The 121,896-nt window shown below is 48.2% G+C and overlaps 1 protein-coding gene and 1 non-coding gene across 2 annotated transcripts; both read left to right on the top strand.

Moving 5' to 3' along the window:
• Window positions 1-2,893: 2,893 nt before the first annotated feature.
• ST8SIA2 (ST8 alpha-N-acetyl-neuraminide alpha-2,8-sialyltransferase 2) lies at window positions 2,894-60,309 on the top strand. The gene is made up of 6 exons (XM_031440506.2): window positions 2,894-2,991; window positions 35,706-35,768; window positions 37,671-37,799; window positions 41,587-41,844; window positions 43,963-44,256; window positions 58,722-60,309. Exons 1-6 carry the CDS (start codon window positions 2,894-2,896, stop codon window positions 59,005-59,007), a joined length of 1,128 nt encoding a protein of 375 aa, XP_031296366.1. The 3' UTR covers window positions 59,008-60,309.
• Window positions 23,604-23,742, top strand: LOC116149456 (small nucleolar RNA U109). The gene has a single exon (XR_004133068.1). It is a non-coding gene; the product is annotated as a small nucleolar RNA U109 (small nucleolar RNA).
• Window positions 60,310-121,896: the final 61,587 nt, after the last annotated feature.

Genomic DNA, 121,896 nt, shown 5'->3' with positions numbered 1-121,896 from the left:
CCGTGAGATTCAAGTCTAAGTATTTACAGACAGCATCCCCCAGTCAACTACCACAAGGGTTCCTTATCACTCTCCGAGTGAAATCCCATCTCAATAACTCTCAGTGCAAGGATAGCCTCTCCATTACAAAGCCAGCTCTATTTCCCAGAAGCTGTACTTGAGGGACGTTGCTCCGTGAGTCTGGTTACAAGGATTTCCCTGTGAGGGATGGGACTGTTCACCAAGTTTCTACTCTTCCTGGCCACTCATAGGGACTCTCCTCAAGTGAGTCCGAAGAAGGGAGCCTCTGCTCCTGGGATGATAACGTAGGTCGCATAATAGGAAGTGGAATACTGTTGTAGCCGTGCTTATCATGGTGACATTTACCTGACCTGGGATGAGCTTAGGATCATGGCATTCTCTCCATGCTGTTCAGCAAGGAGTGTAGTTGGTAGAGAAGCAGAGAGCAGAGGAGAGAGAAGCCAGCCAGGTTCCTCTTGCTCTTTGCGGTGATCTTATTAATCAATTACAAGCTATTCAGGAGACCACAGCTGTGTTGTAGCTCACATCCCATACCATAATTACCTACTTGCAGGTCTGTCTTCCTCCTGAATTGTGAGCCACTAGAGGGCAGGAACCATGTCTCTCTCCTCTTATGCTAGCTTTAGCCCCTAGCGCATAACCTGGCACAGAGTAGTTGCTCAATAAATATTGCCAAGTGATGGAGTAAATGAATGAGTGATTGAAATATCGAGCAGTATGACAGCTGCAGCCCAGTCTTTCCTCTCCCTTTTCTGATATCCCAACCATTTATCTCAGAAACACAAGACAACATGGTAACAAACACAACTCCACAACTCCAAAGCCACTCATCAAACAAGACCGAGGGAGAGATCTAGGCACCCAGAAAACTTGGAAACAGGAAGTTCGACCACGTGGCCAACTGCTCTGATGGGAAACCCTGTTTTGATGTCTGTTACCACCTCTAACAGACAGGGAGAGTGACATCCAACACTGCGCTCAATATCATGAGAAAGTCTCATGCCAAGAAAAATATGTGGTATTCTGAAGGAGCTCACTGTAAGAGGAGCAGAGGGGCAGGACTTGTGCCAGGGGCAGGGAAACAAAGAATCGCTGTCCTGGGGATTCGTATACCCCACCTCTGGGGAAAAGACACCTGCTCCCCACACTCCCCATTTCTCTGTGCTGTTTCTCTCTCCTGTTCTCCAGGCAAAGTGAGAACTCTTCCTGCAGGGAAGAGCTTATCCTGGCTTTTAGGGTCAGCAATAGCTGTCCAGCAGCCCCCTAACTTGGAAGCCTTCCTCCTGCCCCTCCTTCCTACATACAAAGAGGCAGAGGGACAGGCAGTATTTTGGTGGGGAAATAAAAAAGTCCCTCTGACCAACCCAGGGTCCCTCTGATGGAGCTAAGGCACTGCCAGCCCCTTTCCAGACCCCTCTGAGTCTGGCTCTGTACGGGTGGCCCTGAGGGCACAGCCAATCTGCCTCTCCCATTCATTTGCCAGTGCTTTCCAGAGAAACCTTTCCATAGAGCTTCTCAAACAGAACTCTTCCCCCCAAATTCAACCCCCAAGGACACTTTCATAAACCAGATGATCATTTCTGGGAAGTTACATTTCCTGATTTCAGGATTGTTCCAATTAAGTGCAAGAAAAAGAAAATTTAGGTAATTATCTAATTCCAGTAAAACTTAATGGGGCCCTTCTCACCCCGGGCTAATGGTTGGTGCAAAATGTAATTTGAGTTAAACTATCTAAGGCTGGGGAAGTCGCAAATATTCAACATGGGGGGCATTACCCCTTGTGGGAGACAGATTTTGTAGGAGACCTTTCGATCAAGACAGGACTCCCGGGGTGGTGGCGGGGTGGGGGTGGCGACTGATTTTGCCAGGAGAGGGCAAGAACTGGAAAGATGAAGCCCAGCTCAGCATTAGCACCGCGAGGTCCCAGGCAGGGTGGGCTCTGAGTCTACCACTGTGGGTGGAGCCGCCACTCCAGCAGGATCCCAGGGTTCTAGCCAAGGCTGCATGACCTCAAGCAACTCAGGGAGCCTCTCCGGACCTGATCTCCTTGGGTCTATCAGTGGAGACCAAGATGAATGCCTTGGGGGTGGTTTCTCAGGGGCCGAGCATCTCGCCCACAAATTGCAATCTGCATCTCCGCCGAAGTTGGCCTGCCTTGGATGTGTCTTCTCCACTCCCCTTCCCCCACCCCACCTCCTAATTCGTCAACTGCTGAAACATCTGCCTGGCTGAAACCGCCTCTTCGCCACGCGCTGGGAGCTGTCCCCAGGTGTTGGTCTTTGTGTCGGAAAAACTTTGCGAGAAAGCGAGGGCGCTGGACAAAGAGCGAGCGAGGGAGGGCGTTTGCCAGCCAGCGGGCAACGCCAGGGCGGTGCGCGCTCTTCCCTGGGCTCAGCTTGGTACCCGGACGCACGCGGTGCCCCGAGCCCGGCCTCCCTAGGCGAAGAGTGGAAGGCTTCGGCCACATCCCAGCGCCCTCGGGAGCTGAAAGAAACCAGGAGGGAGAAGCAAAGGCGGGCGGCTGGACGTTGGAGTTGACTGCGGTGGGAGGAGGCGAGCAGAGGCGCGGAGCAAAGCTGTCAAACTGCGCGCGGAGCCCCGAGCGGGGCGGGGGAAAGGGAGGGGAGGGGAAAGGAGAGGAGGGGCGGGCGGGCGGGAGCTGAGAGGGAGCGAGCGGGCTCGCCGGGCCTGATCAACCCTTGTCTGCCGCTGTCGCCGCCGCCGCCGCTGGCCGGGACTCGCCCGGAGCGCAGGGTGTCTGCCCCGCTGCGCGCCGTGCGCCGCGCGCGGAGGCTCCGGCGCCTGTCGCTGCGCCCTCCAGCCCCAGCTGCTCGCGCCGGCCCGCGCGGGTCCCGGTGGGCGCGAACCCACCATGCAGCTGCAGTTCCGGAGCTGGATGCTGGCTGCGCTCACGCTGCTCGTGGTCTTCCTCATCTTCGCAGACATCTCGGAGATCGAAGAAGAAATCGGGTAAATAGCTGCGCCCGGGCCCGTGCCGAGCCCTGGCGGGATCTCTCCCCACCCTGATACTCCGGATTCCCCCGCACACCCGCTTTGTGTGCGCCGCGCCCCGCTGTCGCTCCGCTGGAGAGGTGGGAGACGATTTTGACCGGGGGTGGCGGTGCCCGGGGCCCGGGACCGTTTGGGGAGCGGAGGGCGGGGGCGCGGCTGCGGTGGGGAGTCCCCGGGCGAGGAGCACTGGCAGTCTCCAGCTGACCCGCGTAGGGGAGCAGACTCGCCCACCCGGCCCCCCTTTTCCCCGCGCGTCCGCGCGCGTTGTCGCCGGGGTCGAGGGAGGGCGCCGGGGAGTGTCTGGGGCGGGCGGAGGGGCCGAGAGTGGAGGAGGCAGGAGTTTCTTTGTCTCCGGCTCGGCCGCTTTCTCGCCTTGGCAAAGTGGGCAGGGGGCGCGCGGGGATCTCTGCGCTGGGGGAGGGGATCCCCGGGCTGGAGCGGACGGAGAGGGATCTTTACGGGTTCTCGGGAAGGGGAGTGTCCCCAGTACAAACAGATACGCACACGAGCCTCCCGCTGTCTCGGGAGCCCAGCCTTGGGGCGCGGGCTGGCACCGCCAGAGGCGGAGCGCGCAGGGGTGAGCTGAGATCCCTTCCCCACCCTCGCCTGGCTCAGGACGCTCAGATAACCCTGCGGCGCCCACTGTGCCCCCGGGTTCCCATGCGCTTTCCGCTCGGAGACAGAGACCTTTCGGGAAAGTCTGTACCGCCGCCCGCTGGTCTTTGGGGTCCCCAGGCAGGCAGTCTCGCCTCGCTTTTCTCCGGATCTCTCCAGGGGCGGGACCGCGAGCCCCTGCCCGGGCGGGACTTCCAGGAGGCGCACTTGCTGCATGGGACGCACCCGCTGTGGGTCTCGGAGGCTGAGACTCGCGCCCAGCAGCCCCCGGCACGCGGGGTGGGCCCCTCTCGGCTTCCGCGCCACAAAGAGCCTCCAACCGGCGGTGGGCAGGTGAGGAGGCAGCCAGGGTTCCGAGAGACCCTGTGGCCCTAGAAGAAAGTGAGGTCACGGAGTGGGCACAATGTCCCTTCCTCCGTGGGGCTAGTAAGGATGCAGGCTCCCTCCGCTAGCCCTGCGCTGCGTGCGCCCCTCCTTTGTCCCATTTGTTATTTCATTCACTATCAGCGCGAGTTAAGGGCCTGGCTTAGCTGACAGGTCCCTCAAAAGGGAAATGCCAGTCCTGGTCCCGGATGCCCAGGCCCTCAGCACTCAAAGCTGGGGCAGGCGCCACTTCCTGCTCGCTCCGTTTCTGCCTGCCCCTTCCCATCTTGGCAACCCCAGAATTCCTTCTGTAAACTCCACTGCTATTCAGGAACACCTTTCTCTGCCTCTTCCTCTTCCTCCTCCTCCTCGGTTTCCCCAAGAGCTTAGAAAACTTTCACAAATACTGTTCAGTTAATGCACGACGTGCTTCCACGCGGAGATGAAACACTTCTTTCCGGAGCTGTTCGCCTCAAAAACATGGATGGGAAAGGAAATCGAAAAGGACAAGTCTTGGGGTGATGGAGGACGCAGTGGGGAGGGCCTTCCTCTCTGCTCCTCCACTCTCCTCCCAGATGTGGGCACTGCCTGGCCCGACCACGTGCTGACCTTGCCTGGGAGGGAAGGACCAGCAGCTGCCCATTATTCTGCTGTGAAAACATAAGTGCTGTACCCATTCAGGCATCCCTGGCTTGTCTGCTGACTGAACTTTTACCCAATTTCTTCTACATGTCAGGGACTTTAAATTTTTAAAATGCAATCAGGTAATCACTTTGCATGTAATGCTGCACTTTCCAGCCAAATGCATTGTAAAACCCCCACTCCCCACATTAGGTTGTTCCACCAGGGTATCGAAAAATAAGCTTCAAGGCCTGCGCTAAGAAGGGTACTTACATATATGTTTAAAACCCAGGGCTCTTCTGCTGTGAATGTGTTCCCTGAGACCTATTTCACTGAGGAAGGGGTGGGGGTCCCTGCTTGGGCCACTCCTGGGAAAAATAATCAAACTAGTCAAATGTGTTACCTTGTGTGGCATTACCCTTCCCTCTGGTGCCCCTGTCCTCAGGCTGACCCCAGGATTGACCAGTCCTGACCCCAGGCTGAGACACCCTTCTCCCTTAGCCCCTCCTCCAGTCCCACCCACAGTCTGCCCCGCACATGTTTAGCTCATCTGGGATTTGCCATGACTGGGGGACGAAGGACATGGGGCAGATGACCAGAATCCCGACAGCCCCCTGTGTCTGCTTACAAGCCAAGTTTCAAGCTCAGTCACTTATTTAATCCTTGGAACCAACTTCGTGCAGCCAGCAGGGGCTCAGTGCGGTAGGTGCCCTGGAGCAGTGGCCAGTGAGGGGCGCCTGGAGTAGGACTCTTGTTCTCACTGTGTGCCTTGCCTCTCCGGGAGACCTGGAATCATACTCAAGACCATGATGCTAGTGCACCAGCCCTGCCCACCCTTCCCCTAACTTGATATCGACCTGTGCTGGGGAAGGTTGCAAATTACCTGCCAGTGTCAGTCCTTGGGAGAAAACGATGTTTCTGTAAAAGGATGGCTGTTTCTGGAAGGCAATGATGGGACCTTGTGATCTATTAGGAAGGGAGGAAAGAAGGAAGAAATCTCTTTTTGGAGTAAAATTTCCGTGGATTGAGGAATGAGAAGTATAAGAGGAAAGACAATTCCATGTATATTGTCTGGAGAGGCAAAACTGAGATACACTTTTGTTAAGGTCTTGATTTTCTTTCCTATAAAATGAGGCGTTTGATGTCGTGGTCTCAGAGATCCTGTCTTGCCCTAGGAATCATATAACAGGTTGTGAAGGGCAGGCTTCCTTCCAGGGCTATTTCCTAAGAGACATGTCATGTCTCTGTTCCTAAATGATGATTTTCAAAGTTCCATTTCTAACTTGCTTGCTTGGGGAAATGCCTCCCTGGGGCTGAACAAGAAAAAAAAAGTGTAGAAAGATGAGTTCTCTGCAAAGCACTCAGAGAGTGAATTCAAATTCTAAATCAGAGATTGGGTGGAGCTTTGGTAAAACAGCCCCCATCAACTCATGCAGCACCCCAAATTTTAGAGTCAGTTGGAGCAAGTTGTAAGCTAAAATCTTTTTCTGGTTGTCCCCTGGGCTTTAGCCTTGAGTATAACCTCCAAGAGAGAAGTGTGGGCAAGTCTGTCTTGCCCACCGTGGTGCCCCCAGAACTTGACACACAGAAGACATTCGAGAAACACCTATTGAATGAATATCCTTCTGGGGTCTGGCCCAGTGATGGACACGCTTGGCATCCTTGGGCAAGGCTGACACTCACAGAGCCTTCAGATGGGAAGGGAGTGTAAGTCTCCCCCTAAGGAACCTCCTCTGTTTTTACAATTTAGATAAATTTGACCCTGAGAAGTAACAACACTTATCCAAGATCACACCCTGGCTCGTTAGGGACCAAAAAGCCTGCACATGTCTCCTCATTTGTAAGCCAACTCCCCAAATGAGGTCCTCTAACTATAAAAGAGTTACAGAACTCTGATTAAGGAGGATGTAACTGGTAATAATAACAGAAATCATGGCCATGGTGAAGATGAGGATGATGATGGTTAACATTTATTAACTTATTGAGTGCTTGCTATGAACCGAAGGCTATTCCAAGCTCCTCATAGACATTAAGACGTGTCATTGTCATGGCAACCCAGTGATCACCTACGAATGGCACCACCTCTGGTCCCATCAAGTTCAGTGCGATGCTAGAGGACAGAACGGCGCTATCCCCTGGTTAACCAGACAGGTTCACCTGCCATGGGCCTGAGCATCCTAGACTCGTAGGTGGGGCCTTGGGCTAAAGCTTCTGAAGGTGGAGAACTCCCATTCCATTGCAAACCTGATTCTGATGTCAGCTGAAAGCACCTTCCCCGCTTCTACATGCCATATGATTGGGTATCCAGAAGTCTGGACTAGGGCTGAAAGTAAGGATACTTAACAGGCGATCCCTCTCAGGCACTGACCTATCAGAATGGACATCTGACTGGTCAGAACGGATGCCACCTAGTACACCATGGCCAGGGCTCCTGGTGCACCCCAGTCAAACATCAGACTCTGTCTAGAAAAGCGATGGACAAGGAGAAGCTAGCTCTGACCATCAGATTTGTGAGCAGGAAGCTACTGCCATCAGTTAAGGGTGAAGTGAGGTGCACCTTTTAATGAATGAGTCCAGGTGGATGTGAAAGAAAATGACCTTGAGGACTTGCAGTCCAGGTACTCTGTAAGCAACACGTATTTGCTTAAGATGATGCAACCTTTTTATGCCCATTCTTCTCCCCAGTCCTAGTGTACTTCACTCAAGCGTAAGCATGATTGGAGGATAAAATAGGACAGCAAGAAGGTCTGGTTTTTAACTGACTTGCTCAAGTCCTTGCTGCCAACTGTTCCTAGCTTCAAATTTAAATTGTAAATAGATATCCATCTTAGAAACCAATTCACCACTCAGGGCCTCTCTCCCCTTGTAAAGCAGGGTTGCTAGGTTTTAGGTTTTACAAATTGGGGATGTTGTAAATTGCAAATTATAAATACTTCTCAGAGAGAGGGGAATTCTATAAAGGCTCCCATTGTTTTTAGTGTGGCATACAAGGTAATACATAATCTGGTCCCTGCCTCCCTCTTCAGCCTCCCTGGGCTCCAGCCATTCTGTATTGCCCACAGTTCCCTGGTATGTATCTTGATTTTATGCCTCTGTGCCTTTGCACATGCTCTTACTCCTTTCTGGAACAACCTCCTTGCACACCCTGTTCTTCCTGACCCCCATCCCATCCTTCTGTCCTTCCCCTGACTCCTCCTTCAAGGCTAAGGGCTAGTGTCACCTTCTTTGCAAAGCATTCCAGGACCTCAGACCTTCCTTGGACAGTCTGGGATGGCTGTCCTCTGGTGTGTACACTTAGCATCCTGTCATACCAGCAGCCTATGGAGATGGACTCAATGCTTACATTTTATTTTCTCCCTTAACCCCAGCCCTGTTGATAAGGATATGCTTTAGTAAATAGAGCCCATGCAGTATTTTTGGAATGAACAAACTCAGGCCTGGCACACGGCAAAAGTAAACACTCAGCCTCTCTGCCCCCAAAGCTCTGCACTATTCCATTGACAATTAAATACTCCTCCACTTGCTCAGAAAGCCCACTGCTTTCCCCAGCATGGGTATCCAACATGGGGGGGCACAGCCCGGTTAAGGGCACAGTAGTCATTGTCTCAGAATGTTGGGGAGCAGATCAAGGGGAATGAAAGGACCTTTCTAGTTTGCAAAAGAGGAGGACCCAGTGGTAAGTTTCCTGCTGCCAGTTCAGATAAAAAGCAAAGCTGTAGCGCCCCACCTGCAAGCCTCTGTCCAGCTCTTTATTCTCCAGAGAGCCCTTTGTAGCCCTGCTTCTGCCAATAGTGCCAGTCCCCCAGCCACCCACCTTCTGCCTGGAGACGAAGTGCCCTCTCTGTCCATCTTTATCCCCTTCAGGGCTTCCACACTGGCATTAAGAGCAGACTTACTTGGGGCCAACTGTGTCCTTCCAAGGGATGGTCCCCAGAAAGGATGTGTTGTGTGTTTGAAATACTGAAGGAGGGAGAAAGAAATATGAAGTTAGGTTGATGTGTGTCATTTTAGAAAGATTTTCTTTATGAAGCACTTTTAAGTGGTGTCTTGATTTTCTAACACTGGTCAAACCAGGCAATCGTGATGGATCAGCCGAGACTGTGGCAGCTGCGAGGACCTTTGATGAGTTCAGGAGCCTAGCATTTCTCCGCTGCCTCAAGCAAAAGAGAGTTTGGGAGGCAGATGGAAAGACATAGTGGAAAGACTGAGGGAGGGGCAGGATGGTCAATGCCACCCCGGGAGGGGGGGTGTCAGCTGGCCACCTCCCTCCAGGGGCTGGGGACAGGTCCATCCATCCAAGAGAAGCCCCGGGGTGAGATGCTTGGGTACCATCTGTGTCTGGGGAAACTGTCCTGTGTCTGAATGACTGCTGGTCTGGGGCTTGTCCTTAAGTGTTGAGATTAGTCACTCTCCTGGGTGGCAGCTGGGCTGGTTTTAAATTCTGTCCAGTCTCCTGCAATTCGTCACTCAGCTTGGAAGCCACTCTGTGTCCTGACGGGACCTGTTTGTCCCAGCATTTTCTTAGCTTCAGCTGTCAGAGGCTTCGCAGCGGCAAAGGGAAGTGATCCAACCAGGGAGAGAGCAGTGCCCGACAAGACGTGTATCTGTATTACACGTGGCAGGGAGCAGCTCCTCCTCCGGACACTTCCAGCACTTGGAATCCTGATTCGCTGCTCTTGGAAACCCAGCATCCCGCCTTGCCGTGTGGGTGTGTGTTTGAGTTGGGAAATTGCTCTGCGAGGATGAAGCTCTTGGCTGTCACTGAGTTTCCCCAGCACTTCACTGTTACTATTGGAGGAACCCGGAGGTACTCAGCTCTGCTTCGTGGTCCCCTTTTAAGACCCAGGACTACAATTTCTCCTCTTCCTCTTAGTCAACAGCTGGGGGTTGAAATGATCCTGAGGTCACTGTTCCCCATGCTGATCTGCAGATGGGTAGCGATCCCAAAGGAAAAAGAAAAAGGAAAAAGAAAAAGAAAAAGCACAACATAGCCATAACAGTCATGTTAGTTTCAAGTTTGCCGACTGTCATTTCCTGAGAAGATCTCTGCTATATTCTGCGATGTTCTTTTTTTTTTCTTTTGGGGATATTGATGTCTATTCTTTCCTGAAAGAGGCTGATGGTACATAGTTGTACTGTTTTTCCTAAACTGAGTCTAGTAGCCTACTTTTTTGGAAATGTTGCTGATCGTTGAAATCTAGGGTCTGAGTTTACATTGAAGAGTAATCAGAGGGCATCACTTCTGGAAACAGGGGCTCGCTCCTCACACATCTATTCTCCGTGAAGGCTGGCTCCAGCAAAGAGGAACAGCACGTCATTTTTTTGACGTGTCTGCTGTGTGCAATACGACAGCCTAATCGCTTCATCTCTGTTTGCACCTGTAATCATCCCAGCCAAACTATGAGGTCCATGTTATTGTTATCTTCATTCTACAGATGAGAAAACTGAGGCACAGACCAGTTAAGTAACTTGGCCAGAGTCACACAGCTAGTCAGTTGCAACGTGAATCCAAGCTCTAGGGAATCAGGAGAACCATCCAAAACTGATGAACAAAATGACATCCAGTGGGGGAAATATGCATGCGCACATTTCCAAAGGATTAAGCTTGGAAACACAGTGGTCTGTGTGAGAGAGAAACTGGGAGGCAGCAGCGCTGGAGGAGAGCTCAGGAGGCAGCAAGCAGGGGCCAGGCTATAATGGAATAGGGCAGCCCAGAAGATCGATGCAATTTAGGGTTGCCAGTTCCATGGCACCTTGTTTTGGAATGGTGCCCCCTACGCTGCCTTCCCTGTTTCCCCCTCCTCCAGCCCCCTTCTTGTCCCCACTGGGTCTCATCAGAGTGTCTCTGGAGCACGTTTGTTTGACCAGCTCATTACAGGAAAGACACACACCCACTGAAGGAAGAGAAAAACAACCCTAACCATTAAAGCGGGAGGAATTTTCTTCTGGGGAAAGACAGAAGGGCTAGTGCAGTCGGCTTCCTGGAACCTGGCGAGGAAGGAAGGAAGCGGGCAGGCTGGGGACGGGCTTCTGCAGGGGGACTGTACAGGCCCAGGGACCCCCTTTCCTAGGGGCTGACATTGTACAGAGAGCTCCACGGGACAGTCACATAAACCTCACAGCCACTCCGCCTATCAGCAGATGAGGAAGTGGAGGCCCAGAGAGGTGCCAGCACTTGCTAAGGTCACACAGCCAGTAACGTGGAGCTAAGATGGCAACCAGGTTTGCCTGACCCCACCACCAATGCTGTTCTGAGTGACTTCTGTGTCCTGGAATCACCGGGCTGCCTGCTCCTGTTTGCCCTGCCTCCCACCTCCTGCTCTGGGCCATTTTCTGAACCACTCAGATAGTTTGCAGGGGAAGCTGGAAACACTGGAACTTCAGAAAAGACTCCCAGCAGGTCAGGTGAGCCTCCCAAACAGTATGGCAACCACGCCCTTGGGTGCAGCATTTCAGGGATTCTGAGAAGGGGGCAGGAAACCTTGGAGTCTGTCCAGTGAAGTGTGGGCGCTTGTTAGATACCCCGTCTCCGATTTCAAGAACAAGAATATTGGCTGTGCTCAGAGGAGCGATACGCAGGATTAATTCACACCTTCTTTCTTGGTAAATGCCAACGTGGCTTAAATAATGAAGCGAGGAGGCATAAGATACTTGGAGAAAATGAGCTGGTAAATTGATAGGGCGGGCGACTTTCCTTTGCGATTCTCCTGTAAGCAGCAAAGCCCCTTCTGTTACACCTCTGAGGTTCCCAAAGTTTGGGAGTTGACTTTAAGTGTCCGGGTATGGCCACCAAACCTCCAGCAGTGTCAGAATGACTCATTAGGGCTTCTTTGTAAATCTCTCCCAGCTACCAGCCTGGCACCTTCCCCTGTCTATAAGGACTGGCAAATCCTCCCTACGAGCTAGACTCACTGCTCATACCTCTGGACACTGGGCTTTATCTTTGGAGCCCCCGGGAGCTGCTGTGAGAAGACTGAGGCTCTTGTGTCTGATGAAACACTTATTACCTGTGTGACCTTCGGGCAGGTGGCTTCACCTCTCTGAGCCTCAGTTTCCTAATCTGTATAATGGAGTATTAATAATATCCACCTCACAGTGTTCTGGGGAGTAAATAAAATGTAAATGATGGAAATGGAAAATGGTGCAGCTGCTGTGGAAAATAGTATGGCAGTTCCTCCAAAAAATAAAAATAGAATTACCATCTGACCCAGCCATTCCACTTCTGAGTTACGCCTAAAAGAATCAAAAGAAAGGACTTGAACAGATATTTGTACGCCCATGTTTATAGCAGTATTATTTGCAGTAGCCAAAAAATGTCCACCAGTGGATGAATGGATAAGGAAAACGCAATGTGTACATATAATGGAATGTCAGCCTTAGGAAGGAAGGAATGTCTGACACATGCTACAACATGGATGAGCCTTGAGAACATTATACTAAATTAAATAAACCACACAAAGAACAAATATTGTATTATTTCTCTTATACATGGTAACTAGAGTATTCAAATTCATAAAGACAGAAAGTAGAATGGTAGTTGCCAGGAGCTGGGGGAATGGGGAGTTATTGTTCAGTTGGCACAGAATTTCAGTTTTGCAAGATGAGAAGAATTCTGGAGATTGGTTGCACAACCATCTGAATGTGCCTAACACTACTGAACTGTACAGTTGAAACAGTGAAGATGGCTGATTTTAGGTTATGTATATTTTTACCACAATTAAACACACACACACACAAATGGAAGCAGCCAAAAGAGTGCCTGGCAGGTGCTCAAGACACATTGATTTATTTGAAGAGTTTAGTTGTGATATTAACAAAGCAACATCAATGCATTATTTAATTCAAAAAATAATATAGTACCAAAAAGCATGGGGAGGGGGAGGGCGTAGAGGGAGAAAAAGTGGAAGGGTCTCAGACGAGAATTAAAGAAATACAAACCATTTCTTTGTTGTGAGTATATTTGGATACACTTGCTTGGAGGTGGCCCAAATTCCCAACACCTGGGATTTAGGGCTGCGGAAAGTGCAAAAATATACTTATTGTGGACACTTTGTAAACACTCGTTGGCCTGCCTTGTCTAATTTCAGGGAAGGGGCCCACAATGTCTCGTAAAAGCCTAAACTGCATGGAAGGCACAGAGTGGTGGAGGAGAGAGGCCAATGGTGCAGACAGCCCCAGACCACCCCTCCCTCCCAGATCCAGGTTCCCAGCTGCCCCTTTCCTTACCACCTGCATCAGAGTAGCCACAGTTAGTGCTTTTGGCTCAAGGATGAATCTGAACAGAGAAGAGAGTCCCAAAATGCTGAGCCCCTGAGGTCTGGTTTCCACTGGGCTGGGACCTGCTGAGATACAGCTGTCTTTCCACTTTTAGGCTCATGCCAGACAGTTCCCATAAGACAACAGGAGAGAGCAAGTGCTGTGGTTTCCAGGGGCAGGAAGTGCCACAGCCGGGAGCTGTTACAAATGGCACTGGCCCCACCCTAGAGTTTCTGATTCAGCAGGTCTGGGGTAGAGCCTGAGAACTGACATCACTAACAAGTTCCAGGTGATGCTGATGCCTCTGGTCCTTCCGAGGACCACACTCCAAGAATCACTGGGCTAGAGCCTTGTCAATCAAAGTGTGGTTCTTGGCCCAGCAACTTGGGCAGGATCTGGAGTTTTGATAGGAATGCAAAATCTCAGGCCTCACCCCAGATCCAGACTTAATGAAATTAAGTCTGCATCGGAACAAGATCCCAGATAATTTGCATACACACTCCCTCCATTGGAGGGAATAATTGGCTTCCTGGCTTTCTGCAGAGCCCCAGCCCAAAGCAATGACTGTGGCCCATCAGACAAGGGGAAACTTGCCTGAGGACCCCTGTTGCTCATCACAGAATTGGCCCAGAGTGACCTTCAAATGGATATCATAAAAATTAATAATGGTTATAATTATAGCCATTTGCTGGATACCTGTGTGTGGGCCAGGAGTTTTTCATACAGTATTTCACACAATTATTATAAAACCCTGGAAAAACCCATTTTGTGGATAAGTAAACTGAGACTCAGGTAAAGTAACTGCTTAATAAACATTGGGGAAAAAAAAAACCCTGAATTTTGTCAAGGTCTAGCTGGCCGTTTCCCAGTTTAGCCCTGTGGGTTAGCCTGCTTCTCTCCCTTTGCCCTTCCCACAAGTGAGGCCCAAGGCATTAAGACAAGGGGAAATCTTACCCAAGGATTGAATCAATGTATTAAATGAGCGTAAGGAGGCTGCAGAGTGTCTATACCAGAAATAACCTTGACCCATGGCTGGAGCATGTGATAGAAATTTCCAGAGAAGCTGGTTAGCCAAGTACTCCTTGGCTGTATCATTAAGCCCTCTCATGATCTTGGCTAGGATGTGATCATTCACACAGCCAATGGCCCCACTTCACAGTTGGCACATGCAGTAACAGTTCTCTAGAGTTCTTGGGGTTCCTGAGTGGTTTCCGTGGCTTGCCCAGCCAACAGCAGTCTAATTCCAAACTCCATTCTCAGTTATAAAAAGCAGAGGAATTGATGGGGGAGGCCTCTAAGGGCAGTCGGAGGCGAGTCTAGGGGAGCCTTTTAAAACCAATCTGCTACTTCAGATAAAGACAGCCTCTGGGCAGGCTGGAAGCCAAGAATTTAATTGCGTTTATTTTTGCCATAACTTCCTATTTGGGGCAAGGGATATTGATATTCCACGTATAGTAGTGATACAAAGATTCCTTTTATGATAAATTCATTTATGTTTTTGAGTGAGTCGATTCAAAGAAAACTATTAAGTCAATAAGGTAATATGAGCAAAGTGACTGCAGCCGACGCAGTGACCATGTGCCAGCTTGACTTCTCCTCGTAACCAGTATCTGCCCCCTTGGCAGCAAAGCCGTGCCGACTCCTTGAAAACTTCTATAGAGAGTAAGTGAGTTAAATCTTCCCCAAAAGCACCTAGTTACAGACATGCTTTCTTACGGTATGTGGGAAGTTGCCCAGTGCACAAAAGAAGACTCGTCCAATGAAACAATCTTGCGGATGACTCGAAGGGCAAGGATGATTTAGACCCTAGAGGCCCCCACCACACCCCTAGCAACACCACTAGGTAAGAACCCCCATCTTACATCTCCAGGCACCCTTTGTTTCTCCTTTGACCGCTCCTCGCGTTCTGTGTTTCTTGCCCGGTGCCTTTACTGCCTGCTAGACTGCAGCGTTAGGAGGGCTAGGAACATTTCAGATCTGTGTGGCGTGGTAGTTCCAGCTCCTTGCATGGTGCCCGGCAGACAGCAAGTGCTGATTTGGAGAACAAAGGGAGGAAAGGAAGGAGGGCAGGAAGGACGGAGTCAGCTCCTGAGAGAAGCTCAGGAAGACCCCTGCCACCTACATTCTGCAACCATTTATCCATTTCTTCCTATGGCCAAAGGAGAGAAAACATGGTGGGTTACAGGAGCTTCCGCATCATTGTCTGATTTGAAACCCACTGAATTCCATCTTGTTTATAGATGAAACCCGTTTTTCCTTTTCCCCGATTCCGTGGAGAAAGACCAGCCCACTGTTAAGGTATTCTTAGCAGGGTAATTCGTGGTGCTGGACAAGCTCTGTGGCCTGGGTCCATAGAAGCCAGAGGATTGAAGGGATGTGGATGTGGCCAGAATTGGGAATCGGGGAGGCTGGTTCCAGGCAGACTGAGATCATGCTGATAACAAGGAGATTAATAAGGGTCTGCAACCTCCTCTGTCCTGTAGCAGGGAGGAGGGTTTTTAAATCAGTGCTGGTCTGGCCGGCTTAATGGTACCTAATCTTACCTTTTGAAGCTGGAACATTTGAGAGTTGAGATCAACTGAGATAAAATAAAGTAAAATGTGTTGACTTTTGGATTTTTGGTCTTCATCGGAGTCCCATTGTGTTGTGCTGTTTTTATTTTCTGTCTTGGAAATAGGCAGAGATTAGCCACTGGAGAAAGTCGTTCTGCCAGGACTCAGCGATGATATATTAGCTTTTGTTCTTATTTTTTTTTCATCTTCCACAAGATGATTGCCCATGAGGGAAAGATCCATTTCTGTCCTGTTCATCTCCCTTATACCCAGGGCACGTCACCTGGTAAAGGCTCAGGGATTGTATCTCAAGTGCAGCATTTCAGCATAACCAGCACACACACTCTGCCGTGGACCAGGCTGCGAGAAAAGTCAGTCTGTTTCCGATTAGGTGTAGGAACAGCAGCTTTACAAGCCACTCACCGGGCCCTTGGAGGAAAGTCTCAGGAAGGCGCCCTGGTACCTGGTTTCTGTGACAGTTACTATGAGCTCTGTGTGGTCATCACCAAGTTATGTGAGTAGAATGCATCGGATTCAGTATACACAGGTGCTCACAAGCCCTGTGCTGGGTGCTGGTGACATGTAAAGATAAACCCAGCCCAGAAAAAGTGCACGAGGAGTTTACGGTCTGATGGCCGAGAGAGTTCTCGCGTGATGATGAGAGATGTGTCTGGAGTGAGTGAGAGTTCGGAGATCTGGGCTTTGGTTGTGGACCTGCCACGTCAAGGGCAGGCCCTAAGCTCTCGGGGCCTCAGTTTCCCCAGCTGTAAATGAGGATTCGACAAACCCACAGATCTCCTCTAGCTCCCAAACATCACCACTGGGTGCCTTCCATGTTGGGTGAGTCCAGACTTACTGGAAATAGCTCGTCCTTTTGCTATGCCTGGAAATTCCTTGCCCTGAAATCTTAGAGCAGGGCAATAAATAGGTGCTGATCTATTTTCACCTACCACCTGCTCTACATTAAAAAGGGTGGAGGGGGAAGGCCACTCTAAGGAAAGGAGGAAGGCAAACTAACATACTGAGCATGCCACGTGCCAGGCATTGCTGTAGACGCTTTGCACATCTCAACGAGGCCTCTTTTGGGGGGAGGGGAGTGGGGTTATTTATTTATTTATTTTTAGAGGAGGTACTGGGGATTGAACCCAGGACCTCCTGCATGCTAAGCATGCAGGCTACCACTTGAGCTATACCCTCCCCCTCAGCAAAGCCTCTTGATGAACTTACAAGACAGGCTCGGTAGCGTCGCCATCCTCCCACCTCTCAGTACCGCCAGCAGAATCATTCTGTTACAGCGGGATTGGTGTTCCAGATAAATTATGCTCAATTTACCATGTTTTAGAAAAGCACGTGAGTGTGTGTAATAAAATACAGGAAAGCTATCATCAGTCATAGCTCAGTTGGGGAGTTTTGGAAGCCTCCTTCCTTTGGTTGTCAGGAAGATTCATTGTCACCAACAAGCATCTCAGTCTAGTGAGAGTCCCCGTCCTCAGTGAGCCCTGCTGTGTAATAGAAACAGAAATGGCAATACTTTGTTGATGGTGCTCATGATTCAGACTATAGAGGGTCCCAAGAGGGAGTCCCCACCAAGGGGGGGGGAGCAAATGAGATATTTTTCTGGAGGAGGTGAGATTAGGGTGGGACTAGAAGGAGGGGTCCAAGACTTAGCAGCAAGAAGACTGAAGTTGGTAATCCAGATGGGAAGGATGGCCCAAGCCAGACAGTACAAGTGCCCATCAAGGAGCTGTTCCTAGCTTTGGGGCTTGGCTGGAGTGGAGGACATGGGGGTGGAGGAAAATAAGACAGAACAGAGGGTGCAGAGCCAGGAGGTCAGGGGCTGAGGGACTCACACTTGATTCCTTGGGGGTTGCTTAGGTCTACCTGGGGGTCCAAAGACCTCTGAAGAGTCTGTGATGGGTTTCAGGAGATCCATGAACCTCTTGATGTTTTAGGCATTTTTCTGGGCAAAGGATTCATACATTTGAAAGGATTCTCAAAGGGATCCACAAAGCTGGAGAGGAGCTGCTATGGACAGTTGGGACCCCTGGAGTGTTTGGAACAGGAATGTGCAGACAATAGGTACATTGCTGGAAGAGGCAGAAGCGGGGAGACCACCCGGGTCCCCTATAGGAGCTGCATGGAGTGTCTGGGCTGGGAGGAGAGGGTATCAATGGCCAGGAAAAGAGAGTTAGGGAGTCTTGGTTACAGAAGAAATGGCAACCTCTGGGACTGTCACAGGTGATGGCTGGACAATGGCTGAGCCCACTGGATTCCTCTTGTCAGAATCCAGGGGGAAACTATTCCTTAATGTCCGATGGAGAGTTTGGCTTTAAACATAATGACTTTAAGAGGATGGAGTTCATCTATGTGGGAATGAAGACATTTAAAAATCACCAATCACCAATTATTGGAGTGAAAGGACAAAGAAGCCCATTCCCCTTTGTCTTCCAAGCAAAACAGCGAAGGCCCCAGGATGGGAAGGGGCTTGTCTGTGGTCACCTAGATGGTGGCAACCATGACCAGTGTGTGAAAGAATATTTAGGAGAGAGATCAGAGCTGAGATGGAGACTCCAGTATTACGCTTCGGTCTTTGCCCTCATTTGGGGAGGATGGTGGAAGGAGGGGCCAAGGGAGCAAAGGCCATGGAGAAGGACAAAGAACTAGGGGGAGAATCGAGACCAAAGCAGTGACCAAGAGGGCTGAGCGCCCCCTGCAGGAGGGCCATTGGCCGGGGCATCCGTGGGCTCCTGGTGACAGGAGAGCGGACTCTTTCCTTGGACTGGTGAGGTGATGCGAGATTTCAGAGAGGTCCCTAATGAAAGGGGACCCCTGATTACAGTCTGGCCTTGCTAGAGCTTTGAGAAGCAAAGAGAAGCAGGTCAAGGGCGGAGACCAGGCAGGAGGAGACTATTTTACAAATAAAGGTGTGTATTTGTAAAAATAAGGTAAAGAAACGATGAGGGGAAAGAAGGAAAGAGGAAAAGGTTGTATCAGAAAGCCACAATCTTGAGGCAAAAATGGGACTAATAAACAGAGGCGGGGAGAGGAAGAGGACGGATGAGGATTCAGAGACCATCAACGGAGTGAGAAGTGTCCAGAGACGACATGAATTTTAAAAGAGGGAAGGTTGGGAGCCACTAACGCATCAGCTCCTCTCGCCTTTGGGGCCGTGATCTGCGCAGACCGCTCTGCCTGATGCGCTTCCCACAGCCCTTTGAAGGCTGCCCCCTCATATTTTAGGGTTCTGACAAAACACCAGCCCCCAAAACAGCTCTTCCCTGCCCACTCCCAAATGTACCCTCCGTCTATAACCCTCCATCACTGTGTCTCCAGTTTTCTTCTTAGCACCACCCAGTCTTTGGGTAGGTGGTTATGACTGTGTCCTTTGCTGGAGTGTTTCCTGTATGTGTGTTCCTATCTCCAAATTTATAACTGGAGATAGTGGGTCTCCATCCCCTACTGTGACCCCAGAGTCCAGCCCAGGGCCTGTCACATAGTAGGTACTCAATTAACCCCTGCTGGTTGGGACATGGAGAAAGGAAAAGAAAGGATTTCAGCCATGATCGACTTTCTCTTCTTGGAAAACTTGAATAAGAACAATAATAAAAATAAAATTAAAATAACACCTGCCAAGCTGTTGATATGTATTCATCCTCTCTCTCACTCTTCAGTTTACTCATTTTAAGGCATGAGGAAGCTCCGTTTTAAATACTCCGCTAATGAAGATGGAGTTAGGGATCCCTCCAAAACCTGTGTTCTTTTTTGCTGCCTCATTTTTCGACAGTGTTGGCTCAAAGAAATATTTCCAGTAGGAAGACAAGAGGCTAAATCCCTTTCTCCCGTCCCATCTGTGTGTCCTCTCCCCACGCCTGCCCGCAGCATCACCCAGTTCTGAATGTGCCCTGCCACACCTGCCCGGGCAGGCAAGTTTTACAAGAGGATATGATCTGTCTAGAAAGAAGGGTTAAATCTCCCATCCACCTGTCAGTCTACTGCGGTCACATGGGAAGTCAGCAGGGAAAGAATTCTCTTTGCCTTTTGATTATCCTAAACACTCAGGAGGGGGCTGGCTGTGCCCCCTCCTCCCTAGCCTTCTCCCCGGGGTGTTTTCTACAGGAATGTGATGGCAGGAGAAGTGGGGAGAGGGTGAGGCTTTGCGGGAGCCCCCAAATGCAGAGCCCTCAGTGACGACTTGAGCCGCTGTCCCCTGGACTCTGTCCAGGCAGGCCTGTGACTGTGATGCCCCTCAGGCCCCAGCCCCCCCTGAGGGTCTGGACTGATGCTCAGGGCAAGAGGAAGAGCAAAAAAGGAGGGCTGCCTGTTCACCCATCTTTGTTCCTCTTCTTTGTGCTTGTTTAGAATGGAAACCAGGCTCCCAGCCTTCTGCAAAGCCTGAACTTCCTGGCAGAAGCTGCTGGAATTATTCAAAGTGTCAGGGCCGAAGTCTAGAATGAGGAGGTAGGCATCAAGTCAGAGGGACAACCCCAGGCCCCTGCACACGCCCCCCCGTCCTGACGTGGCTCCACACCTCCCCGTCTTAGCTCTGGCGTGTGACCTTTTGGGCATGCCTGGAGTCAGGTGTCGTGTCCCAGGTTCGATGACCACCTGGCCCTGCCCTCTGGCTTCTCTTCGGCATTTGCTCCTGTTACACTGAGTTCCAGTTTTGACTCAGCTCAGGCTTTGACCCTTACCCCACCCCCACTCCTTGCACCAAGTTCCTGATTTGGAGACCATCCTTCGGATGGAGCCGGGTTTAAATCCTGCCTCTAGCCCCCTCCCTGCTGTAAATCCTTGGCTATGATGCGTCACATATCTAAGCAAAATGGGAATAATAAAAAGACCCACCTCATAGGGTTGTGATGGGTACAAAAGGAGAAAATCCACGGTGAGAACTTGGTCCGTGTCTGCCCCGTGGTCCGTGCTCTGGCAGGATTGAGTCTGCTGACGATCACTCCTCTGGGCTCTGTCCATCTGAGCAGAGTCCTCCTCAAGTGCCCACTCAGACACCCGATTCTGGCATCACCCTGGACGCAGCCCTGGGTGCCACCGTCCTCCCTATGCCCGTTCCTGCTCCCCCCTCCACCAGCCACAGTGGTGTTTGTGGGGTGAAGTCATTTTCCACACCCAAAACCCACAGGCTGGAGTTCATTTTTTCCACCCTGAGCACTGTCTCTGGGCTTTTCTCCAAGGCAATCAGAAAGCAGCTCACAGGGAGGACCTAAAGGGCAGACCCCCCAACCCCAGTTCCTCCCCAGAGCCTTGGGCTCCTACAGAACACGAGATGGGGAATGGGGATCGAGGCCCCAGCTGACACCGGGAGACATTAGGGCTGAGTTTCCTCCCAGAGCCAGGACTGGGTTCCTCTTACTAGTCTATCAGTCGATGATTCAATCAGCAAGCCCCAGAAAGCCGCCTCACACCATGTTACAGGGAGAACAGAGCTCCCAGACTTCCTTTCCCGGAACTTTTGTCTTCTGAATATTGGGCATGTTGCTGTGGAGAGGGTTGCGTTGGGGAGGTCAGTGCCCCTCAGTGTTCCTCTTCTGCTATGGTTGATTTCATCAATAAGCATCTTGTCAGTCATCATTGAAAGGGAACAAGAGACTAGTACCCCGTGCCACTTCCTGCACACCCTCAGGTCCTGTGGGCTTGCTGTACTTGGCATAAGAGGGCCGTCTGAGTCAGAGAAAGTCATGGAAAAAGTGACATGAGCTGAGCTTTGCTGCCTGAGTGGGGGTGGATCTAGGGATCTCAAACTCAAATGCCTCCTTCAGGCTCCAGGCAGATCACAACAATAAATGAAACAGCTCAGTGTAAGGCAATAAGGAGTGGTGTGGACTGGGTGAAAATATACTATGTACCACCCCACCCCCCAGCATGAAGCACAGCTGCTTCTCAGCTCCACCAATGACTGATTCAGGGTTGCCAATGCTTTGATTGTTCAAAAGAAGCCAAAATTTAGGATACTTTATAATGACTAGTCCCTTAACTTTTAACTATTGGCCTCTTATTTTTCAAAGATTCAACATTATGCAAGCCCCCCAAATACACATTCAGGGCAGATATGACCTGAGGTTGTCAAGTCATAAACTCTGAATGAAGTCAGTGGAAAATAGAATAAAGGATCCTGGAAGGAGAGCATGATGTTCAAAGGCACAGTCTTGTGATCTGACTCACACGTGCCAGAAACAGCCCATTGCTTGGTGGAGTTGGCAAGGGGATGTGTGGGAAAGGTGAAGATGAGGACAAGGAGCACCAGCTCAGAAAGGGTCTTCTGCGCTATGCTAAGGAGCCTGAACTTTACTTTGAAGATGGTGGGTCTCTGTGCAGGAACCTGGGAGAGTGTCCGGGAGGGAGCACCATGCTGCACTTTGCCTTTTGGAAAGCCGGGTCCCACGTGGGAGCTGTTGGCAAAGAATGACTCTCTGCAGAGAGGGAGCTAAGAGAGAGGCCACAGCGGTGGTCCAGAGGGAAGGCACGAAGGTGCGGCTCCTGCTGTCCTCAGGTGGTCAAGTCTGAAGGCTAGGTGATGGGAGGGTGGGGAGTGCCCACAGCATCCTGATTCTGAATGACTGGGTGGGGGCCATTCCCTGAGACAACCCTGAGAGAGAACAGGGTCAGGGTGTGAGAGCTAGTCTGAGGTCTGTGGGGGTGGGGGGGAGTGTCCAGGCTATTCTCTGATTCTGGAGCCAGGAGTGAGCCTGAAGGTACCTGGAGATATGTGGGCATAAAGATGAACAACGGCAGCTGGGGTTTCACAAGGGCTAAGGGTGAGTTCTGAGCAACCCCAACATCTAAGGGACGGTGGGGGATGGGGGGGGACATGCGAGGGGGAGGCGGGGAAGAGTTTCAAAGAAAACCTGGAGAGGTATTGGCACTTGATGAAGGAGGGGGATACTGGGACCTAAGGGATATTTCAGGGTCTCACTCAGTGTCTGCAGAGCAAGGAGGACTGATGTGTCATCCATCCACTCAGGGATCAGGTCACACTACAAGCATCCCATTGGGGCTCCGTGCATGGGCCACACCCAGCTCTTGGCAACATGACTGTCAGATGTGCCTCTTGTGCTATTTAGCTGAGTACTTCTTTGCTGAAGAAAACGCACTGATTTCTTTTTTATTGAAGTATAGTTGATTTATGATGTTGTGTTAATTTCTAGTGTACAGCATAGTGATTCAGTTATATATATATATATATTCCTTTTCATAGTCTTTTTCATTATAGGCTATTACAGGGTATTGAATATAGTTCCCTGTGCTGTGCAGTAGGACCTTGTTGTTTATCTATTTTATATATAGTAGTTAGGATCTGCAAATCCCAAACTCCCAATTTATCCCTCCCCACTCCCTTCCCCACCAGTAATAAGTTTGTCTTCTATGTCTGTGATTGTGTTTCTGGCAAACACACTAATTAAATCTCAGGCAGGCCTCCCCTCTGGATGCTCCCACACACACACACACACACCATCAGACAGAGCAGCGGCAGTGGCGGGAATCACGGCTCTGCCACGGTTAACACGCTCCATCTTCTTCTGTCCACTGCTCCCTGTTTCTCCCTAACGGACGGCACTGGAGGAAGGCAGCTTCCCTGAGGACAGCAGTTTCAAGGGGGGTCAGCAGAGTTCACATGCAGCAATGGTTTCTTCTGACCCCGAAGGCAGTAACCGTCACCTTAAGTAACGATACTGCAGCTGACAGTCATGTCTGTCCGGTGCTTCTCACTGCGGTCCCACCACAAGACCCTGCTTTGCAGAGAAGGACACTGAGACCTTGAGAGGCCAAGGGCTGCAAAGCTAGAGCCCACTGGGAGCCAGAACCCTAGCGCCGTCACTGGTGGTGCTGTTGTCCTCATTCCAGATGACAGTGACGTTCCCTGAGTGCTGACTGCTGGTCGGGGGTGGGGGGAGGGGAGGGCAGCGTTTATCCAGAATCAGCAGAGTGGGGAAGGGGACACATGAAACACCCAGAAGAAAAGTGACTTTGAAGTCCTCCCCAACCTGGGTGCCCTCCAGGGGTTTTCTCAGGAAAAGGCTGCAGCTGTGTTAACAGGGACACGGCGTCTGAGTGCAGGTCTGTCAAGAACTGAACAAAAGAGAGGGAAGAAAGGCCGGCTTAAGGTAGAGGCCTTTCAAGTCCCAGCAAGGCAGGCTCAAGACCCCCACGCAGCACGTCGGAGGGGCGATCTGCTTCTCTCTAAAGAGCACGGATTTATCCATGCCGTGTGACATGAATGAAATGAGAAGTTTTCAGGGCCGCCAAGCTCTCCATTAAGGTTTTATGGTAGTATATTTCTAATACAATTTAAAAAGCAGGAAATGACAGTCAAGGCTAACACTGTGTCTGCAGCTGGAAGCCCAGTGACTGTCAACAGTGGACACTAAGTGACTGGCCAGTGGAGGTGCTGTGGTTTGAATGTTTGTGTCTCCCCCATCCCTGAAAATTCACATATTCGAATCCTAATATCCAATGTGATGGAATTTGGAGGGAAGGGCCTTGGGGTCATGAGGTCATGAGGGTGGAGCCCTCATGAATGGGATTAGTGCCCTTATAGAAGAGGCTTCAGAGAGCTCCCCCGCCCCTTCTTCAAGGTGAGGATACAGGACATCCGGGACCCAGAAGAGGGCCCTCTCCCAGCCATGCTGGCACCCTGATTTTGCACTTCCCGCCTTCAGAACTGTGAGCTAACAATTACTACTGTTTATAAGCCTCCCAGACAACAGTATTATGTTCTGGCTGCCCAAATGGACTGAAATAAGATTGAATGAATTTTCATATGAAACTGTCCCTACACGTAGCTTTCAATGGCTGGATCACATTTTATCCTTATTGGTGTGGTTGGAGAATCTGACTTGAATCTTTTCCCAATTAGCTCACCAACTGTCTCACAACAGCTTGTTGAGTAACCTTTGCTTCCGCCTGTCTCCAGCACCTCCCCGGCGGCAGGGTATTAGATCCTTACATGCAGCAGGTAAAGAGCGGGGTGCAGGGACCACCTTTCTGCAGGCACATGTGGTTTGGTTACACGTGACCTGAATCCCCGCTCTCCCAGTTTATCCGCTGGGGGTGACCCCCGGGCAAATCATTTAACATTTTGAGCCTGCGTGTCCCATTTCTAAGACCAAAATGCAAAAATTAACATGCCGCTGGGACAGTGCCAGGCATGTGGTGGAGCTCAAACAAATAAAATTATTAATAATTTTCACTGGTTTCTTGGAATCCACTTCTCCTTCCTAGGGGCGTGTTTCGTTAATATGTCCGTCTCGGACTGGGATTGCCACCTGGGATGGTGAGGGCATCACTCTTAGGGAGTAAATTTTGGTGGGTGCAGGAAACTGTTTTACTGGGGAAAAATTCAATCATATTTTGTTTTGAAATTTTTATAAAGTGAATATTTTGTAAGAAAAACTATAGAAAGTAATGCTGGACAAAATCTGGTTGGGTGTGGATACAGAGAAAAATTGAAATTTTTAATTGAAGGCAGCCTCTGTCAGGGGAACAGAAAGAATCAAGGAAGGATTTTCTGTCCTTGTTCATGGAACCTTATAGTGTTGAGAGGAGATTATTTAAAATAATGGATTACTGGAGCCAGAAGGAATCTTAAAGTTGCTCTGAGGACTCCAACCCTTATCTTCAGTTGGGGTCATTTATCATGTCTCTTCCTAGGAGTTTATTTCTTCCAAAGGGAGAAGGTCTCTCCAGGAGCCTCCCTCTGGTCAGACCCAGGAAGCCCCAACTTTACTACCCGGGAGTGAGGAAGTGCAGCCGTCATCCAACATTGACAGAGTTCAAATCAGATGTGGACAGAGAAATGCTTAAGGTGTTCAAACAAGAGCTCTTTTGCTCTAGTGATGGGAACATAAACCAGAACTGAGTGACGAGGAGAGGGTGGAGTGAGGAATCGCAGACCGTTGGTGTAGAAGCAGTTTGCTAAGTGCTGGTGAGAGATGGAGAAGCAGCCGGGGGGTACGTGGAAGGAAGGTTAGATGGTTTATTTAAGATGGGAAGAGCAAGCCAGTATATAAACATGAGTAGATGGGAGCCAGCAGGCTGGCAGATTGATGAGGAGCTGGACTGAGCCAGTCTGCTGGGTTCAAATCCTGGCGTCCCCACTGAGTAGTTGTGCGGCCCTAGGCAGGTTTTTCCCCTTCTCTGTGCCTCTGTTTCTTCCCATGTAGAAATGGGCCATCATTTCTGCATCCTAAGCCTACTGTGAGACTTAAATGAACTAATATAATATTTGTATAACGGAGTCCAACATATCCTAGGTCCAAGAGAAATACCAGAATGATTACACATCCAAAAGGAAGCTGTAAATACATGAGAAAGAGGAAAGAAATAGTTGATAGAACAAGAGTCTCAAAAGGCAGGAAGAGATGGCATTCAGAGCACAGGTGGAGGTTCTGGGTTTGGATAAGAGGACAGCTGGCCTCTCTGCTGTGACAAAGGACGAGAGGAGGCAGATTTCCCTCTATTCACAAATACTCACTGACCCCTTACGACGTCCGGGCCTTGTGGGTGCAGTGATTAACCAGACAGACACAGCGCTTCCAGTGGGGAGCTTGCAGTCCAGTGGTAGAGGTGGATGGAACACTTAACACACGGTATGGTCATGAGAAGATAAAAGGAGATGAGAGCTGGGAGGCCCACAGTGAGGGGAGCGAGTCAGCACATGCCATTTTAAATGGAATGGCCAGGGAAGGCCAATTTGAGTAGGTCAGCTTTTAGCCAAGATTTGAAAGAGAGGGGAGGAAGCCATGGGGTATCAGTTGGAAAAATGTTCCAGGGAGAGAGAACAGCCAGTGCAAAGGCCCTGAAACACACTGGGTGGATGTGGGGGGTGGGCATTGGTGGTGGGAGTGAGGCCAGGGTTTCTCTTCTTCCTCCCTGAGCCGTGCGTCCAGGAGGCTGACTCCTCTTTCTGCAGCAGAGGGATGGCTTCAGCTTTGTTGACTCATCTCCTCATTCCACAGTCCTCCCTGGAGCACGCTGGAAGTGCAGGAGATAACGCCGCTCCATGGCTTGGCCCTGCACTGGGAGGCCGGTGGTGAAGCCACGTGCTAGGTGAAGCCACAGTGATGGCTGAGTGTAGGATGTACCTTGCTGCTGGGGTGACCAGAACACCGAGGCAGGATGAGAGGCGCTGGTTTACTGTAAAGCCAGGCCTTCAGAATGAGGGTAGGAGGGCCTCAGACGGGCCCTACAGCCATGAACAACTTACTGGTGAAGACTTCTCTGCCCATGGCTTTTACCAGCTCCTGCTCAACCAACTGCAGATACATGTGTCTCCTCTGAGTTTTAACAGCTTTAGTTTCTGGGGTTTTTGGTGGTCTGGATTCGTAATGCAGCAGTCTCTTAGAAGTCTTTTATTATAGTTCATCTCCTTTATAAGATGGGTGTAGATTGGGAGGATGACAAGTCCTGTGTGAACTGGTAATCCCAGTTTAATGTATCTTCTCTGGTTGGTGCCTCGGTTTGCTCCAGAAGTGTCCTGGTCTGCATGAAAATTATATGGCCCCTCTGCTGGTTATTGGTGACAGTTTCATGATGAGAAAGAGAAGCGATCGGGAAGAAGTGTGGTGGAAAATGCTTGGCATCCAAGTGACTTGTTTACTTTTCTGACGTGCAATTGACTATAAGCACTTTTATAGAGAGACTGGGGAAATTAGCTGGAATCAAAGCTCTGAGTTCTCACGGATGTTTTCTGAAGTTGAGCAGAGGGAAGAGCCAAGAGTGAGCTGGTGGTTCCTTTTTATACACCGACAGAAACTGATTAACAAGCAGAAGTTGGCTGAAATCACAGCCAACAGATACATCAGACCAAGCTAATATTTAACAAGAAGCAAGAGGGGATGGCAGATAAGGGAGCTGAGCATTCATGGAGGAAGGCATAAGAAGAGAGATGCCTATGAGTTGGCTGGCGTAACCCCCTCCCATTGGTACCTACGGCACCTGCAGAAGCCCAGTGCCTGAGATCTCAATTGTCATGGAAACACCACTGTCAAGGCTGAAACCTACACTGGTGTCTTCAGAGCTCTGTGCCCAGCAGTGCTTCAGTGGAAGTTCAAGAGCTCCAATGCAATGATAAAACTTGCTGTATAGGAAAAGGCATCTCAAAGACTATTGAGCACATCAGTGACCTGATAAGCAGGAAGATGAGTGGGTGGACCTTGAGGAGAGCAGCAAACCAGTACCAGACATGGGTGGCACTGGGAATAAACCTAACTTTCGTGCCAACATTATACCAGAAGTGTCGTTCACTGCCTGCAAAGGTGAAGCTGCTGACAGGGGGCCCCTGCACCATCACACTGAGTCCCGGCTGGCAATCCAGAAGTGACCGGCCAGTTCCAGCTCTCACTGTGATCCAGGGTAGCTCCAGGGGATTGTGGTCCTCGCTATTGTTGTGACTTCAGAAAAGCTGTGCTGATGCAGCAGAAGCCTACCTCAACCAGAAGGATGCCATCAGGGGAAATACGGCAAAGACGCCTACTATGTGGAGGACAAGGTTGCATTTTGCTCCTAACATCCTGGAGCAGGAGTCAGCAAAGCATGGCTCACAGGACACATCCAGGTAGCTACCTGCTATTGCGTGGCCCTCAAGTCAGGAGTCAAGATTATTTTGTATTTTTAAAGAACTGGAAAAAATCAAAATAAGTATAACTTTAAGATTGGGTGCTTTACAATATGTCATGTGCTATTCTGAATTGTTGCATTCATCAGCTCATTTAATCTTCACGACAACCCTATGAAGTAAATAAATGCTATTACTCATTTTTTAGATGAAGAAACAGAAGTTTCTAGAAAGGTTAGTAACAGTCAAAGATCACACAGCTGAAGATTAATTCGTCTAGAACGCAAACCCTGGGAGTCTTATCTCAGAGCCTGTGCCTTTAATTTGTTTCCCTGTATGACAAATTCTCCAACACTGTAAGGGTATATACTGTGTAAATCCAAAAGAGAGATTCAGGTAACGCAATCTGGTGAGTTCCCCAGAGGGAAGATAACAGTGTTTCAGAGACACAAGGCAGGGCTTTGCAGAAGGATGGGGCCACCTTTCTACTCCAACAATAGGAACGCTGACTTTGAACCTCAATTAAGTAAAATCTTATCCCCCACAAAAGAAGTACATTCTTCTCATTAGACCTGTTACCATAAAAAGGAACTCATTTTTATTATATTTTTAATTTATCAAAAAGAAATTGGTGGGAATGTGTGTTCTCTTTTGGTTGTTGAATTCCCTTCATCAGCATCAGAACTTCAGTTTTTCCTCTTGGCCCACAAAGCCTAAAATAGTTGCTGTCTGGCCCTGTGAAAGAAAAGTTTGCCGGCTTGTGCCCTAAAGAATACAGAATCTTAGGATTGCTGTGGGATGTGATTGGAAAGGCTGGTGAATGGCATGGATGCAACAGTCTCTAAGTCTTGGAGCTTGGAAAGTATGACCTTGAACTTTGGGTCTCCAGCTGACCCTAGCCTTTACATCACTCCTGATCAGCTGGTGAATGGGTACCAGTCCTTCATCAGGGACTACCCAGTGGCGTCTACTGAAGATGCCTTAGGCCAGTATGACTGGGAAGCTTGGAGGTTCTCCACTAGTGGAGGTGGTATCCAGGTGGTAGGGGACGGTCGCACAGTAAGCAACCGGAAAAGAACTACCAAGCCTAGTGGACAAGCACTCATGGAACTGCCTCCGCTCAGAGTGAATGAAGGAGACCCTGTGATGGAGTCTCTTTAGGTGTGCAAACCTGGTCCAGCCCAAAAGCTGGAGCGCCATATTCCCCGCTCTGCCGGGGTGACTGAGGACACTTTTTATCACCAGCCTTGTTGCGAGGATCTGCACTGGACCAGCCAAGTCAGGTGCCCCTTTGCACATCTGAGCACTCGGCCAAATACAACCAGCTCCTCGGATGGAGGAGGAAACGGGCATCAAAGCTCAACTTGCCGGCCACACATTTAGGAAGCTTCTAGCCAAGTAAGCTCTGGGCGAGAGAGCCCCTGAGGCCCTTGAGCACGGGTCAGCTGGGGGGGGGGGGTCTCTGCTCCTGTTCTAATCACAGGCGCTCAATGATTCAGGCACAAATACTTTGGAGGGGGCTTTCCTTCCCTTGTCTCTGTGATGTTCTACCTCCTTAGAACTGCCACATCCAAAGCTAGGCTATTAGCTATTAGCATGTAATACGTGCTATTACATGGATGAGATACATTGAAAGCATTATATTAAGTCAAAGAAGCCAGACATAAAAGGGCAAATATTGTTTGGTTCCACTTATAAAAAAATGCCTAGAGTAGGCACATTTGTAGAGCTAGAAAGAAGAATAGAAGTTCTCAGGAGCTGGAAGTAGGAGGGATGAGGGAGTTACTGTTTAGTAGGTATAGAGTTTCTGTTGGCAGGGGTGAGAAAAAAAATTCTGGAGATAAATAGTGGCGATGTCACCACAATATTGTGAATATACACAATGTCACACTATAAAGGGATGAAATGGAAATTTTCTGTTATGAGTATTTTACTGCAAAAAGAGAAAAACTCTTTCAAAAAAAACGAAAACAAAACCCTTGAACCCAGTTGGAAGCCTAGCTCTGCTCATGGGACTTAACCCAAATCCTCCTTTTTCCTGCTTTTCTCCTTACCCAGTGTGCCCATGGGGCCACACATGTATGTGTGTCCTTGGAGGACCCGCAGGCAGGACCCCCGGTGGTTTTTACGCACAAATTGAAAACAAGCGTTCGGTATCCTCCCAAAACTATGAAGGCAGAGTCGTCTGCAGATTCATGAACTGTGCTTTAGTTTAATCTTCTATTCTCAGGACTAATCAGCTGTTTAAGTTGGGTCCGGATTCTTAATTAAAGCTGTCAGCTCTTGAAAGTTCATTCACTGAGCCTGACTCTCCAGTGAGGAACCAAGGATGGGGGGGATTCTGACACAGCTATGAGACCCCAGCGCACTGGAACGTGACCTGCCCTGTAAACAACCAGGTTTGGATGAAGAGTATAAACAGAAATGCACTTTTCAGGTTTGCTAATTGCTTTTCACTAAAAACAGATCCAACTGTGGGTGGCATTTTTTTTTAACATACTATTTCTATTTACTGTCTCAGTTTACTGTGTACGCTCCACTTGGAAAGAGTATTATGTCGGTGGTGGAGAGAAGATTGACATCTTAAAATGCAGAACTTTAAAGCAGTCAACTTCTGTCCTCACTACGGCTGAGACTATTTACCAAACGGACAGCGGTTATCACTAACATAATACCTTGTTTTATAGAGATCTTTTTTGTCATTTGTGGACTTTTGAATGATGGCCATTCTGACCGGTGTGAGGTGTTACCTCACTGTAGTTTTGATTTGCATTTCTCTGATAATTAGTGATATTGTTCCCATATATTTTCTTATTTGGACGATCTAAGCATCTTTGTTTCTACGATTTCAGAAGTTTGTGAATTATCTTTAGCAAATTTTTCTCACCTGATCATCTTCTGTCACTCAGCCAAGCAGTAGTCCCCCATCACAAGGGACGTAATCTCATTTTAATAACAATGGAGGCAAAACCTAATTAGAAAAAAAAAAAAACCCTTGCCAATTCATGTGATTTATTTTGAGCCCAAACATCTGCAGTCTGAGTTGCTTTGAATCACGGGCTGCCCCATTCTATGGGTATGTGAGAGGTGGAGCTGTGTCTTGTGCAGGTAGAAATAGTACGTGGGAACCTGGCATGCAAACTGCGGGGAAGACTTCGGAAGAAAAGTCCCACTTAGCACTAAAGTTAGATTTGATTCACTGAGCCCCAGCTGGGCGAGGTACTATGCAAGGCAGAAGTGAACACGACAAGGTCCCCTTGTTTTAATATAGGTTTTATTTTTTTTTTATTTTATTTTTTTATTGAAGTATAGTTGATTTACAATGTTAGTTTCAGGTGTACAGCAAAGCAATTCAATTTTACATGTGCATACATATCTTTTTCAGATTCTTTTCCATTTTATGTTATTACAAGGAATTGAATATCGTTCCCTGTGTGTATAGTGGGTCCTTGTTTATCTGTTTTGTATATAGTGATGTGTATCTGTTAATCCCAGACTCCAATACTCCCTCTCCACCCTTACCCTTTGGTAACCACAGTTGGTTTTCTATGTCCATAAGTCTATTTTTGGTTTGAAAATAAAATTTGTATCTTTTTTTAGATTCCACATATAAGTGATATCATATAATATTTGTCTTTCTCTGACTTACTTTACTTAACATGATAATATCTAGGTCCATCCATGTTGCTGCAAATGGCATTATTTCATTCTTTTTTATGGCTGAGTTGTAGTCTAGTGTGTGTGTGTGTGCATGTGTATATATATATATCACATCTTATTTATTCAATAATCTGTGTATGGACGTATTGTTTCCATGTCTTGGCTGTTGTAAACAGTGCCGCTATTTATAGGTTTTATTATTACTTAGGTATGGTCAGGCCAACAGATCAGGAGATGACTGCCATTGAAAATGTAACTTGTTACATTCTCAGATGGCAAGAGGAGTGGCGCACCATACCACACGGGGCCACATGGAGAGGCACCAGGTCTCTCAGGAGGCAGAGGAGGAGGGGGGAACAGTGAACAAGAGCCTTCATTGTAGTTTCCATGGGACGGAAGGGTGGGCAGGCTTAGGACTGGGTCATCTGAATAAGTTCAGCAGACTATGGGGCATAGGAGTTGTCCCTGTTCGTCTGGGATGACTGTAATCTCTGGTTCCATTAAACAAGATAGATGCGTAGATGTCTGGTACCTGGGCCCCAGGTGATCAGGGCAGGTGGACAGTGGTCCAGAGTGTGAGACCCCAGTAAGGGAGGTGGTGGGGGTATGGGCTCTAGATTGGTTGGTTTGCATTTGAAAGGTGCATTTCTCAGGCCAGTGGTTTATGATCTCTAGGAACTGACCAACCCTGGGAGAAGCAGTCCCTCCAGAGTCAGCACGGTCCCAGATGCCCCAGCACAAGATATAGAAAATAAAAGATATGGTTAATGCACAATGTCCAGGGGCTTCCCTTCTAGTGTGGCAAGCAGCTGAGGAAGCTGAAAGCAAAACCAAATCTCTAGACCTTGGTTTCTTCAACTATAAAAGTTTAGACTATGTAATTGGCAAAATCTTTTTAAAGCCTCCCACCTGGGGTTCCATGAAATAATGAAATACGAAAAGCAGTTGATGCATGCTGTAACAGAATTGAGTGCTTTGGGAGAAGGAAAATGTGGCTGAGAATTGAAAATTGGGATGATTTTGAGGGGAGACACAGGGGTTGGGTTTGGGGTTTAGCATTGAAAGGCGGCGGGATGGATTGGCTGGTGAGAGAGAATAAGGTGGTGTGGTGGTGGCGAGGGGATTCATCTTCTCAGAGGCACCAGGAAGAAAACAAGAGTCAGAGCAGAGATTCTCAAATGAAGGCAATTTTGCCTCTCTGCCCCAGGGGACATTTGGCAAAGTCTGGAGACATATTTGGCTGTCATGACTTGGGGAGTGTGAGGAGGGCTGCTCCTGGCATAAAGTGGGTAGAGTCCAGGGGTGTAGCTAAACACCCTACAGAGCACAGATAGCCAGCCCACCCCCAAGGCCACCAACAGTGAAATCATCCCTCTCAGAATGTCAGTAGTGCTGAGGGTGGGAACCCCTGAGTCAGAGAAAGGACTGGCATGAAAAAGTGCATGGGTTGTGGTACCCAAGTCAGCAGGACCGGATGCTCCCCAGGACCTGGCCTGGAGGCAGGAGAAGAGACAGATAGTAGGAGGGAGTTGTTGGCCAACATCAAGTCCTCTCCAAATCCCTGGTTACATTCAACCAGGTAGATGCACAGGTGCAGTGCCGTCCTCACCTGGAGCCCTGTTAGATTTCATGAAAGTTGCTGAACAGAGTTTGTTGAGGTTTTCTGGTTGTAGAAGCAGGATTTTAAATCTTTATGAAGTCAAATCTGTCTGCGTTTTTCTCCTAGGTTATGTTCTTACACTTCTGAATGTAAAAAGTCCTTCACACACACCCCTCGAAGCTCATCGAGATTTGATAAATATTCTCTTTCATTTTCTTACCAATTTCTTATGGGTTGCCTTCTTTAAATAGTTAACTCTTTAATTCAGTTTTTCCCAGAGGTGCTGTAAGTATTCTTGGTGACAACGGAAGACGGTTTTAGGCATTCCACTGATAAATATTTTTGTGGTAATGGCTTTGTGTTCTTTTCCAATGAGGATATCATCATGATGTCAAACCCATATTTCCACAGATGGCATTGCTTAGGTTAAGATGTTTTTAAAAGATGAGTCAATTTAAAGCCTTACGTAGATAGTAGTGTGGGTGATAAAATATGGCAGACTGCTGATAGGAATAGGAGAATTACTAAAGTCTGAGAAACGCTCGTTACATCCACTTGAAATTTATCTTGCTGTCTAGAGTAGGGGAATGCCCACCTGACTTCCGTCCAACTTACCTCCAGATTATTAGCCAACTACTTCAAACCATTTCTTGACTTTCTCACTGATCACGGCTTTTTAAACTCCTACATCAATTCTCATGTGCAGCATTTCTGGGCATTCTTTTTTGTTCCATTAACCTTTTATTAGTCTTGAGCTATGACCACACTTTTAATTATTGTACTTGACTTATATCTGGCCCAACAAGTCTTCCCTCCCCCCAAGGAATGCTGATTTTGAGGACTGGGGTCAGGGTCCGGGCATGTGAAAGGTCAGTGACATGTGGACAGCAGGGTGCCCAGGAAAGCTCTTGGGGCCTGACCTGAGTGGGATTATGGTTACAGGTCAGAGCAGCCAGATAGTTCCAGACCCTTGAATTAGAAAGGAGAGCTCACCATCCCAAAGGGAAATGAAGAGAGATGAAAAAGAGATATTACGTGTTGATTGAAATGTGAAGAACCAATGATAGTCTGTGTAATTAAGAACTAGACTGGGCGTGATGAAATTTGAGACCTAAAGGGAGATCTGGGGAGGCACTGGGTAAGTCATGGTGCTGTCTATTGTCTGGTCATCGGCTAGGAGGCAGGATATTTTCTGTTACTAAATAATGTTGAAAAGACATTTCAGTCTATCAGGAAAAGACATATATATATATATATACACGTTTACACACACACAAACATACACAGTGTTATATCTACAAGTATGCGAATCCTAAAGAAAGCAGATAGAAAAATCGAGACTTAAAACCGATGAGGAGGTAGGCATTAAATGTCCCCCAAAGAATTCCTATTAAGTCACTCAATTCTTTAAATACACAGCTTTCACAGTGACTTTAATTGTTTCTTTAGAGTGTACCAACGCTGTGACTGAAAGTCTAGATGGCACTTTTAAAAGATGAGAAGAGTATGAAGAAATATTTCTTAAAACCACAGATCCTATAAATCAGTGGGGGGAAAATAATTTAATAAAAATAATTAGTCTCACATACAACCTTGAAAAAATACCCAGAGCACAAAGTGGGCTCAGTACCAGGGACAGATAGATTCATTTACCTCCTGGCCCAGGGTGATTAGCAAAGCAGGGTGAAACTTCACGGCCCAGTAGCCCCCATCCAGAATGGAATCAGACTGAACTGGATAGATGGTGGGTCTGGAAAGGACCTTAGAATGCTTTTGCTCCAAGACCTTTTCCTCCAGAGGAAGGAGCAAAAGACCCTGTTACACATCCATCTCCCCCTCTCCCACAAAGTGACACCACTTAATATTATTTTTCCTGCCACCAAAAACCAAATGATTCTCACATGTGGTTGGAGGCACTTGTTGAGTCTGTCTTGCTGCCTCTGTTGAACTTCTGTTGTCTCAAGTTTGGAGAGAGCACAATGGCCAACATCTTACCACAGGTGAGTGAAAACAAGAGAAAACCAGGCAGCAGATGCTAAGTCAGGCAAGAGTAAATGCTTAGTCATGATGGAAGCAGGTGCTGAGTCATACTAAGGCAAGCTAGCCTGTGGGATTAACCAGAGGAAATGAATCCCAAAGGAGTTTGTCTCAAAGCTCAAATGGAATTCTCAGATGGAAGAAATTCTCAAGTGGAAACCTTGATGCAAATTAAAACAATGCTCAAGTGGGAGGCAGAGGAGGATCTGGGAGGTCTACTTCCCTGTAAATGTCTGAGTTTGTGGCTGGGCCAGGATGCTGTCCATTCTGGAGGGGCCAGGGTGAGATCTCACCCTCCCTCTGTAGTTCTCCAGGCAGGCTGCGGGATCTCCTGGCTATTGAAGAGGGCTTTGCAAAGAAGAGCTGGGTTTATAAATAATGCATTTCCTTTGTCTTGCAGGAATTCTGGAGGCAGAGGTACAATCAGATCAGCTGTGAACAGCTTACATAGCAAATCTAATAGGTTTGTAAATTAGATTTTGTGTTCATTTGTTTTTGCTGTAAGGCAGCTATTAATCTGCTTCTCTTCTTTGCTGGATGGTGCCCTTCTTACTTAGCAAATAGATCTGTTTTGTTTCACTTTGGCTTTGCATTTCCCTAATCACTTTTGGGGGAGGAGCTGTCAATAGAAACACCATGAAATGGCCCAAGGTCTAGATGCCACAGAGGTGGAAAACTCAGATGGATAAGAGTTGCTTTCTGAAAAAGAGCCCACCCACTTGAAAGCAGTTGGGCCACCACTGCGCTTATTCATAACTTGCATTTTTGCTGAATAATGGAGACTATGAAGGGAATCAGGACTTCCACCCAATTTCATTATAGTAGATAGCTTGTCTGGGAGGTAAAGACGGTGGGGGCAAGAGATACCAGTGGTCCTTACAGAATTCCAGAACCTTAGAGCCGGGTACCTTTCTCTTTTATACTCTCTTGCTATAAATGGGGAAACTGAGGCTCAAAGAGATTAAAGTGATTTGCCCACAATCACACAGCTTATGAAATCTTTACACTACACCCTCTGCTGCCTTTCATGAGAACAGCAAAAATCGCAAAGGGTCAGTTCTGTTTCCTTCCGTAGGCTCCCTTTAAGCCTACGAGCTAAAGTAATGCATCTACCTGACTCAAACCCTTGAATTTTCTGTCTTCTGCAAAAGTTACATATATTTGAATTCAAGACAAGTGATACCAGCTAGAGGATTCAGGAAAATTAGGGGATGGGAGTGTGCGGGGAGAGTGTGCACACCTAAATGAATTTCTTCCCTACCTCCAAAAAGCAAAATAGAGCATTGGGCTTAGACCTCGTTAAAGGGATTTCATCTTTTTCGACTTAGCTGTTCCAAGAGAAATGCAGAGGACATAGATGTCTGGATTGAATTCTTTAAAGCTCCAGAATTTGGCATCACAAATCCACTTATCATTCTAACTGTGAGAATGTGCTGTCAGCACAGACAAAAGGAACTTGTGATGTGACCCACATGCATCTGTGTGCATCAGGCAGAGGCAGGCTGGCTCCTCCACTGCCTTGAGAGATGTAACTGTAACCTAGTTTCTTAGAAACCTACTAGCATAGATTTCAAGCATCTGAACTCAAGCGTCCTGTAATGCCTGGTGTTTCCAAGGCAGGTGGAAAGATGGTATGCACCCAGAATTGTGATTGGCCCCAGGCATTCAGAGCCAGCCAGCAACTTCATCCATCCAGGCTCCCCCAGGGTTGAATTCAAATTCAAATTCAACAAACATTTATTTATTGAGTACCTGCTATGTTGGACCATTGGGGAATATAGAAAATGAGTGAGGGGACTCGCCTGCTTACAGTCTAGTGAGAGAGAGAAAAAGAGCAGGGATAACTCTGGAAGAAGGTGGGTATTTGAAGTGACATCTCAGAGTCACAAACAAGGGGGTAATAGGATGCGGGAGAAGAGGGAGAAGCTACAGGCTCCATCCATCCCATTGCCCTGATACAGGTTTTTGATTTCTCTTTATTAAGTTTGTAAACCATTTGAGGATACTTGGTTGTTAATGCAACCGCTCTTTGGAGTTTTGCAAAAGTGGCTTGAGGAAGTATCACCCTTCTGTCAGTGACTGCTAGGTTTCACTAGGAGGAAACATTAGGGGTTGGGGGTGGGGAGGCAGAGAGTTGATCACCCTCTTCCCGTTTCCCGGGAAATATGTAGGTTATACCAGAGGGAGAGCGTTTGTGCATTCTAGAAGATAAATAGACTTCCTTCCCTTCTCAGGTAATAACTGCAATTTTGCTCCTCCGAAGAAGTTTACATTCAAGCTCGTGCAAAAACAAAACTATTAGACTTGTCGTTGGCTTGCTAACAGATCGCGTCTCTCATCTCCCTTTTTTTTTTTTCTCTTCCAGAGCTGAAGTTGTAATAAATGGCTCCTCGTCACCAGCTGTTGTTGACAGAAGTAATGAAAGCATTAAGCACAACATCCAGCCAGCCTCGGCCAAATGGAGGCACAACCAGACTCTCTCTCTGAGGATCAGGTAGTGGTAATTACCTCTAGGACAAGAGACAGACTTGGCCTTCTTCGGCACAAGCCGGCAAATTGCCGCTCTCCATCATCTAAAGAAGTCAGGATAGAAATAAAATGTTTACCTCCTGCCGAGGCAGTTTTCATCTGTAAGCAATCAATTGGAAATAAAAACCCGAAGCCAGCCCAGCAGCCTAGCAGATGTGTATGGGGACTCAGGATGGGGAGGTGGCAGGAGCACCTGGCTGAGGTCCTGGGTCTGGAAGGAGTGAGGCTCTCGGGTCAGCATCAGTGAGAACCTGGAGGGTGGAGACCACAGACGGCTTCTCCCAGAGGACCCCCAAGCAACAGCGTTGACTGGCATCCATCCCCTCTTTCAGCAGCAATGGTCCTCCCATTTGTCTTTGGAGAGCTGTCCCCTCCTGCAGTCCTTGTGGCTTGAGTATGTAGCCCCTCCCTGATGACATGAAAATGAAAAGCCGCAGCTGGCCATCAGGTTACCCAGGAGGTAATGGGACCCCTGACCACAAAGGGAGAGGTCTGTTTAGCCGAGAGCAGCTCTTGTCCTGATCTTTGCAGAGTGGTGTTTCCAGAGCACCGTGGTCATTGTTGAATGAGAATGGGGAGCCGTAGAGAGGGGATTCCAATGTCGGCACTTTGCCACTTGACTTTGATAGAGCCATGGCCGAGCCAGCAAGGACTGGTCAGGATAGCCCAGCCGTTCACTTCCCGGGGAGCTGAGGGCACCGACATGAATCAGAAGTGCTAGCAGGAAATACAAATACAAGAAAAGTAGAGCAGTGCAGTGTGATGTACACATGGGCAGCGTTGCCTCATCTAAATACATGGAGAGAGATCATCCTGAGGGAGGGTACTTCATTTTGTAAGGGGACGAAGAGGGCTGGCCAGGAAAGGCTTGCCAGGAGCAATGGGTTTTGAAGGGTGATTTGGAGTTTTCCAGGCATGCCAAGCTGCTGTCTGATGTCTGGCGTTTGTGCTGTGTTGCTGGAGCACCAATCAGGAGGAGGGAGTGGAGGTGATGAGGTTGGAGCGGTAACTAGGACTAGATGGGAACGCCTTGATTATCACAACCCATCATCACGGGGAGGAAGCCAAGAACAGGAGGCCGGGGCACAGTGGTCAGCCTTGACCATTGCCACCAAAAGTGTCACCGCACAGAGTAAGACACTGCCCCCTTCAGTTGGGCTCACTGTCAAAACGCCCCCACCCACTGGTTCCTGAGGGTCAGGTTTGGGACGTGAGGGAGTGGAGAGAGAGAGGCATGAGACTGGAACCGTGACGGCTGAGAAACCATCTGGAGGAGCTGAATCCTGTCACCACCGTTCTGCCACCCCTCTTTCCATGCCCCCTCTGACGCCCCTGGGTGGGCCCTTGGTCTTCATCCTGCTGCCCTAACAGCTTCAGGCCCCTGGGGGTCAGCAGCCCCGTGGAATCGGTGAGGACACCTGCGCTAGTCCTGGGGCAGCCATGACAAATCCCCGCCAACTTGGTGGCTTCAAACAAAAGACATGTGTTCTCTTGTTCTGGGCACCAAGATACTGAGCACTCCCTCTCCAGGCCCTAGGGGAGAATCCTTCCTCTCCCGGTCCAGCTTCTGCTGGCTCCAGGTGTTCCTCGCCATGTGGCCATGTCACTCCAGTCTCTGCCTTGTCTTCACGTGGTCCTCTGTGTCTGTGTATCCCCTCTCCTGTCTCTTATAAGGACACTTGTCATTGGATTTAGAACACATCAGCGTAATCCAGGATGAGCTCGTCTCGAGATCCTTAATTTAATTACATCTGCAAAGCCTCCCCGGGTTAGGAGGTGGACATATATGTGGAGGATCACTAGTCACCCCAAATCCTCCTGCCAGCACAAGCCCACCTACAATCTCCACCCACCCTTTCCCCTGACATTGGGTAGAGAAAGGGATAACCGCCCCCCTTTCGGAGAAGACCAGACTGTGGATTTTGTGGGGAGCCTGCAAACACACAGCCACCACGGCAGGAACAATGTGCTTTCACCCAGGGGAAGAAAGGATTTCCTTCGTCTTCTTTCAGTTAGTCACCAAAATTATTCATAATAAAATATTCTGTGAGTGATTCGGAATGATGCTTAATAATTGGTAGTAATTTCTCATAATTAGTTAGAAATTAATTCACTCACAGAGGAGTTTATCTGTGGGCTTTCTGAGGGCTCTATTTGCTTTTAAATACTCTGGGGTAAGTAATTGCAAAAGTTTCGGCAGTTTCTAAACTGTATTAGCTTGTCAAGTTGCATAATCTTTGACAGTGACTCTGTTTTCCATCAAGAGATACAAATTATTCACTGAGGGTAGTTTCCCCTGCATGATAACAGAAGACCCAGGTGATTAATAAGGAAAGAGCAGTGGAAGAGGAGCGTGGTGCCCTGCCAAGCATTCTGGCTGCCCCTTGGCGACACTCGAGGCTCCCAAACCTGGACACAACTTAGGGTCCCCTGTAGAGCTTTTGAAAACATGCTGAGAACCCCGGGCCACTCTCAGAATCAGGATTTCTCAGGCATCAGCTTCTGAATTTTTTGTAGTTCCCTAGATGATTGAATGTGCTTCCTGCTGGGATACATCACAGGTGGTTACCATCTGAAATTCCCACAAGCTCTCAGGGATCAGCGTTACTGTCTGTGCGGTGGGGCAGCCACCTTGCAAATCCTCAGGTTTGCAAAGTGTGTGGAGGTCCTGTCCCTCCTGGGCTCGGTGGGAAAGAAGAAAGACATCATCCTGTCTGTTCTAGATAGAGGCTCACTCGCTGCAGGCAATGAAATTAATTTCAACTGATTCAGGTGCCAGATTTCCTTCTCACAATGACTTGAATCACTTAGTTCTAAAGATCTGGGCAGTTTGCACAGTTCTTTAAGTAAAACCTCCAGTTAGGACCCTCACATACCTGGGACAGGAATAAAACTCCCCCTGGTGATTCTGAGAGGATTCCCATCTTTTCTGAACACATTCCATCCCATCTGTGTGCTTTACAAGATGATTCCAGAACTTTCCCCCTAAATCAAAGTCACCCTAGAGCCTAGAGAGCTATTTTTTCACTTCCTCTGTTCTGCAACAACGCAAAGGAAGGCTGCTCTGTGGGACCAGAGAGGTATGAATATTTACAAACCCAAAACTAGACTGTGAGGAGGGCGGGCGGCACATGCAGCCAAATGGACCAGCGCAGGGACTGCAGGCCGCACTCTTGGTCTCGCAAAGGGGGAGTGGTTGACACGCATCACAGTACCCATGCCCACTCACCTCCTGGGAGCGTCTGTGCCCAGAGAGGGCTTCCAAGGAAGAAAGCAGGCCACTGAGGAACACGTGTCATCCTGGTTTCCTATTCATAATTCAGGACTGCCTGTCAGATGGTGGCCCTGAATCCCGCTAAGAGAAGGGGCATAGGCAGATCGCGGTCTGGGTTTGCCCAAGACACAGGGACAGTTTGTCAGGGGCACAGGGCTTTCAGTGCTAAAACCATGCTTTCCCAGGCTCACCAGGACAAGGGGTCACCTTCCTTGCAGGGCCCTTTGTTTTGAGCTCACACATTGTGTCCTAATGAAGTCACTTCCCTAAAACGTCTCCTAGAAAGAGGGCAGGACCACAGTCACCAGATCAGCCCCTGGGCCGTTAGGACAATCCCTGCCTGGAGCCTGGAACTCAGGTGCACCTGTGTGCTGGGCGGCAGCAGCCCTGCAGGGTGACAGAGGAGGGGAAAAGCCAAGGTGGCACAGGGCAGCCAGCAACAGGAGACTTTGTCCTCATGTCTGTTTGCTTTTTGTAGGAAGCAAATCCTAAAGTTCTTGGATGCTGAAAAGGACATTTCTGTCCTCAAGGGGACCCTGAAACCTGGAGACATTATTCATTACATCTTTGACCGCGACAGCACGATGAACGTGTCCCAGAACCTCTACGAGCTGCTCCCCAGAACCTCTCCGCTGAAGAACAAGCACTTCCGGACCTGCGCCATCGTGGGCAACTCCGGGGTCCTGCTGAACAGCGGCTGCGGCCAGGAGATCGACACGCACAGCTTTGTCATAAGGTAAGTGCAGGAGGGGCTCTGGCCTGAGCGAGAGCCATGTTTAAGTTCAGCATTGCCATTTGGCCCAAGAGGTTGAAACAAGGCTGTCTGGGTGAATCCCCATTCTCAACCTTGATTGTGCATTAGAATCGCTCGGGTACCCTTTAAAAATCCCAGTGTCCAGACTGCACCCCAGACCAATTAAATCCATCAGAGGTGTGGAAGCATGTAGCCCCGGGGGCCTGAGTGCTTCTGGTGCACAGCCAAGGCTGAGGATCCCTGGTCTAGAACACAGGCAGGCAGACCATGGCCTGCAGCCTGTTTATTTTTATCAATAAAGCTTTATTGGAACACAGCCACACCCATTCATCCTCATAGCCTCGATGGCTACTTTCTCACCGCGATGTAGAGTTGAATTATTGGTCAGAGTTGAAGAGTTGCCGCAGAAAGAGCATATAGCCCCCAAGCCTAAAATATTTATTATCTGGCCCTTTATAGAAAAAGTTTGCTGACCCCTGGATAGAGCCCAGTACAAAAGGTTGATATTACAAAAAAAAGTCCCTTGGGCTGGCCAGTTGTTGGTCCAAGTTCATAGAACACTTTGAAGTGTTCTGGAAGGTGGTACTCTGCTGGCATTTTTATTATCCCCTAGTCAAAATCTGGGAAGTGAGGGGGTGGCAGAGAAACTTGGATTTGTACTTGACAGTCATTCTCTCCGAAATATCAGCAATCATTTTCCAGTCTCCTGGGACACATTTGGACAGTTACCCACGGCCCCAACACCTGACCCCAAACCCAGACAGACTCGGGAACAAGGGTTTGCTGTTTTCCCCTGAGCAAAAGTAGGGCAGGCAGCAAACAGCGCCCCACCCCTGGTAAAACTGATACGCGTCTTAGGTTTCTCCTGGGACTGTCTCCACGCAGAGAGAGCCTGGTCCTGGGCTTTGGGAAGCAGCCTTATCACACAGGACCTCCCCAGACCTCAGGACATGGGACTGGATTGTATGCTGAGTCCTCATCCACTGTGATGGGAGAGTCACCGCAACGTCGCAGCCAAACTTGTTTTAGTTTGTTATCCTTTGCCAGGTTCTGTCTGTGCCTGGTGTAGCCAGCGGCTTAGTTCCATTTCTCAAAGTCCTCCAATCTGAAGACTGGGGTGGGGGAGGTGGGGGGAGGAGGAAGGAAGTGACGGTTTTGTCTGTTTAGAAGCCAGAGAAGGGGTGAGGGTTGGGTGGGGAGGGAGTTAAAGTTGGGTCAGAGGGCAAAAACTGCCCCTGGCAGGGTCAGATCACCTCCAGGGGTGCCAGACAGCGTTGAGGAGGGCCTTTCTGACCTGGTTTCAATTGTCAGCTTTCCGTGCTCCACCTGGCCCTGCCCCAGGATTTCCAGAGGCAGATTCCAGCACACAGCACAATGAGCAGTGTGATGTCCAGAGTCCAGTCTTGGCTTGGCTGCCCGTTTGTCATATGACTTGGAGTGTGTCCCTCTCTTTTCTGGGCCTCAGTGTCATCATCTGTAAAATGGGCAGTTGGACTGGCCATCTCCGAGTCTTTTCATTAGGGTTTAGCCCAGTGCCTCTGAACTTTAACCAGTGTGTGAATCTCCTGTGCTTATTAAATTGCAGAGTCATCAGATCTGTGGCAGAGACCAGGACCCTGCATTTCTAATACCCTTGCTGCCGATGAATGGATTGCACTTTGAGAGGCACGGCCAAAGCGAGCCACACATACTTAGACAAGAGGGACCTGAACCCCCACAGAGAGAGCCACTCAGGATAATGTGCCACTGTCCTTTGAGCTTTACTCTATGGCTCTCACAGATCTGTCTGTGGGGTAGACTTGTGTGGTCTTTTAGGACAAAGTCATATGGCTCCACTGTGTCCAGACCCTCATTTGATGCCAGGTAGCAGCACTGGCGGGTCTGCCCCACCAGGACCCCTCCTCTGGGTTCTTTCCACCTGGCTGGGATCCTACGAGGAGTAGATGGAATGTGATGGTATGGGCCGGCGAGGGCAGGGAGATTCCCTGGGTCTTTGGGGATGAGGAGGAAGTCAGGAGAGACCAAGGATGGAGAAAGTTAAATATAAGCAGCAATGTCTCAGCTTTCCCCAAAAGGTCACGCCGCCTTTTTCTCCGGCAGGTGCAACCTGGCCCCGGTGCAGGAGTACGCCCGCGATGTGGGGCTCAAGACAGACCTGGTGACCATGAACCCCTCCGTCATCCAGCGGGCCTTCGAGGACTTGGTCAACGCCACGTGGCGGGAGAAGCTGCTGCAGCGACTGCACAGCCTCAACGGCAGCATCCTGTGGATCCCCGCCTTCATGGCCCGGGGCGGCAAGGAGCGGGTGGAGTGGGTGAACGAGCTTATCCTGAAGCACCGCGTCAACGTGCGCACCGCGTACCCGTCTCTGCGCCTGCTGCACGCAGTCCGCGGGTGAGCGGCCCCTGGGTGCGGGCGGTGCCGGGTGGGGGGGGGGGGGGTACTGGGGGGGGGGCGGTGCTCGGGGGGCGGTGCTCGGGAGGCAGCGCTCCTTTCCCGGATGCGTTTGCACCCCAGCTCTCCCACTCACGGGTTGTCCGACCTCTGCAAGTCCCCTCACCTTTTGAGCCTTCCTTCCTGGAGAAATGACGGGACCAGCAGATGGGTTGCACGTGGCACGCCAGGATTTTTGTTTGTTTCATTGTATTGACATGAGATCTCTTAGGAAATTTTTAAGTGTGCAATACATTATTGTTGACTACAGGTACAACGTTGTATAGATTTCCAGAGCATATTCACCTTGCTTGACTAAAATTTGATGTCTGTTCATTAGCAATTCCCCATTTCTCCCTCCTTCAACCCCCTGGCAACCAACATTCCACTCTTTACTCTGGGGATTTGATTAACTTAAGATACTTAATCTACGTGGACTCACGCAGTATGTGTCTTTCTGTGACTGGCTTATTTCACTTAGCATAATGTCCTCAAGGTTCATTCATGTTGTCACATGTTGCAGAATTTCCTTTTTTGTCCAAGGCTGGGTAGCGTTCTAGTGTGTCTGTATACACATTTTCTTTATCCACTCAGCTCTTGATGGACATTTAGGTTGATTCCACATCTTGGCTATTGTGAACAGAGCTGCAGTGAACATAGGAGTGCTCAAATCTCTTGAGATCCTGATCTCAATTATTTTGCATAAATACTGAGAAGTGCAATTGTTGGATCATATAATAGTTCTATTTTTAAGTTTTGAGGAACCTCCATACTGTTTTCAATATCAGAGGCACCATTTTGCAATCCCACATACAGTGCGAAAGGGTTCCAATTACTCTGCATCCGTGTCGACATTTGCTGTCTCTCGTTTTTTGTTTTTGACAGCAGCCTTCCAGAGAGGTGTGAGGTGATCACCTCATTGTGGTTTTGATTTTCGTTTTCCTGAAAATTAGTGATGTTGAGTATCTTTTCGTATACCTGTTGGCCATCTGTATGTCTTTTTTGGAGAATTGTCTATTCAACTTCTTAGCCCATTTTTAGGTTGGGTTACTAGATTTTTGTTTTTGTTTTTGTTTTTGTTTTTTAAACTATTGAGTTGTAGGAGTTCCTTATATATTTTGGAGATTAAGCCCTTATCAGATATATGGTTTACAAATATTTTCTCCCATTCCATGGATTTCCTTTCCACTCTGCTGATTGTTTGCTTTGCTGTGAGAGCTTTTTACTTTGATATAGTACAATTTGTTTATTTCTGTTGTCTGTGCTCTTGGTTTCACAGCAATGGAATCATTGGCAAGACCGATGTCGTGAAGCTTTTCCCTTGCGTCTTCTTCTAGGAGCTACAAAATTTCAGGTCTTGCACTGAAGTCTTCAGTCCATTTTCAGTTGATTTTTGTGTACGGTGTAGGCACGCCAGGTTTGACCAGTTGGTAGTGGCTGCCCACAGAGCTGTATGGAAAAGGATCCTCCAACGGCTGCTGTGTAAATAGTAAACCATCAGGGGACAGGAATGGAAGCGGGAATCTTTGTTGGGAAGCTAGCGCAGTAGGTCCAGGTTGGGAATAATTGTGGCTTAGACTAGGATGGTGGGAGTGGGTATGCAACGGTGTGGTCAGATTTGCTTTAAAATTTGGAGTAGAGGCAGCAGGCTTTGCTGATGGATTCTACTTAAGGACCTGCAGGGGTGAGAGAAAGAGAGAAACTCAAGGTGACTGTCAGGATTAGAGCTGGAGCCGATGCGTGGACAGTGGTGCCGTTTTCTGTGACGGGAGAGTCCAGGAGAAGCCCATGCGTGTCTGGGCGTGTTGAGAGAGGGAGCTCTTTCTTGGGCACGTTAAGTGTGAGATGCCTGTTATGAATATACCCCAGCACACCCCCGACCTCCTAGTGTGGGGTCAGGCCCTGCGTCCACCTCATGGCAGTTCATCGTCCTGCTCTGGTGACATAAGAGAACTCTGTATATTCCTGCATTGGCGGGACAACATTAGGATGCTCTTCGCTGGGGCTTTAGCCTAACTCAGTGTGACCTGGGAAGCCCTCTGAGCCACCCATAAAGGACTCTTGCTGTCCTCATAAAGGTGACCCCCACCAAGGCACCCAAGCCTGTGACCAGCACTGGTCTCATTAGGGTGGGTATCAATATAGAAATCCATTGCCCCCAAGAAAGATCCAGAGAGACATTCAATGAGAGGCAGCCACATTCATGGCTGATGGAGCAGAGTGACACCTGGATGGACCAGGGCTCACAGGAGCTGCATCCTGTATCCTTGAGGCTGACCTGTCAGATCTCCCTTCAGCATCCACCTCACCCTCTCACACAGCGGCTCTGCTGCAGCCACCCCCATCTCATGGGTTTATGTTCCAAGCCTTTAACATTGTTTCCTCCTGGAAGGAGGAAAGTCCTTACATGGGTTGGAGGTCAGAGGGGTCAGGAGAAGAAGAACTGCCCTTTGATAAAGAGAGAAAAAGTCCCCTGGCTGAGGAATGGGCAACCACCTGGAAGAAACTATGCAGCCAGAGCTATTTCCAGCTATAATGGACTCACTTCCACCTGTCAAAATAGCATTAAGCGCCAGTAATAAGCCCTTTAAACAAACAGGCTGTTAATCCTGAAATTGCAGCATCTTCCTTTGCAGGGACTCCCAGGAGGAAATACTGCAGCAGAGACAGATGAGGAGGGCTTCTTCTTTTAGCAAGTGGAGGAGGTGGGGGGACGGGGGCTTCGGGGGCCTTGGGATGGGTTTCTGCAAATGGCCTTCTCCCTCTGTGGGGGCGCTGGGCCTCGGAGCGTATGGGTGCAGTAGGGCATCACCAACAAGGTGGGTGCTGTCTGTAGCGGGAGGAAGGGCTCGCCTTTTTCCTGGTAGGAACTTACTTGGTATTTACTGCAAGAGTGGGCTGGTAAGGGATGTAGAACAGAGGCCCCTGAGAAAAGACCAAGGGGTCGTAGAGGAGAAGGCTGAGAAGGGACCTGGCTAAGAGGCAGTCTGGCCTCGCATCCAACACATGGGCTTTGGACATAGGGACACCTGGGTTCACATCCCAGCTCCGTTACTCCCTTGGAGATGTAACAACCTTGAACAGGTGGCTTGTCTCCTGAGCCATACATACACTGGGGAACACTACCTACAACAGAATGTGCATCCTGTGCCCACACAGCTGTGACTCACTGGTTGCATGTCTGTCATACAATCAGTCAGTCATGGCTACTGCGATCATAGCAGCTGCCACCAACCAAGGGTTTAGACTTTCCTATAGACTCAAGAGGTAGAATTAGAACCAGAGGATGAAACCACAGGGAGGAAAGTACATTTAGGCTCAGTTTAATAAAGGATTCTACAGAGCAATGCACTAAGTCAGTTTCACCTGTCAGATGATCTTCACCTCAGAGTTCCAATATGAGCTGTAGTTGGCAGAATAATCTTGTTTCCTTATTAAAAATCTATTGTCCAGTAAACCGCCTATTTGTGCGGTGGGACAGGATAAATGCTTTTTATTGTGGTTAAATATACACAATGTAACATTTACTGTTTTAACCATGTTTAATGGTGCAGTTTAGTAGAGTTAAGTATATTCACGTTGTTGTGAAGCAGATCTCCAGAACTTTTCCATCTTATAAATTCAAAACTCTGTACCCATTAAACACAACAAGTTCCCTTTCCCCATATATCCAGCCCCTGGTAGCCACCTTTCTACTTCTGTTTCTATGGATTTGGCTGCTTTAGATACCTCATATTAGTGAAGTAATAGAGTATTTGCCCTTTTGTGACTGGCTTATTTCACTTAATGTAAAGTCTTCAAGGTTTACCCATGATGCAGCCTGTGTCAGAATTTCCTCCCTTTTGAAGGCTGAGTAATATTCTATTGTATGTATATGCCATGTTGCATTTGTCTGTTCATCCGTCAGTGGACATTTGGGTTGCTTTCACCTCTTGACAGTTGTGAATAGTGCTGCTATGAACATGGGTGGGCAAATATCTCTTTGAGACCCTGCTTCTAATTCTTTTGGATAGACACTCAGAAATGGAATTGTTGGATCACATGGTGGTTCGATTTAGTTTTTAAAGAACCTCCATACTGTTTTCCATAGTGGCAGCACCGTTTTACAATCCACCAACAGTATACAAGTGTTCCAGTTTCTCCACATTCATACCAACGCTTGTTATTCAGTTTCTCCACATCCTAGTCAACATTTGTTATTTTGTGTTTCTGATAGTACCCCATTTTAACCATTTTAAAATGTGCAGTTCGCTTAGAAGAAATTCACTCTTAGAGGAAAACATAGGGGGATATCTTTATGACCTTGGATTTGGCAATGGTTTCTTAAGCAACAACAACAAAAACAAAATAGGTAAGATGGGCTTCATTAAATTAAAACTCTTTGGGTACCAAAAAGACAATATATCAAGAGGGTTTTAAAAAAACACCCATAGAATAGGAGAAAATATTTGAAATCGTCTGTCTGATAAGGGATTAATATCCAGAATATGTAGAGAACTCCTAAAACCCAACAACAAAAAAATCAAACAACCCAATTCAAAAATGGGCAAAGGCGATATCTTCAAAGAAGATATACAAGTGGCCAATAAGCACATGAAAAGTTGTTCAACATCACTAATCACTAGGGAAATGTAAATCAAAACCACAGTGAGTTACCACTTCACACCCACTAGAAGGGCTGTTACCAAAAAAGTGGAAAATAACAAGTGTGAGGAAATTGGAATACTTGTGTTGCTGATGGGAATGTCAAGTGGAAATCAAATTTGAGGCACCTCGGTGTCTTCATTTTACAAATGAGGAACTTGATGCTCAGACAAGCTGGGTGATTTGTATGAGGTCACTGAGCCAGTAAGTGTGACAACTATGAACCGCATCATCTCTCACTTTAATGCAATGCGCCAGATCCAGCAGAAATTCACACCCACCCGGTTCTGGATTTGGGGACCCGATGAGCTCAGTGGGCCAGGCGCTGCCGCACTGCAGAAGTGGCGTTAGGAGACTCGGTGGGTAGCAGCGGGTCAAGGCTCCACGTGCACAATGCATTTGTCCCAAACACAGGGCAGCCTCCCCACCAGGCAGAAGCTGAAGGGTCAGCACATCTCAGAACAACCTTATAAGACAGATACTATTTTCATCCCCAATTTATTCATAAGGAGACAGGCTCAGACATGTTAAGAAAATTGCCCAAGATCACTCAAATGAGGAGGAAGGGGATTAGAATCCACATGTAGAGACTTCAAAGGTCTCTCCTCTTCCCACTGCCACCCCACTTCCCATATCCTTAACATACAGACTGACCACCATCTGTTGAGCACTGATGCCCAAAAGTCACTAATTAAATAGATTAATGTTGCCTTCATGGAGCACTTTAAAAACATGCCACCAGCCTCCTATCTTGCCAATTGTCCCCATTTTTACCAATGACTTAAGTGAAGGCGTTATTTGTCTACTTAGAAAATTCACAGGTGATGTGACGTTGGGGGACTTCCCAATATTTGGGGGCCTCAGAGTTGAATCCAGATCTCTCTTGACAGGCTGAAGCAATGAGCCAATCACAGAGAAAGAAATTTAATACAGACAAATGCAAGACTCTCTGTTCTATATCCTAGTTGGGTTCTACAGGTACAGAGGGGTGAGCAGCACAAGCCATCAGTGTCTATGTGGTTGCTCACCAAGATCATGTGATCTTAGACCACCGCAGTGGATGGATAACATCTTTAAGAGTCAGGTTGGTCAGTGATGGTTGGTCAAATCCCACTTGGAGAACCATATTCACCTGGGAGTACCAGGCTGGAGAGGGGCCACAGGGACAGAGAAATTCAAAAGTTGAAAGGATTTGGGAGAGGTCTCCAAGGAGCATGAGACCAGTCTTTCTTCATTCAACAAATCCTTACAGGCACCTAGAGGGTTCCAGGCCTTTGCTGGGGGGCACAATGGTCAATACACCAAGGCTCCTGCCCCTGAAGGGCTCACAGGTTTGGCCTCTGAGGCTCCAGGTATAGAACTAGGGTTGGGAGAAGATCTCCAGCAAGTCAGGTTCCATCTGGACACTGGGAAGAACATTCCAGCAGATAAAAGTCCTCTGAGATGAGCGTGGTTGCCTCTTAGGAACTGACGAAATTCACATTCTTGGAGATGCTCAGGCAGCAGTGAGCGCCCCTTCCTGGGCAGTGAGAGGGACTCTGTGTTACACAGACAGTCCGTGTGCTGTTTGCCAGGGCTGCCATGATGAAGTACACAGGCTGGGCAGCCCAAACGGCAGACGTGCGTCCCCCTCCAGTTCTGGAGGCCAGACGTCCTTCCGGGGGCTCCGAGGGGAGAATTGGTCCCAGCTTCTCTCTTTAGCTTGTAGATGGCCGTATTCATCATTCTCCCTGTGTTCCTGTCTGTCTCCAAATTTCCCTGTTTATAAGGACGTCAGTTATGTTGGATTAGGACCCACTCTCATGATCCCATTTTAACTTAACGACCTCTGTAAAGACCCTAATCTTCAAAGGTCACATTCTAAGTACCGGAAGTTATGACTTAAACATGTGACTTTTAAGGGGACACAGTTCAGCCTACAACAGTTACTGTCCTAGAGAGCCACCCTTCCCACGCAGAGAGCCTTTGAGTCCACACACCTGTGCTGGGAGAGTCTCTCCCCCCTGTGTACTCTCAAGGTTCTTGTCCATCTGAGGCAGTTACAGGACCTGGACAGCGCAGGGAAGTGGGCAGCGTGGTGCTGAGACCCTGAGCAGAAGGCCTGCCCTTCCACTGTCACCACTCCTGTCCCAGCTTGGGTTTCCAGGGGCTTCTGGCTCTGCCGGCCTGCAGAGTGGCACAGTGCCTGGTGGGCTATTGGCAAGGGACGTGAGCAATGGAGGGAAATGACATCCAGGCAGTTGAAGGTGTCTGCAGGAAGCAGGAAGATCTGGTGAGCAGCTGGTAGTGAATGGCTCCAATTCAATTACAGCGATGGAGAAGGCCCACTGAGAGGGCAGGAAAGCCGCTCCGCCCACAGGCCTGGTGCAGAGGAAGCTGGTGAATCGGTGCTTAATTAGGCATCAGGAGTGCTGGGCGTAGGTCCTTGGACGGCACTGATCCAGCGGGTCCCCTGCCAGGGCCGGAGCAGCAGATCCGCAAAGGAGGCTGGGCTGCCGGGCAGCGGGGAACAGACCCTGAGGCCGGAGGGCAGGTCGAGGCTGTCAGAGGAAACATGGTGCAGCTCGTAGGGAGGGGGGGAGTCCACCACAGGTGAGAGGTGCCACCTCCCAGACCCGCCCCTCACAGTCCTCGGAGCGTATCCCCAGGGACACAGGAGCCGAGCCCCAGCCTCCTCCAGTGGACACAGGGTGCGGAAGTGTGTTCCATGACTATGTCACAGCAAGAAAGGGAGGGGGGGTCCTGGGGAGTGAAGGCACAGATGGTGTTTGGTCCTTTTTCATGGACTGTCTCTCCATATTTTTTTAAAATAGCAATGCATATAGTCAAAAGAAAAATCCAAATAGTATAAAAGGATTCAAAGCGAAAAGTGAGCCCTCCTGCACAGAGGCAGCCTGTTAAACTGGTTTTCTGTGCGTGTCCTTCCAGAAATGCCCACTCTCACACCTAAGGGAGCAAGCTGGAAGTACTGCGCCTTGCTCAGTTCTGAAAATTATTCCGTATCGACACGTACCGCCTCACTCTCCTTCACAGCTGCCCAGCGTTCTGCCATATCTGGGCCGTAATTTATGTGAGCAGAAGCCATCAGTGGGCATCACAGGCTTTTCCGGTCTCCCGCTGGTACAGTCAGTGTGGCCGTGATCGTCCTGGACTGACATCTGCACACGTGTGTGCATCTGTAGGCTTGCTTTTGAGATGTGCCTTTGCTAAAAAGAGAGACGGATCTGTGTTATGTGCGTTGTCAGTTTCCGTAGAGGTTGCCAAATTGCCCGCTGTAGAGGCAGGTACCAATTTACACTCCCACCTATGATCATTGAAAATGCCTGTTCTCCCACAGCCTCGCCAGTGTGATGTATTATCTGTATCTGTTCTCCCTGCCAATCTGCGGGGAAACGGCATCTGATTGTTGTGCGAAATTGGATTCCTTTAATTATGAATGAGGTTAAATATAACTTTTTTTTTTCTGTTTGGCATTAGATTCCAGAATCCAGCCAGCAGGTTTAAACCCCCAAGAAATGGTCTTGCTGGGTCCCTGCAGGGCCTCTAGGGACACAGCGGATACCTGTGTGTGAATGGCAGTCTCTCGGCTCCCTGAAGGGCCCTTGTAGCAGGAGGAACCCCTCAAGTAACCAGCATCATGGTTTTTTTTTTCCTCCTTTCTTTTGGCAACATACTATCTAAGATGCTGTCAGCCTGCCTTTCACTCGTGCAGACCTGGTGGTCACTTAGAAGGGTTTAGCGTAAGTCTGGGCTCCTTTACCTCTCCTGCCAGGGCCCCCAGAGGGAGCCACTAGCCTCTACTTGCTCATCTTCACTCACTGCTTCATTAAATAAGGATTCGCGAAGCACCCACTTTGTGGGTGAGCTATGCTCGCATCTGGGGTTATGTGGAAGCAGAAAGTCAATCCACTTGCTCAGAGAAGTTTAAATTGTAGGGGAGGAGAAAGACAAGTAAGCAAGTCATTCTAGCATAGCCTGATCAGGGCTATGATAGGAAAAGAACAACATCCGGGGAGATCTGGGAGGGCTTCCTGCAGGGGGTGGCATTGAAGCTGAGACTATAAGAAGGAGTCGCCAGCCAGAAGTAGGAGGTGGTGGTGTCCTGGAAGATAGCACAAGTTCCTCGTGGCAGTGTGGCTGTGCATGCCAGGGGTGGGAGGGATTTCAAGTCCAAATCTCAAGGACTTCACAATCGGACTGAGGCTGCCGGATGTTAGTCGTGGACCCAAGGAGTCACTGGGGAGTTTTCGGTGGCATGGTCATACTTGAGGGTAGCCTGGCTTACTTGAGCAAGAGCACTGGCTAGGGTAAGCCTGGAGGCCTGGAGACCAGGAATCGGCCTTGAGCATGCCCAGGGCTTGACCAGATCTGCACTCCAGCCCTAAATTCTGAAACAATCCCCCGCTCCTCTCAGCTCTCCACTACCACAAAACTGGGAAGCTGCATCCTGAGGTGCTCGCCAGGGCACCAGAGCTCTTAAGTGCTCCCAGGGAGAGGACAGCAATGGGCTGTGGGACCCCCAGATTAGGGCTCCAGCTGGTGATGTAGATGATGAGAGACCAGGAGTCTGAGAGCCCTGCTCCTGGCTCTGCTGTTCATTTTGCACTGAGCATCACCAACTGGCAGCCTGTGAGGCATTCCTGTTCCTTAAGGGCGATGTGAACTTTATCCCACAAAGTGCCTTTAGTGTCACAGAGAAAGCCCTTCTGGTCCCTTTCTCCAACAGTGGCAGCCACTATGCTTGCCACATATGGAGCACAGGAGTCCAGGGAGAGGGACAAACGTGCTTTGGAGATAATTTTGGCAATCCTCATTTATTGCCATCCATGCTTGTAAAATATGGCGCTTAATCGTCTCGGCAATTGGGGTAACCAATTTGAAAAATAATTACTGCTTTCTTTAAGATTACTTTGCCTTCTAATTAAAACCTCCAGACGGGGATATTAAAGGTGCATTGTCAATACAGCATCCCGGATGCACCCAGCTAACCTCATTTGGGAAGGCAAAATTAATTAGTTTGTGTTTTAACACCCAGCTGTTCTCCTAAGGAAAGAAATCGTCTACAAGTCGGCCACGCACACAGTCTGTAAATTGGCCAGGGCGACTGAGGAGATATAAAGGAACAGGAGAGTGATTTGTTCCTGCATAACTCAGTCAGCTTCTGTTGCAAGCTGCTCATTAAACGCCACCCCCGTGTCCCCGTCAGACATCCGCTCAGGAGTTCTTGTTTACCCAGAGAGGCAGAATCGGAAATGAGAGGGTCCCTCCCTGCCACTGAGCTCTCAATTCATCTCGGAACCTTGTTTGCTGTTAACACCTTTCCAGTGAGCCTGTCTGGGCGGTAGATATAAGAGGCTGGGCGTTTCTATTCCTGTCCCAACCGGCCAGAGTCACAAAGCACTGCACTGCCAGCTTCTCCTCCTCTCTCCTTTTCTACTCCTTCCCACTTCTCAATTCCATTCGAGCCAAACATTTGCTGAGCGCCATGGAAGCCAGGATAATCAATTCTAGTTTATGCTACAATAACAATCCCCAAAACCCTTGTGGTTTGGCATCACGGAAGTTTATTTCTCATTCTCACCAAGTGGGATGTAGGTTGGCAGGGGCCCTCTTGCAAGCTGTGACTCAAGGATGTAGGATTCTTCCATCTTAAGCTGACACCATCTTCAGAGGAGGCGTTGGGGTTCCCAAGGCAGGAGAAGAGAAAGCTCTTGGGGAACAGTTGGCCCAGAAGGGACACCCTTCCTGTCACAGCCTATTGGCCGGAACTGGTCACATGAGCCTGGCTCGATTCCAAGGGGTGCTGGGAGATGCACCACACAGAGCGAGGTGCCTTTGAACCCCCTACAGTGTAAGGGGACTGTAAGGCATGGACCCCGTTCTGGGGGACATCACAGTACCTTTTCCAGTGGGAGCCCAGCCCAGATAGCAATGAACTATCAGCCTGGGTTGATTTGCATAATAGGAGCAGTGAACACAAAGCTCATGATAATAGGGGGAATGACTAACTCGATTTGAGCTGAGAAGAAGAGGGTGGAACAAAGCGAACATTTCCAGGAAGATGTGATTCATGTGCTTAGTTCTGGGGGGAAGAAAGAGAGTTCACCAAGGGGACAGGTGGGGGAAAGGCATAACCACCGGGAGGGCACCGCACGTGTCTGTGTAACTTCAGACCCACCTATGAGCTACTTGGATGTCCCCTGCTGATTCAATTCCTCCCTGCCTCTCTCTGGGCAGAGCATCAACAGCCTGAAAAGAAATTCATTTCTGAAAGCCTTACCCAGCTAAAGCCTTGCTATCAGAAAATAAACAAACCGCAAATCCCTCATATGGCATGTGGCCGGGGTTAGGGCTTGAATTTGCTCAGGGAGTGAACAGTCTGTGAGATGCTCTCATGCGGAGACTCTGCCGGTGGCTCGTGTGTCCCTGGATAATGTCAACAGCAATGGCGGCCAATTCATTCCCAGCCCCGAGGCCCCCAGAATCACCATGGGGTGAAAAAAGCCCAAGAATAGAAGCAGGAAGGCTGCATTTTATCCGAGCTCTAACTACCCAGCTGCGTGAGAAGTTTGCCTCTTCTCAGGCAAGTCACCCTGGACTCCTGCTTCTTCCTCTGTAAATTAAGAGAAGAGGACAAGTTCAATCCAGGATCACCCACAGATGTAGTCTGTTGACTCACCCAATAGAGATGCACATGATTTTTTAAAAATTTTTTAATTAGTTGTCAATATTTTAAAATCTGGAGAATTTGCATTAAAATCCAGATTTCTGATGCCTTTGAAAAAAATCAGAAAATTTGACACCCACCACCATACAGGACAACAATAAACTGGCTACCCCTATAGATGTCACAGTCCCCACTACTCCCTATTGCCTTGGCAACACTGAGGCCAGGTGTCAGTTTTCCTTACACACATGTCCCAACTCCCAGCTCACTCAGTTATATCCGCTGCCAGGCCACTGGGACAGATGAGTTAAATCTTACTTAAAACTCTATGACTATTCTTTATGCTTCCTTCCCCCCGCCCCCCTTCTTTTCTCTAAATAAGTCGCATTCTCAGGTTCTTTTTGGCAGAACCACCTATCAGTTAGAGCAGAGTTCTTAACCTTGGCTACCCATTTGAATTATTGCTGGTGGGGTGGGGGGAGGCAGTGGTTAAAAATCCCAGGGTCCAGGCTACACCTGGAGGTGAGACCCAGGATCAGTCCTCTTAAAGCTCCAGGTGATTCCAGTGTGCAGCCTAGGTAAAGAACCACGGAGTTAAAGCTGAGAGTGTAATGGACTAGCTCAGGCAGGGGTGAGCTCCCCGTGATGAGAGGTGGTTAAGACAAGGTGGATAAGCACTTGGCAAGGATTAGCTGCTACTCTTCTGGATACTTCTCCTCCGTGCACTCTCCCTGACCTCACCCCCCACCCCGAGCCCTCCGAAGCTCAGCTCAGCCCCACTGAGCATGTAGAGTACTGAGGTGGTCTAAGGAAGGGCTAGCTCCTTATCTAATTAGCCCCAGCCTCAGCCTCAAGCACCCCCTCAAGCCAGCACCTTGCCTCCTACATATTAGCCGGTATTAAAATTCTCGACCATGGCAGGAAGAAATAATGATGGTCTGCAGGATGTCCACCAACTCTTTTTCCTCTTATTTTTTTATTGGGCTTGCAGTTACTGGAGCCATTGTTCTGTTCTCTGCCTTTGTCCCCTCCATCTGATTCTGGGTTGGAAAATTCAGCTGCAGGGAAGTTTCTCAGCTCAAGACAGGATGAAATAGGAGGAGGTGCAAAGAAAGGGGTCTTCAACTGACAGGCCTGTGAAACGGCAGTAGTTGTGAAAGGGGGCCACCCGCAGTTCCTGGAAGAATCACGTTCACCTTGATTCTGGCCATCCGGGACGACAGCCTCCGTCAGCAAGGAGATCACCCTGGCCTGATAGACAGGTTGGGGTGGGAGGGATCCTGGCAACAAGTTTTATTATGTCGAATGTATGATTTACTGAAATTATGTGAGTTATTAGGGATCTATAACTTTGTCTGATGCAAAGGCTAACGCCACCTTCCAAAAAATAAAGGATTTAAGGTTGACTCTCTGAAACGTTTGGGGGTTCCTTTTTTGGAGCTGCAGAAGGACCCTCTGGCAAAAGGAAGGGCATACTTGGGCTTCTAGAAAATCTGCTCCCCCAGACTTTGAGCTAAAAGCCCTGTGAATAATGTAAAACAGTTTTAACTTTCAGCAGCTTGTAAGTGTTCCGCTAGGCATCCTTTTACTTTCTGGCATGAATCTGATTGACATGTGTGACTTCATAGTCACGTACATCGTTGTGCTGGGGTGCCGTGGGGAACTGCTCCCGCCCATGCTTCAGAAGGGGAGTGGATGGTTCTCACCATGGCAAATGGGAACATGTGGGATGGGGACCCACGGCTGTGTTTGAGTACAGAAAAATGCAGTGTCTGGTGTAGACACAGTAGAAAGGAGTTTGGGGTAAGGACTTACACCTTTCCACCAAGGTGTATGCATTGCATTTAAAGGGGTTCAGCATAGGGTAAGTGGAAGGTTTTACTAGAAATCAAGAGATTGGACCACACATCCTGGTAAGTTCTAAATCCAAGCAGGAGGAAAACCATGATGGAAAACAAAAGTGATGGTGAACAGAATGGATGCTTTCCCGCTTCCGGGGACAGTTCTACATGGTGATGGAACTTGGAGGATGTCTTGGCAATCCCTTGGTCTGTGCCCCATCATTGCATCAAAGTAAAAAACTTGGTCCAGCAGGGAGAAGTGGCTTGGTCAAAGTCACACAGTTGACAGAACTGTTGCTGAAACCCCCTCTAAACCTCTGTTGCTTAGTCTGTGAAATGGACATGGTTTTTTCCTCGCTGCTTTCTTGGTTAAGGTAAACGGAGATCGTCTGTGAGGCAGCTCAGCACCTCACTCAACACAGGAAGCCCTCAGCCTAAGGCTCTGCCCTTTCCACTCCCCGTGCCTCCTTTCATAGTCCTGAAAGATTCCTTCACAGAACTCAGCCTCACAGGGCAGACTGTCCGCTGACCCCCTCAGCTCTCCAGGGAAGCCACATGCGGTCAGAGATGGGCATCCTACCACAGAGGGTGGGGCATCCTATGGGCAGAGATGGGAAGGAAACCTGATGATGCCCAAGAGGCAAGGATGTCAGCCCCTCCCAAAGTCAGGCATGGCGATGGGCAGTGGGCCCGCTGCAAGAGGTGCCCCTTTATCAGGATCGGCAAACCAGAGCCAAAGCACCAAGCCGGGCCACACCCACGTCTGTGTCGTCTGTGGCTCTTTCGTGTTACAACGGCTGAGGCCAGGAGTGTGGCCAACAAGCCAACAATTGTTGACACCTGGCCCTTTATGGAGAGAGTTTGCCCGCCCCTGCTTTGGATGTCAACAGGTCTGAACTCAAGTCAAGGCCCTGTCCTTTCTACCCAGGCGACCTTGGGCAGGCATCTTCATCTGAACCTCATTTCTGCATCTGTACCTGCTCACAGGCCTGCCTCGTTTCCAAAAAGTCACGTACGTGAAATCACACAGCATAGGAGCCGTTCTGTTACTTAACAAACAGTGGCTGTCGGTCCTCTGTGAACAGGGAACCAATCCCTTGGTTGGTCTCTACAATTCCTGGAGTGGCAGGAGGCAGGCTGTGGGACAGGATAAAAACGTTCCTCTTCCTGGAAAGGATGATCCACAAAATCGTGGATTTGGGTTTTTTTTCGATTTCACAAACTCATGTGTTTTTTGTTTCTTTCTTACATTTTTTCACTTTTTTCTTTCCCAGATACTGGCTGACCAACAAAGTTCACATCAAAAGACCCACCACTGGCCTCTTGATGTATACCCTGGCCACGCGCTTCTGCAACCAGATCTACCTCTACGGCTTCTGGCCCTTTCCACTAGATCAGAACCAGAACCCTGTCAAGTACCACTATTATGACAGCCTCAAGTACGGCTACACCTCCCAGGCCAGCCCCCACACCATGCCCTTGGAGTTCAAGGCCCTGAAGAGCCTGCACGAGCAGGGGGCTTTGAAACTGACTGTCGGCCAGTGCGACGGGGCCACGTAAGATGGGTGCCCCGTGGGACTCAGTGGCTCACATTCCCTGCCGGCTACACCACAGGCAGATGGGAGTTGGGGTGGCACAAACTCTAGAACAAGCAGGCTAGTGGTTTTCTTTGTTCAAGTGTAAAACAGTGACCAGAATATATATATCTATACCTGCATATATATATTGACCTGAGTATTTATAACTGTGTGGTGTTCATCTAGCATTAGGCAGATCAGCCACAGGAAGAAGGTGTGGAGAACCCACCTGAATCAGACTGAGACTCAGTCCATCTTTGGGGGCAGAAGGACTCGACATGAAAAGAAGCCAGTCCCATGACATTGGATGACACGCTGCCTCCCGGGTTGGAGGCATCTTTGGGCTCATGGATGATCAGAGAGCCACCTGTTGGCCGCTGCCCCGAGCCTCTGAGAAATGTGGATTTTGGGTGAGCTGAGACCCAGAGGGGACCACTTGACCCAAGTGTAAAATGGTGCTGTTCCCAGGGAAGAGGGAGGTTGGAGTGTTCGGCCCAGCAAAGGAGCATGAGGTCAGCAAGGAGCCGAGGCCACGTCGGAGCTGAGGACCTTGTTCCATGAACTTAGAGTTTAACTGCCGTTGGGACGAACCATGGTTGACCCACCTGTCCCAGACAAGCCTCTGCAGCTCTGGAGAGAAGGCTGGAGAAGACACGATGGACAGGTCACATTCTGGCTTTGCAGGAACCCCCAAGAACCTGGGATGGAGCGGGCAGATGACACAAAAGGGCTGCGGTGTTCCAAATCGTGTCTTTGAAAAATCACAGCTTCCTCCTAAGGGTTGGCGCTCCAGCCCAGAATAAGGCAACAGAGTGTCCACAATGTGGTGGTGGTCCTTTCAAATGACTTGAGCCCGTCAGGGAGGAAGGGACCCTGGGCTCTCATGCTCAGGGTGAGCCTCCTTCCTGCCCTGTAAGGATGTCACATGAGGGACTGTACTCTTCCCTGCTGCCACCAGGGAAGCCACCACAAAAGCTTGAAAGGGCACTTCCAAGATAAATGTCATCCTTTTTAAAATATATATAATTGCCTTTCGGGGTGCCTCCAGAGCCCCGAGTGTAAGGCCTGGAAGAATTGTAAGCGTGTAGCTCCGTTTCTCTGCATCGTGCACTCCGTGGGGCCTCTGCGCCGAGACTGCTGCATCATTGTCACTTTCTTGTCACTTTCCTGTCCGGATGGTCACACCAGCTGGCACTGAGCTCCAACACTGAGGTTTTCAGCTATGCAGGGAGAGGTTCCAATGTCCATCCCCACTACAGAGGCAAGGATTTTAGAATTTGGCAAAATCCTCCCCCCACCAACATTAAGATTCAGAGTTAAGACTTTTTTTTTTTTTAACCCAAAGCCAAATGCAGTATCCAAATACTGGACATAATCTCCCCAGGGAAACCTGGGCTCGATGCCAGTAATTTAGGGGCTGGAATCACGGGTCACATATAGACAAGCATTAGCCAGCCTGACGTGTTGGATTTATCCCCTCGCCTGATAAAATAACAGTGTTTTAAAGTATATTTGAAAGATAAGTAAAAAACCATTATCTTGAAGGTGAAGGGAGTTAAGAAAAGTAATCAAGAACTGCTCCCAAGCATATGAAACCGGACATAATTGGTGGCAAATTCAGAGTAGGATATTTGCTCTAAATTGATGCCGGATGGGAAGCCCAGTGGCGGCGGTGGAAGGATGCTCAGAACCATTAACCCCACATGCGGCCGCTCCAGATCCAAACCCTATCACAACTACACGTCTCTGTGTTTCTTCCCTTGTTGTTCTTCTTGTTGAAGCTTGAAGACTGAGATTTGAGATTTGCATTATAAAATGAATATTAAAAAAAAAAAAAACCCAGCCCTAACAGCCTCTGTGGGAACAGAAGAGTTCAGACTTCTCACGAGAAGTGGAAATAATTAGTATCATATTTTACACTTCTCCAGGGCCTTTCACCGTGAGGCTCTCCAAGGCCCTGGAAGACATTTAATTTCTGAAGCTTGCAGTGCCCTGGGGAACAGGCAGAACTGCCAGCGGGGCCTCCGTGGATTAGCCAAGGCCTTGGGTTCCAGAAGGTTCCAGCGAGTGCAGAGAAGAGCCCGGTGTTGGGTCCTGGAGTTGGCCCTGCCCTCCCCATACCCACCAGTGCCCCTCCTGCAGGAGAGTCAACGAGCCAGAGGTCTTTGGAAAACACGGTTTTCTCTCTGTGTCTTCTTGATCTTGCTTCCTTACCCTGAAACTGATGGAGCTGAAGGGGAAAGAGCTCTGACTGCCTGCCCCTGGGTTCTCTCCAGGGAATGGCTGGAGACCCAGGACCATCCACACGTCACCATCCCCAGCCTGCAGGCCCTGTGCTGCCAAAACACTTTGACCGAGTGATGGCGGGAGCCCCAGGGCCTCAGTTTCCCCTCACTCTTCGCCTTTCTCCCTCTGGGCATGCACAGGCAGGAGGCAGCCTGACCTTTCCTCCTAGTCAAGCTCAATTGGACCAAGGTTCCACTGCCAGCGCTGGTGCAGCCCAGCTAGCCTGGGGCGGCCCCGAGGGGTCCCAGCCTGTACCTGGTCCCCAGGACCCTGACCCACTCACTGCCTTGTAATGACAGTCAGCCTCCTGTTGACCATCAGTGGCCCATCCTGAAGCCCCTCAGACTCTCTCCATTGGCTTCAAGCCTGCAAATGACCCCCGCTGTCAGCCTCCTCCTTCACTGAAGAGCTGGAGCCATCTGAAATCTCCTGATCGTGCCCTGCTCCCTTCACTTCCTCCCATTTCTGCGGAAAGAGCATCCAGCCTCTCACCAGTCCTCAACCACCCCTCTGCCGCCTCTGTCCTCTCTTTCCACCAACAGGCACTCACTCCACCCGTCCTGGCTCCTGCGGCCTCGTCCTTTCCCCGTCAGGCCTGGGAGGGGCTCCCTGGTGCTGGCCCTGCCCCTCTGCTCAACCTCCAAGCTCCTGGGACCAGCGACTCAGCCGTCACATCGAAAGCCCCCTTGTCATCACCAAGCTCTCTGCACCACTTGGCTCTACACAGACTCCTCCCGGACACTCCCTGTCCCCTCGGTGCCCAGGAGGCCACACTCGCAAGGTTTTTCTCATCCTTTCTCAATACCTTTTCATTGTTTATTTATATATTTATTTATTTATATATTTATGATTTATTTATTGACACCCTTACATTAATCTAAAAACTAGCCGAGGTAGATCCCACCATGAGTTCCCTCTCTCCTCCTAGCCCCACTTTTAGACCCTCCCCACCTTGGCCCCCTCTCCTGGCCCTCTTTCATCCCTACGTGCTCCGTCAGCCACCGCCCACCTTCCTTTGGCTCCACCCTCTTCTTCCTGCAGCCCAGCCCCTCCCCCGCATCCCAGGCTGGGATGGCGCGCTGCTCCTTGGTCATTCACCCTGTCTGCTCCCCGGCAGCACTCAACACCTGTGAAGCCAAGCGTATTATCTCTGCCTCCCCTTCCTCCACAATCCCTCCTTTTCCTGCTAGAAGACCCGCGATCCTCTCAACCTCCCCATTCTGAGACCCTAAAGTCACCTTCGTCCCTCCTGCACGAATTTCCTTGCTACTCCATCCCATGAGCACTAACTACCCTTGCCTTCCGGTCACTCGGGCAATTTCAGGAGCAGTCTTCTCTCCCGGATTGCCTCTGGGCAAGCTTGCATAGTCTCCAGTCCATCCTGCACATTCATAGAGATTTTTTTTATCTCCAGCTATTCACAAACGTTTAAAATACTGTGCAGGTCTTCATCTGTTACTACAGACTGTCCATTAAGGCCCCATTCTTCCTTTACACCCTGCACTGGTCCATCGAGAGTCATCGTCATTGCTGGAAGGGGTGCCTGGTTTTCCTGTCTCCGTGCCTTTGGTCTTGCTGTTCTCATCTCCTGGGATGCTCTCTTCTGTTTCCTTTGAGGCCCACACAGAAACCACATCTTTCATGAAGCCCTCCCTGACTGACCAACCACTGGGCTCTCTCCCTCCGCGGAACCACCGTAGCACTTTATTTGTACCTTTCTCACGGCACTTACCATATTCTGCCTTGTATTATAGTAATTGTGCACTTGTCCTATGACCGTCCTTAGATTGTAAGCTCGCCAAGGGCAGGGACCGTGTTTTATTCATCTGTGTCCATCACAGCACCAGGGGTGGTGCATAGCACACAGCAGTTGCTCAATAAATGTTTGTTGGATTAAATCCTTAATGCCTGTTGAGGGTTGTATAATGAAGGAAGTCATTTTGCATCTGTAATGTCACAAGAGCTTTCAAAAACTCAGGTGAGTTGGGAAGACAGAGAATCATTATCTGCAATATATAGGTCATAAAATTGAGGCAAAAAAAAAAAAAAAAAAAGAAAAGAAAAGAAACCCCACATGAAGCCAGAATTTGCATCCAGGTTTTCTTGTCCCCACTCCAGGGCTTTTTTGCTTATCCTTGTGGCTGGGTCACTGTAAACTGAAAGCTGACCCTAAGCACTGCCCTGGCTGCCACAGGTCTGGGCATCATCTTCACAGAGTCAGAGGAACCCCAGTGCGAACCCCCACTTGTGTGCCCATCAACACAGGCAAAATCTCACTCCTTTTTGGAGAGGACAAAAGCCATTCAGGTTTTACGGGGCCCAGGGGGTGGAGCTGTGGGACCTTATAAATCATTCCTGCTGCTGTTGTCACGGGTGGAAACCATCCGTCCAGATGGCAAAGAGACTACCGGCTCCAAGGGGCTGCTGTTTGATAAATCTCTTCATGCCTAATTAAGGCTTCCCTTCCAGACTGAACAGAACAGGAACAGGAATGAATGATGCCAGTCAGATGGGACTCCAGACACGCGTGCTGTCTCCTGAACGCCCTTAATAGCATCCCAATGACACTGACAGCCTGCCCTAGCCCGCCTGTCTCTCAGCAGCACTGCTGGCTGTCATCATCACGTCCCGTCTTCATCCTTGTCCTTTTGTTTCCCCTCTCCAGGGTTCTTTCCTTTGGCACCTGCCAGGAGCAGGGTGAGCCTGAAGAGTCAAGTTGCAGCTCTTCTTGGGGACCTGAGCCCTGCCCTGGGGCAATGTAGTGAGGTGACAAGAGGGAAGGAGGAAGTGGGGGACTCTATGCCGTAGAACAGGGGGCTGTTTTGGTGGTGGACCATTCACAGCATTGGGAGGTTTCCATGGTTATTGTCCAGAAGCAATGTTTTTGTCAACTTCGGGCTTCAAGATGAGGCTAGGAGTTTTATTTCCATCCTTAGTGGTCCAGAGGGTGGGGCCAGTTTCCACATACAGTGCATGGAGCTCTCCAGGTCACCCAGCGTGTCTAGAATCACCCCAGCTGTCTGTAGCCAAAGCCCAACAGAACCGCCCAGCAAGACACTGAAGGCCCCACCACTTCCTCAGCCATCCCACCTCCCGTTAGAACCTGGGGTGGGAAGTGGGGTTCCCAAGGGGTTCCAAGAACTATATCAAGAAACCGCAAATGCTCCAGCTGTGACAACATGTTCACATAGTAAGGAGGCTTCTCTAAAACGGGCCTGGCCCCAGTGGTCAGCAGCCGGTCATTGGAGAAGTAACAGACTATGAAGAGCTGACAGCCAGGCGGTGGGGAGACTGGCCCACATGGACGCCAGCAGGGCAGGCCCAGCCCCACAAGGAGTGCAGACTCCAGGGCCAAACACTGAGGTGAGTCAGGGTGGGGCTGGCTCCGCAAAACACCCCTTCGATTTAGTCCAAAGCGCCTTCATTTTCTAGAAGGAGGTTGTCACGGCGAAGCTTCTGTACGGAGTCTGGGAAGGGATGGCCGGCTCAGCACCTAATGGAAGTTGGCTTTTGTGAAGAAGAGCACTCTGGGAGGAGCTGTTTTGCTCAAGGAAAGCCAAGATTGTGCTTTTCCAACGGCCAGGGTTGGAGCGCGTGCAACACAGTGCAGTAACAGCGGTGGCCGACTCTCCTGCCCATGGGTACCTCTCGGCCAGAGCTCTGGGATGGGGACCCGATGATGCAAAAGCCGGCCACTCGAGAGCCGGGGGGCACGGACAAGACACTTGTCACCAGTGCTTTCTCAGCTATAAGATGGGGAAAACACCGCCCTACCTCCGTCCTGGACTTCCTGTGAAAATGCAAATAAAGGATGGGGGAAAGAGAAGCCCTGCAGGCGGAAGTGGGAGCAAATGAAATGCAGCTGTGAGTGTCAGAATTCTGCTCATCGAATTGTCCTGCTTAAACCTGTCAGCAGCTTTCCTTCACCCCTGGAAAAATGTTGGAAGCATCTTACCATGGCTTCCAAGGTTTTGAACCCTCCTCCCCTCTGGCTTCACTACGTTCCAGCCACACAGGCCTTTTTGCTTCTCCTAGAACTTTCTAGATTCATTCCAGCCTCAGGACCTTTGCACAGGCTGACCCCTCTGCCTGGAAAGCTTCTTCTCTGGCTCCCTGCAAGCTGCTTCCTCCTCAACTTTCAAGTCTTAAATTGAATGTCACCTCCTGGTGATTCGGTCCATGGTCTCCCTCCGCCAGTCACTCTACACATCACATTGTCCAGCTAGGTGCTCTTTGTAAGCGATCTGAGTTAGCTCACTTATTTTGTAACTCTCAGCCCTGAGAAAATTCATGAAAGATCCCAGTGCTCGGACCACCCCGGGACAAGTTTAATCGATATGCCCAGAAACCAATAAGGGACATCAGTTTTTTTTTCTTAAACTCATTCTAGGACACAGCCAAGATTAGGAAACACTGACCTATTCACTCCCTTGTTTATTCTCTGCTCGCCCTTCTAGAATGTCCACTGGGGACTCTGTTCCACTACAGTGTCCTGTGCCCTGAGGGGTGGAAGCGGCCACCTCCAGGGTAATGGTTAATGTCTCTTCTTGGGGTGCTGGCCACAGGCTGCAATGTGACTGCTTTCCTGGCTCTCTCAGGAGGCGTCGACATGCATGGTGACACTTTGTCCCCTGCAGCCCCTGGTAGATGGATAGCATTTTACCCCTTTAGCTGAGCAGCTGGATGAGTGTTTCCAGTCCCCTTCCACCTCCTCAGAGAACTTCATGACTTTTGCCTCACATGGCAAGCCCATCCCCGGCTCCACCCCAAAGACCTCGTCCAGCTCAGCTACATATTGGAATCACTGGGAGGCTTTTAAACCCACTGGCACCCGAACCCCGCCCCCCAGGGACTTGGAAAAAGCTGCGAGGAGTCCCAAATAATGGAAAGAACACCAGGGCCTCCTGAAGAGCAACAGGGATGGCTAAATGCTTTACATGGACCAGGTCATCTGACTCTCACAGCCACCCCTTTCCCGTGAAGGCTATTATTATTCCCACTTCACAGATCAGGAGACTGAGACAAAGAGGTTGGTTAACTTGCCCAAGGTCAGAAAGCTAGGAAGTGGTGGAAATGGGATTCAAACCCAAGTCCTCAGGTTCCCAAGGGGTTCAGGAAGCCCCTAAGCTTCACCTTGACCAGCATCCTTCAGTGCCTCGGGGGCTGCGTTAGCCTTGATGGTGAGTGCTGTTCCTGCACCAGTCCCGGCCGCCAGCCCCTGCCCACCCCAGCTGTCACTCCCAGGTCCACCGGGTGGAAATGCTCATTAGAGCAGTGACAGTGACAGGCGCTGGCTGCCCAGCCTCGGGCCCTGTAGACATAGCCGCTGCCTTTTGAACTTGGCGGCGAAGCTGGGACTCAACATTTCCCCTACACGTGCTGGGCCGCCTGGCCTGGTGTCTGGGGAAGAGATGGGGTAGGCGGCCAAAGCATGAAACCACTAGAAAACGTGGAATCGCCTTCTGGCAGAGCCCAGGCTGGAAATGCGAAGCCAAATTCTTGGCTGTGCCCTAAAATGAGTTTAAGAAAAGAAAACTGATGTCCCTTATTGGTTTCTGGGCATATCATTGCGAAGTAGAGCAATGAAGCAGAGGACAGAGAGGCACAGGCGACGAGCAAGAAGGCCACAGACACAGGGGGGGAATGGCCCTGGGGCTCTTCCGTGGACTCTGCCGGATGTCACCAGCTGTCCTGGCCGGGACTCTTGCTCCAACAGCCTGCCTCGAAATTAGGAATTCATACCAGGCTGGGTTACAGCAGAGAGGTGGCCTCCAGCCATGCTCCTTTGCTGCTTTGGTGAGACTGGGGGACTTCAGACCACCCAGCCCTAACCCCTCTTCCACAGCAACTGCCCGCAGCGCGGGGTGGGTCCAGCCAATTCATCCCCCGTCTGTTTCCTCAACAGTAAACTGAGAAGAGGAGACCTCCCGGCTCAGACGCCCTTGGGATTGAACCTGATGAGACACCTTGAGTCTTTCAGCCCCAGAGGGCAGGTGATGGATGCAGGCGACTCACTGCCTTCTTCTCCAGGCGCTCTCCCAGGCCAAGCGGGCAAGGACTAGTGCACAGTGAGTTCTCAGCTCCCCCACCCCAGCTCAGCCCACCTCCTTGCCTGTCTTTGCAGTGATTGGGAGCCCCGGCCAAGAGTAGGTGCCCAATACTGAAAGAATGCCTGTTGAATGAATGAATGAATGAATGAATGAGTGATCCCAGTTTCCCAAAAGCGCTTCTCTCTGGCTACTCACCAGATGGGTTCCCCTGGCCTCGGTTTCCATACCGGAACAAAGTAGGCAGGTTTCTCTGCCTCCCTCTATGGGAGAGCTGCAGGAATGGTCAGTCATGGAGCAGACAGATGTGGGTGTTGCATACCAGTCAGCACCCCTAATTTAGTGTCAGCACCCCTCAATTGCCTCCCCATTGCATTCCAGAAGAGGCACGTTTTCCCAGATGACTTGGTGTCCCTGCGTCAAGTAGTCTTAGAGTGGTCCATTTACTGAGTGTCTGGCACTTGTCAGCCCCCGCACTGGACAGCGCTGGGTCCTTTGCCTAGACCGTCCCCCTCCTCCATCAGCTCGCTAAGGTCAGGATTATCCATCCCTGTTTTTATGGAGAAGGGAACCAAGGCTCAGAGCTTGTCAGAGGGCTAGTAAGTGGCAGAGCTGTGCTTTAACCTGGGTGGAGAATTCCTTCCTTGAATCTCTGCCTCCCTCTCTGCACAGCAATTGGAGTTTCCTCGACCTCACCCCTTAGACAATCCACCTCCAGCCACCATTGGAGGGAAATGTACTCAAGCCTTAGAGGAAAATGGAAGCTCAGATCAGAGGAGCCATCTGAATAATACAGAATATTGAAAACGCTTCTCCCAACCCCAATCTGGTATGGGGAGCCATGAACAGATCCTGGGAGAGACACATCCCTGCTAATTGATGAAGTCTCTTTTCATATTTGCTCCCTTATATGGACTGATTTTTGCTGTGGAAATAAGAAAAGAGACTCAGAGTTTAAAACAAGGCTTTGTCTTTACTGAAAAGCTGCATGGAAGAAGAGGGTGAAGTGAATTCTCACAAGTAGAAACAGATTGTCAACCACATCTCCACCGCTGAGTGCATTGAAATCTCAGGCTTTCTGCTGTGACAAGGGACAGCCTGAGATCGTCTCTGAGAAGTGCCTTGCGGTCTGTATGAGAGGAGGGAGGTCATGCTTCTCCTCAAATAAGAGGAAGACAAATCTTATAATTTAGCCAACTCTAAAAGGGCTATTTGAATGGGGTGCCGATGACATTTATTTTAAAAGGGTCAGGAGGTTTGTCCAGTAAAACATTAAAGAGATATCATTTCATCACAATTATGGGTTTCTTCGTCCCACCACAGGTTATGTGGGTGCACCTCTGTCTATTATGGAGTAAATTTCTTTATTTCAATTACCTCTTCTCCACGAACAGGCTCGTGTGCGTCAGTATTAGAAAGATTTTTTTTTCTCCATTCAGGTTACATTTTTCTCTGTTCGTTTTATTCTGCTTGAGATCATTCTGCTGTCAAGAATTCCTTGTCCAGTGGCAGGGAAAGATAAATAATTTTAAAATCTCACTTCTCACCCAGATTCTATTACTTCCCATCCTCTCTTCCTGCCATGCATCTCCAGAAACTTGCCAGGAACAAATTTCTCCCACTCCAGGGGCAGCCAGGTGAGGTGTCCTTGTTTCATAACATTTCCATACAGGTTTGTCTCCCCCTCTGCAGTGGTGTTCTGCCCCCAGATGGTCCTGATGCTGGCTGTCCGTGTCTCCCCTACCAGCTTCAACTGATCCCTAGTTGTCTGGGGTTTGCCCGCTTTCAACTTGACGTTATTAACTTTCAAGCTGATACACGGAGGTATCCCAGCAAGTAAGTTGAAGTCCACTGCAATTTCCAAGGTGCCTCTTCAGAAGGTCTGTGATGGCCTCTGAAAGTCTGCTAGTCTCCAGTCCAGTCTTTCGGGAAATACTACAGAGTCTCTCAGGATTGCTGTCAACGGCATAGACTGTTCAGGTGGAGCTCAGCTTTCTCCTGATCTTTTTCCAGGACGATGGACGTCTCCTGACACCCTCTATTGGGAGTCAAACTGGACAGAGAAGAGGAGTTGAGGAGGAAGTCAATGGCAGCCCCATAAGTCACTGAACTGGGCTGCACTTTTTCTTCTGCCCGAGAAAGAAAAGGATACAAGAGGACAGCCAGATCACTGTGCACTGAAGCTCACCTCAAAAAGACTGTGGCAAAGGCAGAAATGGCCAACAAGCATTCCATCTGCTCACCACACTTCCCCACCCATTCTCAGTTAGACGGGACCTGACTGTAAGTAGATCTGGCCAGTTGACTGTAGGCAGAAGTGGCATAGAACTTCTGGAATAAAACAGAGGAACCAGTACATGACCATCTGGCTGTCTATTTCCCTACGAGGTGCACAAAGAGACTGCAGGATCCAGATGAAACAACTCCAGAATGATGGAACCTCCATCAATCTGGGTCCCTGAATGAGGACTAGAATTCCATAGCAACCTTCCCTGAGTAAGTTGTGTGCAAAATTAACCTTTATTGTGCTCAGCCACTGAGAACTGGAGATTGTTTCAAAACACAAATCTAGTCTCTCCTGACTAATACAATGCCCCCCCACCACACACACACAGAGTTTTCAAACACCATTTTGGTATACAGTAGTGAAATGTGAGCACTCAAGGATTATCAGGCATCTGGTCCATCACCCTTCCAACTGCATCTCTTGGTCAAAGTCTCTTTCCAGGAATCTCTAGGTCATATCTCACATCCATTTAACTCATGGGAAGTTCACAACACTGCCACTCAGCAGCCCTGGTTCTGCTGGCCCTGGTGCCTTAATTTCTAACTCAGACATATGTCAGGACATAGAGCACTGAGTCCTCCAATTCCAGGGAAGAACAGCTTTCTAGGTGGTCCTCCAGATGGCTCCTCGCCCCTACAGGATGTGGATTGGGGTATGGGTGGATTACACTGCATACCAACAATTCTCCCCCAAAATATCCTCACTTTCCAATTTCTAGTTTCAATTATTTTATACCCTTGAGATGGATGATGGACTGAGGGGTCAGGACACTGGTTCGAGGTCACCCCCTTTGTAAGCCATGCATAGATGTCTAGCTCCTGGCTTTGGAATTGAGGGTGTGTGCTTGACTGCTTTTGTTTTGCTCTTGGCCTTTGGCATCTCAGCTAGAAGAGAGATACGTTGTTTCAATATGCTGTTACAGGTAACGGTTCAGGCAGGTTGCTTGAAAGCCCATCCTATAGGTTCAGGCAATGTCAGAGACCTAGATTTGTAGAACTCTGTCCCTAAGGACCCAGAAAACAGACATCTGGTATCTCAAGAGCCATGATTATGGCTGATTGAAACTTAAAGAACTGTAAGAAGATGCAGGCCATACTTTAGCAATCTGAAACAAGATGAAATTCCACTATCTGCCTCTTGCTTCTGGCTCACAATCTTATTAACATCAGAATTCCAGATTAGCTGCATCTGTGTTTCCATGACATCAAATGGTCTGTGGCTAGAACGGTTCCCTAGCTAGGAAGTAAAACTGCACGGCAACAGGCGGATGGAAACAGGAGTTTGCACAGAGGCACTCCTGGTGTTAGAGAATGATTTGGATGCTGAAGTGCCCTTCTTCAGTCACTAAGCGGTTTCCAAATGGTGCCCAGGCTTTAAAGGTCAACTGTTGAACAAACTGAATCATAGTTACAAAATGTTATTGCTGGAAGGGACCTTGGAGACATCTGGAGCAGAACCAGGTAAGCGATCAGCATGCTCCCTCTCGGATCCTGGGCTCATGGCAAACACAGAATTCATCTCACCACGCCTCCCACAAATCCCAGCCTCAGCCGGCACCCGTCAGCGCACGATGGCACGAAAGATGAAATCCATTTACCGGTTCTACCTGATCCCCTTACTGCACAGGTGAGGAACATTGTCCTAGCACTCGCTCAAGGTCAACAGCAGGGAAAAGAGCAGACTTCCCTGTTCCATATTCTTTCAAGCACTCCACCTTGAATAAACGGGAAGATGGGTGTTTCTCCTCTTATCTCCCTTTGGTCTATTCCTCCCATCAAGTCTCTTCAAACAGTCAGCTTATTCTAGTTGTAGATATGATTCAGATGCCTTGCTTATCAGTCTCTTCTGAGCCACAGTTCTTTGTTTTTCCAGTCTGAGATTCCCCTCAAGAAGCAGCAAATTAAGATCAAATGCTTTTGATTGGGCCAAAACACTAAATCTATTATTTCTAGAGCCTCCTGGCCTTAACAAAAAGCCAATGTTATGCTTTCAAGTTAAAAGGCCTAACATATTCCTGGAAAAGTGAAAATGGAATACTTCCAAGTGCCGTATTATGGATGCAGTAAGCTCTCGGAGCTGATTGCATTTGAGGTCTTGAGTCTAGAAGGGACCGAAGAAATCAAAAATCATCCCTTCAGACTCTCCACATCTTTCTGAATCTTTTCCAGATGCACTTGCCTACCTCTGTCCCGAATGGAAAGTGCATGTAGGTTAGAGGTGAACCAGAAATGCAGATGTAGAGCAATGGTGCATCCTATTCTTGGATTGCGTGTTATGGCTCCATATGGGGGTGGGGTGGGGGGTGAGCCAAAACATATGGTGCTCCATCTGTAAGATGGGGCTGGCTGGGTCCCATGAATGGCTTTTAATGCAAGTAGATTCAGCCTAATTTGGTCTGCCTCCAAAGGAGAAGAAAAGCCAGTGACTCAAATATTGTGTAAAACCATTGAAATTAATGGCACAAAACAAGACTCATTTGTATTCCACTTAATTTAAAAGATGTCTGCTTGGTGTAAAGAAACAAATTAGTTACGGGGGTGTTTGGACTGAGTGTTCAACATTCTCCTAGAAGGAACAAAATGCCTTTTTTCCTTCTTCCAAGCCATTCTCTGTTAAGTTATTTTGTACCATTCCCACCCCCCCAGGAAATCCACTAAGCATCTTGGCTTCTGTAATGGGCTGAATTTCATGGAGTTCATAGCATTGGACACAGTTGAACCAACTTCAGCTTCCCAAGACCAGTGTGGGAGGAAGAATCCCAGAAGATGTAAAAGCTGCCTAACGGAGCCATGTTGTTCATGCCCTTCCAGTAAAGCTCCAAGGACCACTGGGCATAGTGAGCAGGAGACCCAGCCCTTCCTGAACGCAGCAGGAGAGAACTTGGAGTTCATCCCTGAATGATTGCACCGTGCTTCCATGCCACACATCCCACTGGAATGTCTCACAGGGCTCCCGTGCAGCCCCAGCATTTCTCTGTCACTGCACTATAAGCCATCCACTCTTGGGATAACCATGATAATGGAGATAATGCAGTGAGATCCTGCTCTGGGCCAGGCATCACGCTACACATTAGATGTGAAGTATCTGATTCCATTCTCACAATAACTTCATAAGGTAGGCTCCATTCTCTGCACTTTTCAGATGAAGAGGCTGAAGCTTAAAGAGTAAGTTGCCAAGGTCAAAGAGATAGCAAATGGCAGAGCAAGAACACCAATGTTCCTGCCCCAAAGGCTGCGCTGAGACTGAACAGGAAAAGGCGATGCGGCTGCTCCTATGAACATCCCCCCACAGCTGCTACATCTTTCAACTGGGACAGCCCAGCCTAGCACTCGTACTAGTTAACTCAAATTAGGGCTGACAAGAAAAGCCACCCCTCTCTAGCCATGACCCGCAGTCAAAGCAGTCAAAGAACGAAACCTCGATGGCATCATGGCCACCTGGATGGGACTGGCTTCCTCAACACTGTATCGTATGACTCAGATAAAGACCCCCTCCCCCCGCCCCCAGTCAAGGCCAAAGTTCATCAAAAACCCCACACTGACATCTTTGCTTTCGAGGGAAGACGTTGGGCTTTACAGTCCGTCCTTGGCCGCCCTGGTCACATGCTTTTCAAACCTATTTCAGCAACATAGGCTGTTTTTCTCCCAAATGAAATCATCTTAAGAAGACTTGTGGCTTCCTTTTCCTCTGAAGGACAAACTCTGAAGATTCTGAAGAATTTAAAGGTTCTAAGCATCACCACTGGAAATCCAAGGATTTAGACCCATTTTTCACCTTCTAACTGTAAGGGTCCTGGCAGACCCAGAGTCATGAACACGTTTCCCAGTTTCTTGCTAGGAATCAGGGTTACTATGGAAAGCTACTGGGCTTATTGTTAATAAGAACCATTCTCATAATTGCATGCATTAGGCCGACTATACCCCCTAGGTGATCACAGAAGGTGGACTTCAAGGGGGCCCATATCTGAATCATTTCCGGAAGAGAGAGTTATTAGAACCCTTCAGCCAGAAGCAGCCTTTCTTTTGCAGGAGGCACACGGCGGGTGCGAGGCGGTCATGCCTTGTTTATTGCTTGATTTGAAGGGGGTCGCGGAAGGCATTGCGTCGGTTTGGTGTATGCCTGCTGATGCTTTCAAGATGGGGGTGAAAGGTATAAGAAAATTAAAAGAAGATGACTTTAGCTCTTTAGTATACATTTTAAATGAATTTATCCTAAGAATAAAGTTGTGGATTTCTTGAAAAGGTGGATCAGGGACTTTCTTTGCTGAAAAAATCATGGAGGTTCTTTGGTTCTTTTCTTCCTTTCTTTCTTTTCTTTCTTTCTTTTCTTTCTTTCTTCCTTTCTCTCTCTCTTTCTTTCTTTCTTTCTTTCTTCCTTCCTTCCTTCCTTCCTTCCTTCCTTCCTTCCTCTCTTTCTTTCTTTCTTTCTTTTGTTTTTTTGTTTCTTCTCTTTCTTCAACACCCACCATGAGGCTTAGCTCAACTCATTTCAGGTTCTCCTATCATAGAGCACACCCATCAGAGTTCTTCATCGAGAAGCTATTTATCAGCGGCTGATTCAGCAGGTGCCAATGTAAGCGAGTTTCATGCACACGGTTATAAAAGTGGAAAAGTGGTGTGAGGTGGGAGATGCTGAGCTGAGCTGGAGCGTGGTCCCAGGAAGAGGGCCTGGCTGCCCAGGCTCAGAACCATCTCCTGCTTCTAAAATGAAAATTCGCTACTGAGCCCAGGTCCAAGAAAATGTGTGTTATGCTGACTCATTGGCCCCTGCCTCCTCACCCTCTTCCCTGGGACCAAGAAGCAGCACCCCCTGCCACGTGTCTTCTCCCCATCCCCACTCTGCACCTGCGCATGAAAGTCCATGTCCCCTGCTCCCTAACTCAGGACCGCCTCTCACTCCTTCTGCAACATCTAATCTGTAAACAAGCCCGGAGTTCTGCCACCTGAACAAAGAGCTTTTAAATCTTAAAACGTGTGTTGCAGACGCGAACCGCAGTCCCCAATTTGGTGTGCAACTAATAAAACTTGCCTCATCTTTCTATAACTCAAGTTTATCTCTACTTTGAGCCATCACTCCTCAGGGCTAGGGGAAACTCCTCTATCAGTTCAGAATTTACTCACCTCCCCGTAAGGCTGCTTAAATCCTGGGGACTTATGTGGTGCCATGGCTTGGGGATGGGGGTGCCCTCTGGTCCTTGATGTAAGTGTCAACTCAGGCATCTACCAGCACCCTCTTCCTTCCTCTCCAAGGTCCCCTTCCGTCCAGCTCTCTGCTGCTTCTATGCCTGTTGGAAGGTCCAGGAGTTATTCTGCTCTTCTGGGTGGAGCTTATGGAGCTGAGGATGGTCACCCAGCTTCCAGGTTCTACCCTTAATGTCTCCATAAAATCACTCTCTGCCTGGGGTTCTCACTTCCCCTGAAGCACAGTCATCCACGGGACTCTGTTGGATTTGTTGAGTCTGACATACTTGTTGCTGCTGGGGGGCTGCAAGATAATCGCAGTGGAGTAAGGGAGGCAAAAATAGGAATTATCAAGGGATTGAAAACAGCTAATGTCTTTTAAAAACATGCCCCCACCCTCCAGGCGACCACCCAGCAGCAGCCCAGGTGTGGTTTGTTTTCCAGCCTCTTTAGGAGATCCAAGCTTGAGAAGGTTGGAAATGAGGCAGCCTATGATCACGGTGGGGACAAGCCAGGACCCCCCTCCCTGGAAGGCAGGGTGTGAGCTGGAATAGGCAGCAGGGGATGTGGGGAGTGAACATCGCCCCGACCTCTACGCCCCGAACATGGCTCACCTTCCCCAGAGATCCTGGCCGTTTGGACAGCGAGCTCCTAAGGAACTCAGAATCCTTGCAACTGACACCTTCCTTCATCTGACACAGCCCACACCATGTGCTGAGGACAGGCATCCCGAGACTCCTGGGTCCCTTGGGGAGTGGGGAGGTTGTGGCTACTGTCCCAGTGAAGCCTTTGCTAGGTTTTCAGCTTTCATCTCTCAGGTGTGAGCTTCCCAGACCCGCACAGGAGAGCCCTCATCCTGCCAGCCAGGGGAGAGAGTTGTGATTTCGTGGTCAGAATCCTTGAGACGGGAATTTGGGAGTCAGGCGATCTAGGCTCAAATTCTTGCCGTGACTCAACCTAGCTGTGTGATCCGGGCCTCCCAGAAGCTCCCATGTATCTATTTGTAAACTCACGGGTGCCCCTAAGAACTGAACAGGAACATTTGTGTGAAATCCTTAGCACAGTGTCCGGCACACGGTGAGAGCTGACATCACAGAAAACTTGGTTAATTCCATCCTCACGACCACCAGCTTCACCCAGCCCATCTCCTCGCCCCTCCTCCTGGGCAGGCAGCCTTAGGGGAGGGGTTCTCCAAACTCCCTCCCCTCCTCTGAAGAGCAGGACATAGGCCTCTGTTGTCCCCGTCCCCAGGGAAGCCCTGTCTTTATGACCTGACCCAGTGGGCCCTGATTTTGTCCTGTGTTTGTGGAGTGAAGGACATGGGTGGAAGAGTCGGGACCACTGGGGCCAACTCTGGTACCCTCTCTCCCTCCCCACTCCACTCAGCCTTCGCAGGCCTGCCTCTGCATGGGGCACAGGCTCTGAGTCACCCAGGTGAGCACTGGGGGCCCGAGACCATGCCGTTTCTGTGCCAGCCTCTCCTCACTGGGCAGTCTCACGGTGCTTTGCTATAAGCTGAGCCTTTCCAGGTCAGCTCACTGTGCCTTACTGTCTTAGAGTGTCACATTGGCTTTCACTGATGGGTAAAGAGATCTACAAGACAGTTCTCTGACCCTGAACCCCAATATTTCTGAGGCTCGGATGCCCAGAAATCAGAGCCTGAAGCGTTCACTTCTAGTGGCTTTGGGGCAGCAAATGTGGTTTTCCTTTGGGGCAGGGTTCCCCGATTCTGGGAAAGAACATTCTGCTGCCTCTTTCACGGGGTGCAGATGCAAGTCTCATGTAAGTATCTGGATTAACAAAACCAGAAGCAAACTCTCCTCCTGGGATGTGGATCTCCAGTTTTGATAACATCAAAGAAGATCTTTGCAGGAGTTAAGAAATATCTCTTCAGAGATGATTCCGACGCTAGCTGATTTTTGATATCACCAACCTAGTCAGATACGGGGGTTGAGGGGCTCTGGAAATGGGGTGGGAGTGGGGGGCGAGGGGACTTGAACAGCAGACTGACAGCTGTGGAAGGGGAGGCGCCGTAACTTAGGCAGGCCCAGGGCTCCGCAAAAAGGTTGTCGTGGGGAGCGGGCTGGGGGGCGGAGATAGGAGCCCTGCGAGACGTGCCGATGAAGCACTTTGCAGGAAGTGAAGCCCCGGAGCCAGTTTCAAGGTTTTATTTTCTTTCACGTAATTCCTTCAAGCCTTGGTGAAGTTTTTTAAACAAATCAATGTTTGTGTTAGTCCTTAAGAAAATAAAAAGAAGAACCAGTGTTTAATTCTGGGGCCGAAGCAGACTGCTGGGGGAGCGGGGCCCCTCTCTAGGGAAGGGCTCCCCATTCAGCACTTGTGGGTGGATTTCCTGGATGTCTGCAGGAAGGGATGCTGACCTGCCCTGGAAGCACCTGAGGCCATGGTCACTTGTTTTCTAACAGAGGGAGGCATAAGAATGCATAAGAATGTATTGACTCACCGTTTATTTGCAGCACGCACCGTGTGCCAGGCCCTGTGCAGGGTGCTCAAGATACAGGGTGAGGAGAACAGTGGGGGTTCTTGCCTGGAAGGACCACCCATCACCAGGAATGGATGAACAACAAAATAATTCTGCAGGCAATGTATTAATTAGGGCTCTGTTGGGCGCAACCGAAGAGAAGAACAGAGAACCATGAATCTACGACTTTGATGACTTTATTGGAACATTATATTTTATCATATTTTCAACAGCAGGTTATTATATTATTTAAACATCAAATTTTATTGGCATCCTGTCATAACAGCAATGGACATCGGGTAAAAATGAGGTTCCAGACATGGTTCTGGTTTGCCCACTTCTGAGACAAGCTTCCAGAACAGAATTCTGGCTGTTTCCCCCTACAAATACAGCACAGGGGCAAGAGTGGCCCAGAAAAGAGAACTGGTCAGGAACAGGTGGGTGTTAGGGGCTGAACTGTGCTGCACCAAAATTCATACGTTGAAGTCCTGAGCCCCAGAACCTCAGAATGTGACTGTGTTTGGAGACAGGACCTTAGAGAGGTAATTTAGCTAACGTGAATTCGCTGGGCTGGGCCCTAGTCCGATATGACTGGCGTCCTTAGAAGAAGACAGTAGGACAGAGACCCGCACAGAGGGAAGACCATGTGAGGACGCGGGGACAAGGCGGCTGTCTGCAAAGCCAAGGAGAGAGGCCTCAGGAGAGCCCAGCTCGGCCAGCATCTTAATCTCAGGCTTCCAGCCTCCACAATGGGCAGGAAACACACTTTGGTTGTTTAAGCCCCCCAGTCTGCAGCATTTTGTCACGACAGCCCTAGCAAACTTAAAGAGTGAAGAAGAGCTTCTGGAAGGAGGCGAGGACCCCGACGCCGGCCAGCAGAGCCCCCTCCTCTGCCTGCCCAGCATCCCACCCCTCTCCTCCTCTCAGAAGGTGGGGGCCACTCGGGGACTGAGGGCAGCACCTCCCCTTTCTGACGGCAGCCTTCATCTTCCCTGACGCCCAGTCATCCCTTTTGCCAGACTGACTGTTAGCGGAAAACTGAGAGCCTGATCTATCCTCCTGCAGATTCTGTGAGCTTCGCATCTTTCTTGCCTCCATCCCTCTTCCTTTAGCCAAGGGGTGAATACAAAACAATCTCTTGACAGTCCCCAGGAGCAATTGTACTTTGCAGCTCCTCTCCCAGAACAAGGGGCACGAGCTTGTAGTTGAAAGGAGATTGTCTCCTCAGATTTAATGAGAGCCACTGTGAAAACAGACTCCCCAGGAAAAGGCGGAAAACATCACAATAAAAAAAAAAAAAAAAAGAAAAGAAAGAAAGAAAAGAAAAAGAAAAAGAAAAAAGAGAAGAATTTCCATCCAATTAGTGTCTCTAACACGGCCTCATTATACATCCGCTTTTGACATTTGCCGGTGCTGTTAGATCTGAGCTGCAAAAATGCCTTTTGAAAGGCAAACTGACATTTGCCATCACCACCCCCCACCCCCTCGCGTCCTAAAACTTAAGCACTTACCGTGGTAGCTGGGATTAGGAAGAGGAGAAGAGGGGCCTCGAGTGAACTGAGTCATGGCGGAGGAGGAGGAAGAGAGGCTGGTAATTGGGGAGGGGGAGAGGGGGAGGGAACATCGCGGTTCCGTGTGAATGACCCTCCTCTTCCGTGTCTCTGTGTGCTTTCCTTTTCAGGGAACATTTAATAAGATACAGAAGCCAGATTTGGTTGAGCTGAATGCAGGATCACCATGGCAACCTTCCTTTGGAGGTTACCCCAAGTCAGGTAGTGACAGCAAAGCTGAGTTAAAGGTCACGCCTGCCGAGAAAGATGGGCATTGATAAAGTACTTTAACAAGCCCCAGAGGATCTGGTATTTGAAAGCTACCTACAGAGGTTCAACTAGGCCCTAGAAATGGGAGGCAAACAACAGCAGGTGAGAGGGGGCATCCTGTGGGGGATTCCATCAGAGCCCCAGGCTGGCGCTGTAAACACCTCATCTTACAGAGAACTCGGGTATCCACTTAAAGCTCAGACCTGATGCGCTGGGTAATTGCCCAATGGAAGGGCTAACAGCCATTTTACCCAGGCCTCCGGATGGTAAGGAAGTCTGCCTGTGCCTCTCGGTGCCCAAGACAAGCATTCCCGAAAAGTTCTGAACAAGACAAGTTTTTGCAAATAGAACAGCACTGATCTTCGTTACCACACCAGGGGCGCTTTATTTAATCTCTTTTCTACTAGAACATCCCTTTAAAATCTTGGAGTTGAGAAGCCTTTTTTTCTTCGCATGACGCTGAAGCCAGAAATCTTTGAGAAAACCACATAAATATGAATGTCCATGTGTCTGGCCCTGAGGAAAATGTGTCAAAGTGAATTTTAAGCATCATAAGAAAATATGACAAAGGAACCCAGCCTTCCTCATAAATGAGCAAATGCCAATTTAAATGATAACAAATAGACAGAAGTACATGAAAATATTTTTGCTTATCAGATAGTCAGAGATCTAGAAGTGTGTTCATACTTGCAGCTGATGGGGGATGAAGATACAGGCATGCATTTTTCTTTTTAATTGAAGTATAGCTGGTTTACAATGTGTTAGTTTTTAGGGTACAGCACAGTGATATGCTTATACGTACATATATATTCCTTTTAATATTATTTTTCATTATAGGCTATTACAAGCCATTGAATTTAGTTCCCTGTGCTATACAGTAGGACCTTGTTGTTTATCTGTTTTATATGTAGTAGCTAGTAGCTGCAAATCCTGAGCTCCCAGTTTATCCCTCCACCCTACCCCTTTCCCCCTGGTAACCGCAAGTTTGTTTTCTATGTCTGTGAGTCTGTTTCAAAACAGGCATTCTTCTACACTCTTGGTAGGAATGGAAATTGGTGCACTGGGTGGAAGGCAGTTTGCAAATATCTATCAAAATTTAAAATGGTCCTCCCTTTGAGCTGGAAATTCCTACATATCTGCGCTCTTGCAAAGATATGTGGACACAGATGTTCATTCACTGCAGCACTGTTTACATTAGCAAAAGATTAGAAATAACGTAAAGGTCTGTCAACAGGAGACCAATGGAAGAAATTATGAAACATTCATAAAATGGGAAAATATACAGCTTTTAGAAAGAATGAAAGAGATTTATGGGTGTTGACATAATCTCCCTGATAAATTACCTGAAAAAAGCAAGTACAGAGTTGTGAGCATCGTTTGCCCATGAGATACCATCACATCATGCCTTTCCACAATTACAGAATTCCACTCTGTGCAGGTATTAATTCTTCCATTTAAAGTGTTAGATTTAAAAGGTTATCTGGGATTTGAATTATAGACATTTGTCCCACATAGTGGACATTGTCAATACCTCGCCAGCATCCTTTTCTCTCTTCCTCCCTCACAGAACCTCAGCTTTGTTCAGGAGTCCGTCCCTCCCTTAAGCAGCCCATGTGATTCAGGGGACATAAACTTACCCAGCTCCCGTGGTGGGCCCTGAGCCAGTGGATCTTAGACTTGAGGGGGCATCGGAACCAGCTGGCCAGCCTGTCAAGTCATAGAATGCCTGGCACGGTAGCTCTAGAGTGGGGCCCTGAGAATGTTTATGTCAAAGAAGCACCAATGCTGCCCCTCCGGGGACCACACCTTGAGAAGCTTTGATTTAAGTCAAGTGCAGAAAACCCCTCCTTTTTGCCAGTGATGGCTCCAGATCTAGGACACCTACACCGTCTGAGATCTGTGCTGTCAGTTTGATGGGATGTTTTTTGGAAGAAAATTCCTTCTCTTAAAAGAGATGCTCAGGGCAAGCCAGACTTTCTCTCCTCGCTGTCCCCCTGAACATGAAGAGGACAGGGACGAAATCCTGACTGTTACTGGCAGGTATCTTATAACCACAAGAGAAATCAACCTTAAGATGTTCCTGATACTGCGAAAGTGGAGCAGAAAGATGAAAAGATCCGAGTCCCGGATCTGAGGACCACCACCAGACTTCCTTCTATATGAGCCAACATGTTTTTTTTCCTTTTCTTTTTAAACTTTTTTTATTGAGTTATAGTCATTTTACAATGTTGTGTCAAATTCCCGTGTAGAGCACAATTTTTCAGTTATAATTTAAGCCCTTCTACATTGTGTCTTCTGTTACCTACAGACAAATACTTCCCAAATGACACAAGCCTAGAAGATATTATTTTAAAATACTTGAGTTAAAACCATTTTTCCCTCATGGCAAATTGCCATAAACTTAGCACAGACTAATAACAGACTGGGGGAAATATTTGCAACACACACCTTACGTGTTCCATCTCAGTTAATTCCCCGGTCAAGTGAGCCTTCTTGCTCTCTCTAAATCCAGTGTCACACAAAGGTAGATAATGAAGAAATACGGCTCTGAATCAAAGCTCAGAAAATAAATCTTAAAAATAAAATGTGATATATCCATACAACTGAATATTATTCATCCTTAAAAAGGAAGGACATTCGAATACACGCTACAACATGGGTGAAACTTGAAGACTTTATGCTAAATGAAATAAGCCAATCACAAAGGACCAATATTGTATGATTTCACTTACATGAGGTACATTGAGTGGGCAAATTCATAGAGACTGAAGGTAGAATGGTGGTTGCCAGGGGCTCGAGGGAGGGAGGGAGGGAGTGATGGAGGTTACTGTTTAATGTGTATGGAGTTTCGGTTTGGGAATATGAAAGAAGTTCCGTAGACTGTTTGCACAACAGTGTGAGTGTACTTAACACTACTGAACTATATACTTAAAAATGGTTAAGACACAAATATGTGTATGTAGATGCATGACTAGGACATTGTGCTGTTCACCAGAAATTGACACATTGTAACTGACCATACTTCAGGTTTTAAAAAATGGCTTGAAGTTCAGTAATAAAATCTACTCTGTAAATCAAGCAGCAGTTTTCACAGAGACCACAACAATTTATATTAAGGAATAGAAAGACTTGTGCAAGTCTTTTAATGAAGAGACTTAAAATAGAACACTGAGAATTAATTTGAGCTATATACTGAGTTGAAACTTCTAGCCATTGAATAGAAATATGTTTCTCCATGACTGTATTTTCTGGAAACTGCTGAAATGAAATCAAAGATGTGAGAAAAAAAAAAAAAAACGGTTAAGACAGTAAATTTTATGTTGTGTACATTTTACCACAATTTAAAAAAAATGTTTTAAACCATAAAAGAAGAAAACAAATCTTATATACTAAGTAGCTCTTGTGGAGTAAGAGCCTACAAAGAGGTCATAACACTCAGAAAAACTTCTTTAAAAAATGTTTAGCTCATCTATCTTCCCCATATCCCATAGAGTGTGGCAGCCACCCCCAGTCTTCTCTCTCTACATCTGCCTCCCCCACCAAAATGTTGCTTGTTTCTTCTCTTCATGATTCCTGCCCTGTCTGGATAAGTCACTATCATGTAAAGTCATCCAATCCTCTTGGCTACTACCAGTACCATCTTTCCCAATGATCCGTGAAGGATTGAAGTCAAGGTGGAGGGTGTGAGAGGAAAGCAGTAATATTTACACCTGTCAAATATGAACTAACGTAGAGACGAAGAAGCGACAGCAGAATTTGAGAAACTTAGTACAAACTCACATCTGGAAAACCCAAGCTGTCAATCGTTCCACTCATCTGCCATCAACAAGGGATTGAGATTCTTAACACAAAAATAACTTACAAATCAAAGAAGAGGGGAAAACCACCCTGATGGAAAAATTCTCAAAGAACATGCACAAACAAATTAAAGAAAAGCAAATTGAAAAGGATGTTCAAGCTCACTAGTAACAAAACAAATGGAAATTAAAACAATATTTCAGCTAGAAGATGAACAAAGATTTTTTTTTAATTAATTACAGATAGTGTTGGCTAGGGTATGGAGGAAAAGGAACACACACACTGTGCTGATGAGAGAGTAAGTGAAGAAAAATTAGGTAATAAGTCTCCAAATTTAAAACCAGCATATATCTGACCCTGCGATTCTGCTTCTAGTATTTACCCTAACAAGTTCATCAAACAACGAGAAGGAAGGAATCGCAAGAATGCTTTTGCAGAATCCTCAATCTCTGCCAATATTGGCAATAACTGATTCCCAGATGTTTTTTCACACCTGAGTTGGAGTGTGTTCATTTCTACCATATTACTTCTACCATACACTAGTAATATTTTTAAAGGACAGGAATTAAATGCTTTGCTATTGCTATTTGACCTTTTACCAGCACACTGCAAAGAACTCAAGGAAGATTTCTAGAATGAGAAAATGATGCGTGAATCTTAATGCAGAAAGAGGTGTGTAAGTCAGTTCCCACCGTGTCTTCAGGTAAACCTATAAGGATCTGTTCCTACTCCTTTGCCCTTGCCTTTCCTCACTTTGGGCTATGTTCCCATTCATTACATGAATGTGATTTTTATTTAATATTAGTGTTTGTAGTAAATAGGGTTGATTGCCTGCCCAATTCCTTTTCCTCCCTATCTTTCCTCCTGATAGAGCAAAGCCCAAGTGCCCTTCAAAATAGAGTGTGTAATTGGAGACTCCCAACAAAAAGATGGGACCCCAAATGCTATCCCTTGGTATAAGAGTGATCTAGGAATAAATTCACCCCTCTAAGGACTGCAAGAAAAATAATCTGCCTCAAACCTTTGGATTAAGCATTCGTATAATTAAATATAAAAAGAAACAGAATGATCCACATAGCACAGCATAAGTAAGTTAAAAAAAAAAGTATTCCCACCAAAAAATAATATCTATCTTCCAAGAATGCATATAAAAGAAAACCTATACGTTAAACATATTGGAATGGTTGCCTCTGGAGAAGGGGGAGGGGAGGGGAGTGGAAGGGGAGATTGTTAGAATAAGAAATATGTCAACATATAGACCAACATATTTAGCCAAAGAAAACAAAAACACTAATTCAAAAAATCTCATATTTATTGCAACATTACTTGTAATAGCCAAGATTGGAAACAAACTAAGTGTCTATTAACAGATGAATGGATGAAGAAAATGTGGTATATGTACACAATGAGCTATTATTCGGCAATAAGAATGAAATCTTAAAGAATATGAAAACAAATAGATGTATGTATATGCATGACGGGGACATTGTGTTGCACACCCAAAATTGACACATTGCAACTGATGGTACTTCAATTAAAAAAAAAAAAAAGAATGAAATCTTGCCATTTGTGACAACATGGTTGGATGCTGAGAGACCATATGATCCCACTCATATGTGAAATTAAGAAACAAAAGCAAAGAAACAAACAAAAACACAAAGCTCACAGTTACAGAGAACAGACTGGTTGCCAGAGGCTGGGGGGCGGAGGATGAGCGAAATGGATGGAGAGAGACAAAAAGTACCAACTTCCGGCTATAAAATAAGTCACTCAGAAGGATGTAATGTGCAGCTTGGTGACTGTAGTTGACAATGCTGCACTGCATATTTTAAAGTTGCTAAGAGAGTACATCTTGAAAGTTCTCATCACAAGAAAGAAATTCTGTGACTATAGATGGTGATGAATGTTAACTAGACTTCTTACGGTGATCATTTCATAATATGCACAAATAGCGAATCATATTGTACACCTGAAACTAATATAATGTTGTATGTCAATTATACCTCAATTAAAACAAGAAGAACAGAAGCAAACCTTGTCATAGGTGAAAACCTGATTTACAGTAAAGCTGGCATCTTAGCAGCGGAGGAGAACTAATCAGTAACTGGTGCCAGGATATTTGGTTATTTACATGGAATCAAATGAAACTGGGCCCTTACCTCGCATCATGTACACAAACAAATTCCAGGTAGATTAAACATTTAGATGTGAAAATCAAAATGCTTAATTAAGAACACGGTACAGAAAAAGATCTTTAAGACTTGGAAGGTAAAGATTTATTCCTTGTACAAGACCTAGAAAGCACAAACCATGAAGAAAAAGATTAGTAAACACTACTATATTAAAATTGTTCAAAAGGCATCAGAATGAAAGTGGAAAACTCAAGAAAGAAATCAATACCATATATACATAATCAATAAGAAAAAGATGACAAATTTTATCCCACTGATTTCAACAGAAAAAAAATCAACGAAAGAGATAAATAGGCACTTTATAAAAGAGGAAAACCTGAATGGCCAATGACTATATGAAAAGATGTTCAATCTCCTTGGGAAAAAGAGAAATTCCAATTAAAGCTTCAGTAAGAAGGCAATGACACCACCAGATTGGCATCATTTAAAAAGCCTGCCATTTGTCGAGGGCGAGGAGGAACCAGTGTACTGTGTAACTAACTGGAACACTTATGCAGTACGGATGGTAGTGTGAAATGGTCACTTTGGAAAATACCCCAGCAGCAGTTTCACTCCTAGGTGTACACCCTCGTGCTGTTTTCACCCCCAGCTGGGTGCACTGTAGTCCAATTCTGGCACTAACCACCTGGAGTTAGTGTTGGCCTTGCTTTGAGCAAGGTCTGGGAGGATCCCGGACTCAGAGCTTCTACGCCACTCCTCCTGGTGCAGGGCGTATCTTCCTCCCCACACATCAGTGTGCCCCCCAACCAGGAAGCTTCACAGAGCCTCAGTGTCCTGGGTTTTTACTGGGGTTACATTACGTGGCCATGATTGATTAATCATTATCCATGTGATTGAGTTCAATGTCCAGTCTCCCACCTCTCACAGAGGTCAAAGGACTGAAAATCCCAACTCTCTAACACTTGCTCTTTCTGATGACCAGCCTCCACCCTGTCTGTCTAGGGACACACCTGGAGTCACCTCATTAGCATCCTCATTAGCATTACAAGGACACTCTAGTCACTTAGGAATTTCCAAGTGTTCTTGAAGCTCTGTGCCAGGAACTGTTGCCAAATATCAGACAAATTCTTTATTTTTTTAATTTTTTAATTTTTTTAATTGAAGTAGAGTTGATTTATGATGTTGTATTAGTTCCAGGTGCACAGCAAAGTGAAGACAACCTACAGAGTGGAAGAAAATATTCACAAATGATGAGACCAACAAGGGTTTAATTTCCCAACTATACAAACAGCTCAATATCGAAAAAAAAAAAAAAAACAACCTAATGAAAAAATGGGCAGAAGACCTAAATAGACATTTCTTCAAAGAAGACATCCAGATGGCCAACAGGCACATGAAAAGATGCTCAACATCGCTAATTATCAGAGAAACACAAATCAAAATTACAATGAAGTATCACCTCACACTGGTCAGAATGGCCATTATTGAAAAGTCTACAAATAATAAGTGCTGAAAAGAGTACGGTGTTAAAGGAACCCTCCTGCACCGTTGACGGGAATGTAAATTGGTGCAGCCATTATGGAAAACAGTGGGGAAGTCCCTTAAAAAACTAAAAATACTGCTATCATATGATCCAGCAATCCCACTCCTTGGGCATATATCCTGAGAAAACTGTAATTCAAAAAGATACATGCACCCCAATGTTCACAACAGCACTATTTATAGTAGCCAAAACACAAAAGCAACCTAAATGTTCATTGGCAGATGAATGGATAAAGAAGATGTGGTATATATACAATGGAATACTAATCAGCCATTAAAAAAAGAATGGAATAATGCCATTTGCAGCAACATGGATGGACCTAGAGATGATCATACTAAGTGAAGTATGTCAGAGAAAGACAAACATCATATGATATCGTGTATATGTGGAATCTAAAAAAATGATACAAATGAACTTATTTACAAAACAGAAATAGACTCACAGACATAGAAAAACGTATGGTTACCAAAGGGGAAAGATGGGGTGAATAAATTAGGAGTTTGGGATTAACAAATGCACACTACCATATATAAAATAAATAAAAGGACCTACTGCATAGCACAGGGAACTAGATTCAATACCTTGTAATAACCTATCATGGAAAAGACTAGATGTATACAAATTCTTTATCATCCCACAATCCTAGAGAAACTCCTGCATCTATGTCTCAAAGACACGCACAAGAATGTTCAAGAAGCACGGTTTGTATTAAAAAAAAAAATGGGGAACAACCCTCATGTCCTTGAATGTCTTGTGATCAATTCATACAGTGTAGCACTGTACATACAGTGATGACAGAGGAGGGCTGGGGGAGCAGGGAGTCCTTGGTTAGAAAGAGGAAGGGTAAGAACCATGTGCCCCTCCCCCTCTACAGGGATGGATAGACCCTCCCTGGAGATTAAAGGTGACTCTGAATATAGGGGCTGGTGCTTTCCCCTTGATTTCAGATTCCCGAAGGCAGAGCTCTGGCCAAAGTGTCTCCCTCACCAGTTAAGAATGAGAGGGTAGACTACCCCATCACCATCAATAATTATCAACTCCCTGAGGGCCCAGGGCCAAGGAAAAGGACCCAGGCTCTCTCTGTCGCCTGCAAAGGGTCAATGGTCAGCTTGGGGGTGAAAGCAGACAGTAGTGCCTCATACAGGACTGTCAGAGAAAGAGAGAAGATGAGGCCACTCCTCTGAGATGCTTCTGCAACAGGAAAGCAGTGTGAAACAATCATGGCCCCAGGAAATCTATGTCCCTGCCCAGCAGAGACCCCTGTGCGGGCACACACATCGTGCTAGGTCCACCTGGACCAAGAGTGGGGCAGCTCCCCTCCCCACCCAGCCGCGGGAGGTCCGTGACGGACGGAGCCAGCAGACACTCTTTGACCAGATACGCAACCCACCCCGGCCACCTTGTGGAGAGAGTGTCACGGTGACAACCTTTGGTCAACTGTCCTTTCCCCCTAAAGATCAAAGCACAGGCCAAAAATGATGAAGTGCCCTGAGGTGGCAAGTTTTCTGTTTTTCCACCCTCAGAGAAACAGGGCGCTCCTGTTCTAAGGTGAATTTGGATGGAGAGATGAAAGAAAATTCAGTTTTGTAAACTGAAAGTATAAGTTTTACAAACTGCCCGACCTCTGAAACAGCATATCCCACTCATTTCTTGATATGGATACGCATACGTGCATACGTATGCATCGTAAGTGTATCTTTGTTAGCATTTTTAAACAGAACACGAGAACGCGCCAAGTATACTGTTGCGTAACCGGCTTCTTCCAACTCATGGTGCATCGGGGACTCTTCCCGCAGTGATTTACGCAGTATTTCACTCTGTGAATTATATATAATACGGATGTGAAGACAATTACCTAGGCCCCCTGGGTCTTTTTTCAGAGCAAACATCTCCTGCTCTTCTGTGGCACCCGTCCAGACCCCTGCTTACCTTACTCTGGAATATTCCAGCTTGTCACTGTCTCTCGTAAAGTATATTGACCAGGGATACGCCCAGTCCAGGCCTGGAAAGGAGCAGAGGCATTTAAAAAGGTGATTTTCCTGGCATAACATTCAGCCACAGGGACCTGGCTAGGATTAACCTGTGTCACAGCCCTTTGTGGACCTCAACCTGCAAGTCTCATTTCAAGGTGCTGGCAGTAATTCAAAGGCACTGTTTTTGACCTTGCTTTCTGACCAATCCAGACGTAACTCTTTCTCAACCAAAATCAAACTCCCTGGTTTTGGCTGCTCAGGTGTGATCTGACCTCCAAGATTCCTCCGGTGTAGCTCGTGTTAAAGATCTCCACCCAGAGCGTTAGCATCTCCTTCTTTATAAAAAGAAAAGGGCTAAATAGTAAATTGTGTGTTATGTGCTTTTTTTTTTTTTACCACAATTAAGGAAAGAGGGAAGGGAGGGAGGGAGGGAGAGAGGGAAAGAGGGAGAGAGGGAGGGAGGAAGGAAGGGAAGGAAGGAGGGAGGGAGGGAATGAAACTCAGAAGTAGGTGCAGGCCATGAGCAGTATCTGTAGCACCCAGGAGAGGGGTGCTCCCAGCCCCAACTCACCTCCTTTCTCTTCCCACCCTGGCTTCATGTGACATCACCAAAGGCGTCCCAAGCATATCAGTCCATAAGTGTAAGTTCACATCACATTCCTCTGCCAAAAAATGGCCTCCCCTTGGCCATCTCTCAGGCCCTGGAAGCAGGCTGGGGAGCTCTGGGAGGAATATTCCAGGTCCTGACATCCAGGGTGTGGTCGGGACAGTGGGGGCAGGCTGGGGTGGAAAGGGGCCGGCTGGAAGAGGGGCCTCCAGCCCACTGAGCCCAGGGCAGGGCCCACTGTCCTGCAGGAAGGGGTCCCACCCAGAATGGCCCGGCTCAGCTGGCCTCCCAGAGGAGTGACTCCTCAGATGACTCCTTAAGGGCAGGATAAAATCTGCTCATTTGAGGCAGGAGAGAATATCTCAGGCAAAGAATGACGGTTAAGAGAGAGTCGGGGGGATTCTGGGTGCCAGCAACCAGTCTGTGCACAACAAATGGGGTGAGTGTGCCTGGTGGGGGCGGGGAGGACTAGAGGACATAGTGGCGGAGAGTCGAGGCCTAGCAGGCCTGGGAGGCCATGCCTACCTGGATTCTGTCCCGAAAGCAATGGGGGCCCAGGAATCATTTTATTCTAAGGGGGAATGTGATCGGTTTGTATTTTAAAGAGGCAGCACTGCCGCCCAGGAAAATAACGGAACAGAGAATGAATGAGAGCAAAAGATAATGGGGAGGAAAGTACAGGCTGCTGAGGGCAGACGTTGCAGGAGCAGGAGGGGAAAACAGGGATCAGAGGGTGGGCGGGAGGCCGCCTGTGGGGGCCCCTTCACGGCTCACTCGGACTTCAGACCTGAGATGACCTGAGTTCTTGTCATGGAGGAGACTAGCAACGTTATTTGACCTCCTCAAACCTCAAGTTTCCCTCATCTTGAAAACAGCACAGCGATTTACTGAGAGAATTAAAATAAGTGTAGACAGAATATAAACTGCCCAGGAAGGCCTGAGCAGGACTAGGACTGGGCGCAGGCCCACAGACCGCCCCCAGCCCGGCGACCGAACACAACCAAAAAAGTGATTTCTCGCTCGCACGACCTGCCCAGCCTGGGCTGGGCTTGGCGAGGTTCTGCTCCGTGGTGTCCTCACTCTGGGACCCAGGCTGACAAGGGCTGTTTGTTCTTAAGATGCTGGTCTCCACTCAGGGCGGCTGGGTTGGCTGCGGCGGCGGGGAAGGAGGCCTGGGGACCCAGCACCCACACTTCAAAGCTTACGCCTGTCAATTACTTCCACGGCGTTACAGTGACGCGAACCCCCAGCGTGGGAGATGGCGATGCTCAGCAAACCAGAATCAGGAGAGAGCTAGGTATTGGGGAATATTATAAATGGCAACCACGGATACGTTTGAACAATCACAGAGAACCCCGGTGTGAACTGACAATGGATGGAACGATCACGGACCTCTGTGTTTTCCATCCAGTTATCGCCGTCTCGGTGTTGGCCCTGACACCCCAGCCTCCAGGACAAGGCAGCTCTGGGTCCTAAGAAGTCCTGCACGTGGCTGTCATTTGATTTTTTTATTCCTCTGGACAACCACACACCCCCACCACCAAGAATCACGGAACTCAAGCCCCAAGAGCCCATTAACCTTGGATGCTCCACAGGGCCGATGCAAAGAGCTCAGATCAGTGAGATCAAGCAAACAGTTTCTCAGAAGTCCACAGCAAAGGGCGGGCGGCTGGCGGCCGGCGTGAGGCACCAGGACTGGTCTTTGTGGGCGGCTGGCAGGAGCCCGGGGACGTTGCCATTTTTCCTACAGGCTCAGAATGGGAACGGATTTTTTACCTGCTGAAGGAGCCGCCGGTTAGCAAACACTGCTCTTCCAGGAAAACAAATACGCAGCTGGGAGACCCTTTTTCCCTCCGAGATTAAATACCATTAGCTCGGCTAAAAAAGATTTCAAATACGGAGGCTCTTTAAAATCCCCTCCCTTCTCCCTTTCCTCCTTTCTCCTTCTGCCCACCGTTTGATGGAGCTTCAAGGCCCGCACGCAGCAGGACTCATAATCGCTATTTCATCTTAAATTTCTATAGCAGGAAATGTAGGTCACTGATCTTCCAAGTGGCCTAGTTTCCCAGCTCTAAATAGAAATCTTTCCCCAGGTTGAGGGTTTTTTTTTTTTTTTTTTTTTTTTTTTCTAGATTTGTCTCTAATAAAAGCGGGACTTGCTTAGCCAGGCCAAAATGGCTGCGCTCCGGCCTCCTCCTCTCCCCGCAGCTGCACACCCGGGAGATTGGAAGGACGAGCTGTAGGGCTTGCAGCCTCCGGAGTGTCCGAGGCCACGGCTTGCTCTGTAGGTGACACGAGGGCCAGAAGGTGCCTCTGAGGACGCAGGTGATAAGAGTCTAACCAGGAGAACCTGGCCACTTCTCCTCGACCAGGGAAAGCGAGGACAGAGCAACCAAGATGTGTCAGATGCCTACCTGTGCTGGACACCTGCGTTCTTCACAGCCATCCCTGTCCACGTCGGCTCGGGGTCATCTCTTGCTTTCTCTCTTTCTCTTTCTTCCTTCCTCTTCCCTCTTTTCTTCCTTCCTCCCTCCCTCCCTCTTTCCTTTCCTTTCCTTTCCAATCTTTCTCCTTTCTTTCTCCTTTCTTTCTTTTTCCTTCTTTCTTTCTTTTTCCTTCTTTCTTTCTTTTTCCTTCTTTCCTTTTCTTTCTTTCTTTCTTTCTTTCTTTCTTTCTTTCTTTCTTTCTTTCTTTCTTTCTTTCTTCCCTTTCTTTCTTTCTTTCTTTCTTTCTTTCTTTCTTTCTTTCTCCTGTTCATTGTAGAAAACTGGAAAACACAGATCAGTGAAAAGAAAAACAAAAATTAGCATTAAAACTACAGAGAAAAACCCTGCTGGTGTTTCTCTGTGTATCTGTCCGGTTATTTTTTCTCAGCATGGACACTGATATAGACCCCCTTTAACAAGACTGGGATCATAATATTGTGTCATGTGGTTTCCCTCCTTAACCTATGTTGTAGATGGAAACACTCTTTCTGGTCAATTCACGTGTGTGTCTGTGTGTATGTGTTTACATATATGACCTTGGAAGGTTCCTGCTAAAATTCCTCACAGAATTTCATAAAAATAAATTCTCTCCCTCACACCATACACAAAAATAAACTCACAATGGCTTAAAGACTTAAATATAAGACAAGACACTATAAACCTCTTAGAAGAAAACACAGGCAAAACATTCTCTGACATAAATCGTACCAATGGTTTCCTTAGTCAGTCTCCCAAGGCAGTAGAAATAGAAACAAAAAATTAACAAATGAGACCTAGTCAAATTTATAAGCTTTTGTACTGCAAAGGAAACCATAAACAAAATGAAAAGACAGCCTACAGACTGGGAGAAAATATTTGCAAACAATGTGACTGACAAGGGCTTAACTTCTAAGATACACAAACAGCTCATACAACTCAATAACAAAACAACAAACAGTACAATGGGAAAATGAGCAGAAGACCTTCATAGACATTTCTCTAAAGAAGACATCCAGATGGCCAACAGGCACATGAAAAGATGCTCAACATGGCCAATTATCAGAGAAATGCAAATCAAAACTATAATGAGGTATCACCTCATTTCTTCACACCTCATCAACATATGAAAATTTTAATTTTGCTAGTAAGATAGAAAAATGTACATCATTTATAAGAGCCACATTGCTTCTCTTTGGGATGGTACCATAATTTATCTTACCAACTCTCTCTTTTGGGACTTGGAGATTGGGATTTTTATTTTGTGCAACGTTAGAACAAACACCTCTGTGCACGTGTCTTTTCACTTCCCTCATCTTCCTTTTGTTTTTGTACTCCATACTCACACATAAATTTCTGCATTTAGGAGTATTTTTAAGGCCTGAGATACATTTCCCATATTTTTTTTTAAGTTCCCAACAATTTGACATGGACACCAGCAACAGCTAGATATTTTGCCCCCATGTCACAAGGGAGGAATTCATCCCAGATGCATCTGACTCCAAGTGCAGGTCTCTCTGTGAACCCAGGCTGTCCCAGTGTATCCGGGGTGCTCTAGGTGCCCTGTGGCAGGTTGTTAAACCACAGAATACTGGGTAAGGAAATGTTTTTCCCTTTCCAATTCTCTTTCAGTCCTTCCGATGTGATTAATGAGACTCTTGGTCAGTCCTTTTTGCTACTCCTTCCTTTTAACAAAGAAGCAACAGGCTTCCTGTTCGTGTCTTTGGCCAGCCACAGCATCTAGCCTGATTTTTTAAAAGATTGTTTTTAATGGATTTGCACTTCCCTTCTCTGAAGCAAGTTTGATTGATTTTCCAGGAATTAAAGCCTTACAGACTTCTGTTTTCAAATCATTTGGTTAAGGGTTAAAAAGTGGCTCAACTCTTTAAAAAAACAAATAAATCATAGTACAGGCGGACTGTGAATAGGGCAAAAAATCGTAAAGGTTGCAGATGGAGTCTAGTTTGAGAAGTCTTACACGAACTGTGTTTCTTTCCTGGGAGAAAGAGGAAGGAATGGAGATTTCATTGATTTTTATGCCCTGTACTGGGCACTGAGCACATAACCTGAAGAGCATCCTAGCTGTCGCCGCGGGGAGGTTAGGCCAGGCAGGCAGCTGGTGCAAATTAAAGGGCTGTGGACCTTAGCCTGGGAGGGTGGTCGACAGCGTTCTTAGCAGAGGGTGCTGGGAGGATGTTGCAGGATGGGGTCAACTGCTGTTTCCGGTGCCCATTGGAGGTGGTGTGAGAACATCGAAGAACCTGACCCCCCAGCCCAGCCAGCCCCCACCCCTGCCTCCCCACAGCTCAGAACAGTCCCTCTGTGGCCCTGCAGGCTTGACCTGGTGACAGCCTTTCTGGGGCCCTCTCGACACAGTAACCAGAGCCCACGCACAGGTGGGTCACGTGCCTCCGAGCCGCCCCTTGCACACACAGACGTTAGCTCAGGACAGCTGCACTCCCGAGGGTGGCCTGTCCTGCTCCTCCAGACCCAGTCCAGCCTGGCTGAACCAGTAAAGCTCTCTGCTTCCCAGTGGCCAACCCACCCCTCCAGTGAGGTTCAAACCCCTTCCAAGTGTGTCCTTCTTTGCGTAGACGTCCTCAGCCTTAGTGAACGATGCAGCCTCCTTTTGCCTTGGAGATATTCTCTCATCTTAGTTACTCATTTTTCATAATCAACCTTCCCTATTAACCTCCTGTGTGGTTGCCATCTCCTGATGGGCCCCAGTCAGGCTCCAGGCCTCACCTCCCCGGCACAGGGCCCCAAAGGATGCCCTGCGGTCACGCTCCGGCAGCCGGTGACCCTCCTCCCTCTCTTTCTCCTCAGCTCCTGTCTCACCAGGTCTGCCGCTAGAACAGAGCCCCTGGCTCCTGACCTTCGCGTCTTGCTCACAAAGGATTGCACTGTAATCTCACCTCTTACAGTGGCTCTGCGACCTCAGCCCTAGTTCACCATTCCCAGGGCAGGCTCACAGGCATCCCTGCGGGCGACCCAAACTGCAACAGTGCAAGGAAGAGTTGGCGCTCCTACCCCCACTTTACAGATGAGGAAACCGAGGTTCCAATGTTTACCACTTGCCTCCAACCACACTGAGAACAAACAGTGTTACTGAATCTTCCGATTTCCACTTCAAGGTATCGCCACAATATCACTGAATCACTCGTCCCTTTTCTCGGGGGTCAGAAGTGCTCGTTCCTACACAGCTCTAGGTGACCTAATGTCACGCACGGAGGGGATGAACCCCTGTCCACACTGGGCCCCCACATTCGGCAGCACGTTTGACGTGCGGCACGGCCGAGCCCGTCGGTGGCTGCCGAGATTCAGCCTGCGCCCCACATGCTAAGCCACGCACCCCAGCATAGGCTGAGTCAGCCTGGGGCGGTGCGCCATTTTGGCACTTGACCACCCAGAAGAGGCATTTTTATGTGCTTTGTACAACTACCCAGGATGTGCTGGCAGCTGAGAAGTACAAATTTCATGTCATTTAAGCTTAGCCCAGCGTAGAGTCGACACTCCACGGGGCTCCTGGGCAAGGCTCCTGGTGGGTGGGTGATGGGACAGGAAGAAGGGAAGGAAAGGCCACTCTGTGGACCCGAGTCATTCGTCCCTGCAGACATCCCTGACCTACACCTCATTCTGTCTGTCTCTTAGGCATCTGTCCATGCAGCCCTCTTGCCTAGCCCACTCAGGCCCTGAAACCTCATCTGCCCTTCCAGGCTTAGTCTGGGGGCCCTCTGGAGCCACTCTGATGCTCCCTGCCCCACGAGAGCATGGACATCTCCGTGGAGCTGACTATCTCCATGGACTCTGTGCAGATGAAACATTTTGCCCACCATTTCCCTAGGGGCTTGAGCTTTTGGAGGCTAACGTCCAAGAAACTCCTCTTTGTTCAGCTTTAAACCCTGGGCCAATGAAGCCAGAAAGGCCTGGTCACCCCAGTGGGGAAGAGCATAAAGAGGAGACATAAGGAGGAGCGGGGAAAGCCCCAAGTTGGGAGTTTTGAAATATTATTGCATGGTTTTCCTAAGCTAACCACACAGCACAAAAGGAAAGGCTGCATCTCCCGATGAGGTAACAGAACAGCCTGAAGGCTCTTTTTTCCTGCACCAGCAGTGACATCAAGCATTGGCCATCCCAACTTCGTGACCAGCAGCTGGACCTCAGGGTCCGTCCAAAACCTGACTCAGAGTGACATTAAGCATCTTGGCAAGTCTGTGTGAACACAGCCAACTGAAGCAGCCTCCTGTCCTCGGAGATCTTCTGGAGAATCCTTCGCATTGTTGTTGAATTTTTCCTGAGCCTCAGGAATGAGCAGAACTTCACGCTCAAAGAGGAACCGAGGAAGGGTTTGAGAATCCAAGCAGAATCACCGGGGCAATGTGTCAGGGACTCAGATGTGGAGCCAAAGAAGAGATGGAATAACTTGCTGCTTCAATGTTCTGTTAAATTTGCCCAAAGCACATCCCCGGTGAACCAAATATCCCCACCACCACCACCAGAAGGGAGAGAAAACTGACTTTATAGTGCATTCAGTGTATGCATTAGCTCTTCTAAAGCCCAGGAGATCCCACATCCTCAAGACTAAGGCTAAAGATTAAACTGAGCTGGTTTATTTATTCCATGAAACGCTCCCCAGCAATACCTTCTGTTCCCCAAACAGGTGTCAGCACCTCCTCTCTTTCCTCCGCCCACCAGACCCTGGTCTGCCCCAGAGGAAACCCACAGCATCCCAGATCTGGGAGGAGAAGGAAACAGTTATGTCTATGCTTTGGAGGGGACCCAAATTCCTGTCCAACAGCCTGTGGCAAACCGCCATAGATGGTAACAGAAAGAGTAACCCTTGGCAGGGTCCAGTGTGAAGTGATGAGTCCGAATCCACCTCCTCTGCCATTCTCACTAGTGGAGAAGCCCGCGGGGACCCAGGGTGGGAGGAGAAAGGTGTTCTCTGGATTCCCTTGCCCGGGTTGACCTCCGGCCATAAGTTAATTCAGGAAGAGACAAAGGACTCAGGCTGATCAATCCTCCTATTTCAAAAGCCAATCTGCAGAAAGCCGAAGGACCCTATCCAGAATCTTCACAGGCATTCAGAAGCCTTTGCTGCCAAAGTCCAGCAGAGGGACGATGCTTCCAGAATGCTTAAACCCACTCGCCTTTCCTGACTTTGCCGGGAGCCTGGTGGTCTCAGCAGGGGTTAACAGGGCCCGTTGCCTCTCTTGGTAAAAGAAAGTCATTCCAACAGACCTTCTTCTTTTAGGAAACTTGGGCCAGACATTCTTGTCAATAGGTTTAACATCTAAGCATTGCCCTTTATTCAATGAGACAAATTTTTAACCTATTGAAGTTCTAAGCCATTCACTTTTCCACCTAAAGACAGAACAATGGCATGGCAGCATCCCCCCCTTTTCTACTTGTTTGACCCCATCTCGCCCATGTTGTGGAGCCCGACATTCCAAGCTTTCTGCTTACTCTGCCCACAGCTCCTCGAAGGTCCTCATTTCACCACCTCTGTGTCTCTCCTTCTCCTGGTTCAGAACGAGGGATGTGTCTCAGAGCATCACGGCCTCTCAGCTTGGCCCCCAAAGGCCTCCGTGACCCGGCATGGTCCCTGCTTTGGGTGGTTCTTCCTTCTTCATCTTTAGTGGGGAAAGGAAGGTGTGGGGCTGTGGGGAGTAGCTAGTGCTTCCCAAGCTTGAACAATGTCTGTACCTCTGTTGACACAATATTTTTTATTTCTGGGACTCCCAATGTTGACCTAATTATTTTTATTATTGTGTTAGTTGTAACAGAAAACCCGAATTCAAATTGGCTTGAACAAGAAAGGGGACTGATTTGGTTCAAACAAATGAAGACCCGGGAGTATAATGACTCCCGGGATGGTGTGGTAAGTCTGGCTCTGTGTGTGTGTGTGTGTGTGTGCGTGTGCATGTGTTTGTGTGGGACTCAGCAGTGCGCCTCTCCCTTCAGGCTTGTCCTGACCCAGCCCCAGATGGCTGCTATGAGCATGGGGTGGGGGATATGCTTTTGGGGTTCATATCCAGGAAACAGAACCCCATCACCTAGCCCTAAACTGAGCTCTGAGGAGTGTGTTGAGCTGTTCATTCAGGCCATCACTTATGGAACCGATCACAACAGCAAGGGGAGTGGGGTCGCCCTGTTTTTATGAAAACCCATCAAAACCCACCACTGGAGCTGGAGGTGTGCCAGACCCACCCAGTCACTCCAGGTGGAAGGGAAGAGTACGGTTGGTGGGGAACCAACCACACGTCCATATAATTACAATGTGTTTCTTTGATGAGTTTGCACTTGGATCATTTCTTCACCCTTCCCTGCTCTACTCTGTATTGCGTGTGTGTGCGTGCATGTGTGTGTGTGCAGTGGAGAGGGGCTGATCCCTGCGGGGTGCATTTCCCATCCCGCTGTTGTTGGGGCTTCTGCTAGATTCATCCAAGGGGAATCATTTGATTGAAGAAGTGGAGGCCAAGGGGAGGGAGAAGCCAGAGTACCTCCTCCCCTCTGAGCCTACCTTGGGCAGCCCCTCAGGAGACAGCTGCACCTCCTGCAAGGCTCCAGCCCCCACGTCCGCCCTTTGCTGCCCCGGCATCCGCCTGGCGGCCCCACCCTGGGCTCTGAAACTCCCCGCTTTGCTGTCTCAAGCCTAGAGGCACGGGTGCCTTCCTACCAGTTTCTAAAGCGCATCCCACTTGGGTCTCAGCAGTGTCACCCTCTGCGTAACTGCTTCCCAGGGTTAAGCTGCCTCTGTTTCAAATGTTTAGAGTGGTTTCCGTTTCCCTGGCGGAACTCTGCTACCCTCTTAAACAGGTTCAAGCGTAAAACCAGGTATAAATCCTCCAAGCACAGGGCTCTGACACAACCACGAAAACAATAAAATTCCAAAGAACCTTAACTCAGCATGATAGACCTAGAGACAACATCATTTTCCTGAACAAAATTCCGTCTTGAAATGTGACTATAAGCCTGTCCCCCGAGGTGCAGTTTCCTCCTGGGTCCCGTCGGCTTTTGCCACCACGTGCTACACAACAGGACCAGATGCTCCCCCTGCTTTTCTCTGTTAGAATTTCTGTGAAACTTTCATGCATAGAATATCAGCGTCGATTGCTGGCTTTCCCCTCTAAAAACCATCGTGAAGATGATCTCTGAAACCTCACAGCCAAACTCAGTACTCACCAGTTACCATCATCCAGATTTTCCAAAAATGTGTATCTATATGTTTCTATTATTAAAACGAAAGCACGACATTTTTAAGTGAACAGTGAAAGAAGAGCGTGGGTTTCACAGAGATACTAGGAGATGAAGAGCCCTGGGCCGAATGTCACAGCTCCTGCAGTAACGAACGCGACTGCGCACAGACTGTGTGCGGGGGAACGCCCTAATTCATCGTAATGACAATCCTTCCAGGCAGGCATTATCATTTTCATTTTACAGATGAAGAAACAAGCTCAGAGAAATTAAGCCACTTGCCTAAAGTCTCACATCTAGAATAAGGCAGAGTCTCACGCATTCTAAACCCAGGCCTCTTCATTCACGCCACGCGTCCAGGGGAGCTTGAGTTGCAAAATGCATTCATTCATTCATTCGTTTAATAAATATTTACAGAGCACCTTCTATGTGCCAGGCACTGTTCTAAGCACTGAGATGCAGAAGTGAACAAAATAGACAAAAACCTGCCCAGTAGAGCTTACGTTCTAGAAGAGGAATCAGAAAATAAACAACAGTGATAAATAAAACATACGGTGTGTGGACAGCGACAAGTGTCAGGGAGGTGGGGAAGGGGGATTGAAATTTTAGAAAGGGTCGGCAGGGAAAGCTTTTAAGCAAAGATCTGAAGGAAGTAGAGAAACAAGACACACAGCTGTTGGGAGAAGAGCGTTTCAGGAAGGAGCCAACGCTACAAAGCATACCGGGAGGCCAGTGTGGCTGAGCAGAGAAAACCGGGCAGGGTCAAGATGGGGTGTAACAGGAGATACTTCCAGAGGATGGTGACGAGCCAGACATCCGGGGGCTTGAGGGTCATTGTAAGGACGCTGGCTTTTACTCTGAGTGAGACACAAACCCACTGGAAGATTCTGAGCGGGATTACTCTGGTTGTTACGTGGAGAAGAGATTAGAAGGGTCTAGGATGGAAGCTGGGAGGGGAGCTAGACAGCTGTTGCAGTAAATCCAGGTGAGAGTTGACAGTAAAGGGATCAGGATGCAGGTGGTAGGAAGTAACAGAATTCTGGCTATATTCAGGATTTGAAATATGACCAGGCGTGCCTTAACCCCTCAGCCTTTCCAGCCAATCAGTTTATAAGGACCAAATGCTTTCAATCCAGGGAGACACAAAGGGCCTCCAGCACCAACACAGCCCAGAGCAGCGCTGTCCAGTGGAATTTTCTGCAATGATGGAAATACCCACACGCTCCAGTATGGTGGCTCCTGACCACATGTGGCTCTTGAGCACCGGACATGCGGCCAGCGTGACTGAGGAGCCGGCTTTTTTATTTTATTTAACGAATGAACATTTTACAAAACCGTATTGGACAGCGCCGCTCTGGAGAACCAGCCTGATGAATTGCGTCCCGGCAGCTCTGGGCTCTCTGTGGGATTTACAGAGAAGACAGTCGTCGGCGCTTTCATTGTGTGCTCTCAAATCTCAGCCCCTCTGCCAGGAGTTGGCGTGCCTTTGAGAAATGGTGGCAATGTGAATAAAGTGCTAATTTTATCTCTGAAATGGCCCATTAATAAATAACAAAGTGTTTATAAATATGCAAAACACACAATTAGTCAATTCCTCAAAGTCTCCGTGATGGGAACATTAAAAACGTGTCCTCAAGTGAAGGGCGGGGGAATCAAAATAAATTTGGTTTCTCTTTAAACCTTGCAAGCAATGAATACTGAATCACTTAACTTCTGAGAGTTGTGACACAAAAGCAAGTCATTTATTGGTTCCTCTGAGCAGGAGCCGCACATTCTAACTTAATTCATAGATGTGGAAATCCATTATAAGAAGTAAATGAGTTACCAATGAGAGCAGTGGCAGATGGCAGCTGTTTTTGCATGACTTCATGGACCTTGAATTACTCTAATCATCGTTTTATTTAAGCCCAGAAGGCCGTAAGAAATAAGTTACTGACTCCACTGAAATATGTCTCCCTTAAACATAAACTAGAACCTGAAGTACGTACATTATTCAAACAATATCTCGCAGCGACAGGCACCAGCTCACAGGATAAAGGCGACCATGAAACCCTGCAGGACTTCCTGGAACCCGGGGGGTCCCCTTATCAAGGTAATCAGAAAGGAGTCCCCGTCAGCAAATAAAGACACTGTCTAGCTCAGCAGCGTGACTGCCTTTTCTAGAGTCCTTGTTAGCATATCTGCTGCACTTCTTCTCCGGGAAATTGACAGTGTTGGTCCCTGTTTCACAAACCAGAAATCTGGGCATTATGAGGTTTTTCCTAGCTTCACTGAGATATAATTGACATATAAAATCACGTAAGTTTCATGTGTACCAAGTGTTGGTTTGATACCTTTATATATTGCAAAATGATTACCACCTCCATCACATCACATAATTACTGTTTCTTTTTTGCAATGAAAATGTGTACTGTCTTAGCAACTTTCAAGGATATGATACAGTATTAGCTATAACCACTCTCCCTTACACTAGGTTCCTAGAACCTGTCGATCTTACAGCTGGAAGTCTGTCCCCATTTCCCCCACCCCCCAGCCCCTGGCAACCACCACTCTACTCTTGGCGTTCAGCTTTTTTAGATTCCCGTATAAGTGAGACTGAGCGGTATTTGATCTTCTCTGTCTGACTTACCTCCCTTAGCACAGCGCTGGGCATTACAATCTCCCTTCCCGATTCTGCTCCATTTGTTTCTCTGGAATAAAAGAGCCTTGTAACCGGTCCCCCTACCCCCTGCTCTAGCTTGCTGCTCCAAACCGCTCTTCACACAGCAGTGTGAAATGTCCCTGGGCCATGAAAGGTCACTGGCTCATTGTAGACACTCAACAGTTCTCATGACGTGAACGGATGAGCTCAAAGATGTGGGCAGGGTGGAGTAATGTAGCTGTTGGAGAGAGTTGATTTTGACCCTGAAAGCGTGTAGGAAAGCATCTTAACCTGATTTGGGTATTGTCAGTGTCCTCCCGCCCAAGACCACCAGCACACCTGTGGTTAAACACATAGGGTTAACTGACTTCTTGCAGTCAGTGAGAACACACACCGAGGGCAACTCTGGGGGACTCTCAGCCAAAGGGTGTTAGAAATGATGGCTTCGGACTTGCGTTAGTGATTCCACAGAAGGTTCAAGGAAGTCGGGTTTGCTCTGAATTCAATGTTGTCAGGAAGCAGGGGGATTCTGTAGCTGGATTTCTGTATAACTCCTACTTGAAGGTGGGAAGAATGAAATGAAGCTAAAACTGACTGGTAAAGAAGCAACATGAGCTACTATAAGTAGTCGTGTGAGCCAGGACATAAGGCTCGCTGGTCACTTCTGTGGTTTGGACAGGGTGTGTGTGGTTGTCTCTGTTCAGACATGATTACAGAGTGGCCTTCTTTTTGTCTTCATCTATCAGGGTCACAGGGTAGCCTTGCTGACACTGGGGGTTCTATGGCATGTTTGCTTTGGACAGAAGGACACATAGCCCAGCTGTGAAGGCCAGGCCAGCTCTCATCTGCCAAGAGCTGCTTCTCATCCTTCTCAGTAGGATGCAGAACAGAAGCAGGGTGTCAGGTTAGAGGGATGGAGCAGCGGTCCAAGTGAGAGATGACTGTGGCTTGTGTTGGGGTGACGGCCATGGAGCTGATGAGAAGTGACCGATTTCAGGATACGTGCATGGTCATGGCCCACGCTCAAACCATATGGACTTTCCAGCCCCTCAGAGGCACACCAACCACTGGTGCCTGCAGGCCCTCCTTAGAACACTCCTTCCCAGCCCCCTTCTCCACCTCCACTACAACCCAAGCCCTGTTCCCTGACGCATTCCTGTATATCCTGCTCAAATGTTACTTCCACCAGGAAACCTACCCCAGACCTCCCATCCTAAGTCTAGGTTAGCTGTCCTTCCTTTGTGCTTCCATAATATCTCATTGCATTATTATCATTTCCTTATCTGAATGCCCTGTTGGACTATAAGCTGCATCCAGGAAGGAGTGATATCTTGTTCACTGTGTGTACACAGGTCTCGTCACATAATCAAGGCTTAATGAATACACGTCGAGTGAATCGATGCTTTACTGACATTTGTGGCTTTCTCTAGACTGGTTTCCAGCAAGTCATTATCCATCCCCGACTCCTAAGCCCTAACGCCATTTCAAAACTAAGCTGCCTTTTCTTTTGCACACACTCACTGAATAACATATTCCTGGCACCACTGTTCAGATTTCCTGAAAACTACATCCATAAACCCCTGTAATAGCAGAAGCTACTGTAGGATGCTGTGACTAAGTGGCAGTAAATGTCTTGGTTGTGAATAGCTTCGATTTAATTTGTCAGTAGAGTTGAGAGACACAAGCTGTCCATCCTGGATGATTTTATAAGTCAAGAACATTTTTTTGGTTTTGTCCTTTATTCACTCAACAACTGATTTTTCAAGAGCCAGGTATTCTTCTAGAGGCTGAAGCTATAAGAGTGAAAAACTAGAGAAAAATCTCTGGCCCAGTGGGGCTTCCATTATAATGGCTGGGAGAGTCCATAAAGAAATGGAGAAATAAAATATATAGAATGTTAATAAGCAACATATGCTAAGGAGAAGAATGAAAGCAGGGTGGAAGGGAGATATAAAATGTTATGGGAGTTGGGACCTTAAGTAGTGTCTCCAGGAAAGGCTTCATTGAGAAGGTGGTTTGGAGGAAAGGCCAGAGGAAGTAAAGGCATCATGTTCAGTAAACGTCTGGGAGGAGGCAGAGGGCACAGCCAGTGCTAAGGCCCTGGGGCCAGAGAGTGTCTGGGCTTAACACTCATCAAGGAGGCCAGGGTGACTGGAGCGAGAGAAAGACAGGAGTGGAGAAGCTGTTAGAGCCAGGCAGCAAAATCAGGGTGGGCCTTCGAGGCTTTGTCAAGGAACATGGCTTTCTCTCCATTTGAGGGGGGATCTTTGGAGGGTTTGGGTGACATTTGAATATTTAAAATATTACCAAGCACTAAAACACTAGCTGCTGTTTTCTAAGATTAAAAATAGATTAAAATCTGTAACTTTTGCTTCTTGATCATTTCCCAACCATATAGTTTTAAAATTCTTTTTGTTAGTAAATGTAATATGCTCATTATAAATGATGCAGGAAGTACCAACATGATAAATAAGAAAATTAAAAACCACAGCTCTTCAACCTCTGAATGATAACCATTGTTATTTTAGTGTATTTCCTGTCTTTTTTCTTTACCTATACAATTTAAATCTTTACGTAGAATACACACACACACATATATGCACACGTATGTTACTCAAGCCTTTTCCCCTTTCGCATCATGACTGTATTTGCAACGTTATTTAAAAATTCTTTGAAACGATATTTTCAACGGCTCCAAAGTGGCTCATGACATGAATGAACCATAGTTTCCTTACTGTGCCCTTCACACCTCTTCTCTCCCAGGCGGCAGCAGCTCTGCTTACAAAACAGATAAGAATGTTCCCAACTAGCTTTGTTTCCTGCTCTGAGACCGCACGCCGGTGACAGCGTGCGTCATCTGAGGGTCGGACAGGAACAGCTTGTGGCGGCACGTGGTGATTGCTTCTGTGGGAATATCCTTGAGTTGAACAGTCCTGGGTTGAGGCTCTTCTGTGGTTGGATTCACTCAGAAACAATTGTCGTTGTTTTGAAAATAGAAATCTGGCACGGCTTCAGTGAAAACAGTGGTTCCGGAGCCCTGTCTTTCCCCCTCCCTCCCTGCTCCCCTGTGCCACGTCAGATTTAATCAATCAGGAAGGAAGACAGGGGTGCTGGCCCTTCTGCTGGGCTCAGCGGGGGGGGGGGGGGGGGGCGGGGGGCGGGCGTGATGCTACTGACCTGCCCCCGCCTGTCTCCGAGGCCTGCAGGGGCCCACCCCCTGCTCTGACATCCTGACAGATGTCTCACTCCCCAGGACTCAGCCAGCCTCACCTCACCCTCTTCCTCCAGCACCACCAGTCTCTTTCCCAAACTCACATCACAGAGGTTGGCAGGCAGTGACTAAAGATCGATCAGGTTGTCATTCATAATATAGTCATTAACACTGAGCTCCCTAAAAAGTACCCCGGTTCCAGCCCTCCCCAGTCCAGGTGCCCAGTGAGGCTCATGATGGACTTCCTGCTCAAAAAGACCAAGTCAGAGAACACGAGGCTCTTAAGGCCCGTGTCTCCTGGTTCAGGAGGCCAAAATAGACCCCAGCCTCCATCTCACTCCCCGCCGATAACCAGACTGATCCTCACTCTTGTCATCTCAGGGTGAGCTGGGCACGGCTGTGATGACTTAAGACCATGGATCTCAACCCTGTGCACTCGGAGCTTGTTAGAAATGCAGATTCTTAGGCCCCCTGCTAATGAACTGGTTAGTAAGTCAGTTCATTGGATCAGAGCCTGCATTTTAACAAGCTCCGCAAGTGGTTCAGATGTACAGTAATATTTGAGAAGAACTGATCTAGGTCAGTGGTTCTCAAATTTGAGTGAGCACCAGAATCACTTGGGGGGCTTGTTAAAACACAGGCTGCTTATTATTCATCTGTAAGAAAGAATGGAGATTATCGTACTGACTAAAGTAAATCAGACAGAGAAGGACAAATATCATATGACATCACTTGTATGTGGAATCTAGAAAAATGATGCAAATGAACTTACTTACAAACCAGAAAGAGATTCACAGGCATAGAAAAAAAACTCATGGTTACCAGAGGGGGAAACCTGGAGGGAAACATAGGGGGAGGGATAAATTAGGAGTTTGGGATTAGCAAATACAAACTATTATACACAGAGTAGATAAACAACAAGGATCTACTGTACAGCACAGGGAATTACATTCAATAGCTTGTAATAAACTATAATGCAAAAGAATATATAGATGTATAACTGAACCACGATGCTGCACACCAGAAACTAACACAACCTTCTAAATAAATCAACTATCCTTACATAAAAATAAAGGAATGAGATTCTGATACATGCCACAATACAGAATGGATGGGTCATGAGAACGCTGTGCTTGACAATAAGCTGAACACAGAAGGACAACGACTGAGCGATTCCATTTGTCTGAGGTCCCTAGAAGGGACCAATCCACAGTGACTGAAAGTAGAACAGAGACTCCCAGGGGCCGGGAAAAGAGATCAGGAAAGAGGAGGGAGTTATTATTTAATGAGTACAGAGTCTTTATTGAGGATGAGGAAAAAGTTTGGGGCATAGATATTGGTGATGGTAACACAACATTGTGAATGTTTTCGGGTCCACTGAATCGCACAGTTACCAATGGTTAAAATGATAAACATTAGGTATATTTCACTGCAACTACAAAATTAAATTTTTAAAACCCACAGATTGCTGGACCCCACCCTCATGGTGTCTGATTTCTGATCCAGCTGGTCAAGACTGGAGTCTTGGAATGTGTGTTTCTGTCTAGTGCCAAGTGAAATAAGCCAGTCACAAAAGGACAGACACTGTATGATCCCACTTCTGTGATGTTCCCAGAGTAGTCAGATTCAGAGACGGGGGGTAGAATGAAGGGAGGGGGAAAGGAAAGCTGTTGATTACTGGGTATAGAGTTTCAGTTTTGTAACATGAAAAGAGTTCTGGAGATGGATGGTGATGATGGTTGTACAACTTGAATGCAACTAATGCCACAGAACTGCACACTTAAAAATGGTTAAAATGGTACATTTTGTGTTTTATGTTTTCTACGACAATAAAAAATGAGAGGGACAACACCAAACTGGTTATACAACAATCACAAATTTTCTTGAAAAATCCAATCCCTTACTAAACGTCAAGTCAGAGTTAGGTGGTCAAAGTTACAGCTTTCTCAAGGACAAAGCTAAATTCACTTTTATGATTAAAAATAAAAGGGCAAAGTTATTCAATGATAGCCGACATGTTTTTTGAGTAGTTAATAATTTTGAACTAATATAGAAGCAAAGATATTTCTTAATCTCCTCAAGTACCCCTATTTAAAAAATGGACAGCAAATACATAAATTACTTGACGTCTTAATGCCAACCAAGGGAATCGTTCCTGTAAAAGTAAATGAGATATTATCAAAATGAGAAAGAATGCTTTAGCAGATCATCATGCTAAACAAGCTGCTCTAATAATCATCCTTATGCAAGAACATCCTATAGAAAAGTATATATATATGTGTGTGTGTGTGTCCCTGGAGAAGTTCAAGAATTTCATAATAGATGCACAAAATTTGGCTACCAATTCTGAAAATAAACACTGTGAATGATTGAATTGTAAGATCCGTGAGGATAAGATCTGATTAAACCAGGATAGCTAAACAGCAACACCAGATAACCTCAAATGTATCCTTGCTAAAATGTACCGTGAAACAGCTCATCATTGTCGTGAATAAGTGGACCACAGTGTTAAACCACCACTGGTAGAGAAACTTTTCTCCAATATCACAAGACATGGCCAGTTGCTTCCTCATCTGTAACCAACAGAATTTGGGGGGGAAACTGTAAAGGCAGGGTATGGATTGGGATCGTGTAGCAAGAGATACTTTGACACTCTTCAAATGGATTTTACACAGCTGCCTTCCTCTAAGGGTTATGCATGTGCGATCGTAATAGTATGTTTATTTTGTGGGTGGGCTGAAGCATTTCTCTTATACAAACCTAGCATTCACTATAGCTTAAATACTATTAGTTTCGTGGAACCAACTTGGGACCTTCCAACTTTTCCATCCAGGGACAGAGAATACATTTTACTGGAATCACTATTTGTAAATTATGCTAAGTTTTGCTCTTTTCTCAGAAACCCTGTTGTCCTTATCACCTCCTATCCTCAAACACAGTAGAAAGAAAAAATGAAATGTTGAAATGAAACTAGCTAATTACTTCCATGTCTTACAGTCCTGAGTTCTTGTTCTTTAGGAAATCATGACATCAGACAAAATAGACTTTAAGACCAAAAGAATACACCGCGACAGAAAGGGTCACTACAGAAGGATAAAAAGTTTCAATTTACCAAGAACATCTAGTCATTCTAAATGTGTTAACATCCAATAAAAGGGCCTGAAAAAATATGACACAACACTTCACAGAACTTCATGAAGACATGGAAAAATCCACCACCATTTCACCATGTATTCCTCAATTACTGACTGGTCAGGAACAAAATCAGCAGATTTAGAAGATCTCAGCAACACAATGCATGAACTTCACCTAATAGACATACACCGAATTCTGTGACAACAAGGACATTACCCACAATTATCATGCACACATGGAATATTTATACAAATAACTCATATGCCAGGCCATCAAGAAGCCAGCAAATTTCGGAGAATAGTTTCTCAGACCATATTCTTGGAACACGGGCTGCTTCCGTATCTTGGCAATTGTAAATAATGCCGCTAGGAACATTGGAGTGCATGTATCTTTTCAAATTGGTGTTTTTGGTTTTGTTTTTGTTTTTTCAGATATATACCAGGAGTAGAATTGCTGGATCATGTCAGAGTTCTAGTTTTAGGTTTTTGACAAACCTCCATGCTGTTCTCCACAGTGGCTGCACCAAATTACATTCCCAGCAGCAGTGCAGGAGGGTTCCACTTTCTCAGCGTCCTTGCCAACATGTATTTTAAATGATGGCCATTCTGACTGGTGTGAGGTGATATCTCATTGTGGTTTTGATTTGCCTTTCCCTGCTGATTGAGTATCTTTTCGTGTGCCTGTTGACCATCTCCATTTCCTCTTTGGAAAAATGTCTGTTCAGTTCTTCTGCCCATTTTTTAATTGTTTGTTTGTTTGTTTGTTTTTTATGTTGAGCTGTATGAGCTGTTTATATATGTTGAATATTAATCCCTCGGCGGTCACATCATTTGCAAATATTTTCTTCCATTCAATAGGTTGGCTTTTTGTTTTGTCCATGGTTTCCTTTGCTGTGCAAAAGCTTTTAAGTTTAATTAGGTCCCATTTGTTTACTTTTGCTTTTATTTCCTTTACTTTAGGAGAGGGATCCAAAAATTATATTGCTGTGGTTTATGTCAAAGAGTGTTCTGCCTATGTTTTCCTCTAGGAGTTTTAGAGTATCTGGTCTTTGGTATATGGTGTTGGAGAACGTTCTAATTTCATTTTTCACGTGTACCTGTCCAGTTGCCCCAGCACCGTTTATTGAAGATACAGTCTTTTCTCTATTGTATATTCTTGTCTCCTTTGAGAATCTGACCATTCTTCTGGGTAACTTTGGTGTGTGACAGACAGGGCACAGCAGACCAGTGACAACAGAGACCACTCAGTTAAAAGAACTGGATAGAAAACTAGGCTTCCTAGAGCAAAATATGAAATTGGAATCTTACCTCACAACAGATATAAAAATCAAATCAAGATGGATTGAGGATTTAAATATTAAAAAAAATAAATTTTAGGACTAACAGAAGAAAATTTAGAAAAATATTTATTGATAGAGAAGAATGTTTTTAAAGGCAGAAAGCACTCTATAAAATAAAAGATTAATGTGTCTATATCAACATCGGAAACTTTTCAGCTTTCATAGGAGGTGGAGCAAACTTATCACAGACAGGAAGAGAAGAAAGATGGGTCTGTAGATTTGATACACGAATTTGAAGAATTTATGTCTTTCTTCGTGACTTAGAAAGCAAGTTCATGCTAGCAGGAGGGGTAAATGTGTCGTGGGCAAATGAAGAGGAAACGGAGTCAGAAACCCAGGGGATGTGGAGATGGTGTGTATCAGTCACTGAAGGAGGGCGGGAGGGAAGGGGGGACAGAGAAGCCCAACTGGTGACCGGGCCTGGCTGTGGCCCCAACGGGATCAATGCCCTGAACTGGGGTTCCACCTGCCCAGTGATGTGAGTGCCTCTGGCAACACCCACCTGCAGGCGACTAGGGCTTGGTTCTCCAGCCAGTCCCACCAGCCTTCTAACTGGCTGCAGGCTCTCCCTAACTCAGTCATTGGGTTGCCCACAGGCCCGGCCTCCTCCATCGCAGCAGATTTCCATCTCTTCCTGCAGCTTTCTGGATATTTTAGTAAGAAAAGGCTACTCTGGGGACAGTTAGCCAAGCGCCACCTAAAACCCTCTCCTTGTACATCTTAACGGCTGATTATCACGGTTTAATCATACTCTTCCACCCAAAACTGACTGGTAAGCATCGCTCTAACAGCGCGCAGCTCCAGGGTAACCCTTTGATCTGCCGCTCGGCCTGCCTGCCTAGCTCAGGGGCCCGCTTCTCCCTGTGGTCTGGAAATCAGGCAACCGCCGGGCTCATGCCGTCAGTGAGAGACTTGAACTTTCCTTTCTGGCTGCAAATTACACTGCTCTGCTTTCTCTCCCTCCTTTCTCTTGAGTTCCCAACAAGAAAGAAAAATGAGTACAACCACATGGATGTCTTCATACTGAGCATGATCGACTCTGAGGGTTCTTCCTAATTTCCTCACAACTGTTTGTGGGCTTGAGCCACTGTTTCCATGTCCCAAGATGTCCTCCGGCTGCCCCCTTACTGATTGTGCAACCAGTCCCCTCCGGGAACAGTTTGCAGACTGGCTGCTGACATAATCTTTTATCTGAGGCCTGACATTTCACCATAGGATATTTTTCTCATTTTTTTAATTTGAAGTATAGTCAATTTACAATGTTGTGTTAATTTCTGGTGTACAGCATAGTGATTCAGTTATCTGCATGTATATCCATATATATTCCTTTTCATATTCTTTCTCATTATAGGCCTTTACAGGGTATTGAAGATAGCTCCCTGTGCTGTACAGTAGGTCCTTGTTGTTTACCTATTTTATATATAGTAGTTAGTATCTGCAAATCCCAGACTCCCAAGGGGTTAATTTCCAGAATATACAAGCAGCTCACACAACTCAATAGCCAAAAAACAAACAACCCGATCCAGAAATGGGCAGAAGACCTACACAAACATTTCTGCAATGTGAAGACATACAGATGGCCCACAGGCACATGAAAAAAATGCTTAATATCGCTAATTATCAGAGAAATGCAAATCATAGAGCGTTTGTCAACAATGTGAACAGAAAACACAATGAGGTTTTGTTCCAACAAGGATGCTGGGTTGCCCACTTCTCTCATGTGGAGGTAGAGTGTCAGCACCCCAGGCCTGATTCTGTCATTGGCGAGTTACCTAGTTAGGTAAGTGTCTTCCCGCAGGTCATTTCTGCTTCCGTGGCTCTTCCTTCTCCCATATTAAAAAAAAGGAACAGTCATGCCACGCTGCTTCCTCCCTCACAGGGGTGTTGCCTGGATTAAATATGATAACGAATGCCAAAAGTGCTTTTGCAAACTGCAAATCTAAGGTGTTATTATTCCCTTGGTGAAAGTAAACGTAGGCCATACATCTTCCCTGCAGGAGTAAAAAGGTTTGGAGTTTTCATTTAAGGCAAATTCACAAAATTTATTGGACCCCTTTTGTTTGCATGCATTTTCTAGACAGACCGCTGTATATAAATCATCTCATTTTTATCTTCACGGTAAGTCTGTGGAGCAACTAGTGTTAAAACCCACTTCACAGAGAAGGAAACAACAATTTACAAAAACGAAGCAATTCACCCAATCTCACACTTCTTCTCCATAAGGTCCTCGGGATTCAGGGTCCTTCTAGCCCACAACGTTGCCTTCCTAGGGGTGGGTCCTTGTCCTCAGCATCCAAGATGGACGGCAGCATCACACCCGAGGCCGGAGAAGGAAGGAGGGGCAAAGAAGAGAGGCGAGCACTTAAGGTCACAAGAGATGCCGTGTGACGCTCTGCCAACCTCTCCCTGGCCAGAATATAGCCACACGACGACTGGTCAGTTTGTCGGCAAGATGCTAATGGAGCACTTGGACCGGGTAACTGAAGAGCTTTTAGTAACGGGGTCCCATTCAAAGGTGTTGGGTCCCTTTAAGGGAAACACACAAGGGACATTGAGGGGCGTGGGAGGGACGGTCATCGGAACCCAGAGAAAGCCGGAGTTACAGCTGCAGGAGAGGGGTATCCCAGCTGAGCTGTGACCTCTGGTAGAAGAAAGTCACCCTCTGTCTCATCGTCCCCAACCTGTACATATGCCAGCCGCACAGACCATAAAAGCCAACAGAAGCCTACCCTCTAGCCAGAAGGGCAGGGAAGGGGCAGCTGAGCAAGACAGAGAACTTTTAAACAATAACCCATCCATTCCAACCAAGTGCCACACAAAAACACTGGGGCCCCACCCCTCCCATGCCCACAAAAATTGCGTGAGGGGCTTAGTCAGCCGTCCGCAAAAGTTTGTGATGAGATTCTCCAACAACCATCCGCCTCAACCAGCATGGTGTCAGGAAAGGCTGTGTGGGAGCCAGGACTTTCGTCCTCCCCAGGAAGACTGAAGAGACTCCGGTCTCCCTGCGTGTTGGAGGGAGACACGGGGGAGCCTGGAATCTCTCCTCCCTGCTGGGGTGGCTGTTGTGGGCTGAACTGTACCCATCCCTGCCACCCTACAAAGTTCATATATCAAAGCCCTAACCCCCAGGACCTCAGAATGTTGCTGTATTTGGAGAGAGTGCTTTTAAAGAGGCAATTAAGGTAAAATGAGGTCACTGAGGTGGGCTCTGATCCAACTGGACTGGTGTCCTTTTAAGAAGAGGAGATTAGGACACAGATGCACAGAGGGAAGACAGTGAGAAGACACAGGGAGGAGAAGACGGCCGCCTACAAGCCAAGGAGTGAGGTCTCAGGAGAAGCCAACCCTGCCGACATCTTGACCTCAGACATCTAGATTCCAGGACTTAAAGAAAATAAATTTCTGATGTTTAAGCCACCCAGTTTATGATACTTTGTTGTAGCAGCCCAGCAAGCCAACAGAGGTGGTGTCAGAGGAGACCTAGTGGAGAGCCTGGACTTACAAGAGCTCAGTGGTGACACGGTCACCCCCCCAGGGTGTCAGTGGAGGCCACATGGGCACACCCCCCACTCCTCCCCACCAGGGAGGTGTCAGCAGAGGCCTGGCAGTAGCAAGAGGGCCCCCTCCCCTCACCCACCAGAGGCAGAGACAGATGCTGAAACTCAAGACTCCAGATCTAGAGTCTTACAACATAATACCCAAAATGCCCAGGGTTCAGTCCAAAATCACTGATCATGCCAGGAACCAGGAAGATCTCAAATGTCCTTATAACAGTATTTGAAGGAGTGGATTAGTTCAGCCGCAGTAAACAGAAGCCCCAACACAACCTGGCTCAAATATTCTAGAAAATTTATTGGCTCACATTACTCCAGCAGTGGTGCAGACTTCAGCAACGGTGGCCCTGTGGCTCAGAGATGTCCCAAGAACCTGGTTTCTATCAACCACTGTATAGATTCAACTTAAAGCTGACTGGCCTCAGGCTTGCAGGATGGCTGCCAATCGCAAACAGGACCATGGGCTTCCCCACTCAGTCCCGCAGGGAGGTCACGTTTCCCGAACCATTAAAGACAATTCCTGGGCATCCTTCAGATCGCATGTTCACCCTGAACCCATCTCTCTGACCGCAGAAATGCCTTCTAAAGATTGCCTGAGATCAATCAAACCCTGGAGCAGGAGCGAAAGGGGGTAGAGGAGGGAGCCGAAAAGGTGGGTATCTGTGGGTTGGGACTCAAGGACCTTCTATCTGCTTCGCCTCAGGCACCCGACCTCCCGCAGAGGGTAAGCTACAACCATCCTCCCCACCAGCCCCCGCCCCAGGGATCACTGCAAAACACTTAGGACGTATAAATGCAACACAGGAATAAAGCACTCAGGACTGCTTTGTTCATGGCGATTTTGGCTTTTAGAATATGTGACATCAAGTTCTATGTATCATGGAGGCCAATTTGCCACTTTTCATATTTTCAAAACATCGTACAGACACTCTCCCATCAGTTGGAAGAAATGGCCAGTGAGATGGCACTGACATTTTTTAGTCTCCTCCCTTTGGGAGATGCCCAGTTTGCCCGCTGAAGCCTCACGGCTGGCGAAGGAGGCGCAGACCTCGGGCCCCCGTGGAGGCTGCCGGGTTCTCTAGCGTTGACAGGAAAACAGGTGAGCCTCCACCAGAGAGGATGTGAAGGGAATCTTGAAAGAAACAGAAAACAATCTGTGGCAATTTCAAAATCTTTTTTTTTCAACTTCAAAATCTTTTTTTTTTTTTTAAACGCCAGCTTCTGAGCTCCAGAAAACACGAGAATGTCAGAAGGAGGGGCACTGCGGGAATCCTCACACTGGCAACTTTTCAATGCATTTTCCTGGGCTCTAGACCTAGAGACAACCAAAAATAATTTGGCAAGTGTACGGCAATTATTCATCAACCATTTACCAAGCCCACGCTGTTGTAAAGGGCACAAGGCTTGATGCTGGGTATAGATTAGTGACACTGGAAGATTCCACCCCCATGCACCATTCCTAACATCAAATCACCTGTCCCAAAACATAAACCATCTCATTTCCTGGGCGCCCGGTCAGGACAGAAGAAGGAAGAACAAAGTTTTCCTCCAGAAACACATTGCAGAATCCACACGAAGGAAATACATCTTTTAAGAATCGAAGCAAAACAAGAGATAACGTTTGAGTCCATACGTGCCACTCACTGTTCTATCTCCTTTACATCTATTAACTCATTCAATCTTCACAACAACCCTAGGAGTAAGTTACTCCTTTTACCCCCATTTTACAGATGAGGAAACTGAGGGACAGAAGGATTAAGGAGCTTGCCCGAGGTCGTGCTTAGAGCCAAAGTGGAGACCCAAACCCAGGCAGCGGGCCCAGAGTCTGTGTTCTTAACCAGCATCCTCTACTGCCGAAGCGCACTGCTGCTCTTAACAGAAAACACCTGCGACTTTGCTGCCTCAGTGGATCCAGTTTTCACCAGGTTACAGGTGCTGCTGGTTGCTACGTTGTAGACCCCTCACAAATCCTGTCAAAACTCACCTAGAACCAGAGCCACTTAGATACATCACGTAACTTTAAAGTAACGATGATGGTTTCCTCATATCAGATTTTCAAACACATTACCCAATGGCCCTTGTCATCAAATGCCTGTGCTAACTAGGTTTAAAACAGAGACCTAACTGGTAGTTTCAGGGTTGAAATTCTAGGGAAGAAAAAAAAAAAAACTCAATTTCTCCTAAGTTCTTGGTTTCTGGTAAACCAGAAGTCACCAGATGATGTCACTCCGACCACCAGAATTTCTCAGCCAGGCCCATGCACATGGCCTCCAGCCCAGTGGACACCCTAGGGGGCTCTCCCTGCCGCAGAACCTGCAAGAATTCCTCCACTCAAGATCCAGGCTCCACTCGCAGGCAGCTACCCAGTGGAGGCCATCTGGGTCCCTCTGAGCAACACAAACCTGCCCAGATACAGACAAGCTCATGGGTCCCCAAGGAGGCGTCCCTGGCCCAGAAGCCGCGAGCCCCCTCTGATGGGCTGCAGCGCTCACCACCAGGAAGCAGGTCTTCAAGGCTTCTCAGCAGCCTGGTTTCTGGCCCACAGATCTCGCCTCTTGCTCTGAGTCGGCTAGGTTCTCTTATTCCAGTCTGTACATCCCACAAGATGCCGGGAGCCCCAGGAGGAGGAGAAAGGGCCACTGCAGGTCAGTTTACATTTTCCAGCTGAGCACTGGGTTCCTAAAAGGAAATCTTAATTCTCAGGCTTCCCAACCCTGGGACCCCTGGCAGGAGAGCTGGGGGCCCAATGCAGCACCAGGGAGCAACCCAGCCTTGGAGGGAGACACTCAGAGGGCACCAGAACCCCAAGGGACCACAGCAACATCGAGTCCAGCTGATGTCTTAAGACCTGCGCCTCCAGCCCGCGCCCTGGAGGGGATCACCTCTGGGAGCCTGGGTCACAGCCCGCGGGGAACCTGGCAAGAGGAAGTCTCCCCACGGGCCGCGGCTGCTGTGCTTCCAAACTTGCAGGCGCTCAGCCCTCTTGTCTGCGGCTGCAAGTATAGACAGAACAGGGAGGAGACAGGCCTCTCTCCTCCCCGGGGTCGGCAGGCTTTTTTAGCACCGCTGTGGCAGCCCAACACCAACCCCCTCACTGCCCAGTGAGCACCCTTGGTCATCACTCCCCATCCAGGGCTCATTTCAACAACAGAAGGCTGACAAGCACCACCCTCCCATTCTTCCTTGACACTGGGTCTCCTCGGAAGCGCAGTCTGCCCCACACCCTCCGTCCTCCCCCACCATCACAACCAAGGCCACAGTAACCGACCCCGCCGCCAAACTCATGCCCCATGTCGGCCTGTCATCAGCAATTTCATCCACACTCACTTTCCTGCAAACGTCCTTGCCAGGCCTCAAGCTGTCTCTTGGGGACCACTGGAACTTTCAACAGAAAGGACGCTCACTCATGGTGATCCCAGTCCTCCCAGGGGCCCCGCCACAGGGCCCGGGCTCCCTCTGGGTGGGAGAGGCCTTGCTCTGCCCTGCACCGTCCTCCCCTAGCCGGGGGCGGCGGGGAGAGGCTCCTGCCTGTTGCTGGAGATGGAGGGAACTTTGTAGTACTACAAGGAGGCGACTTCCCCAGGTCGGACCCAGGCAGGTGCTGTGGCCCCAGCCACCCCACGGGGTCTCATCAGCTCCCCAGGGACCGAGGCCGCCTTCCTCAAGTCATCCCAGCCGATTCCTCGGCATTTCCCATATTTGTCTAGAGACGAACCTCGTCTCAGAATTCCAAGGAATGCACTTTCCCAGCAAGGTCCTGGGCCCTTGTGTCCTGGGCCAGAGGCCAGGCTCCCGTTGGTCTCGGGCTGTGGGTACAGAGATGCGGGTAGGGGGCTGGCCACAGCTCTGAACCCAGGGGTGTGGAAGGAGGGGCCTTTAGGAATGAAGCCCAGCCTCCTCTGCTGGCCCCCCTCAGATCACAGTTCGCTCTTCCAGGGAGAAGTCTCATGTGAGTAAGTCCTCCTGGCTTCTCCTCTGGCCTTGACCTTGACAGGGAGACCGGCCGCTGTGCCTCTTAGCCCACCTGCCCCCTCCAACGTGGGCTCTGATGCCAGAACCAGCAGATCTCCTCAGAGGATGCCCCCAGAAGCTGAAGCCCTCTTCTGCCAGCAGCCGGCCCTGGTCCAGCAGGGTTTCCAGACTGAGAAACCCACACGGCCGCCGGGGCGGCAACATCACTGTCATCTGTGAACCAGCCAGATGGGGCCCACCCTCTGGCTCCACTTCGAGAAACTTCTAGGGGAGAAGTTCCAGGATTCCATCTCCGGGGGGCCCCAGTCAGTGAGCTCAGTGTCCCCAACTGGGCACCTGGCAAATGCGCTTCTGAGAGCTCATGCTTCTGGCAAAACAATAAGGTTCTTGGGAATCAAATCCATTCTCTGACCCCACGCAGTGGCCTCTATCCACTCAGTCTACCCTTCCCTTAAGACCTGCGCCTCCAGCCCGCGCCCTGGAGGGGATCACCTCTGGGAGCCTGGGTTGCAGCCCGCGGGGAACCTGGCAAGAGGAAGTCTCCCCACGGGCCGCGGCTGCTGTGCTTCCAAACTTGCAGGCGCTCGGCCCTCTTGTCTGCGGCTGCGAGTGTCGACAGAGTATGTCAGGCCTCTCTCCTCCCCGGGGTCGGCAGGCTTTTTTAGCACCGCTGTGGCAGCCCAACACCAACCCCCTCACTGCCCAGTGAGCACCCTTGGTCATCCACTCCCCATCCAGGGCTCATTTCCACAACGGAAGGCTGACAAGCACCACCCTCCCATTCTTCCTTGATGCTGGGTCTCCTCGGAAGCGCAGTCTGCCCCACACCCTCCATCCTCCCCCACCATCACAACCAAGGCCACAGTAACCGACCCCGCCGCCAAACTCATGCGCCATATCAGCCTGTCATCAGCAATTCCATCCCCCGGTGGTGGGGGAAATCCAGGGGGCACAAATGTAGAAGGAAGAACCAGAGCAAGAAGAAGCCAGCGGCCTCCTACTGAGTCTTGCTTAGGGGTCTGGGTGCAGACGGTCTGGCCTCAAAGGGGATTTACCCTCCCGTGGAGAAAAGAGTTGAATTCACAGAAACTCTGAGCCCAGATTTCCTCAAGTGTAGAATGAGGACAGCAGGCTCTCCTCTGTAGTCGACAGAATAATGGCTCACCCACAAAGAAGTCCACATCCTTTTCCCCCAAACCTGTGAATACATTATGTCACATGGCAAAGGGGGGATTGCAGTTGCGGATGAATCCAGGCTGCTAGTTAGGTGACCTTGAGATGGAGAGGTTATCCCGAATGATCCAGGTGACCCCAGTGTCATCTCAGGGGCCCTTGTAAGTGAAATACGGAGGCTGAAGGGTCAGTGCCAGAGTCAGGGAGGGATTTGAAGACGCTGGCTTTGAAGGGCCCATGAGCCAAAGGATCAGGGTGGTCCCAAGAAAGGGGAAAAGGCAAGAACACTCTTCTAGAGCCTCCTGAAGGAACACATTCTTCCCAACACCTTGATTTTAGCCCAGTGGGATCCATTTTGAACATTCTGACTCCCAGAACAGTAAGATAATAAATTTGTGTGGTTTTAACCCACTCAGCTTCTTGTAGTTTGTTACAGCAGCAATAAAAAATTAATTCACCCTCCATACCTGGCATCCACCCCACAGTTTCCCACAGGCTCCGCCTTCTCCCCAGAGCTCCGACCCCTCTGTCTCTAAGTCACAGAGCCCCAGGTACCAGCGCCGCTGGGAGTCGGAATCCCAATCTGGTGCAACCTCGTATCAAATATTGATACTCTCTGCAGGAAAGGAGTCTAATGTCCTGCATTTACAGAGGGTCTTGCTGTTTTTAAATGGCTGTCACTCAAAAACAAAACAAACAAACAAAAAGTATCAGCCTGTCCTTATGTGCTGATTACTGAGCTGGTTCCTGCAGGTGCAAAGCCAGATGGACATCATCCTTTCCCCCAAGTAATTCACTGTCTAGTTGAAAGAAGAAACACAGAAGCAGCTACCTAGAATCCTTGATGCTTCGGAAGACAGACTGGAGTTGGACTAATCCAGCCTCCTTCAATGGAAACAGCCAATGGCAAGGAGAATGGTATTAATCGGACACCTCTGACCCATGCATGTGCATTTTTTTTAATCTAATGAATAATTCTGAGTCACAACCGAGACACTGCACCACTGAAAGATCTTTCCATGTTTTAGTTTGTGTCAAATGTTCTTTGTACTTCTCTTTTCTCAGAAGTGGATGGAAAGTTCTAGTAATACGGAGCAGTAGAGAAAAAAAATCACTGGTTAAAACACAGAATTATGGACAATCGATCCTTTTCCTTCTGTCTCCTCTCCCCTTCCTGATTCTCAAAACCTTTCAAACTTATGTATATTCTTTAGGTAGATGGATAGAACTCACTCAAACTTCAGTTGTTCCCTTTTGTGTGGTTGGTTTTTGCTTTGTTTGTACCTGAGTAGAACTGCTGTCAGGACCTGCAAACAAGTGTGTGGTGTTGGAGATTTACAAAGAGAATTTAACCAAAGCCCCCTTCTTGTGTCAAATACTAACTGCTGAAACATCCAAGCTGGCAATTTATCAGGAGCAAAACTGGCAAACTTTTGAGACGGAATGTCCAAGAAACCACAATTTTTTTTAATGGCATCAAGGGTTGCCTGTTTTTACAATCAAATAGATCTTCTCTGAACCCAGCCAGGTGAGACCATGCAGGCAGAGTTATGAGTTAATTCGACAAGAATCAGAGTTACCGTTACAAGCTATCCATAAACAGTTTGAGAGGCAGGCATTCTTCGTCGGCTGCTTCCGGAGCTTGAGTTTCTAAACCCACACCATGAAGGAATATTACCAAGACGCGGCAGGAAAGGGCCCCAGTGGTTTCAAAGATTTTGATGTTGGAAACTTGTCCTGGTTTATCCGAAATGCCACATGTCAGTGGGCTCAGCCTGCAGCACACACCTCAAGCATCCGCCCAGCAGTCTCATCCCAATTCTTTCTGCCTCTACTCGTCTCTCTTGCGTGGACTACTTCTTGATCCACAAGGGCAATGCCTATGGGACTTTGATGTCACTGAGGCATAATCGGATGGAAGGGCAGAGTGCAAGAGGCAAGAAAGCTTAGAGGAAACCTGGTTCCAGATGAACCTAGTTCCTCATGTGTCCCCATGGAGACGCAAAACTTTGGGGGAGGTTTCAAGAGCCAGTTGCCAATCACTGCCACTTAGAAGGGGCTAGCAAAAGACACTAATGACAATCTTTGGGATTAAAACTTCGTTACTTCCAACTTGTCAGAGCATCTGTTAAAGCTGAGACTGAAAGATGTTGGTGTCTATACCGTTCATTGCACTGAAGGTCTCCTCTTTTACCTCCCTTCCTCCCGGTCCCCACCCCTGCTAGCATCTCTCTCACCCATTGTCCGTCAGGGAGAGGGGGGGCAGAGCATCCCCCTGGGGATCATTACAACTTTCCCGCAGCCCACTGCCCCTCAGCATCCAGCTTTGAATATTCGCTTCCCCTGCAGCTGTTCTGCCAGCTCACTCTTTCTCTGATAGACAACTGCTCTTGACTCTCAAGATAGCAACCATTCTCCCCTTTCCCCTCATTTCATCTCAGCAGGAGGCTCTTTGCCTGCATTAGACATCTCAGGGCAGAAGGCGTGGCGTGATCCAGTTGATGCACTGAAACACGACAGCCCTGATCACTTCAGGTCTAAACCAATCCCGCGTGCGTGCTCACACCAGCAACAGGATCCGCCGTCATGTACCGTGAAGCCACATGATTCAATCCACCATTCTCAGTCTAGAAGTATAGACCCAAAGAAGTGTAAGACCCAGGCTCATCCCTGGGTCAAAAATAGACTCCAGCAGTGGACAGCATTCCTGTGGACTGGGAAGAGGCGAAGAGTGGGAAGTCAGTCTGAGCAGAGGTGAGCCCTGCGCCCTTGGCTGGCTGGAATTGTCCTTGTGAGAGAGGAAAGTTATGCTGTGACATAGGTGTCTGAGAAGGAGCGCGTCTAGGCAAGGGGCAGAGGACCCGGCAGGAGACGAGAACACTTGCAGCATGTTCAACAACAGAGAGAGAACCTTTTGAACATAATTGCATGGCGACAGCAGGATAACTGGAGCAATGGAATCTGAAAAGGTCCCTGGGTGAGTTTTCTAAAGCTGAGCTAAAGAGATAGGACTTTATTCTGTTGGCAGGGGGAAGTCCTCAAAGGGTTCTAGAGCAAGGGTGCTTCTGCAAAGCATGGTTCGAGAAAAGATGGCTCTGACAAGGGATACGGGATGGATTGGTGGATGGAAGTGTCTGAAGGCAGAGAGAATGCAGTGGGTTAAACAGTGTTCCCCCAAAACTCATGTCCACTCAGAACCTCAAAATGTGGCCTTATTTGGAAATAGGGTCTTTGCAAATGTAGTTAGGTCATACCAGATTAGGGTGGGCCCTAAATCCAGTGACTGGTGTCCTTATAAGAAGGGGAGAGGATAGACAAAGATGCACACAGAGAGGAGAACGCCTTGCGAAGATGGAGGCAGAGACTGGAGAGATACATCTACATGCCAAGGATGGCCGGCCACCACCAGAAGCCGGGAGAGAGACAGGAGATGGATTCTCCCCAAGCCTCTGGTGAGAATCAAGCCTGCTGGCACCTTGATGCCTGACTTCTGACCCTCCAGAACCGTGAGACAATCCATTTCCGTTGTTTTAAGCTGCTCAGTTTGTGTTAATTTGTTACTGCAGCCCTAGGAAACTAAATGCAAAGACCAATAAAGAGTCTGGCTGGCTCTGGAAATGATGCCAGAGAGCAAAGTGCGGCCTCAGGGGAAAAAAACAAAAACAAAAACAATATTTGAAAAGAATAATCAATAAGGATGAATAACCAGAGAACAAGCCACCTGCAGCAGCGAGATGTGACTCCGAATTCCCAGGGGTGGGGACGCCCGGTGCTCTCTCAGGCCAGCTCTCCGGGATGTGAATTTCAGGGAAGTTTATACTCCTTGAAGGTGCTCCCGGGGACAGGGGGTAGATTTGGCCTCCCAAACTCAGAGTCAGATTGGAAGCACGGCAGGGTGACCTCTGGCAACACTAATCCAAAGGCAAGTAACTACTGCATACTGTGAACCAAATTATCTTGTTTCTCTTTTTTTGTTTTTGATTTGTTTTTTGTTTGTTTGTTTGTTTGGGGATTCGTTTTTTTTTTTAGG

The sequence above is a fragment of the Camelus dromedarius genome, chromosome 29, assembly GCF_036321535.1.
Source record: "Camelus dromedarius isolate mCamDro1 chromosome 29, mCamDro1.pat, whole genome shotgun sequence".
NCBI lineage: Eukaryota > Metazoa > Chordata > Mammalia > Artiodactyla > Camelidae > Camelus > Camelus dromedarius.
Note: the sequence above shows the minus strand (reverse complement) of the source record. Positions and strands in the feature narration are given on the sequence as shown.

Coding starts and splice junctions, on each gene's coding strand:
- ST8SIA2 (XM_031440506.2), top strand. CDS start 2,894: ATGCAGCTGCAGTTCCGGAGCTGGATGCTGGCTGCGCTCACGCTGCTC. Junction 41,845..43,962: donor ACGCACAGCTTTGTCATAAG/GTAAGTGCAGGA, acceptor TTTCTCCGGCAG/GTGCAACCTGGCCCCGGTGC. Junction 44,257..58,721: donor CTGCTGCACGCAGTCCGCGG/GTGAGCGGCCCC, acceptor TTTCTTTCCCAG/ATACTGGCTGACCAACAAAG.